Genomic DNA, 144,179 nt, shown 5'->3' with positions numbered 1-144,179 from the left:
TGCTCTCTCCTGCCTTGGTGGACCTTGATGAGCCTGGTGGTGCTGCCTGGCTGGAATCCAGAGTGTTTCAGAGGGACAGTTGTAATGTGTTTCCCGTGGGCGTGTAGCGCAACAGGCAGCTTCTCTGCACTGAAGCAGTCTCTCCCTCTCTCACCTGCAGGCGGGGGGACCTTGACAACTTGGAGGCTAAAAGAACCCCACATAGCACCAGGGCTGAGGGGGTCTCCCTTAGGCCTGTGGCAGTGGGCCACCCAGCCCAGACAGCCGCTGCAGGCTGTTGTCCTAGGTAGGACCGGAGCAAGCATACCCACCTTCCACCTTTGAATCTGGGCGATTATGTAAGGTGTTCGTTGCAACTCTAGCTGTGCAATAGAGTACAAAGAGCTCTCCGCCCATTCCTCCTAAACCTCATCCTCAGGGTCCTGTTCTGGACCTTTTCTCTTCCTATATGAAAACCTCTCCCTGGGCTATAGTCAATCTAAATACTTCCTGAGATGGTTATGAGGATTAAATGAGAAAATCTACTAAAAGTGCTTTTCACAGTGCCACGTATGTAGTAAGTACTAGATGCGTGTTAGCAATGATTATTATTATTGTTATTGTTTTTATTAGCCATTCTATGGTTTCACGTGACGTTGATGGCATATTTTTTTTTACCGTTCAGACCTCTTCTAGGAGTGCTAGACCCAAATATCCCACCCCCTGCTGGAGGACATTTTCACGTCCTAAGTAGATGTACTTAGGTTTTTAAACCTCGTCACGCTCAGAACGGAATGCGTTTCTAGTCCCTGTTGCACACTCATAGTCTGTTCTCCTAGGCTCTGTGAATGGCGCCACCATCAGTCAGGAGCTGGGCCGTAACCTGGCAGCTGCCACCAGGTCCTCCTAGTATCTTTCAAATCCACCCTGTCTGCCTCCTGCCTCAGTGATGACAGGTGCTGAGTTTGCGTCATTCCATTATTTCTCCTGCTGCCGGTGTGCTCTCCAGTCTGTGCTCGCAGCAGCCGGTGTCGTCTTTGTATAATGCAGTTGGATCATGTCATGTCCCTACTCTCAATCTTCCATTCACTCTGCATAGACTTCAGGAAAACCCAAATGCGAGCATGTGACGCTCCTAACGTAACATCTCCTTTCTCACCACTTTCCCTTCACACACGCTGAGCCCTGGCTCCGCTGAACTGTGTTGAACAGCCCAGTTTCTTTTGCCTTCATGTCTCTGCACGTGTTGTCCCTCTGCCTGCTGCACACCTCCCTCCTTTTCCATAAGGTAGAAGGATGTCATTCTCCTTGTCCTTCAAGATGCCACCTGGGTGTCTGCTCTTTCTGGAAGCCTTCACTAAGCCTCAGGCTGACTACAGGGTTTATATTCTACAGGAGTGTCATTTCTCTCTTTTCCACTAGGTGTGAGTTCCTGAGGGCAGTAGAATAGGTCTTTAATCTTTGTGGCTACAATGCTTTACTGGCATACAGTGGGTGTCCATCACGTGTTTGCTGAATATGAGAAAGGCCCAGAATTAGAATAAATATCTTTGGTTTTATAGCTTCTCATCATCAAGATTCAGGGCAAGTTATTTTTTTCTGAGCTGCAGTTTTTTCACCTGTAAAGTGGGGATTAATGATGCCCCCTAATGTTGTGAGGGTTAAATGAAAAGTGAATGCTGCAAAGTCTCCAGTAAACCGTGTAGCACTGCACCTGAGTCGTTATTATAATAAATGCAAACCCACGTTTCCCGTGCGTGTACACATTTCCATTCATGCACGTAATGTGTGCCTGTTACATGCAAACACGTGTCTGTTGGTGCACCTTCATGGTTACATGGAAAAGCAGCTTCCAAACATACCTTTTTCTAGATCCTCCCCTCTTTAAGAGGCCAGCTCAAATAGGCGGATAGGTAATCACTTTAGATAACTTAGTCCAGGTTTAGTAGTAGTGTCCCCCATTGTCCTTCCGTGAGTGCGTCACGTCCACGCACACAAACAGTGCAGATTTACAGAGCCCTGAATGGGTGTTAGAGTCCATTACCATTTTTATTACAGCTGTGATTGTACTTTTCTACTCAAGCGGTAACGTCGAAAGCACTTCCTGGTGGGCTTTGTTTTATTTTCACATAGGTCACTTGCAGCAGTTACTGAACGTGTGGTTTTCCCCATTTTGCATGTGAACAAACCCAGGCACAGGAGGTTCTTTTAACAAGCTGCCCCCTTTCCGGTGCTGCAGCTGCGTGGAGATCAGAGCCCCTTCTCCTGTCTCCTTTCTTTTCCCGCAGGTCGGTGTGGGAAGTTTGCGCAGAATAGCTGATAGGTAAAACCAGCCAGAGCCCATCAAGGCGTAAACTGACCAGTGCTGATTTATAACGCTTTGAGTTGCCACAGTTATTTCTGCACTTCGGGCCTGCCCTAAATGTGGAATCCGCTCTTCTAACCTCAGTAGCGGGGGAAATTCCTGGGTTTTCGGTTCCCGGGAGGGTAATTGCCTGTCCTTCCGCAGTGCGCGGTTGCCAGCTGCCTGACCGCCCCAGGGCTTTGAAGGGGGGCGCTCCGGGGCGCCTTCCCTCCGCAGTGCCCGCAGCCCCTCGCCCACCTCCTCGACCTCCTGCCTCTCGTTCTGCTTGAAAAAGCCAGGTGGCGCCAACCCTCAAGCCAGGCCTGAGCCCAGGGCGCAGAGCTGGGAGGAAGGGTGGGCCGGGCTGGCGCTCCCTCCCCGCACCCTCCGCCCTCCCCTGCGCACCCCTGGAGGGATACGAGGTGTCCTGTGTGCCACATGCAGCTTGGGGAATGGAAGTGATTAACGCCATGAGGTTTCCTGGCTCTTTGCGGTGTTTTCGGTGGGTTTTGATTTGGGGAAGGAGGGCGCGGAGCGCGGCAAGCCGGTTCCAATCTGCCAGCATCCTGTGTCTGCCTGTCTGCGCTGCAGATGACGCGCGGGCCCGTCCTGCGGGGACAGGAGAGGCCCCGGTGTCGTGTGCTGGGCCTACCTGAGATGAGGGACAGAGTCGGTGCAGGTCCCAAAGAGGCAGAACCGGCCGAGCTGTGAAAGGAGGGCTTCCAGCTGCCCTCAAAGGACAGCTGAGGGTCTGAATCTATTAGGAAAGGCGCACGTTTCAGCTTTCAAACCCCATTTTTTTATCCTTGAAATGTTTCCAGTCTTTGAACTGCTTTTATTTAACAGGGAGAAGAGAGAAACTCGATTATGCAATTATATCCATTTACTTGATTTAAACCAAACTACATTGAACAAAAATGTTTGTTGAAACTTAGAAAATAACTGCTTATCTGGTAATGAGAATTTAGCCATCCACACGTGCTGCTGTTTCAAATCACCAAATTTGAAGTTAAGATGAATCCAGTAAAAGTAATTTTTTTGTATTTATTGGAACACTAGGAGCATAGAGTTGGAATTATGGCCTGTAGCAATTTTACGATTTTAATTGAAATGACAGCAACACACATACAAACGCACAGAGCTCTCAGCAGCGCTGGTCACGATGAGCGTGTGCTATGAATGCTGCCTTCTCCGGGGCGCCGGTGGTGTGTTTATTCCAGTGTGGACTTCAGTGGTTTTCACACCACGGGTTGCCAGCCATTAGTAACTCAGTAATGTGAGGTTTGACTAGCATTTTTAAAGTAGAATAGAAAATATTAGAAGGATATTAAGGATATTCTTTCATAAGTCTTTTTTCTCGTGTATACATACTTGTGTACTGAGTCACAATGCAAAATGTATTTCTTATCATGGATTACAGTAAAAAGAAGTTTGAAAGCTATGGTTGTAGAAAAATCCAACAAGGTCCCCATCCATGTTACGCTCTTGAGGTTTGGGGTGCAGGGTTGGGGCTCCTGCCGCCTCCTGGTGCTCTGCAGTGAACTAGAGGGTATATGCCCCCTTGTAGATCTGACACTGAGCATGACCCTCAGGGAAATGAGATCGGGAGGTGGGTATTCAGTTTTTAAAATCTCAGCACAGTGGGTTCTTTCCTGGTTACAAAAGTAATACTTGATAAGACATCACATCAGGCCTCAGACCCCAGGAAAAAGATTGGCATGGAAGAATGAGATGGAGCCCCAGGCCTCAGAGAGGAAGGTGGCAACAGGAAGATGGGAACAGGACCTCTGCAGCAAAGTCCAAAGCAGAATTCTGCTTATTCAACCTGGGTGTGGAGGGGGGAGGGGCAGCTGGAGTCAGAAGTTTTGGAACGGGGAGTCTTTGTCTTAGCTTATCTTAGCAGGGGCAGGTAGAATAGTCTTAAGCCAATTTAGGAGCTCAGGGATTGACACAGGGCATGAGGAATGCTTCTGTCCCTCATCTTCCTCTCCGCCCCGGTGTCTAAGGGGAACAGATACTACAAGACTTTGATTAAACCATGTTTACTAGAGGGGTAGGTCTTTTGTTTTAAGAGTCGATGGCTCCCTTTGGCTTTTTCTCCTACTTCCTGGTATAGGAGCCTGTCCTCAGGAATGTCAACCAGGCCTGTCTTTTTTCCACTCCAGGTACTGGGATTGGTTACCTGAGCCAGATCCAGATTGGGTATGGCCTTCCTTCTCTCTCTTCCCCTGAAAACATGCTGGTCATGGCTTTGACCCTGTCCCACGTGGTCAACCAGAGGGAAAGGAGACGTAGATTTGGACTTTGGGGCAATGGACCTAGCCCAGGCTCCATCTTAGCCTGACCAGACCTCTGCTGAGGTGTATGCCATGTTCACCCCTAGTAATCAGGTGGGCATTGTTTCCACTTTCTCTTGTTCCAGAAATGTCTAATTCCCAACTGCAGGGGTTCTCAAACTTCGGGGTGCAGCAGAATCAGCCGGAGGGCTTGTTAAGCTACAGATTGCTTGGCTCTACCACCCCCCAGCTTTGATGCACCCAGGCTGGGGTGCGTTTCTAACACGTTCCCAAGTGATGCCGATGCTGGCCCAGGACCAGACCGTGAGAACCAGTGGTCTGTTTTGAGAAGGGTGTTGGGGGAGAAGGTGACTGGCAGGGCAAGAGGGGAGCCCTCCTGAGATCTTGGCCTTAATGCCACCTTAATTCCATGAACGCTGCCCGCCCCTGCCCCCAAGCCAGTCCCCTGCCACTCAAGGCTGCCAGGGGATCAGGTCTGGAGGAGGGTGACTCACTAACAGCGGCTCTGACTGGTTAGTTTTGGGGCTCTCCACCTTGAGGGGACTCAGGAGAGGAGGGGTCCGGGGCCCCTTACTCTTGGCAGCCACTGAGCACTGTGGTTGCCTGTCCCTGGAGGAGAGCCACGCTCTTGCCGATGGAACTCCTTGTGCTGCGGGGCCTGGGGCACACAAACTAGAATTCCCAGTCGCTTCTGCAGCCAGAGGCAGGAGCAGGGCAGGTTCTGATAATGAAACGCAGTCACCTAGGATTTGAAAGGCAGAAAAGAGGAGGACGCTCTCTTTCCTCAGCTGTGTAGGTGCCCAAGAGGGCTCTGGAAGGCATGAGTGTGGGCAGTGGCCCCACCCCATGGCCCACTGCCTGGTCCCCAGCTTAGAGGGTATGGGGGCTCTCACGGCTGCTCCTCCAGCCCTTCCATGTGATAGCTTGTATTAAATCCCTCTGAGCTTGAAAGATCTGGAGTGTTTTCCGTTTCCTGTATTGAACCCTGACTGACACAGGGAGAGGACAGTGTGGGCACAGAGTATGGCGTAGACCCTGCAGCTGGTGAGGTGACCGTCCTGGGCGGGGGGACCTTTGCGGGTGATGAGCCAGGGCCAGGAGAGCTTGCCTGCTGTCCTGAAACCCTCAGCTTGTTCTGCCTCTCTCACCACAAAGCCTCCCTTCTACCAGCTTCCCTCTCTGGATTTTGCAACAAAGCAGGAAAACCAGCACTTTTTTGGAGAGTGTAGGCACACGTTTTCGCTAGGGCTCCGTGACTGTCTGCTCTGCCCATTTTGTTACTTGATTGAATGTTGTCCTGTCCTGCGCCTTAATTTCTGGACATTCACTCCCCAGTGAGCCTTTACCCTAGTTAAGGGAAGAGTGAGTTTTCGGTTTCCAGCCCAAGACTGAACAGCAAGTGACTTGAGCAAGTCAGCCTGGCTCAGTGTGAACGCAGTGCTGGACGGGCGCTGCCAATCCTGGCCACAGTGGCGGACTCCCGGGCCGCCTCCTCCGTCTGCCTTGCTGCCTGGCCCCACCTTAACGCCCTGAACTGCAGCTCTTATTGCGGAGCTGATTCTCTGGCTCAGCGGTTCTTCCTGAGCAGAGACAAGACTGAATATGTGTCCCTTACTGATTGTCGTCCAGAAGGACTGGCTTGCTCTGGGAACGGTCTCACTGCTCTCGGCACGGTACCCCTCCCTGCAGGAGGAGACGTCTGCTGCACTTGGGTGTGACCATGTGAACTTGCTCTGGCCAATGAAGTGCGGGTGGAAATGACTGCCGCTGGTCTGCCCTTGGTCTTCAGTCCCTCTTGCTACACGCCAGCAGCGATGTAGATAGAGGCGGTGCTGCAGCCTGGGCCCCCAGTGATGACGGCGTGGAGCCTGGCCGCAGGAACCCAGGAGGGGCCTGGTGCTGAGACTGTAGGAAATATTAATTCTGTATTAGTTTATTGATTTCTGTGAAGTGGTTGGGACTTCAGAGGCCTAATATGTTGCACCTCTCACCCCAGCCAGGGTTTAGTCCAAACGGGCCGGTGGTTCTTCCAAACGCACCAATGGGCTAGGTCAGGGAGGGGTGCAGGGAGTTACTCCACAGGCTGTCCTGTCCCCTGAAAACTTCGGGGGAGGGAAATAGGAGAGGTTTCTGAAGGGATTTCATTACTGTAGAACTGTATCACTCTCCATATCTGAAAGAATTTGCCAGAAATAGAAATATTAGGAGAGGCCAGAAAAACGTTAATTCTTGTCTCATTTTCATTCTTTCATATTTGAAAGCCTAAGGAGGCCATTCAACTGATGGATCAAGGCATTAAATAAAACTTCAAGCAACGGTAATCCTAACCGATAGAGCAGCGGCTCTACAGTAGGTGAACTGTGGCCTGAACCTTAACAGGGCAGACTTTCTGCCAGGACTCCGAGGGCCTGGCTCCTCCGTAACTGATGGCCGGTGCTCCCAGCACAGGGCCCTGCTCCGGCTGCCGAGCCTGGGGAGGTGGCGTTGTTTTGAAACCCAGTGCTCTTAATGAAGCAGTTCCTGGCCCTGAAATGTGCGGGAAAATACCTAAAAGTGCCACGAAAACCTGGTCTGTTGAAAAGCCTTTCCAGGGTTGATTTTTAAATAATAGATTTGTTTTATTTGACACTTTGGTAAATGCTTTAATAAAACGTAATGAGGTCAAAGAAATTGTAGTGTGTTTCATGTCCTGCAGCCTGGAATATCTGAACTCTGTGCTTGCAAACGACCATCATTAGTAGTGAAAATTTTGTTGCACAATTTTTCATGGACTGTTCTGGAGTGTCAGACTTCAAGGCGCTATCACAGAATTGGCAAGGTTCAAGGGATTTTTACTGACTTAATAACATTTTTCTTTATTGTCTCCATAATCACCTGCTTCATGAACTGTGGCTAGAGCAGATGTTGCAACTGGTAATTTTCTTAGAACCCAAGTGCCATTATGTTTTTCCATCTTTTGATTTCCATCATTTCTGGGAATTGTTAGTAGATGGAATAAAAAGAGAATACATTATAAACAATTCAAAACACTGAAAACAAAATTCCTTGGACCTTTTACAGCTACCACACATGCAAATAAATGTGGCTTTGCATTCCAATGGCATTTGAGTGGGGATTACATTTTCCTCATTAACCTCTTTCTTAACCAAACAGTATTGTTTTTCAAGTCTCTTTTATTGAAATCAAGTTTGACATTTTAAATTAATTCGCACTGACTCAGTTCAAGTGAAGAAGCAGAATGTCTTCTTTTGATCCCAGTCATTTGTGCAGTCTTGGCTGAACTGTGCCAAAGTAGGAAGGCCTCCTGGTTTACCATGAAATCAGGAGGTTGGTTGTATTGCTTGCAAAATCAAAACATTAGGGTTCTAAGTATGTTTTTTCCTGTCCTACTAAGGAAAGAGGTGGAAAAAGTAATCACGGATGCACACCTGAGATCTGAAGTGCTTGCTTTCCAATGGCAAACTATAAAGTGAATGTACGTACTTCTAATTGAAAGAACAGCCAATCTGTCTTCCATTGGTCATAACCAGTAATTCCTCTGCTAATATGTGGACCTTAATTTGAAACAGTGGGAGTCTTCTCTTTTCTCCAGGAAAGTCAACAGAGCTGTTTAGAAAGACTGCACAATTTCGGTAGGAGGAGAAATATAACTTAAGATTTTTAAAAACTTCTGTAAACACTTATGCATGTATCTGCAGTTCTTGCCCTGATACAGAACAAAAGTATACATCGTTTTCATTGTTGATATTTGGCAGTAGATGGTGAAATATTTGTGTGTATTTGGGTATGTCTAAGTAAAATGAAAGAGATGTTAAAATAACTCTCGGTCTGAGTTACATGCACCAATTTTAGGAAACTCTGTAGCAGTTGCCTTCACTCTGCTGTTAGCTCTGTCTTGTTTTGTCAAGATTTCTTTTTCATTCCACCATCTTGTCATGCATTATTTTCAACTCCTGTAATCCTAGCTCAATGTGGCATGAGTTAGAGTTGGAAAGAGAAGCAACACTAGTTTTCTTAGTGTCCACAGTTTCAAAACACACCCTTTCATGTTATTTGACACCATTTTCTACATGTGCTTTCTTTAGAAAGTGGAAAAATACATTATTGAGAGTTTGTCAGATGATACCATATTGCAAAATGTTTGCAAAACTGAATTATTGACAAAATGCATGTGATTCCAAAAGGGCCTGCTTGATTGAAAGCAGTTGCAGTATTTCAGCATGACAATATTGCTCATCCTTTCTGTTGTCTTTCTGTTTTTAGATTCTACAGAGCATACCTCTGCACTTCTACTGTCTGCAGATAGCAGTTTCTACACAGCTAACTTGGAACAGGTTAGAGCTAGACTCTACAGCTTCTATTCCTGGAGTAAGCATTCAGGAAAACTGCTCTCCTCTGGTCATCTCTAGTTCATAGGAGGCTGAATTCCCCTGCATGCCTCTAGTGTCTAACACCACCTACCTGGCGTAATCATGCTTGTGCAATCCCAGCGTGTGCTGTGGTCGCCAAGATGCAGCTGTGCCCTCAGTAGGTCCTTTGAAAAGATGCTCCTTCAGAATTGACTTGCTGTTCACGCCTCAGCATCCCAGCTTGGCTGACACTTAGCCTACTTCTGCGAATGACACCAAAATCAGTTCTGCCACTAACTAGAAACAAGGCCGTTTCCATTGTGAAAGAGTAATAGCCTCATGAAAAAGTTGCATTTGCATCCTTGGTGATAATAATTAACAATTAGAATTTTTTAAAAAATTCTAAAGCCTAAGTATGTAATGTATGCGATGTATGGTGAGAGAGAATTTTTCAAAAATATAATGTATTTGACATGTCAGTTGCCTTTTGACTAACACAGAATTAGCATCCTGAAAATTGATCAAAGAAGGAGAAAAAAATTTTGCTTTATTTTTTCATTTGCAATACATTTCCTTTGTCAAACTACTCTCTTAACTAATAAGGAAAACCATCCACAGCAGTGTAGCTCATCTTTATTTGGAATTTCAGAAAAACTACTGTCCCCAACTATTTTCTGAACTTTTCAAAGGACTTTTTGCTGTCTAGCTTCATCTTGTTTAAAGATGTTAGAGCTGTGTTGAGATTGATATCAACAATCAGAAAGTAATATCATGGTCTGGTTGTCATTGTCCTGTGTAGACATGCTAGAACTGGATTGCCTGTGTTAAAACTTAATGGATTAGGGAAGAGAAGCATTCGGACTCTCAGTGATGGGGGCTTCAGCTATCCCGGCATCTGCCAGATGTCTCATTTTCTAAACTCGGAGCCTCTGATAAATTCATGATTTACCTCAGTTAGTGCTCTCAACCCCGGCTGCACGTTAGAATAATCCCAGACTTCTTTTTAAAAAAATGGATAGGCAGGCTCCACCCATTCTAATTAAAGCAGAATCTCTCAGGGTAGGGCTCCAGACATTTGTTTGTTTGTTTTTAAGTGCCCCCGCCCCCTAGTGATTCCAGCGTGCAGCCAGGTTGTGAATCGCTAACCCACATGATAATTTCATCTTTCAGAAGGGAGAGGAAGTGATGAAGAGGATTAACACCCTGCTTCTAATTCTGGCCAACTCAGAGGCTCTGCACGGAAAATCAGGAGTGACAGGAATCCTGGAAGAGGGCCACCTGGCCATCAGAAAATTCCAGAGGGATGTGGTCACTGCCAGACATACAGTCGGTTAGTTTGAGTTTTAAAATATCTCAGGAAATTATAAAAGCTTGACTTTGACCCCCTGGTCTGAGATTCCAAAAAGAAGCAGGGGAGAGTCCTCAAAATGAGCTTCTGATGCTACAATTGTAAATGGTCCAAAGCAAGGGCGGGTTGGGGGGGGGAGGAGAAGAAGAAAAGGGAAGGAGGTAGCCAAAAAGATTTACTATCTTTGTGCAGGAAGCTGTTTGTTGAGGTCAGATATATTTTTAAATGGTGTATGTAAAGTGTGAAAGATGATCTGGAAAAACAAGCATGGATACAAAAAAACTGCCAAGAACATGTGAGAAAAGAGTCAGAAAGACTAAATCCAGAAGGAGGCTAACATTCCCAGTGATGAAGAGGGCTGTTTGAAACAAAAGCAAGTGTAGAATCCATGCACGGCTGGGATGGCGCTTCATCCATGTTATGTCAGCAGTAAAGATACAAGGAGACCACTCCCTCAGACTCTATGTTACACTTTAGAGAGGATGGGACAGAGTTTGGTTAAGAGGGATTGAAGAATAAAATCACTTAGGAGCAATGCTCGCTGTCCTAAATAAGTTCAAACATTGGTCTGGAAATAACAAACCGAAATATTAATAGAATTTTCAGATGAAATTGCTTTAATCATTAAAAATATGAAGATTGTAAGATGTGCCTGAGGACTGTTCCACATTTTTTTTTAAGAGGAAAGTAGAAAACGTCTTTGAACTATAGACTCAAAGACCTGCTGATTCTTCAGTTCAAAAATTCTAGAATTTACTTTAAAATGCAGTTTGAATGCAAGACTGCCACGTTAAATTATACCTATGACATAGTTAACAAAGAGAGCAGAGACAAGGAATCATAACCTTTGAAATAATCTAATTCAAATTCAGAAAGTCATAACCCTTGAGAATTCGATAAAAGCTAAATACACTCTTGGAATAGTTAAATAATACAGTGGTAACTGACCACTCCAGAACTTAGTGGCTTAAAGCAGCTACTATTAATTTGCTCACAATTCTGTTTTCCTGGGCCCAGCTGGCTGGTTTCATCTAGGATCCCTCAGGAAGCTTCAGTCATCCTTAGCTTAACTGAGACTGGATGGTCCAGGAGACCCTCAGACACATGCCCAACAGTTGTTGCTGGCTGCCAGCTGGGCCGCAGCTCTCCAGCAGGGGTGCCAGGACTTGTTTACATGGTGGGCAGCCTTCCAGGAGAACGAGGGCAGAAGCAGCAAGGTCAAGGCTGAGAAGTCACATAACATCACTTCTGCCTCATCCTGTTGGTCAGGGCAAGTTGCAAGGCCATCCCATACCCAGGGACAGGGAATCACATAATACCTTTAGATGAGAGTTGTTGCTGCTTGTGTGTCTAATCTGCCACACCTCTCCCCAGAGAAAGGCCTCTACACTAATACACACGAAATAGTTTGATTTCAGGGGATTCATGGACCCTTCCAACCCAAGTTAAGGGTCTTTATTCTAACCATTGGCATATTTAAGCAAGGAAATTGAGGTCCAAAGACACTAAGGACTGTTGAGTATACAAGCATAGAAGAGTGGGCTGTCACACAGGTGTTACAGCTCCCAATCTTGTGCTGTTTTCATCATGCCCAATTAATAATCACCTCATTATTACCGGAAGTGGATTTTAGCAATTTCCAAAGGCAACTTTTGACAACCAAATCTGGACAACAATTTAACTCAGATGTATACAGTAAAATATAAGTATTTTATTTGATTTGCATATTCTACACATACATCCAGATAGGAAAGTAGACTGGTTAAAATAAGTAGACTAGTTGCAGCCCCAGCTTTCTGAACTCATAAGATGCATTTTTCCTTTGTCAATTAGCTAGTCATCAGTGGAGCCATGAAAATATCTAGTTCCCTAAAGTTAGTCTTTTTTAAAAGCATAACTCACTGTGCTTTTTATTTTAATAAAGAATTATACTCGGTTTTTCAAAACTTTCATCAAGCTGGTATATTCAACCTAAAATTATGAAAACAAATCAGTGTCTGCAGTCAGCCATTAGGTAGTTATTCATTCTCTTGCTCCTATCTTTGTCATCTGGGGTACTATTCTAGCTTACAGTGATCGTGCCTACCTGGGCTAGTAAATTGGCCATCAGTGGGTTCCCTGAGCTATGTGTTGTTGTCTCCTTATCCACTCCTTTTATTTTATTTTTTTTTTAGAGATTGGAGTTTATTTATTTATTTATTTATTTATTTTTGGCTGTGTTGGGTCTTCGTTTCTGTGCGAGGGCTTTCTCTGGTTGTGGCAAGTGGGGGCCACTCTTCATCGCGGTGCGCGGGCCTCTCACTGTCGCGGCCTCTCTTGTTGCAGAGCACAGGCTCCAGACGCGCAGGCTCAGTAGTTGTGGCTCACGGGCCTAGTTGCTCCGTGGAATGTGGGATCTTCCCAGACCAGGGCCCAAACCCGTGTGCCCCGCATTGGCAGGCAGACTCTCAACCACTGCGCCACCAGGGAAGCCCTCCCCTCCTTTTATTTTATGGTTACTCCATGCCCGTGTTCAGACCTGGAGCAATGTAGACTGCTGTGGACACGAATGTCGTATTGTCCTGAGTAATGAAATGAGATCCAGGCAGCACCCCATGACCAAGAAGGCGGGCATTACCATAGGTGTGTGATGGCTGCCGGACTCTGGCCGTAAGTGTATTGAGCCACACACTGGAACTGAAACGGGGGGTCCCTTGAAGTGACTTCTTTGTTTCTTTTTTTAAGAAGGTCCAAAGACGTGAATGAAGACATATCAGTAACCAAACATGGTGGTATCAAGCCTAATTAGGAATAGAAAATCATTTCTAAAATCTGTGTCTGTTCATTTTCCTTACTTCATTTGTTTTTGTTTCGCCCTCATCTGTGATTCATTTGCCTTTCGTCATCTTCCACAATGGCTTCTGCGAGAATATCCGTCTCGAAACCTACGGCATGGCTTGCACCCACTTCAAACGTTGTTTAAAATCTCATTTATTATTTTGTACTGTGGTCTCACTTAAAAGCCAGGTTACTGAGACTGCAGAGCACATACCTTTAATTCCCAGGGTGAGAGGGAGGATGAGAGGGAGCAGGCCCGAGAGTGTGCCGGGCTGGGGGGGCGAGCTAGAACTGAGACGCTCCACAGCAGACACGCCAGGAAAACAGAAGTCAGAAGCCTTACAGGCAACTGAAGTCCCCAGACAGAAGAAAACTGGAAGCTGCCCAAACCTGGGCTCCGTAGAGTATCGAAATGTGATGAAGACCAGGACTGGTATTTTTTTTTTTCCAACCAGAGGTTAGTTACTTAACGACCACATTCCCAGGATTACAAGGATTTGCCTGAATAGCCAAGGGAACACTTATCTGCAGTAGAATTAGTAAAATGAAGAGATGGGATTCTATGTGAGCCGCCTGTTACAGGAGACTATTTAGAACTTGAAATTAACACTGGGAATAATCATATTAAATTGATAGGAGCAGATGAAAGCTATATTAAGTCGGAATTATGTTTTGCTAATTATCTTAAATTTTCAGATACTAAAATCCAGGTGTTTGGGGGAGCCACTAGGGTTTAGCATCATTCCTTTAAAGAAAAACAAAAACAAGACCATGTGGGGAGCATCGCAGGCCAGGAGCTTAATCATATTCATTCAGCTCACTTCCTTGCTCCATGGCCAAATAGAAAATAGGCACCTACAGTGGAAGACTGCTTCCGGGCGGGCTGCGCTGCCTCGGACGAGGGCTGGGGGGGCAGCGTTCCGTAAGCGGTGGGGTGCTTTGCTGAAGCACCTCCACCCAACACGGTGCAGAAACATTTTGTGAACAGAGGAAAAGCACAGTGATAGCAATTGAACTCACTAATGGTGGAGGTCCTCATACAAGTGAAAAATTAGACAGGATGTTCTGCTGAAGGCCCCCAGTGGCTCCGCAACCTTTAGAGAGCTGGGGGGAGTGAGGATGGCTTTGCATGTCGAGCTGGAGGTTCAGCTGCAATAAATGTAACTTGGTGGTGCAACTACGGTTCTGTTTCCAACCCTCGTTCAGTCACTTCAAGACGTGTCTCGGTTTCTGGTGTCACACGCAGATTCCGGGGAGGCTTCCACAGAGCCGAGGCACTGGAGGGACTCGTCTGATCCTCCGTAGCGTCTGTGTGCTCGGGGGACACTGCGTTGCCCATCAGCCTGGGCTGTCCCTGCTCATAAATGCAACCCTGTGAGGTCCCTTCAGCTCCATCTGCCTGCCCTCAGCTCCTGTGCCTCTTTCTGCCACTTCCCCACCACTCCTGGGCACTCAGCAATTGCTCTTCTGCTCGTGCACTCACTGGGGCCTGGGGATTTTGTGAGGCTAAGACCTGGGGTGGCCAAGACACGGCACAGAGCCATATTTTCCCTCTTCCAAATTCTTGCCATTCTCAGGGCTGTACCAGGAAGCGCGGTACAAGTTTCCCCGTCTGAGATCTGTGAAGGTTTTGACCATTCCCCAAGAACAACGAGCAGGGCCTTTCTCAGAAACGCATCACTGCCTGCCTCTCCAGCTGGCCTCCCTTGCTGCTTCTCCCAGCCTGAGGAATCTTTTTATGGGCCTAAGGGCAGAAAAGACTTGCTTTCAATGTCTCCTCTGCCACTGAGTGAGTTTTGTTTTGTTTTAATTGTGGTAAAATACACATAACATAAAATTCATCATTTTAACCAATTTTAAGTGGCATTAAGTACATTCTGATTGTTGTGTGACCATCACTGCTCTCCATTTCCAGAACTTTTTCATCTTCCCAAACAGAAACTCTGTCCCCGTTAAACACTAACTCCCCATTCCCCACCCCCAGCCCCTGGGAATCGCCATTCTGCTTCCTGTCGCTATGAATTTGACTACTCTAAGTACGTCATACAAGTGGAACTGTACGATATGTGTCCTTTTGTGTCTGGCTTATTTCACTCAGCATAATGTCTTCAGTGTTCATCCGTGTCGTAGCCTGTGTCAGACTGTCTTTCCTTTTTAAGGCTGAATAATATTCTGTTGTATGGATGGACCACATTTGTGCGACGATGGACATTTTGGTTGTTTCTGCCTTTTGGCTATCATGAATAATTCTGCTGTGAACACTGTTGTACAAGTATCTATTTGGGTCCCTGCTTTCAATTTTTGGAGGGGTCTATACCCAGAAGTAGAATTGCTGGGTCATGTGGTAATTCTAACTTTAATTTTTGAAGAACTGCTATATTGTTTTCCAGAGTGGCTGAATGCACAGGGTTCCAGTTTCTCCATATCCTTGCCTGTCAGTGAGTTCTAACAGAGGTGCTCTTGGAACTTGGGGTCAGCCCTTCCTTGTCCTGCAGGATTTTCCCCACTCTTTAGCATCCCTGGCCTCACCCACTATTTTCAGGTGATGGAATAATGTCCCCGGTTGTTGTGAAAAACACCTACCCCCCAACTAGTATACAACGCCTTTCAAATATCCCCTAAGGGGTGAGAAGAAGCTGCATAGTTAGAACCCCTGGTGTGATGCCTGAAAGCTTTGTCTCTGGAAACTCAGAATCCTGGAAGAGGCTCTTTTTTCTCTCTTGCTGTCACATCGCTTCCTTGATTCAATTAGTAGAGAATGACCTAATTTAATTGAAAGGAAGGGACAGGAGGAGGAGGGAGGAAGGAGATGACTATTTCAAAATATTCACTCACTACACAAGGATTTCTCATCTTGTTTACTTCCTTTTCTTGAATAACTACAAATGTTTGTGATCTTTATTTTCTTGTCTAACCAATTTAGATTTTCCAAAAGGCCCTAGACTTGGCATACAACATGTCCTTCAAAAAAGCATGTGAACTGTATTAACGCAATGAATGCAGTGATAAGTATCACTCCTGTGTGTCTCTCCTTACTTTAACATGCTCTGTTATACTACTTCACTTTGACACCATGTGGGTGGGTTTTCCACCCATCAAACAATTCTGCAACACCAGCTGGGTTCCTACACTCTAACTCAATTCTGATACTGCCTAGCTGGAGAGAACATCAGATCCCACAGGTTAAGGGCTCAGTCCTGCAAGATTGCCCCCTCCACTTCAGATGCCAATCATAAGTGCAGGTTGTCACCTGTGCTTTTGACAAACCAGTCATAAATCGGAGGTGCCCACGACCCCCTCCTCGAGTTCAATTAATTTGCTGGAGTGGCTCACAGGACTCAGAGAAGGATTTTACTTAACTAGATTTGGTAATCTAGCATAAAAGAATATAACTCAGGAGCAGCCAGTGGAAGAGGTGTGTAGGGCAAGGCCTGGGGAGGGCGAGGAGCTTCCATCCCTCTCAGAGTGAACCCTCTCCCAGCACGTCCACGTGTCCCTCAACTCAGCAGCTCTCCCAGCACCCTTCTTGGGGTTTTTTGGAGGCCCCACTACCTAGGCACGATTGATTAAATCACTGACCGCTGGTGATTGATTCGACCCCCAGCCCCTCTCATAAATCACAATATCACACCGCTCTTTGCTGGGACGTGATACTGGTCTAGTGACTCGTCTCTACCTGTAGCTTACCCACAGACGAGTGATCTGCAGGCAGCTGTGACCTGTCAAGTCTGTTGACATCTCATGACCACAGGTAACTCCAGGGACTTTGAATTAAATGATCATTAAGTGTCATCCCTTAAAAACAGTGTAATTGTAGACCGTGACCAGTAAATAATCATAAGAATTCACATATCATGTGGAGGAGCTAGTAGATATTCTAAAATGTAAAGAACTTCTGACTCTTGTTCCTCTTCATTTAAACTTTATGTTTTTATCTTATACTTCATGTTTTTATTTTCCTACTTTCTAATGTTCAAGTGACCTGCTTCCTTAAGTGGTTAAGGGCTTTGAAGTCAGAGACCTGGCCACTTTCAGACCAAGGGATATACTCTCTGAGTCTGCCTCCTCATCCACAAATCTCTGGATTTACGCAGGGTTCAGTTCCTTAAAACTGGTAACTTTTTTTTTTTAATTAAAAATATTTTGTCCTTTATTTTTTTAAATTGAGGTATAATTTATGTATAGCGTTGTATTAGTTTCATATAGTGGTTCAATATTTGTATATATTGCAAAATGATCACCACAATAAGTTTAGTTAACATTCATCAGCACCATACATAGTTACAAATTTTTTTATATTTAACTATAGTTGATTTACAATATTGTGTTAGTTTCAGGTGTACAGCTTCAGATTCTTTTCCATTATAAGTTATTACAAGATACTGAATATAGTTCCCTGTGCTGTAGAGTAGATCCTTGTTGTTTATGTATTTTATATAGAGTAATGTGTAGAATTCTATATCCAGCAAAAATTATACCTCAAAAGTATAGGAGAAATATTTTCTCAGACAAACAAAAACAGCTGACTCTGCAAGAAATGTTAAAAGAAGTTCTTCTGGGAGAAGGAATATGATAAGGTACAACTTAGATTTATATAAAGAAAGGAAGAGCATTAAATAAGGAATTATGTAAGGTAAAATCAAATATTCTTTTTATTTTTCTTCTCTTTTCTGTTATGGTTTGTCTGTTGAATATAGTTCCATGTGCTATACAGTAGGACCTCGTTGTTTATCCATCCTGTATCTACTAGTTTGCATCTACCAACCCCAAACTCCCACTGCATCCCTCCCTCACCCTCCCTTCCCCTTGGCAGCCACAAGTCTGTTCTCTATGTCTTTGAGTCTGTTTCTGTTTCATAGATAAGTTCATTTGTGTCATATTTTAGATTCCACATATAAGTGATATCATATGGTATTTGTCTTTCTCTTTCTAACTTCACTTAGTATAATAATCTCTCGGTCCATCTGTGTTGTTGCAAATGGCATTATTTCATTCTTTTTTTATGGTTGAGTAGTATTCCATTGTATATATGCACCACATCTTCTTTATCCATTCATCTGTTGATGGACATTTAGGTCATTTCCATGTCGTGGCTATTGTGAATAGTGCTGCTGTGAACACTAGGGTGCATGTATCTTTTTGAGTTATAGTTTTGTCCAGATATATGCCCATGAGTGGGATTGCTGGATCATATGGTAATTCTATTTTTAGTTCTGAGGAACCTCCATACTGTTCTCCATAGTGGCTGTATCAGCTTACATTCCCACCAGCAGTGCAGGAGGGTCCCCTTTTCTCCACACCCTCTCCAGCATTTATTATTAGTAGACTTTTTAATAATGGCCATCCTGACCATTGTGTGAGGTGATACCTCATTGTGGTTTTGATTTGCATTTCTCTAATAATTAGTGATGTTGAGCATCTTTTCATGTGTCTATTGGCCATCTGAATGTCTGTAATTAAATAATCCTTAGATTAAAATAATTTTCTTCTAAGGAAAAAAGACAAAGCAAAAGATGCATTCCAGTCGAGAGAAAAAATGTTAGCTATGCCTCCCTGCCTTGGGGTATGACGTGAACATGAGCAGTTAGGCAACAGTCTAAGTGAAAATACGTAACAGTTGAGTTTATAAATCTTTTTTAATTTATAAAATAAAAAATTTTGAAGTCACTAACAATGCCAGGTGGAGTCACAGGTGACGTTAGCCCAGCCCCGTTATTCTAGAGCTTCCTTACAAGAGTCCTTGCCTGCAAAGTCCCTGCACCAAGACATTCCTTAACTTGGGGACCTTGCTCTGTATTGTTTACGGGCAGGAGCTGGGCATCCCTGTCCAGTTGAACCTCCATTTGGCTCCTGTATTCTTTGGATAAACTTTCACTTCTTTATCTGTGGGATCCTGAGTTATTAAACAACGTTTCTTACTCCTGGCTTCATCTAAAATTACAGAATAAGTAGTTCCTGAGGAAGCACAGGAATCCATAGAGCCTACTCGCAGTCTATCAGGATAACCTTGGTGTCAACAGACAGGTGGCAACTGTCTGAGAAAACCCTGACTCCTGGCAGGGCTTCGTAAGGACCAGCGAGAAAATCAAAATATTTCTGCAAACGTTATTAAATGTGCTAACCTGAAATTACTGCTTATTTATTTTCAAAGGTTGAACATTTCTTGGTGATTCCCCCACTCAAAATTTCACGTGCATGGGAATCAGATCTAAGGCTAACTTCAAAAGGCTGTTGTGAGGATTAATTGAGGCAGTGTATGTAACCTGCCTTGCCTAATGCCTAGAACTAAATAACCATCCAATAAAAAGCTCTAAAATTGTGATGGTGAAGATAACGGTGCCAATAATTCTAACACTGATGTAATTTTTTTTTTTTAATTTACTTATTTTATTTTTGACTGCGTTGGGTCTTTGTTGTTGCGCGCGGGCTTTCTCTAGTTGTGGCGAGCGGGGGTTACTCTTCGTTGTGGTGCGCGGGCTTCTCATTGAAGTGGCTTCTCTTGTTGTGGAGCACGGGCTCTAGGTGCACGGGCTTCAGTAGTTGTGGCTTGCGGGCTCTAGAGCACAGGCTCAGTAGTTGTGGCGCACGGGTTTAGTTGCTCCGCGGCATGTGGGATCTTCCCGGACCAGGGCTCGAAGCCGTGTCCCCTGCATTAGCAGGCAGATTCTTAACCACTGCGCCACCAGGGAAGCCCCCCACTGATGTAATTTTTAAAAAGTTGGTTCAAATCGGTAAATACTCAGAAATTCAAGTTTTAACAGACATGTTTGTTTTTCTAAATCACACATCTAACCTAAACTATCTGCTGTGACGTCGTCATTACCAGCAGGATGTGTTCAGAGTACCCAGCCCAACACAACAGAAGCCTTTAGGATTCAGCTACCGTGAACCCCCCTGACTGAGTCAGGAACCCCCTGATGGCCTCCTCCAGCCCTCACCCCTCCGCTGCTGCCCAGACATATCGGAGTCCTCCGTGGTCCGGGGCCCCTGCTGATCCCTGCCCCGTGGCCGTCACGCACAGAGCGCCCTTTCCCTTTCTCTCTCTGCCCAGTAAGCACTCTGCCTCATTCTCGGGATCAATCCCAGGATCTGTTGAGAGCCCTCCTGTCCCTGCCTGCAGTTAGCTCAGCCTCTTCCTCACGGGCATCCCTCCTCTATCTTACAGAAACTTCTTTCTCATCTCGTCTAGCTAGGTGGCTGCAAAATTTGTTGCCCAAATAAGGACACTTTTGCAAACAATAGGGAGCTTTTAATTAGTTCATTGGGACTACAGGTGTAAAGGGGGCTGCTCTAGGCTAGGAGCATGTGTGGTCATCTTACCATTGAAACTATATCGTGCATGCGTGTGTTGGATCATTATGTTGTACATCTGAAACTAGTACAGTGTTTTTTAAATTTAATTTTTATTTTATATTGGAGTATAGTTGATTTACAATGTTGTGTTAGTTTCAGGTGTACAGCAAAGTGATTCGGTTATACATATACATATATCCATTCTTTTTCAGATTCTTTCCCCGTATAGGTTATTACAGAATATTGAGTAGAGTTCCCTGTGCTATACAGTAGGTTCTTATTGATTATCTGTTTTATATATAGTAGTGTGTATATGTTAATCCTAAAATCCTAATTTATTCCTCCCCCCACCAGCCTTTCCCCTTTGGTAACCATAAGTTTTGTTTTCGAAGTTTGTGAGTCCATTTCTGTTTTGTAAATAAGCTCATTTGTATTATTTTTTTTAATTCCATATATAAGTGATACCATATTTGTCTTTCTCTGTCTGACTTCACTTAGTATGACAATCTCTAGGTCCATCCATGTTGCTTCAAATGGCATTATTTCATTCTTTTTTTATGGCTGAGTAATATTCCATTGTATATATGTGCCACATCTTCTTTATCCATTCATCTGTCGATGGACACTTAGGTTGCTTCCATGTCCTATTGTAAATAGAGCTGCAGTGAACATTGTGGTACATGACTCTTTGTAAATTACAGTTTTCTCAGCATATATGCCCAGTAGTGGGATTGCTGGGTCATATGGTAGTTCTATTTTTAGTTTTTTAAGGAACTTCCATACTGTTCTCCATAGTGGCTGTATCAATTTACATTCCCACCAACAGTGCAAGAGGGTTCCCTTTTCTCCACACCCTTTCCAGCATTTACTGTTTGTAGATTTATTGATGATGGCCATTCTGACTGCTGTGAGGTGATACCTCATTGTAGTTTTGACTTGCATTTCACTAATGGTAAGTGATGTTGAGCATCCTTTCATATGTTTGTTGGCAATCTGTATATCTTCTTTGGAGAAATGTCTCTTTAGGTGTTCTGCCCATTTTTGGATTGGGTTGTTTGTTTTCTTGATATTGAGCTGCATGAGCTGCTTGTATATTTTGGAGATTAGTCCTTTGTCAGTTGCTTCGTTTACAAATATTTTCTCCCATTCTGAGGGTTGTCTCTTCATCTTGTTTATGGTTTCCTTTGCTATGCAAAAGCTTTTAAGTTTCATTAGGTCCCATTTGTTTATTTTTGTTTTTATTTCCATTTCTCTAGGAGGTGGGTCAAAAAGGATCTTGCTGTGATTTATGTCATAGAGTGTTCTGCCTATGTTTTCCTCTAAGAGTTTTATAGTGTGTGGCCTTACATTTAGGTCTTTAATCCATTTTGAGTTTATTTTTGTGTATGGTGTTAGGAAGTGTTCTAATTTCATTCTTTTACATGTAGCTGTCCAGTTTTCCCATCACCACTTATTGAAGAGGCTGTCTTTTCTCCATTGTATACTCTTGCCTCCTTTATCAAAGATAAGGTGACCATATGTGCATGGGTTTATCTCTGGGCTTTCTATCCTGTTCCTTTGATCTGTATTTCTGTTTTTGTGCCAGTACCATACTGTCTTGATTACTATAGCTTTGTAGTATAGTCTGAAGTCAGGGAGCCTGATTCCTCCAGTTCAGTGTTTCTTTCTCAAGATTGCTTTGGCTATTCGGGGTCTTTTGTGTTTCCATAGAAATTGTGAAATTTTTTGTTCTAGTTCTGTGAAAAATGCCATTGGTAGTTTGATAGGGATTGCACAGAATCTGTAGATTGCTTTGGGTAGTAGAGTCATTTTCGCAGTGTTGATTCTTCCAGTCCAAGAACATGGTATATCTCTCCATCTGTTTGTATCATCTTTAATTTCTTTCATCAGTGGCTTATAGTTTTCTGCATACAGGTCTTTTGTCTCCTTAGGTAGGTTTATTCCTAGGTATTTGATTATTTTTGTTGCAATGGTAAATGGGGGTGTTTCCTTAATTTCTCTTTCAGATTTTTCATCATTAGTGTATAGGAATGCAAGAGATTTCTGTACATTAATTTTATATCCTGCTTGCTACTCTACCAAATTCATTGATTAGCTCTAGTAGTTTTCTGGTAGTATCTTTAGGATTCTCTGTGTGTAGTGTCATGTTATCTGCAAACAGTGACAGTTTTACTTCTTTTCCTATTTGGATTCCTTTTATTTCTTTTTCTTTTCTGATTGCTGTGACTAAAACTTCAAAACTATGTTGAATAATAGTGGTGAGAGTGGGCAGCCTTGTGTTGTTCCTGATCTTAGAGGAAATGGTTTCGGTTTTTCACCATTGAGAATGATGTTTGTCATATATGGCCTTACTGTGTTGAGGTAGCTTCCCTCTATGCCTACTTTCTGGAGGGTTTTTTTTATCATAAATGGGTGTTGAATTTTGTCGAAAGCTTTTTCTGCATCTGTTGAGATGATTGTATATTTTTTCTCCTTCAATTTGTTAATATGGTGTATCACATTGATTGATTTGCATATATTGAAGAATCCTTGTATTCCTGGGATATACCCCACTTGATCATCAGCTATGATCCTGTTAATGTGCTGTTGGATTCTGTTTGCTAGTATTTTGTTGAGGATTTTTGCATCTATGTTCATCAGTGATACTGGCCTGTAGTTTTCTTTTTTTGTGACATCTTTGTCTGGTTTTGGTATCAGGGTGATGGTGGCCTCGTAGAATGAGTTTGGGAGTGTTCCTCCTTCTGCTGTATTTTCGAAGAGTTTGGGAAGGATAGGTGTTAGCTCTTCTCTAAATGTTTCATAGAATTCACCTGTGAAGCCATCTAGTCCTGGGCTTTTGTTTGCTGGAAGATTTTAAATCACAGTTTCAATTTCAGTGCTTGTGATTGGTGTGTTTATATTTTTTATTTCTTCCTGGTTCAGTCATGGAAGGTTGTACTTTTCTAAGAATTTGTCCATTTCTTCCAGGTTGTCCATTTTATTGGCATATAGTTGCTTGTAGTAATCTCTCATGAGCCTTTGTATTTCTGCAGTGTCAGTTGTTACTTCTTTTTAATTTCTAATTCTGTTGATATGAGTCTTCTCCCTTTTTTTCTTGATGAGTCTGGCTAATGCTTTATGAATTTTGTTTATCTTCTCAAAGAACCAGCTTTTAGTTTTATTGATCTTTGCTATTGTTTCCTTCCTTTCTTTTTCATTTATTTCTGATCTGATCTTTATGATTTCTTTCCTAATTGCTTTAGGTGTAAGGTTATGTTGTTTATTTGAGATTTTTCTTGTTTCTTGAGGTAAGATTGTATTGCTATAAACTTCCCTCTTAGAACTGCTTTTGCCACATCCCATAAGTTTTGGGTCATCGTGTTTTCATTGTCATTTGTTTCTAGGTATTTTTTGATTTCCTCTTTGACTTCTTCAGTTATCTCTTGGTTATTTTGTAGCATATTGTTTAGCCTCTGTGTGTTTGTATTTTTTACAGTTTTTTTTTCCTGTAATTGATATCTAGTCTCATAGTGTTGTGGTCGGAAAAGATACTTGATATGATTTCAATTTTCTTAAATTTCCCAAGGCTTGATTTGTGACCCAAGATATGGTCTATCCTGGAGAATGTTCTATGAGCACTTGAGAAGAAAGTGTATTCTGTTGTTTTTGGGTGGAAGGTCCTATAAATATCAATTAAGTCCATCTTGTCTAATATGTCATTTAAAGCTTGTGTTTCCTTATTTATTTTCATTTTGGATGATCTGTCCATTGGTGAAAGTGGGGTGTTAAAGTCCCCTACTATGGTTGTGTTACTGTCGATGTCCCCTTTTATGGCTGTTAGCCTTTGCCTTATGTATTGAGGTTCTCCTATGTTGGGGGCATAAATATTTACAATTGTTATATCTTTTTCTTGGATTGATCCCTTGATCATTATGTAGTGTCCTTCTTTGTGTCTTGTAATAGTCTTTATTTTAAAGTCTATTTTGTCTGATATGAGAATTGCTTCTCCAGCTTTCTTTTGAGTTCCATTTGCATGGAATATCTTTCTCCATCCCCTCACTTTCAGTCTGTATGTGTCCCTAGGTCCGAAGTGGGTCTCTTGTAGACAGCATGTATACGTGTTTTGTTTTTGTATCCGTTCAGCCAGTCTATGTCTTTTGCTTGGAGCATTTAATCCATTTACATTTAAGGTGGTTATTGATATGTATGTTCCTATTACCATTTTCTTAATTGTTTTGGGTTTGTTTTTGTAGATCTTTTCCTTCTCTTGTGTTTCCTGCCTGAAGAAGTTCCTTTAGCATTTGTTGTAAAGCTGGTGTGGTGGTGCTGAATTCTCTTAAATTTTGCTTGTCTGTAAAGGTTTTAATTTCTCCGTCGTATCTGAATGAGATCCTTGCTGGATAGAGTAATCTTGGTTGTAGGTTTTTCCCTTTCCTCACTTTAAATATGTCCTGCCACTCCCTTCTCGCTTGCAGAGTTTCTGCTGAAAGATCAGCTGTTAGCCTTATGGGGATTCCCTTGTATGTTTTTGTTGCTTTTCCCTTGCTGCTTTTAATATTTTTTCTTTGTATTTAATTTTTGATAGTTTGATTAATACGTGTCTTGGCTTGTTTCTCCTTGGATTTATCCTGTATGGGACTCTCTGTGCTTCCTGGACTTGACTATTTCCTTTCCCATGCTAGGGAAGTTTTTGACTATAATCTCTTCAAATATTTTCTCAGACCCTTTCTTTTTCTCTTCTTCTTCTGTGACCCCTATAATTCGAATGTTGGTGCCTTTAATGTTGTCCCAGAGGTCTCTGAGACTCTCCTCAATTATTTTCATTCTTTTTTCTTTATTCTGCTCCTTGGCAGTTATTTCCACCATTTTATCTTCCAGGTCACTCATCCGTTCTTCTGCCTCAGTTTTTCTGCTATTGATTACTTCTAGAGTATTTTTAATTTCAGTTATTGTATTGTTCATCACTGTTTGTTTGCTCTTTAGTTCTTCTAGATCCTTGTTAAATATTTCTTGTATTTTCTCCATCCTGTTTCTGAGATTTTGGATCATCTTTACTGTCATTACTCTGAATTCTTTTTTAGGTAGGTTGCCTATTTCGTCTACATTTATTTGGTCTTGTAGGTTTTTACGTTGCTTCTTTGTCTGTAACATATATTTTTGTCGTTTCATTTTTTTTTTTTTTTGATGGGTGGGGCTGTATTCCTGTCTTACTGGTTGTTTGGCCTGAGGCATCCAGCACTGGCGTTTGCAGGCAGTTAGATAGAGCCAGGTCTTGGTGCTGAGATTAGGACCTCCGGGAGATCTCACTCTGATTAATATTCCCTGTGGTCTGAGGTTCTCTGTTAGCCCAGCTGTTTGGACTCGGAGCTCCCACCACAGGAGCTCAGGCCCGACCTCTGGCCTGGGAACCAAGATCCTGCAAGCTGTGTGGCGTGGCAAAAAAGAAAAAGGAAAAAAAGGAGCAGTACAATATCAAAGAATAAAAACAAAATAAAATTAGAAAGATAAAAAATATATTAGGAAAAATAAAAATATAATTGAAACCACTGGAACAGGGTAAAATAAAACCACAATAGAAAAAAGAAAAAAAAAAGGGTGTGTGTGTGGGAGGGGGAACAAGCCAGAAGGAGAGATCAATAACAAAGTATAAAGAATAAAATAAAATTAGAAAAACAGAAGATTAGGAAAAATAAAAATATAAATGAATGAACAGCAATGAATCAACAGGGTAAAACAGAGCCCCAATCTAAAAGAGGAAAAAAGAAAAAAAAAAAAAAAAGCCTTGGCTATGGGGGGTGGAGTTTAGGCGGGGGTGGAACTTAGGCAGTGGTGGGGGTTTAAGGTGCGACGGGACCTAGGTTGGTGGGGGGGCGACGTTCATGCGTGGGGCAGGCCCTCTGCTTAGGACCTGCGTGGAAGGGGAGCGGCAGCACGTGGGAAGGAGGGTCTCTGGAGTGTGGAGTTCTGGAGTGTGGAGTTCCGGAGTTTGGAGGTAGGGCCCTGGGTGAGGGTGTGTGGGTGGGGTTTAGGCCCAGCGTGATGGAGGAGGTCTCAGAGGGGGTCTCCGAGTGTAGAGGTGGGGCCCTGGGTGGGGGTGTAGGGGTGGGGCTTGGGCTCTGCGCGGCAGGAGGGAGGTTCCAAGGGCACAGGATTAGGCCTGGGGGCCCAACAGGCTCCCCAGTGCCTAAGTGGACAGGGAAAGCACTGGCCACGTTCCCTTCTGTTCCTCTGTGCCCCTCCCCCATCACCCCCAGGGTCTCCCCCGTCGCTGCTGGACCTCTAACCGTGGGTGGGTCCTGCTGGGTGTAGGAACTCTTCCCCTCCCCCAGCCACCCCCCTCAGTGGTGCCGGTCCCAGAGGTCCGACCTTTACTTTTGCTCCCCCTTCCCTCCTTCCCACTCCCTCAGGGCCTGTGTGGCTAGAGGGGGCCTCGGTGGGCAGAGGATCAGGCCCGGAATCTCAGCAGGCTTCCAGGGGCCCAAGTGGGCAGGGGAAACTTGGCCACACTCCCTTTTGATCCTCTGTCCTCCCAATGGTCCCCCAATTTCCCACTTTGGCATGGATCCCTTCCCCTCCCCCAGCCGCCCCTCAGGGGTGCCAGTCCCGTCCCGCCTCCACTTCTCCCCTTACACTCCCCCCGCACCCCACGTCCTACCCGGTCGCTGGGGTTTCCTCCCGTCCCCTTAGGTATCTGTGGTCCCCCACCAGTGCCTGGTAGGTGCCCTAGTTGTGAGGAGACGCGAATTCTGTGTTCTCCTAGTCCGCCATCTTGACTCCACTCTCTGTAGAATTTTTGATGATGGCTATTCTAACTCGTATGAGGTGATACCTCATTGTATTAGTGATGTGAAGCATCTTTTCATGTGCTTTTGGGCCATCTGTTTGTCTTCTTTGGAGAAATGTCTATTTAGATCTTCTGTCCATTTTTTGATCGGGTTGTTTGTCTTTTTGACATTGAGCTGTATGAGCTGTTTGTATATTTTGGAGATTAATCCCTTGTCGGTCACTTCATTGGCAAATATTTTCTCCCATTCTGTGGGTTGACTTTTCATTTTGTTTATGGTTTCCTTTGCTGTGCAAAAGCTTTTAAGTTTAATTAGTTCCCATTTATTTTTGTTCTTATTTTCATTACTGTAGGAGGTGGACCCAAAAAGATATTGCTGCAGCTTATGTCCTAGAATGTTCTGCCTATGTTTTCCTCTAAGAGTTTTATAGTATCTGGTCTTACATTTAGGTCTTTAATCCATTTTGAGTTTTTTTTGTGTGTGTATGCTGCTAAGCGAGTGTTCTAATTTCATTCTTTTACATGTGGCTGTCCAGTTTTCTCAGCAGCACTTACTGAAGAGAGACTGTCTTACCTCCATTGTATATTCTTGCCTTCTTTGTCATAGATTAATTGACCATAGGTGTGTGGGTTTATTTCTGTGCTTATTATCTTGTCGCATTGATGTACATTTCTGTTTTGGTGCCAGTACAATACTGTTTTGATTACTGTAACTTTGTAGTATAGTCTGAAGTCAGGGAGTCGTATTGCTTCAGCTCCGTTTTTCTCTGTCAGGATTGCTTTGGCTATTCGGGGTCTTTTCTGTTTCCATACCCATATTAAAAGTTTTTGTTCTAGTTCTGTGAAAGTTGTCATTGATAATTTGATAGGGATTGCATTGAATCTCTAGATTGCCTTGGGTAGTATATTCATTTTGACAGTATTCTTTCAATCAAAGCATGTGGTATATCTTTCCATCTGTTTATGTCATGTTCAATTTCTTTCATCAGTGTCTTATAGTTTTCCGTGTACAGGTCTGTTGCCTCCTTAGGTATGTTTGTTCCTAGGTATTTTTTGCTTTTTGATGCAATGGTAAATGGCATTGTTTCCTTAATTTCTCTTTCTGATCTCTTATTGTTAGTGTATAGAAATGCAAGAGATTTCTGTGTATTAATTTTCTATCCTGCAACTTTACTGAATTCATTGCTGAGCTCTAGTAGTTTTATGGTAGCATCATTAAGATTTTCTATGTATAGTATCATGTCATCTGCAAACTGACAGTTTTACTTCTTACTTTCCAGTTTGGATTCTTTTATTTCTTTTTCTTCTCTGATTGCCATGGCTAGGACTTCCAAAACTATGTTGAATAAATGTGGTGAGAGTGGACATCCTTATCTTGTTCCTGATCTTAGAGGAAATGCTTTCAGCTTTTCATTGTTGAGTATGATGTTAGCTGTGGGTTTGTCATATATGGCCTTTATTATGTTGAGGCAGGTTTCCTCTATGCCCACTTTCTGGAGAGTTTTTATCATAAATGGGTGTTGAATTTTGTCAAAAGCTTCGTCTGCATCTCTTGAGATGATCATAAGTTTTTTATTCTTCATTTCGTTAGTGTGGTGTGTCACACTGATTGATTTGCAGATATTGAAGAATCCTTGCATCCCTGAGATGAATCCCACTTGATCATGGTGTATGATCCTTTTAATGCATTTTTGGATTCAGTTTGCTAGTATTTTGTTGAGGATTTTTGCGACTATGTTCATCATTGATATTGACCTGTAATTTTCTTTTTTTGTGGTTTCTTTGTCTGGTTTTGGTATCGTGGTAACAGTGGCCTCGTAGAATGAGCTTGGGAGTGTCCCTTCCTCTTCAGTTTTTTGGAAGAGTTTTGGAAGGGTAGGTGTTAACTCTTCTCTAAGTGTTTGATAGAATTCGCCTGTGAAGCCATCTGGTACTGGACTTTCATTTGTTGGGAGTTTCTAATCACAGTTTCAATTTCAGTACTTGTGATTGGTCTGTTCATATATTCTACTTCTTCCTCGTTCAGTCTTGGAAGGTTGTACCTTTCTAAGAATTTGTCCTTTTCTTCTAGGTTGTCCATTTTATTGGAGTATAGGTACTTGTAGTAGTCTATTATGATCCTTTGTATTGCTGTAGCGTCTGTTGTAACGTCTTTTTCATTTCTAATTTTATTGATTTGCGCCCTCTCCCTCTTTTTCTTGATGGGTCTGGCTAAAGGTTTATCAATCTTGTTTATCTTTTCAAAGAACCAGCTTTTAGTTTCATTGATGTTTTCTATTTTGTCTCGATTTCATTTATTTCTGCTCTGATCTTTATGATTTCTTTCCTTCTACTAACTTTGGGCTTTGTTTGTTCTTTTTTCTCTAGTGGCTTTAGGTGTAAGGTTAGGTTGTTTATTTGAGATTTTTCTTGTTTCCTAAGGTAAGATTGTATTGCTATAAACTTCCCTCTTAGAACAGCTTTTGCTGCATACCATGGGTTTTAGATCATCTTTTTTTCATTTTCATTTGTCTCTAGATATTGTTTGATTTCCTCTTTGATTTCTTCAGTGATCCATGTGTTGTTTAGTAACATATTGTTTAGCCTCCACGGGTTTGTGTTTTTTACAGTTTTATTCTTGTAGTTGATTTCTAATCTCATAGTGTTGTGGTCGGAAAAGATGCTTGATATGATTTCAGTTTTCTTAAATTTACTGAGGCGTGCTTTGTGGCCCAGCATGTGATCTATTCTGGAGAATGTTCCATGTGCACTTGAGAAGAATGTGTATTCTGCTGCTTTCGAATGGAATGCTCCATAATTTAAGTCCATCTGGTCTAATGTGTCATTTAAGGCCTGTGTTTGCTTATTGATTTTCTGTCTGGATGATCTGTCCATTGATGTAAGTGGGCTGTTAAAGTCCCCTACTATGATTGTGTTACTGTCGATTTCCCCTTTTGTGGCTGTTAATATTTGCCTTATATATTGAGGTGCTCCTATGTTGGATGCATATATATTTATAATTGTTATATCTTCTTGGATTGATCCCTTGATCATTATGAAGTGTCCTTCTTTGTCTCTTGTAACAGTCTTTATTTTAAAGTATATATTGTCTTATATGAATATTGCTATCCCAGATTTCTTTTGATTTCCATTTGCATGGAATACCTTTTTCCATCCTTTCACTTTCACTTTGTATGTGTCGCTAGATCTGAAGTGGGTCTCTTGTAGACAGCATATATATACGGGTCTTGTTTTTGTATCCATTCAGCCAGTCTGTGTTTTTTAGTTGGAGCATTTAATCTGTTTACATTTAAGATAATTACCGATACGTATGTTCTTATCGCCATTTTGTTAATTGTTTTGGATTTGTTTTGTAGGTCTCTTTTCTTCTCTTCATTTGTGATTGGATGACTATCTTTAGTGTTTGGATTGCTTTTTCTTTTTTGTGTGGGTATCTATTGTAGATTTTTGGTTTGCAGTTACCATGAGGTTTGATATAGCAGTCTTTATATATACAAGATTGTTTTAAGTTACTGGTCTCTTAATTTCAAATGCATTTCCAATATCCTGCGTTTGTACTGCCCTCACTATTGCTGCTTTTGAGATCATATTTGTGTGTGGATGATTTCCTACCTTTACGGTGTGTTTGCCTTTACTGGTGAGCTTTCCCATTCGTAATTTTCTTGTTTCTACTTGTAGCCTTTTCTTTTCCACCTAGAGAAGTTCCTTTAGCATTTGTTGTAAAGCTGGTTTGGTGGTGCTGAATTCTCTTAGCTTTTGTTTTTCTGTAAAGCTTTTGATTTCTCCATTGAATCTGAACGAGAGCCTTGCTGAGTATTCTTGGCTTTAGGTTTTTCTCTTTCATCACTTTATTTATTTATTCGTTTATTTTTTTGGCTGTGTTGGGTCTTTGTTTCTGTGCGAGGGCCTTCTCTAGTTGTGGCAAGCGGGGGCCACTCCTCATCGCGGTGCGCGGGCCTCTCACCGTTGCGGCCTCTCCTGTTGCAGAGCACAGGCTCCAGACGCGCAGGCTCAGTAATTGTGGCTCACGGGCCTAGTTGCTCCGCGGCATGTGGGATCTTCCCAGACCAGGGCTTGAACCCGCATCCCCTGCATTGGCAGGCAGACTCTCAACCACTGCGCCACCAGGGAAGCCCTCATCACTTTAAATACATCCTGCCACTCCCTTCTGGCCTGCAGAGTTTCTGCTGAAAAATCAGCTGATAACCTTATGGGGATTCCCTTGTATATTATTTGTTGCTTTTCCTTTGTTGATTTTAATATTTTCTCCTTGTCGTTTATTTTTGTCAGTTTGATAAATATGTGTGTCGGCATGTTCCTCCTTGGGTTTATCCTGTATGGGACTCTCTGTGCTTCCTGGACTTGAGTGTTTCCTTTCTCATGTTAGGGAAGTTTTTGGCTATAATCTCTTCAAATATTTTCTCATGCCCTTTCTCTCTCTTTCCTCCTTCTGGGACCCCTATAATGCGAATGTTGATGCATTTAATTTTGTCCCAGAGGTCTCTTAGACCGTCCTCATTTCTTTTCATTCTTTTTTCTTTATTCTGTTCCACGGTAGTGATTTCCACCAATCTGTCTTACAGCTCACTTATTCATTCTTCTGCCTCATTAATTCTGCTATTGATTCCTTCTAGTATATTTTTCATTTCAGTTATTGTATTGTTCATCTCTGTTTGTTCTTTAAATCTTCTTGCTCTTTGTTAAACATTTCTTGTATCTTCTTGGTCTGTGCCTCCATTCTTTTTTCGAGATCTTGGATCACCTTTATTATCATTATTCTGAATTCTTTTTCAGACAGATTGCCTATCTCCGCCTCACTTCATTGTTCTTCTGGCATTTTATCTTGTTCCTTCGTGTGGAACATATTTCTCTGCCGTCTCATTTTGTCTAACTTTCTGTGTTTGTGGTCTCCGGTCTGCAGGTTTCAGGATTGTAATTCCTCTTGCTTCTAGTTTATGTCCCCTGGTGGGTGAGGTTGGTCCAGGGGCTTTTGTAGGCTTCCTGGTTTGAGGGACTGATGCATGCCCACTAGTGGGTAGAGCTAGGTCTTGCCCCTCTGGTGGGCAGGGCCATGTCAAGGGTGTGTTTAGAGGTGGCTGTGGGCTCAGGACGTGACTTTAGGCATCATGTCTGTTGGTGGGTTGGGCTGTGTCCCCCCACCCTCGTTGGCTGTCTGGCCTGAGGCGTCCTAGCACTGGGGCCTGCAGGCTGTTGGGTGGGGCCAGGTCTCGGTGCAAAAATGGCGACCTCCAGGAGAGCTCACACCTATGAATATTCCCTGAGGCCTCCGCCACCAGTGTCCTTCCCCCCACAGTGAGCCACAGCCGATCCCTGCCTCCAGGACCCACAGGTAGATCTGGCCCAGGCTCCTGTGGAGTCACTGCTTTGCCCGGGATCCCAGTGCACGTGAAACCTTGTGTGCGCCCTCCAAGAGTGGAGTCTCTGTTTCCCCCAGTCCTGTGGAGCTCCTGCACTCAAGCCCTGTTGGCCTTCAAAGCCAAATGCTCTAGGGGCTCCTCCCAGGCTGGGGAGCCTGACATGGGGCTCAGAACTCTCACTCCTGTGGGAGAACCTCTGCAATATAATTATTTTCCAGTTTGTGAGTTGCCCACCCGGTGGGTATGGGATTTGATTATATCGTGAAAGTGCCCCTCCTGCCATCTTGTGGCTTCTTCTTTGTCTTTAGGTGTAGAATATCTTTTGGGGTAGGTTGCAGTCTTTGTTATCACTGGTTGTGAGCAGTTAGTTGTGATTTTGGTGTTTTCATGAAAGGAGGTGAGCTCAAGTCCTTCCACTCCACTGTCTTGTCTCTACCTCCAATCTGAAACTAATATAATGTTACATGTCAATTATATCTCAAAAAAAAGCATATTCAGTAACCCACTTTACTTCCTAATTTATTTGGCTGTCTCACCTACTAGACAGTAAGTTCCTGGCTGACAGGAATGGGTTTTTCTCCTTTGGCATCTGAACACCCTGTGTCTGGCACAGTGCCTGGCACAAAACATGCTCAACTGAGGTCTGCTGAACACATGCATGATTGATACATGAATTAATGAACTAATTAAATAGTGGCTAATATTTATAGAATTGTTTTTGGTTAAACAATAGTTTTTCAGGTAACACTGCAAAGGCTAACTAATTTCTCCTTAAAATGGTTCATTAAATCTTCAAATGTTCTGCAACCAAAAGCTTGAACTTATGATATAAGCATAATTTCTTGCATGTAAATTTATCAGCACTCATTTAATCGTACAATTGAGTCTCACCTCGTGTGATGGTTAATTTTTATGTGTTAACTTTACTGGAGCAAGGGGTGCCCAGACATTTGGTCAAACATAATTCTGGGTGTGTGTGTCTGTGAGGGGGGTTGTGAATGAGATTCATGTTTGAATCAGTAGACTGAGTAAAGGGGGTGGCCCTCCCTAATGCGGGTGGGCCTCGTCCAACCGACTGAAGGTCTGAATGGAACAAAAAAGGCTGACTTTCCTGTCAGTGAGAGGCAACTCTTCCTGCTCGACTGCCCCTGAGCTGGGACATCAGTTTTTTCTTGCCTTTGGACTAAAACTGAAACATCAGCTCTTCTTAGGTGTCAAACCTGCTGGTTTTCAGACTAAAATCCTACCATCGGTGCTTCTGGTTCTCAGGCCTTCAGATTCAGTGTGGGGCTACATCAGTTCCCCTGCATCTCCAGCTTGCTGACTACAGATCTTGTAGTCTCAGCCTCCATGATCACCTGAACCAGTTCTTTACAATAAACTCGTAACACAAACACACACACACACACACACAGAGACACACACACACACACACACGCACACCCTACTGGTTCTGTTTCTCTAGAGAACCCTGAATCGTACACCTGGCAAAAGGAAATCTAATTTTGTCAGGTTCAGCCATGAAGTATCACAAAGCTTCACGTAAAAATAACATTTCTAAAGCTAACATACTGGAGCTGTAACTTGTAGAGGAAATCATACATGATAAAGATAAAATATCTGTGAACATGTCTCTTATTAGCTAGCCAAGTGTTAGACATTGAATTTTATTTTCCTCCTTAAAAGAAAGATTCTTTCATGGTAAATTCACCATATAACAAATGAAACCTCTTGCTGAAATTAAGGGAGAAACAGGTAAGCAAAGGAAGAAGCAGAGGTAGTAAGAAGTCAGTATGATTCTCACTTTCAGAGTCATTCCCCTCCCCGACTCCCCCAGAAGCTCGTGCCTCTCACGTGTCGGGGCTGCACGTGCTACCAGGGTGGCCGCTGCGTGACACTGAGCAGGCGACCCACTCCAAAAGCTGCTTGCCTGAGGTTGTAACTCTGAAACGGCCATTCAAAGTTTTTAATTGCATTAAGTACTCATTTGAGTATAAAACAGTGTGCGTCGGGGGTGAGGATTGGTAGAAGCTTCAGAGGAGACTGTTCGGGTTTTCCTGCCGAGCTGCCCGTGGACAGGGTGATTCTCATCCAGAATCCAGGTCAGCATGCTGAACGCAATCAGGAGACCAAGAAGCGTCTCAAAGACTTTTTTAAACCTCCAAGCCAAGAATGCATTGTTTTCCCCCCGTGCACCCAGTATTTATTAAGAACTGGCTATGTGTTGGACATTGTAGAGGGTGATTTTAATTCTTTGCCTTCAAATAAACCTGGAATTTATTCCCGTAAGTCAATCAGATGATTTTATCCTAACTCGGTCTATACTGCATTTCTAATCTCAGTATCCAGGACTAGTGGACTTTAAAAACTTGGTGCATAGTCAATATTATTTCATCACATGAACTGAGTTGCTGTTTTTCTTTTAATTTTCAAAATATATATAATATTTTCAGCTTTTATTTCTTTGTAAATACTTAACCTTCAAAGGTTAAAAATCATCACACTTTTGAAATTTTAATCTTACCCTTTGATCTTTGGGGGAAAATATGTTCAAAGTCTATTGCTCACAGAGTTTTCTTTTAATGCTTTGTTTCCTAGAGTCCACTGATAATTTCATGAGATTTGTTCATTTTAGTCACTTTTTGGCACTAAACTATGAACCATATTTCACTTTTAAAAACTATTAAATAAAACTTGTATTACATGGCTATTAGGATGATTGTTTCTAAAAGTTCACATAATGCTAAAAAGTAACAAATCAAGGTGCCAAATCCAGATAATTTCAATGAACTGTATTAAAAGGAAATAAAGACAAAAGTCATAGGGCTTCTCTAAGGTTGTATAAAACAAAAACTCGTCTTAGTAAGCAAATGTTCTTAAGTACATTTAAAACAGAAAATGTTAAGTGATCCAATTTGGATCTCTGTTACTTAATTTGCTTTGGAGGAAAGGCGATTTGGTTTTTTGTTGGTTTTGTTTGTTTCTTTTTTCGTACAGTCTTTATGGCCACTTGCTCAGCAACCAGGGTCTGCCTGACAAATCAATACGCCTGTGAGTTGATCTCAGTCATTCAGAGTGCCAAGAGGGAGGGGGGGGTTGGGTCCCACTCCTCTCTCATCTCCCTGTGCCTGGCTGGGTGGAATGCTTGTAAGAGACGCCCAATGCAGGCTTCTGCACCAATTAGAAGCCTTGTTACCTTCTGCTGTAACAGCTTATACCACCTAGTAAACACATTATGGTGCGTACCAATGATAAACAGGTGAGAGAGAGAGGGAAGGGGAAAAGAGAAGAGATAGGAAAGGGCCAGAACTGAAGCCCTTGTTCCTGACCCTGTCTGGGTTCTCTGCCTGGGCTGGGCCACGTGTTCGGCCTCCCAGCGAAGGTAAGACCCCTGGAAAGGCTGTCATTGGTGTATTAGAGAGTTGGGCACACAGGCACAGAGCCTGGGTAGCTGCAAAGCAGGATAAGCAACAACATAGGTCTCTAACAGAGTCAGTGGCCTCGTGTAGACAGTAAGGCGGCGGGAACAAGCCTCCCCCAGTGCAGCAGGAACTCTGAAGGAGCTGAAGGTCAACTGTTCCCTGTCTGAACCTGGAAGGGGGGATCCATGAGCCCAGGCCAGTTTCTTCCTCCTTCCTGCAGGCTGCTTGGTTGGTGTCTGACGCTGAGAGAGGACTCCACAGGCAAGTATTTATTATTCAGTCTCATTTATACAGCATTCTCCGTCCAGTTCAAAGAAAACTGCTGCTCACATCCAGAAATATCTAATTCCAATAGGGTGTGTATAGCATTTGCTTCCCATCAAAGCAAAATCCTCAATACATGAAATCTGAGACCTTGGCAATTTAACGGATTCCTTATAATTTTTAAATAGCATATATTATTTTAGTGCTTTTACCCAGTTGGAAGGTTGCTGAGGGATAAATTGGCAGCGTCTCTGTTTTCTTTTGAAAAAACAAATTCGTAAAAATGAAGTGTTCTACATTTATTTTATGTTGTTATTTTGGCAGCTTTCTTTTTATGACCAAATTCTGAGTCTGTTATATTATCTGAATTCTAAAAAGATTTGATTGATTACAGAAAAGTTTATTTAAAAATTGGCTTTGCCGTTTTTTTCTCTGGCTAACTCCTGGGTTGTTTTATACAGTACTTACTATTTAAAGGACCTAATTTATTTTTCATGGCCCATCACCAGTATCCAAGATAGCATCCAATTTCTTAATTCTGAACTCCACCTTGAGTGACTTCCAAACTAAATGAAATGAAAATACCTTGGGCAGTCTTGGTTTACACACGGTGGCAAAATTAACTTGAAGTTACATGGATCCCACACTGGGGATACTTACGAGCTTCTGCTCTGTGTGTACCCGCCAGAAGCCTTCTCCTCCCTTCACTTTAGGTAAAACAAGATTTTTTGAGCACTACTCTGGGCAAAACTGTGCTGAAAGTACAAAGGCGGATCAGGCTCAGTGCCCAGTTTGATGGACACGGTTGGAATGGGGTCTTGAACTGTGCTGTCACTGCACACTCTGTCTCTGGGGGCAGAGAGTTCTTGCTCTGGCTGTTTGTTAGGAGACAGAGTTTTATTCTTGTCCAATACATCTATTAAACATTTATCTTCATATCAACATGTCTCCTAATCTTTTAAAGTCAAGACAAATGGGAGTATACAGTTTAAATTACATTGAGGAGTTTTAACCTGGAAAGTGCTGTATATTTCCAATGGGTTATTTTATGGTCTCTGTTTCCACACTTGACTAAAGATACTGTTATGTATATAATTTTTGAGTTCACTTTAAAAAAGATTTTTTATTGAAGTATAGTTGATTTACAATGTTGTATTAGTTTCTGTTGTACAGCATAGTGATTCAGATATGTGTGTGCGTGTTTATATTCTTTTTCACATTCTTTTCCATTATGGTTTACTGCAAGATACTAAATATAGTTCCCTGTGCTATACAGTGGGACCTTGTTGTTTATCTATTTTACATGTAGTAGTGTGTACTTGCTAATCCCAAACCCCTAATTTATCCCTCCCCACCTCCTTTTCCCTTCGATAATTATAAGTTTGTTTTCTATGTCTGTGAGTCTATTTCTGTTTTGTAAATAAGTTCATTTGTGTCATATTTTAGATTATACATATAAGTGATATGGTATTTGTCTTTCTCTGTGTGGCTTACTTCACTTAGTATGATCATCTCTAGGTTCATCCATGTTGCTGCAAATGGCATTATTTCATTCCTTTTTATGGCTGAGTAATATTCCATTGTATATATATACCACATCTTCTTTATCCTTTCATCTGTTGATGGACATTAGGTTGCTTCCATGTCTTGGCTATTGTGAATAGTGCTGCTGTGAACATTGGGGTGCATGCATCTTTTCAGATACACATTTTCTCCTGATATATGCCCAGAAGTGGGATTGCCGGATCGTATGGTAGCTCTATTTTGAGTTTTCTTAAAGAACCTCCATACTGCTCTCCACAGTGGCTGCACCAATTTACATTCCCGCCAACGGTGCATGCGGGTCCCCTTTTCTTTACGTTTACCGTGAATGGACATCCAGTACATTCACTTTTTGTGTATGTACTTCTCTGTAAGCCTTGAGACATGCGCAGAGCCGTAGATGCACCACAGTCAGGACGCAGGACCAGCCACTCCCTCCCACAGAACGCCCCCTCTGCTGCCCGTGGTACTCAGCCCCTCCGCCCCCACTGACCCCTGGCAACCACCTTCTGTTCTCTGCCTCTCTTGTTTTATCTGCAAAAAGTTTGTGTTTATCAGTGGGTTTCAAAACAGGGATGAGTTCACTTAAACAAGCCGTGCTTTGTGTCCTTAGTGTGCCCGGCTGTGCCTAGTCAGGATCTTCTTCTGATGCCTGCAGTTGAAAAGGGTGGAGCCATGAAATGCTTCTAAGGGCCTTCTGAGTCACAGACTCCTCCTCTTGGCTTATGTGAGGAAATGTCAGTGGTAGGGAGACTGAGGGCACCGGGCAGCTGTCCTCGTCCGTTTGGAGCTCTGAGAATGGCTCTCCGAGCAGGGCCATCTCCCTTACACATGAGTGTTGTCTAACACCCACCCATGTGCTTGGCAGTGTTTCTCAGAGGAAACGCTGAGTAAAGGTTTTCATCAGGGAATGGATAAATCGGTGGATTTTGTAGGGAGCCACTGTTTGACTTACCATCTAGACATCATTGTTACTGATATTTTTCAATAATTCCATTTTTGCAAAGCCTTATTTCCATTTGGGTCCAATTATCTGGGGAGAAGTCTCCTCACTCCCTACCCTCTTGTAATTACAAAACATGTTCTTTTTAGATGATGTCAAAATGTTCTCCTGCACTAACTCCCAAAGCTTGCTGTCTTGGCCAACTTGATGCAACTCAGCGTCACTGGGATAGAAGAACCCATGGAGCTTTTAGAATTGAGGTGAAATGGAACAGGGAGCAGGGTAAGGCAGCCTAGAGATGCTGAACCTTGGAGGACCATTTTAACATGAGTGTTTTAATGCTAATACTTAGCTCCAGCCGGGAGGGGTTACAAGAATTATAGGCAAATGTCCAAGTTATCATATTTCCTAAATGTTGGCAGGGTTCTCCCAAAACAATCCAAGGCAAAAAATCTGACCTTGGGTGACTAGCAAATTTTGTCAACAAATTCGCTCTTTTCCACCCTCCCCACATTCACATGAACCCAAAAGGCACCAGCTGACATGCCAGGGGTCAACTGCTGTGCACCTGTGCTTGCTTGTCTCCTGGGTGGATTCACTGACTTTTAATCTAGTGCCTTGAGTAGTCAATTAGGTTAAATTCCAGTGATTTTTTTTGCATAATATTGATATAAAAATGTCTAGACTCTAGACCAGTGCCAAAAACTGGATAATACGATTCTTTAGTATAATAGGAAAATATCTTTTGCCGGTAGACTCTTTACTCACAACCAAATAAGGAAGAATAGAAGAAATTAACTTGATAAATTATAATTAAGTAAATTTTCTTTAAAAATATTGCTTCAATTCATTGTGTATTCCATGAGAAATTTTTTGTTAGGCCACATGATCCAGAAAATTCCCAGCTTCCTCCTTTTCATGTATAGAGACATATGTCCTTTGTAGTATTAATATCAGGCCCAAATTTGGAAGAGGGAGAGAACTCATGGCTGACAATAATTCATAAACTAGAGAAACTAGTTTGTAGCCCAATTCATTTTTTTTCCTGTGGACATTCATGGTTAAGGTGGCTACATCAGGTCTGTGAGTCAAATAGAATATTGGCATTTTTTATCTCAAATGAAGAAAATGAACATAATAACACTTCAGAATTATAAAAATTTACATTTTAAATCTGTTGTATCCCTCAAATTGATATTCATTTTTACAATTCACAGTGTACAATTCACTACATTTTTATAGTTTTGCATATTCTGTTATTGTCAAATATTACATAGCTGAATGCTAAAATATCATTAGGCCAACCACTTATTTCAGGTACTTGTGAAAGGAACTGAGTTAAGCACTTGTACTCTTACAAGTTTGTGCCAAGTATGTACCAGGCCAGCCTTATTATTTTTTCCACCCTCTGTAAGTGAATATCTTGTACCAAGCCTCGCCTTGCCTTCTGATTGGAATCTTGGTCTCTCCTGACACCAACACCGTGTTGGTTCCAAAACTGTATAATGTATGTTCCAATCCTTATTTTCCCATTTGACTATATCTCCCCAATTGGAAGATGATGGAAAAATATTGGGAACAGTAATGAAAGGACTTGGAGGTTTTCACTCTGCAGACTGAACAGTTGCTTGCTGGGAATTGTTCCCTTGGATTCCCTTCCTGGGATGGAATGTAACATAATCCAGCTGACGCTATTCAGGGCAAGAAAATAGATCATGATTAACTTGATAAATGACTCCGAACCTAGCACTGCAGCTTGGGAATTTTCCCTTCGAGCACATTGCTTAGGACAAGTTTATGTACCGAGTAAAAAGAAATTTGTTCTGTTTGACCGCAAGTATAGTGTTCTGAAGTTCACAAGTTTTTCTCCTTCTCCTCCTCCTGCTTCCTTTCCTCTTCTCTTTTTAACCTGTCTCCCTCCCCACAACCTCTTTTTTTTTACTTCAGATTGGCCATTTCATCCGTAAATGTTCTTTAAACTAACCGGAAGTGGGCCTGGCTCTAAGCTACTGCCAAGTCTCCCCTGTCGTTGGTTTTCCCGTGTGTGTAAAGGAAGGCGTGAGGAAAAGGGCACCCCTGTCACACCTGGGAAGACGGAACACTCATCCCATACACAGAGGACAGTGTCAGGACATTGCGTGTACTGCCTGTGTACAAACACCACTGACACCACACACACAACACATACACTACACACACGGCACAAAACACGCACAGACACCACACACAGCACACACAAAATACACCACACGCACTACACATACAACACAAACCACAGACACACACCATACACAAACACAACCTACCACACACAGAGACCACAACACATACACCACAGATACACAAACCACAGACACACCACACACACACACACCCCACACACATACACCATGCATATACTACACACACACCAAACATGACACACACCACACTAACCACACTCACACCCACCACACACCACAGACACCAGACACACACCAAACATGACACACACCACACAAACCACACTCACACCCACCACACAAACCACAGATACACATACCACACACACACATGCACACCACACAGACAGACCACACATACTTATACACACAGACCACACACATACACTATGCACTCCACACACCAAACACACCCCTAAACACAGCACAGATGATAGAAACACCACATACACTATATATACCATACACACACATACACCGAACACATGACACACACCACACTAACCACAGACACACATCCCACACACACCCCCCACACCACGGACACCACACAAATTACAGACACATATACCACACACACTACATGCACACCATACAGATGACACACAGATCACACACATACACGCACCCCACACAGACCACACACAGATTACATGCAACACACACATATACCACACACATACACACAGACCACACACTGGACATACCCCCCCCCCCACACACACACCACACACATACATATACCATGCACACCTATCACATACACCCCTCACATACCACACACACACACCACACAAACCACAGACACACACCATATACACCACACACACACCACACATACCCATACCACACAGAAACACCGCATCATGCATACCACACACACATCTACACATAACAACATACAGCACACACACACTGTGTGCTCGATGCACAGTGAGGCCAAACAATACTGAAACATCGGAGTTTGGAGCAGAGAAATGTTTATTGCAGGGCCAGGCAAAGAGATGGGTGGCTTATGCCTTAAAAAGCTGGAACTCCCCAAAGGCTTTTAGCAAAGCCCTTTAAAGGCAAGATGAGGGAGGGGCGTGGTTAGTTGTTGCAAACTTTGTGTTGTTGGATGTAGCTGTCTGCGTAGGCCAGGTCACAGTCAGGTCCTGATGCTCCTGTTATTCTCTGTTCAGGTCAGGTCAAGGTTAGGTTATCCTGTAGGCTGTCCTGTGTATTTCAGGTTATAGGCAGCATTCTTTTACAAAAGATGCAGAGCCAGCATGACTAAGCACAGGCGACAGAACACAAAGGTTAAATAAGGTTAAAGTAAAAGGAGCAGATCTAATATGGAGTCAGATTTGTTCCTCCATATTACAATTCTTCCCTTTTCTTTGATACTCCTCAATCTTGAGGAGAAGGTGTTGGACAACAAGAGGGGAACAGTGTTTTGGATAGAGAGGTTAATCATAAACTCAGCAGAGGAACTCCGTTTCACAGTGATTTGGTTTCAAACTCCAATCCTGTTTCATCCTTACCCAATTCTTTCAGGGAATGGGGTGATTGATTACCACTCTGGCCACTTCCTGCTGAAATGGAACGTAGTCCTACCTTGATTTGGGGAATGGACACAGAGCTGGAAATATTCTCAAGTTCCAAGTCCTGGATCTGAGTCTTGTATAATAAAAATCTCATTCCCTGAGGAATTCAGGAGAATAAGCCTGAAAACCAGTCTGGACCTGGCACTTTGGGGGAGACTTGTAGCCAGGTAGCCAGTTGTGTGCTTTTATCTAAGTAGGTTTTAACTTCTGATGTGGTATTAACATATATATAACAGGAGCAATTGACCACTGCACATATCCTTTTTCTGCTGACATCTAAAACAATTTTATTGTCTAAGAGTTTAATAGTTACAAGAGGAGATCTTGAGGTCATATGGTTGCAGCTGCCATCTGCCAGCAGTCACTGCTTTGAGAATGGCTGGTGGCATCCCAAGTAGGACAGAGCTCAGAAAATTCAAGTTTTCAGCAATATAGGAATGTGCCTGAAATCACATGCACAATGGCCACCTAGTTTTACCTTGAACGTCTGAACCACATCTCCAGTTTTGACTTTCAAATGTATTGCACTCCTCCGTGGCCAAGGCAGATGTACAATGCATGTCCGAAAGGCCACAAAACAGGCTGCTCTGGTCAGTATAAGTTTAAGAAATCATGTATCAGCTAGAATGACTTACCCAGACCTCAAAATATGTAGATTTCCCATCGTCTCCCTTGTTAATTGCAAATTCTTCAACAGACCAAAACATGTCCCTTGATGCCAGGGTGATTTAGCTTCTTGCCCCAGGTCTAGATCATGTCCCTTGGTGCTAGGCCTCCTTTATATTTGCCTAGATATTCATGATGGGGGAAAACTGATCAAATATTGTGAACAGGCTCAGAGGTATGTTAATGGGTATACACTTTATAGGCCATACATTTTATTATTTATACCCAATTGCCACACAAGCATTGTACATGTGCTTTTAGCAGTAGACTTAAAGCAGGCAGTGTTCTCCACAAACATGTAAATTAAGTCTGGTCAGTTGACTACATAGGCTTTCCCAAACTGCCTGTGGTGGAACTCCTCAGGAGTCTTAGACTGAATTCCCAAAGGCCTCTCAAGGCCAGGAAATCCATGCCAAAGGCCTGCCATCAGATTCTGCCTCGGTGGCATTCTTGGTCCCCAAAATATCAAGATTCCTGTACATGCCAGGAGACAGACAGTCTTTCCCATTCACCTGATAAGGCTGCTCAGAACCCAAGGATCTCCAGTTTCTGGAGGAACCAGCCAGAGAGAAAAGAAAAATATTTCAGTTTTACTCAGCAAGGTATATAATTTACCAAATTGCTGTAAGTCATGAGTAACTGGAGGGGAAGTGCTTCCCTATATCTGGAAAACACAAATCAAAATCAGTAATTTTCCAGACAAAACCCATAAACATTATAACCATATTCACCAGTTCACTTAGTAACCAATCCTTTTGTTAACTTTTTATGAAGCCATCAGGATTTCCATTAGGGTTTTTAATTTCTTACCTAGTTCAGCAGTATAATCTGAGGGACTTCGCTGGTGATCCAGTGGTTAAGACTCTGCACTTCCACTGCAGGGGACACGGGTTCAATCCCTGGTTGGGGAATTAATATCGTGACTTAATTTTGCCATGTCGTGCGGCAAAAAAAAAAAGGTAGTATAATCTAAAATTTATTAGTCATTCCTATGAATCTTCTTGAAGATGAAGCACTTTTGCAAAGCATCCGCTTAACTGTCTATTAAAGACTTAAAAAGGCAAGGTTAAAGATCTGATTACAGTGTGTTAACAAAAAAGCTTAGTCAAGTTGCTGCGATATACAACATTTTAAGATAACCAGAATTATGACTGATAGCATTATACCAGGACATATCTACATTTCAGAAACTTTACATAATTTCTAGAATATCTATATTAATAACATTTATCTGTAGTGTATAATCTGAGGAGGCTTATCACCCACTTGACAATGCTTCCCGTGTAATTCAACGTACCAAATAATACGAGTTAAATACTTCTAAGATGCGTCAAGGGCCCTCTAAAGCATCCCAAAGTTAGCTGAAGGTCAAAAGAATTTTAATTAAAATTTGATACTTGGGAAGTTCGTCAAAAAGTTTCAAAACACTTGGTCAAATAAGATCACAAGTCACTGTAAGACAATACTTGTTTCTTAACCAAAGTGAGAAGAGATCTCAGAAGCAAATATAGATCACTTAAAGGCAAGGAAGTTCACATAATCTGTTATCAAAAGCAGCATTCTAAGTAAACTTGTTCCCTTAGTAGAGAGGGACCAAATCTAGTTTTGCACCAGCCTATTTTTAATAACAAAATCCATTTACTTAAGTTTAACCTAATCTCAGCCCAACCATGTGTAGAACTCCAAACATATATCCTACTTTCCTGCTGTATACTGAAATGTTTCCTTTATTATTTTAGTAGCTTTAATTACATATTTAAATTTGAATCCAAAGCTCTAAACAAAAACGCTTAAATTTCTAGTGAAAACCAAGAAGCAATCAATTATGAACTGTCCTTTAGCATTCTGTAGGTTGGCAAACAAACAACAATAATAATTTTTTAAAACATCTGCTTTTTATAGAAAATATCTCAGCGTGGCACCAAACGTAGTCCCAGACACCTTTAGCTTCTATGTTCAGTACTTAATGTTTCAGTACCCTGCCTGGGAATGACCTAGCTATTCAGTAACCCCCCATCATCCCACCCAAACTAGCACAACTCTAAAATTTAAGTTACCAAATATCTGGAGGGACCACCCTTAAGTAGACATTCCCAAATCACAGCCATTTCTAAAGAGGTCACCCAAAAGCTCTCATCCTATATGCATCTAATTTACTTATAAGAATTTCATCATACCAAGCTAATTTTTTTTTCTGTTGACAAACTGCGCAACAGAAACAACATAAACCCATTCACCCTCAGTAAACCCAGGCACAATAAAAGACATGTCTGTATTGACCACACCAACAATTCCCTTCATACTTCCTTGCCAAGAGAATCCCAATACTGTTCAGTTATTAGGCCCATGATTTTCATTGGTCCCTCCTTAGCCCCAGTGGGTGAATGAGGATTAGGTTAAGGCAATCCTGGTGTAATTCCTTTTCTTCTTGGCAATATTTGATTTAGTACAGGTGCAACCTTGCTTAAGAACTGTGAAGGCAAATAAGGGAACTTTTGGGTTTCCTTTGCTCTTGAAAGGGACAAAAGGTTCATACTTTCCTGAATCTGGTCATTGTTGGATGAGGACTGGTGCCGTGGAAGCTGTCTTAAGATCATGAGGGAACAAATCCAAGGACAAAACTGACATGTAAGAATGGCAGAGGAAAATATGGCAAGAACCTGGATCCTTGATGTCACTGATTCACTGACTGAATCTATGCTGGAACCATTAGGAATTAGTCGTAATTGTTTAAGATACTTTTAGTTGTGTTTTCTATTACAAGCATTTAAAAGCATCCTAAGTAAGTAAGTAATGTTAAAGGCATCTCTCACAATTTATACTTATTTTTCGGAAACGCTTACTAGAAATTTCTATTGCTGGTTATAAGATTTATCCTAAATAGTTTGAATTTTCTAAAAGACATGTCTGTATTAGTCAAACCAACAAGCTTAAGCTAGCTTCATATCAATTCCATAGTGAGTATTTCCCAGATCATGAGGACCTGAAATTCATTTTGGCCTGTTTTCTAAATAGTAGTAAGTATTTAATTTGTAAGCGTTTACTTTTAAATCTATTAAATAGAGCTCATTTACAAGTTAACCTCAGCAATACTATCCAAAGACAAAGACACCTAATCATAATGAAACATACATACATCCAGATAGACAAGAGATCTCATAGCCGGCATACTTCTATGCAAGACAAATGTAAACATACAAAGAACAAAATCTAATACCTGCAGAACAAAAACAAAAGGGTGAAGTCCAACAATTTCCTCAGCAAGGATCCTACTTTTTAACAACAAACATGCAAATGTAAAGATAAGGAATCATTACCACACGTGTCATGGCAATTCACCTGGCAAATGCAAACCAAAAATAACAGTTGGAATAGGTTGAATTTACTTAGTTACCTTCAAGCTTGCTCCTCAGAATATTTTTGTTCTCTTGGGGACAGAATTCTGAAAAAAAGGTATTTTATCAAGCCAGCTTTCTCTTAACTGCATATGCAAAAAGAACCAGTTTTGGAATTTTAAGAGAGTTTCATCATCTTAATTAATTTAGTCCAGAGTCTAAAGAATGTAGTGGTGGTGAAGTGTTAAAAAAAATACCTTCTTTCTCTCTCTTTCTAGGAGCATACTGAAGATCTCCCAGTTTTGCAAAATACATGGTAGGGGTACTATAAGATGGAACAGAGATCTGATTAGCCATACTTAATTATTCATGGCCGGTGTTATCTAATATTAATAAAGCAAACAAATGGAATGCAAAATGGTCTTTCACGATCACAGTTCCCTAGCACCAAAAAGGGAGATACCCATTCATTGCAAAAGGAAAATCCCAACCAATGCTCAACCACAGGTGAAACCCAACACAATAGGGAAGGATACCCTGGTGCCATCATACGTGAGCCCTGTTACCGAAGACGTCTCAACTGACCAGTGCATACTGATACACACACATACAAACAACAAACGTATGGTCTCACTAACAAAGGCACAAGGTGGAGTGGCTCACCCCAAAACAATACACACACACAAAAACACAAATAACAAATAAGCTACGGTCACACACAAGATCAGTGGAGGTGTAGTCTAAAATTCCATTTCTACTCCCAGATGGAGGTCTCCAAATAGACTGGCTTAGCTCTCAAAAGAGAACAGACCCAGAGTGTCTCACTTCCCACAAGGGAAGTAACCCAAATGGAGTGGAGAGAATTCCCAGCCTGTGCAAGATGGAGCGACTTACCCCCAAGTGACACCAAATGTGGACCATAGCTCTGGATGTTTCTCTGCTCCAAATGGCCTTGTGCACTGGGGCAGCTGACGCCTCTCAGGGAGAGTCCCTTGCAGTTCCCCGGAGCAAAATGAGCTCCAGCAGCTGCTGGGAACTTGGGAAGGGGCTGTCCCTGGCCGGGGTCCACCCGCCACAGGCACAGATTCCTGGCTGGCTCGCCATAATTGTTACCAAACGCAAGTCTGTGTGCCTAATACACAGGCCAAATACTGAAACATCAGAGTTTGGAGCAGAGAGGTTTATTGTGGGGCCAGGCAAGGAGACAGGTGGCTCATGCCTTAAAAAGGCCAAACTCCCGAAAAGCTATCAGCAAAGCCCTTTTAAAGGCAAGGTGAGGGAGGGGTGTGGTTAGTTATTGCAAACTTCTTGGTGTCAGATCCTTTGTTCTTGTAGCTGTCCAGTAGGCCAGGTCATGTTCCTGTTAGTCTCTGTTCAGGTCAGGTCAAGGTCAGGCTATCCTGTATATTTCAAGCCATAGGCAACATTCTTTTACAAAAGGTGCAGAGCCAGCATGACTAAGCAGAGGCAACAGGGCACAAAGGTTGGAGCTAAAGAAATAGATCCAATATGGAGTCAGATTTATTCTTCTCTATTACAAGACCACACACACACCACACCACACACACACCCCAACTTCAGATTCAAGTCCCCCATGCATGGCATCACAGGGTCCTGGGGGGGAAACAACTCAGTCCCTTCCTTCAGTGATCCGACGCTGGAGTTTTTCTGCAGTGTTCTTCCAGCATGGCTGTGCAGCGAAGGCTTGAGCGTCTCCAGGGGCAGAGAGCTCAGCCCTTTCTCAACAGCTCTGTTAGGAAGTACTCCCCCCACACCCCTGGGTTTTTTAGCATAAATCTGTTCTCACGGCGACCACCCTTTACCACTGGTTTCCGCCCCCACCCTGGGAAAACCTTCCTCTCCACGACCTCCAGAGCATTCGGACAGCAAGCGTGCCCCCCCCTTCTATCCATGTGAATCCTGTTCCTTTGTCCCAGTGTCGCATGGTTTGTGTCCCCTTCTGGTCTGGATGCATCTGCCCTGCATGTGTCACGTTGCCAATGTTGCCCCTGAGGTGTGGTGCCCACAGTCAGACACAGCACACTGGGTGTGGTGACTGTCCATCAATAATTTGGCACTTGGATGGCTTTTCTCGAGACAGATTGCCTTTCTCAACGTGAGCCCTTGAAGGCTGACATGGGTCACTTTTGGGGACAGTGTAATGATGGGTCTGAGTAAGGCCAGAGGGTCTTGCTCCTTTGCCATGTGCAGTGGTTCCCAGACAGTGGCCCACAGGACACAGGTCACCAACGGTCAGGGGACTTACTGTGCAAAGGTTGTCAACTGTGACTCTGCTTCCATGCTGGAACCTGGGTGCCCTTGATGCCCTTGAAGTGTTCTTCATCTGTCTCTGGAGGGCCTGCTACACGTATACATTCCGTGACCAGTGCAATGTGTTTATGAGCGGGTGCATAATAAATTACTGGAAATAGCTGAGGTTTTAATCCTCCCTTAATACAGAAAGTTTGACTCCTGTCAGCCATGGTCTCTGTTTAAAATATTTAGGAGTTTGTTTCCACAGCGGTCTGCCAAAGCCTTCCATGATGGATGGCGGAAGCCAAGCCGAGTCAGGGCCACTTCACTCACTGTGGAGGTGCGGGGGCCGGGGGACGTGCTCCTGCTTCTCATACCACGTCAAGGAGCCAAGACTGTTCTGTGAGAAGAGTAGGAAGCCACTGGAGGACACGTAGAATTTCCGTCTCCAGTCTGAGGGTTAAGGACAGGGACGTCCAGCATCTTCTTTGTCAGGGGCTCCTGTGTTGAAGCCATTTGTCTGTTAGTATCCGGGTTTCCCTGGGGACGTGTCCTTTACACTAGTTTTCTCTTTCAGAGCTGCTATTGTGACTGGTCACCCAGGTACGACACAGGTATTTCTATCCATCTGCCCCACACCAAAGCCCTCCCTTATCCTGGGCAGGAAGGGCCCCCGGGGTCCTTTAGAACCTCACACTGATACCTGCAGGGAAGGGCCTGATCCTAAAATACATGAGAGGACCCAGCACTGAACACCTGGGTGATGCCCTCGTGAGAAACTCAGGAAGTGCCCCTTGAGGTGACGGGTCTGTTAGTGGTGCTACCCCGTTATCCTTACAGACACGAAGTTCCCTGCAAGCTTGCCTGCCTGCTCCCTAGTAAAGGAGGCGAAACAATACGTACAGGTGCGCTGCCCTGCCGTGTGGGAAGCGCTCGCGCACCCAGCACTTGATGCCCAGACCGGTCCCTGCCTCGCCTCCCGTCTCCTCCACTCCGGCCATCCCGAGCCGTGTCGCCGGCGGCACCATTGCCGACCCTCCTCCTCACTGTGGGAACTTCCTCAGGCATCCCAGGCCCTGCCGGGACGTGCAGACCCCACGGCTTTCCTGTAACGCTCTCCCTTCCACCAAAGTGCTCTTCGGTAGGTCTGCGAACGCCTCATTGTACCGCGTCTGCGCACCTGCATGGGGGTCGGAGCCCTCTTCCCGCTCTTGGTCCAGCCTCGCCCTCCCGTCCAGGCCCCCGACTGCGCGGCCCCCAGCGCGCTCTGCTCACTCACAGGGGACCGGGGTGCTTCCGTCCTGGTGCCGCGCTTGGCGTGCGCTGTGTCACGTCGGGCGGGAGACGGTTCTCCACGGGCCTCTCCTGTGTCTGACATCTTGCAGGCAGAGACGCTTACACCTCTGTTCTGGAGGGACCGTCTTTACAAGGACGCCTACAAGTGGGCAGCCTGGAACCTCGGAGACGGAGGTTCCCTCTGGAGAAGGGGCGGCACCCTTACTTCCCATCGTACAAGGCTTGCCTGCCTTGAGCCCCAGGTTCCTCTCCTGTAATGACACCTGCCGCCGTGCAGTCGCCGGGTGGCCACCCGAGTCACCCTGCGGGAACTGGGGAACTAGCACAAGAAAAGACTGGCACTCAGACTACTGCTATAATTCAGTCCTTTATCTCTGACCCAGGGTCCTGTGTCTCCTGCCAGCACCCAGGACACTGGCGGGCTAGCTCCTCACTTACAAGTGGGGGAAAATCTCAGCCCTTTCACAGCTCTTGACAGGACCTTACTCTGGGAGTCTCATCTCCCCCAAATGAGAAAGTCAAGGGTAGAGACAGGAATCCTGTATTATATTTCCTAACACCTCTGATGTTTTCCCCTACACATTCTAGTACACAGTAAGGTTTTTTGATGATGATATAAATGATACTGATAATAAAGGCAAATAATCATAGCAAGAAGCTCCCTAGTTTGACTCAGTTTCCACCCATAATCTTTTCTGTTCTGCATGGCTCTGGGTCTCTCAAGCAATAGGGTCTTTTTTTAATTGCATGTGTGCAAGAGCGGATGGGCAAGGAGCAAGTGCGGGGAGCCTAGGGAACAAGATGAAGGGAACAGGTTCCATAACCAACCTGTGGCAGAGATTCCTAATTGCCACTCAATATTCATTCTCCCTTTGTTTTCCTTGTTAAAATAATCCCAATTATTGTTTTAGCTGAGAACGTCACGGCTAGCTAAAATCATACATTTCTCAGTCAGCTTGGTAGCCAGATCTGGCGCATCACAGAGTTCTAGCTGAGGAGACATAGTGGAAGTAGAAGAGAGCGTTCCCTCATTTTCACTCCTTTTTTCTTCCTACTGCCTGGATTGCAGATATAATTGTTGGCACTCCAGCAGCCATACTGGCCCACGAAGTGAATTTGGAAATAGAATTCATGCATAGTGAGTAACAAGATAGGAGGAGCCCCTGATACCACGAAGCCACCAAACCATCTGTGAACTGACTTCGTTTCATGAGAGAAAAAGAAACTTCTATTTTCTTTAAACCACTGTTATTTTGGATCTTCTAGCAACCTAATCCTAACTACTACACAAACTCAATTTTCACTGAGTGTGGAGTATATTATAAATCACACTTCCTAAGAAAGGTGCCATCCTATGTCCTTTTGACACTCAAAACATTGAAAAGTGAGGGCTACGATCAAATCACGTACATGTCTCCATGCAGCCCAACAGCAAACCCATTTTAAACAACTGAATTCAATTCTATTTTATGAAGAACTTAGTCTGACTCACACGTGTGTAGTGTGTCTTAGGGATACTTACATAAACATATTTAGGAATGGCTTGTTTCAAATATTTTCTAACAGTTTGAACGTAAAGATTTTATTACCTAAAAAAAAATGTCATAGGTACTTTGAAAATGCTTCATAACTTCGCATGCCGCCAGCACAGCCCAATTCAGCCTGGGCCCGGCTTCCAACCTTGGCATCCTTCCTCCTGTACCCCAGTGATTTTAATCCCTTGGGCCAACCCCAAGCCAAGGCAAGAGACGCCCCAGCCCTACCAGCTCCACAGCCTGGGACCTTGGCTTCAGGTGACCATTGCTACCATCGGCTGCCTTATGCAAAATGTGATCCTTAATAAACCCTTCTGTGGAATGTGGAGAGGGAGCACGGCGGGCAATGCTAAAAGCACTCATGTTCTAGATTCTAGCCCCAGCTCCGTGGTGTAGCAGTTGTGCTGCCGTCAGGAATGCACGGGCGTTCTGTCTCCATGTCCTCACCTGACAGAAAAGGAATGAAGCACTGTCTTGGAGGTTTCACAGAGCAATTCATGAGGAAGAGCTCTGTAACTAGAAGGGCCCCATCACGTCACAGACCATGAAGATGGGGACTCCTGACATTTAGAAATCCAATGGAAAAGGAAGGAAACCATGGGCTTAGCCTACTGGGCATGTATTAATTTTAGAAGGGTGTCAACCCCTATCATCTGTAACTTCTTGGATGTCTATCAACCCAAACCTATTAGGACCTTCTTTGGAGAGTCATCTCAGAGGAACTGTTTCCTTCTGACCTCTTGTCCAACATACACAGTGGAGGCTAAGGGTATTGTTTTAACTCATCAAACCAAATAAGGTTTATTAATATTGACCAGAGACTTATTAATACGTCTTTTGTTACCCAAACGTTATTGACCAGAGACGTTTCAATATTGATTTACATAACAAATCACCAGCCACAGGCGTTAGATCCTGCAAAAATCCCCTGGTCAATAAATGAGTTAATTAAAAGAATTTAGATATCGGTCTCAGAACAGCAAGATTTGCCTGGTACCTTCCGAAAGACCAAGGGCAGATGGTGGCATTTCAATGTTCACCATTATAGCAGTGCTACTATTTACTATTTTAAAAGATCATCAGGGATACAGGCAAGGCTCATTCTTTAGTCAGTGGTTTCTCAAACACCATGAGGAGAACCTGCTGTCTTCCTGGTGAAGTTCTCAGTCAGGACTGTAGAGAGAAGCCCACAGTTCTGAGATGGAGCGCAGAAGTCAGATGCAGGGGGCTCTCTGAGTTGGGCTAACTTGTCACCCTGCTCACCCCCGGTAGGTGGCCTACGTTTAGATCCCAGCTTTGCTATTCGCTTTCACGTAATCCTGGTCCCATAACCGAACTTCAGTTTCCTCATCTATAAAATGGGAATGACAGAACATACCAGATGCTTGTTACTTTCAATCCCATTCCTCCTACTTTCTCAAAAAACAAACAAACAAATAAACAAAAAAACAATATCTACAGGATCAGAGACCGTTGCTACATGCGCTGGAGCCTTGGGGACTCTGGGCCTCCCTCCCAGCGTCCCTTAGAGGGTCAAGAAGAGATGAAGGCTGATTCAGAGACGTTCCTTGGCGAAACAACTTCAAGACTTGTGTGGGATGGAACTCTACTGAATGACCTCAAACCAAAGGGGCAGAATTGTGAAGTAGACAAAGTCTGTGCTCAGTTCCCCTGCCTCCCAATTCCAGACCCGCTCTCCCTCCCGAGAAGATGTTTGTTCTTGGACACCAGTGTCCCTTAGCTGCTCATGGAGGCTCAGGTCGTCTTTGCCTCCCGGGGAAGTCCAGTGCCCAGGGTGGGTCTCAGGCACCACGCTCTCATCTCTCAGTCATCCTCATCAAAACTTCCTTATGCACCAGACTCTTCTCGAAGAAGGTCTGATAAGGCGATTCACTCAGTGGTTAAGGAGCTCATAAGATTCTTGGGGTTTCCCTGTTCAAGACAATTAGCAGTTCCTCCCATAGGAGATTTTAAGGCTAAGGCATCACCAAGAAGCCCTTTTATTCTCTTTCCTAAGCCCCATCTTGAACCCATGGGTAAAAAGATTTTTATTTGCCAAAGAGGCGAAGTAATAAGCAGTCACGCAGTGCTGGCCATGGGCTGCGGCCACCAGCGCCGCCCGGGCCTGACCTAGCTGCTGCCCCCAGCAAGACGCCCGAGCAGGAAGGCTTTCTGAGCCCTGTCGCTGGCTTGTGAACCTATTATTAGGCTTCCAAGATGAGCCTTTAGGAATTTCTGGCCTTAAGAAAGGATTTTGAGAATAGGCTGGTGAGGTACCATTTTTTACGGCAACGAACTGTGTAAGTGCCCTCCTAGCCCACCGACGGGAGAGGCACACCTGAGCCCAGAGCACTGCCTCTGCCTTTCCCTGTCCTAAGACAGGCGACACCAAGAAAGGGGGGAAGTCCTTTCAGCCTCAAAGGTCTTTCCAGTTGAAAACGCTCAGTGCTAAAGTGGCAAAATAAAATCACCCATCGACAAAAGTGTCAAGGGACCCAGCCCACCTCAAAGGGCTTCTCCCCCGAGCCGGGGTGTAGGAAGGAGTCTGGCACCAGCCTGCCTGCCCTGTGCAGGCAGGGGAGACAGCAAGCAAGACCCAGGGAAAGTCACTCAAGAATGGAGACCTTTGCGGGCCGCTGGAGCCGAGGGGCTGAGGCCAGAGCGGTCAGGTCGCTGCAGATGGAGACAAGATGCTCTGTGACACGCCAAGCTGTGCGCTGGGAGGCCCGCACACAAACCCCAGCCAGGCTCTCACGCCCGCTCTGTCCCCCTCCGCAGAAAGGCCTTATCAACTGTCACACACGGGTATTTTCAGCCACACTCGGCTGCAGGGATAAACACGGTGTCCGCAGTAGCACCCTTGACTACAAAGGACAACTGTGACAAATGTCAGGGCCCTTTGAATTTGAAGATAGCCTTGTTAACTACTGCGGAGGCCGGACTTTCTGCTGTCAACAGAGCTTCTCAAGTTATTTACGCCCGCGGCGACTTGCATTAGATCATCCCGCCCCCCACTTTTAGCTGCTTCCCTGCGACACGTCAGAATGAAAGCCAGCCTGCTGACAGCAGTCACATGTCCCACATCGCCTGGACGACCACTGAAATGGGAGGTCCCACCGCGGGCTTGAGGCCTCTCCACGTTAGCCCGACTCTAACTCCCCTGGGGAACTTAATCGATGGCACAAAATGCTATCTCATCCTTCATTCTGGAAACTCTGAAAGCCTTCCAACAGAATAAATCACTCTGTGAGGCTCCTTAAACGCCCAGTCTCAACCATGCCTGCAAGGATTCTTGAAAAACCTGCACAAGGAGGCTATTGTATGCGTGTACAAATAGATGACACAATTCCAGGGTTTAATACTATCCGCCAAGTTAAACTACTGTGGAGCAGCTGCGCACATGTGAAATGATGCCTGGCACCACTGGAGACCCATAAATCAGCCCTGGCATACTTTCCTCCTATTAAGAGAGTCAAATAAGAAGAAAATCCACAAATTAAGATGTGTCTAGGACATGGAAGACATTGCCATTCCTCTCTGAATGCAAAAATAAATAAAAATTAGGCTTCATTTTGCTGGGGTTTCTTTCCGAGGGACACAAGTTTTCCAGCATGTGAAAACCTGGCAGAAAACCTTGTTCTGAGCAGGGTCATGTTGGGCTGGTCGGTTTGTCTTTCTGTATGTCACAGGCAAAACAGAAGTGATGAGCCAACCTGAGAGGCAGTTGTTCTTTACAAGGAGCGGATGGGGGCTTCCCTGGTGGCGCAGTGGTTGAGAATCCACCTGCCAATGCCGGGGACACGGGTTCGAGCCCCGGTTGGGGAAGATCCCACATGCCGTGGAGCAACTAAGCCCGTGTGCCACAACTACTGAGCCTGCACTCTAGAGCCCGCGAGCCACAGCTACTGAAGCCTGCGTGCCTACAGCCTGTGCTCCACAACAAGAGAAGCCACAACAATGAGAAGCCCGCGCACCGCAACGATGAGTAGCCCCCGCTCGCCGCAACTAGAGAAAGCCCGCACGCAGCAACGAAGACCCAACACAGCCATAAATAAATAAATAAACAAATAAATAAACAAATAAATGAATAAATAAGGAGTGGACAGATAAGCCAGGAACCCAACGCAGCCATAAATATATACATACATACATACATACATAACTAAGAAATGGATGGATAAGCCAGGAACCCAAACTCTCCCAGGAAAATTATAACCAGGTTATACGTGTAGGGCCCTGCCTCTGTGCAGTTCATCCCTTTGTTCTGGCTTGTTCGTCTGTAGGACAACGACACACAGCAGAGGTCAGATGGCTGGGCCACTGGATGCCTCCATCCAGCCTTGGGTGAATGGCTTGGCTGGAGAAGCCAGGTCAGACTAAGATGAAGGGAAGTTGCATCATTATAAAGTTGGGTCACCAGTGGAGAGAGTGACCAACCACCTCAGTCAGCCTGCATCTGAGGGGGTTCCTGAGATGCATGAGTTTTGGTGCTAAAATGAGAAGTATCCTTGGCAAACTGGGCAGAGTTTGTCACCCCAGTAAGAGACCGAGTTCTAGGCTATTTGGGAAAATTGAATCATCTATGAGTCTAAACAAGCTGATAACTCTCAGCTTCTCTTTAGCTGAGTGACGTCAACACAGACAATCCAGTCCCCAGCTACAGTGACTCCGCAGTGTCACAGATGTCCCAATTAACATCAATGAACTGAACCTTTGCTTTGTGCTCAGCATGGCGCTGTGTACTGAGTAGGGATAAAAAGGCAAGTGCAAAGAATGAAATTAGAACACTCCCTAACACCATACACAAAAATAAACTTAAAATGGATTAAAGACCTAAATGTAAGGCCAGACACCATAAAACTCTTAGAGGAAAACATAGGCAGAACACTCTATGACATAAATCACTTCAAGATCCTTTTTGACCCCCCTCCTAGAGAAATGGAAATAAAAACAAAAATAAACAAATGGGACCTAATGAGACTTAAAAGCTTTTGCACAGCAAAGAAAACCATAAACAGGACGAAAAGACAACCCTCAGAATAGGAGAAAATATTTGCAAATGAAGAAACTGACAAAGGACTAATCTCCCAAATTTACAAGCAGCTGATGCAGCTCCATATCAAAAAAACAAGCAACCCAATCCAAAAATGGGCAGAAGACCTAAATAGACATTTCTCTAAAGAAGATATACAGATTGCCAACAAACACATGAAAGGATGCTCAACATCACTAATCATTAGAGAAATGCAAATCAAAACTACAGTGAGGTATCACCTCACACCAGTCAGAATGGCCATCATCAAAAAGTCTACAAACAATAAATGCTGGAGAGGGTGTGGAGAAAAGGGAACCCTCTTGCACTGTTGGTGAGAATGTAAATTGATACAGCCACTATGGAGAACAGTATGGAGGTTCCTTAAAAAAGTAAGAATAGAACTACCATACGACCCAGCAATCCCACTACTGGGCATATACCCTGAGAAAACCATAATTGAAAAAGAGTCATGTACCACAATGTTCACTGCAGCTCTATTTACAATAGCCAGGACATGGAAGCAACCTAAGTGTCCATCGACAGATGAACGGATAAAGAAGATGTAGCACATATATACAATGGAATATTACTCAGCCATAAAAGGAAACGAAATTGAGTTATTTGTAGTGAGGTGGATGGACCTAGAGACTGTCATACAGAGTGAAGTAAGTCAGAAAGAGAAAAACAAATACCGTATGCTAACACATATATATGGAATCTAAAGAAAAAAAATGGTTCTGAAGAACCTAGGGTCAGGACAGGAATAAAGACGCAGATGTAGAGAATGGACTTGAGGACATGGGGAGGGGGAAGGGTAAGCTGGGAAGAAGTGAGAGAGTGGCATGGACTTACCAAATAGGTAGCTAGTGGGAAGCAGCTGCATAGCACGGGGAGATCAGCTTGGTGCTTTGCAACCACCTAGAGGGGTGGGAGGGAGACGCAAGAGGGAAGAGATATGGGGATATATGTATATGTATAGCTGATTCACTTTGTTATAAGGCAGAAACTAACACACCATTGTAAAGCAATTATACTCCATTAAAGATGTTAAAAAAATTAAAATTAAAAATTAAAAATAAATAAAAATAAAAAGGAAAGTGCAATTAATTCCTCACTTTCTTTTAATTCGCCTTTATAGGGTACAGCCAAGTAAACCTATGCTAACTCCTAAAGCATCTCGGAATCCACAAAGAGACCTGCTTTTACAAGGAGACTGAGGGCGCTTCTGGGCTCCACCCCTGCACATGACCCTACAGCCCTTCCCAGTGGCCGCTGAAGGTCAGTGTCAACAAGCAAACAAACCATTAGCTGAAGCTGGCTGAGGAGGGAGGAGAGAGAATGCTATGCCTCGATAGAGACAGGAGATCCATTTCTTCCGTGGCTGACTGTTCACCGACAGTTCTTCCACAGGAGCTCCAAAAAACGTCATTTGAATAAGCATATCGTCTCCTAAAGGAATTACCAGGAAGAAATACATTCATTTGATTTTGGAGTTTCTTTATTTAAAAATCTCACTGTCTTATAGTCAGGCGTATTAAATCCTTATACACAACTTATAAAAGGAATGATGTTCTTTTGGTGGCAGCCACTGTCATATAAGGCAAACGTGTGCTCTGTGGTCGGTACTGAAATTTTATTCTTCCCGATTATAGAAGCAAAACTTTTTTATTGTAGAAAACTTGGAAATTTTATGAAAATAAAACTTGAATTACCTAAATTATGATTTTATAGTTTCATCCATTCCTTCTCTGTGCACATGTATTTTTTACATAGTTGGAGTCCCTGCGTGTCCACTTCAGTGTTCTGCTTTTTACCCCCTGACATCGTATTTCCCGTATTTTCATGTTTCATGAAGTATACTTCCAAGTCAGTGGTTCTGGACCCCTTTACACTCTTTAAATTTATCATGTGGACCCAAATATCCTTAAAATTCTCCTCAAAGAGTCTTGTGAAATGTTCCCTAAAAATCCCAGTCGATTCTGTGACCTGAGTGAGTGTTTACTATATTTCCTGCACTAAGACGTAGGAATTATGAAGATGTAAGACGAGAACTTCATGTGATACACACTCATGCGAATTTGAATTTGAAGCGACTCACTGTATTCTGTCCTAGTCATCAGTTATATGCACTGTAAAAACAACTTTCTAGAAACACACCATGTATGTTTGACTCAACATGGCATTTTTTATCATTTTGGTAAAAAGTTGGACACTGGGCTCTTTATCAGAAATGCAGTATGAAGTATATAATTTTCCCCCAAGGAGAAGCCAGATTCGATTTACATCAATTTAACATCATTTTAAACATTTCAGGGGTAGAGCTGTATCAATTAATATGCTTTCTTGCAAACAAAAAGGCTAACTGGCTTACCCAAGAAGGACATCGATTAATCTGCATAGTTTGGAGACCAGAGCAGAGTGGGCTTGGGTGAGAATGTCAGGGTCTCTCTCCTCTTCGTGCTCCTCTCAGCCTTGTCCTCCTTCCAGTGTTGGGCCATCCTCAGCCAGGGAGTACGATGCCTGCTCCCAACACAGCAAGGTCCAGAGGGAAATAAGGGACAAGGTCTTAGAATCAATCAAGGAAGCCTTTTCCAGAGGCCCGCACCAGATGTCCCCTCCTGTTTCCTGACCAGGATTAGGTCACACACACACACATGCCTGCCTGGTCTGATCACTAATAAGGGAAATGGGATGACTGGCATTGACTCAGACCAGCAATCATCAAACTATTGCCAAGGACCGCTTCTGGCCCTCAGCCTGTTTTGTCAATAAAGTTTTATTGTAACACAGCCTTGCTCATTTACGTATGATTGTGTCTGGCTGCTTTCTCGCAGAGCAGAGCTGTTACAACAGAGACCATGTGGTTCACAAAGCCTAAATGTGTCCTGTCTGGCTGTCTTAGTTTGTTTGGGCTGCTTTTTTTTTTTTTTTTTTTTTTTTAATTTATTTTTGGCTGCATTGCGTCTTTGTTGCTGCACGCAGGCTTTCTCTAGTTGTGGCGAGCGGGGGCTACACTTTGTTGCGGTGTGTGGGCTTCTCATTGTGGTGGCTTCTCTTGCTGTAGAGCACGGGCTCTAGGTGTGCGGGCTTCAGTAGTTGTGGCACGCAGGCTCAGTAGTTGCTGCACGCAGGCTCTAGAGCGCAGGCTTAGTAGTTGTGGCGCACGGGCTTAGTTGCTCCGTGGCATGTGGGATCTTCCCAGACCAGGGATCGAACCCGTGTGCCCTGCATTCGCAGGCGGATTCTTAACCACTGTGCCACCAGGGAAGTCCCTGGGCTGCTTTAATAAGATACCATACACTGGGAGGCCTGTAAACAACAGACATCTCTTTCTCACAGTTCTAGAGGCTGCAGAGTCTGAGGTCAAGGCGCTGGCAGATTCAGTGTCTGGAGAGAGCCCATATCCTGGTTCAGAGACGGCCACCTTTTGGCTGTGTGTCACGTGGAGAAGGGACAAGGGAGCCCTCTGAGGGGGCCCCAGTGCCCCTTCTGAGGGCTCTGCCCTCATGACCCAGTCACCTCCCAGAGTTCTCACCTCCAAATACCATCACTTGGACATCAAGTTTCAACATCTGACTTTTGGGGAGACACAAACATTCAAACCAAACACACTGGCCTTTTACAGAAAATGTCTGCTGACCCTTAATGTAGAGAACGCTCAGGGCGGGATAGATGGAGACAGATCACCCACAATGACTGTTGCAAGTCAGTGTGGCCCTAAAAACAAACTCTGTCCTCGAAATGCAGAGAGGAAGCTAACGGCGTATCATCACACTGCACGGATCATATAAACTATGCATGAAGATTAAAGCAGAAACAGAGACACAGACGTAGAGAACAAATGTATGGACACCGAGGGGGAAGGGGAGGTGGGATGAATTGGGAGATTGGGACTGACATATACACACTACCATGTATAAAATAGGTAACTAATAAGAACCTGCTGTATAGCACAGGGAATTCTACTCAATGCTCTGCGGCGACCTACATGGGAAGGAAATCTAAAAAGGAGGGGATATATGTATACATATAGCTCATTCACTTTGCTGTACAGCAGAAACTAACACAACATTGTAAAGCAACTATACTCCAATAAAAATTAATTAAAAAAAAAAGTAATGTGAGAATTCAGACGAGAAAGTCCTCAATAAAGGCAAGGCAAAAGCATCACCCCAGGACGCGAATTCTCCCCTAGATGCCTGGAGACAAGACACAGACGCTGCTCTCTCCAGCCTCCCTGCATCTGGGGGCTCACTCTCCAAAGACAGGTGACCAGCACGTGCAGGTTGGTCTGGACGCTGGCACCACAGGCTGTAACAGGACGGTCCCCTGGCCTTCCTCATGTCTTCTCAGCCTTAATCATTCCAGGATGATTCTAGATAAAAATGTGGAATTTCATCATTGTTGTCCAACCCTGTTGATACAAGTCCTGTATCATTTCCCTCCTGTTCTGTGGTAATTCTCTCTTGTTCTCGACTATTAGGATGCCTTCTACGGGGTCTGAAAAGCACTCATCGTAAGAGGTAATATTAGAAGCCTCACTCCAGTCAAGAGGATTTACACTGAAAGAGATTAGAAACTCCTCGAGCTGAACGAGAAAGGAATCTGCAGGTGCTTCTCGTTAGCCTCAAAACTACCACTCTTGGTACTTCCCTAACCTGAGACTTCAAATGTGCACTGTGGTGCACCAAGCATCGGGCTGAAAGATGCATATTGAAGGGGTCCAAGAATACGGAGACACAGCCTTCAAACTCCTGTCCCGTCTGCCCTCTAGCACTCCTCAGAACACTCAGTCTGAAGCGGAGGTGACGACTTCAGATTCCTCATGAGTTTCACAAGGTGAAAACTAGATGGGAAGCAGCCGTTGATTAAAAACAAGGAGAGGATGCCAAACTGTTTGGTTTTGACACACACTGTGTGTGTGTGTGTGTGTGTGTGTGTGTGTGCGCGCGCGCGCGCGTGTGTGTGTGTGTGTGCTGCTCCGGGTATCTTACATAGTAAACCATTGGAAGGTTATTCAAGAACAGGACTGCATGATCTGGGAAGCTAGGGTAACGTTTGCTTCTTTTCTAAAGTAAGTGGGCAGAGGGCCTACAACAAGTAGAAAGAAGACGGTGAGGAGAGCCGGAGTTGATGTTAACACAAAAGACAGCTGCCTTTCGTGTCTTCCTGGACTCGCAGAAGGAATCCCTTATCGTTTACTGAGCGATAAACGTTCCCGGCGAATCTGGGTGTGGGAGCAGAAGAGGGGGAGGAGAGAGGCAGCAGCAGGCTGGGACACCAACTCATCACACAGGCTTTGGACATGCTAAGATGAGTGAGGCAGTTAAAACCAACCCATGGGATGTGCCCGCTACTGCATACAGAACAGAAAGCCAGCAAGGACCTACTGCACAGCACAGGGGCGGACAGTCAACACCCTGCAATAAGCTGTAACGGAAAAGAACCTGAAAAATTATATATATGTAATATATTTGTATTATTATACATATATATGTATCACTGAACCACTTTGCTGTACACCTGAAACTAACACATTGTAAATTAACTACACTTCAGTTTTAAAGAAATGGTTATTAAAAGGAAAAAGACAAACAAACAAACAAAAAACCAACACATGGCACGCTGGGGAGGAAACTGCCAAAGAGTGATTCATGAGGATCCAAGCCTAGGAGCAGCTCGGCCTCCATGTGCAGCCTGTGAAGGTGGCGGTTCCGCCCGGCACCAGGTGTCCTGTGCGCCCTGGCACGCGGCCTGGGGCGCACACGCACCATTGCACAGATGCGCGCAGGGCTTCAAGCGCGCCCAGCACACACACGCGAATACTTCATGCACGTCTGTGGGCTGCATACAGGTTGAGAAAAAAAGAGTGCATAGAGGAGGACTGTTTTGCTTCGGTGCGTACGTGAACGTTGATGGAACTTAGTAAAATAGAGAGCGTTTACGAGCGAGATGGATGGCTGTCTGGGGACTCGCTTCCCGCCCTCCCGGCCGGGCCGCGGTGGCAGCGCCGGGTAAGGAAGGGACGAACAGTAGGTCCTGTGAGTTGGCGGTGCTGGGACTGCCCTGCCTGAGTGGGAGGTCCGAGCATCCGTCTCCAGCGGCACATAATTCAGAGGGGAGTGAGGGATTCCTGCGGCGTGTGCAAATAGCACAGGGGTAAAATGAGAGGGAACCATGAAAGTGCACTCGAATCACCCAACGTGCTGAGGATTGTTCATATCGACAGATTCCACTACTGCGAAGCCACGCGCCTGGTGAGTTTCCGGATCACATCCAGGACCCGCTCTTCCGCACTAAGTCCCCACCAACATCACCCACGCTGGGCGGCACAGGGGACCGGCCGGCTCAGCTGGAAGACAAGCAGCCTCTTCATCCCTTTAAAAAATTAGTTTGTTTGAATTTTGGAAATTCTAACATACTTAAATCAGCGGGGCTGGTGGCTTCAGCTGCAACCCCAGGTCAGGGCTGCCTCTTTTCTCTGCCTTCCCTCGGTCCGTGACACCCACCGTGTAAAGGGAACCGCTGCACCCAACTCCCACCTTCACGTGATCCTTATTTTTCTTGATCTTAACAGATCCGGTGTCCTTTCTGTGAGCTTTTTGCTGTGAGCAGAAAGTTCCTGACTTCCTCAATGCTGCAACAGGCGGCCAGGAGGCAGCCGGAAGAGGGGACACCCTTCTGCACTCTTTCCATAAATGGGGGCTGCTTGTTTGCGTGTTGGTTTGCTTTTCATACCGAGGCTCTCCTCTGCTCTGTATTTCATTTCAAAGTCACCAAGCAAGAAAACTGACCCGGCTACAGGTAAATGAGACTCTTTCTTGCTGCTGACCCTGGCTATGTTCTTTCCTTTATTTCCTTTTCCAGGGACTTGATAAGCTCCTTGCAGGATCTATGGACATTTGGGGCTGTTTCTTAAAGGAGCCAGATGCCTGATCATTTTTAGGATCCCACAACTGGGAAAAGCTCAGCGCTGATGGGGGAAAGGCCCAGGGATCAGGGAATCCCAGCTTCCTGACAGAGGCGGTGTTGCCATGGAAACTGAGCTGCCACAGCTGCCTGGGCTCTGACATCCGTGATTGGCTCTGGCAGGGGGTGGAGATGATCAAAAGCCCTTCAAAAGCCAGTCTCCGAGGGAAGCTCCATTGCCTTCTGTCTCCTCCAGCTGCCCCCGCCAGGATAGAGAATGTCAGCTCTGCTCCTTGCTCAGACCTTTAGTGGCAAAAAACCCAAAAGACTGAATTCTGGATCTAAGTGTTAAAAAAAAAAAATAGAAAATTTAAAATTCTATATAATAATGGATCCTAAACCTATTGATTATCAGAACCCCTTGTTCACATGAGGTTTCAAAAAATACCAGTTCTGGGGCCCCAAACTGGGAGAGTCTGAATCCTGGTCATAGGGTCAGTTTCTGCACTCTGTATTTTTAATCCTTCCCCAGATGATTCTAATGATCATCCATATTTGAGAACTAGAACTTAGTTTAGTTTTTTTTGTTTTGTTTTGTTTTTTATTTATTTACTTTTGGCTGCGTTGGGTCTTCGTTGCTGCGTGCGGGCTTTCTCTAGTTGTGGTGAGAGGGGGTTACTCTTCGTTGTGGTGCGCGGGCTTCTCATTGCAGTGGCTTCTCTTGTTGTGGAACATGGGCTCTAGGCACGCGGGCTTCAGTAGTTGTGGCTCATGGGCTCTAGAGCACAGGCTCAGTAGTTGTGGAGCACGGGCTTAGTTGCTCCGCGGCATGTGGGATCTTCCTGGACCAGGGATTGAACCTGTGTCCCCTGCATTGGCAGGTGGATTCTTATCCTTTGCGCCACCAGGGAAGCCCTAGTTTATTTTTAAAAACCAAATATTTAAAAATGTATCTTTGGAGGTTCCATTTGGAAGGTACTGCTTGTGTTTTACTCCCAATTCCAACCCTCTACTAAGTGTCTTCTTCCACTGTCTTGGAATGACTAATCCATGGTACAGGTGTGGCAAATACAGTCATGCAAAAAGAGACATTTCATTCCACTTTTACTAAAATTGCTGAGTAACTTAAGAGATGAGAAAGCAATTCATAATTCTATTTTAATAGCACCCCAGAATGTCTCCTCCTATCTCAAGGCAAGCTGTGAAATCTCCTAGATTAAATTCATTTGAGTTCACTTAAACTTGTAAGATTTGGAAAACACTGCTTTAGAGTCAAGGAAAGAATTCCAGGAGTTTCCTCCCTGCCCCCTCTACCCACACTCCCACCTTCCTTCTGTCTCCAAAGACACTCCTCTGCAGAGGAGGCGCTCATGTGCATTCTTTTTCCATCGAGATCCAGTCAGGAAGACAGACACCACACTAGGTATTTCAACAGAGGGGATTTGATACAGGAAGTCTGTTACAGACATCAGAAGACGAAAAAAGCAAAACAGGACACTAGGATACAGAGATAGGTAGGAAGCAGCTTCCACTCTTGGGGAAGAGTTGGAGTCACCGGACCTGGAAGTTGACTGAGGGCCACACAGGACTGGGACCCAGGTCTCAGGGTAGGGCCCGGCTGAGCCACTGCTGGCAGAATGCGGCGAACCCTGCAGCCCCGTCCCCACAAGTACAAACGCCCCCCATGTCCCCTGCCCCTTGTTTGTGGAAAAGCTCCAGTCTCCCAGGCCTCCCTGAGTCACAAAAGCGTAGGCTCAAGTAGTTAATGATTAGGACAACAGAGGCACAGACTCAGTGTCTGACGGGCATTCCTGAGCTGTTTTACAGATACTGTAACTGCCACCAGAGGGCATGACACAAGCTGCTCCATCCTGAGCAGCACTGAATCTGTGGCTAGCACAATTCCAAGAACTGGCCTCAAGAGAATGGGATTAATATTATTGCTCATAGTAATCTGTGCCTTTGTGACATCAAAATAATTATAGCTTGCTCTGCCCGTACATGTAAACGGGCAACTAAAATTGTCAACAAAGAGATGCTACAGACTCATGTTGACATCTTCCACTCTGAGAAGGCGCCCAATGTCAGCATGAAGCAGTTACAGAAGATGGACATTCGCCCCTAATCCCACAGAAATGGGATGATGTTTAACAGTGGGGAATTGAAAGCAGCTCTTTTGCCCCTTTCCTGTTTACTCATTTCTGTCCCTCTTTAACCTTAAAAACCAAATTATAGGAATGAGATCACTAACCAATAGAAACTACATCCTGACTTATGCTCTCCTGAATGCACACCATGATTTGCCTGACCTGTTGATTCTCTTCCTAGATAAAAAGAAGAATGAACAATGAAGCAGTTAAAGAATGACTAACTCTCTACCCCCAGTAGCCCCCTTAGCAATCCTGCTGGCAGATCACTCGGATAAGATGACATCTGAAGAGAGAGTCAGCCAGTCTGCACGCAATGGAGATGCAGAACCCAACCTCCCGCCTTGATGATTCCCTGAGATTCTCCTCCTCCTCACATTTTTCCCTTTAAAGACTGTCATGGCTGAGCAGAATCTTCAGAGGTGGTCTCTGGACACGAGTCCACCTTCTCCCCAGATTGCCAGCTTTTCTGATTAAAGCACCTTTCCCCTCTACTGACACTTGCCTCTCCAATGATTGGCTTTTGAGCAGCGAGCAGCCGAACCTGAGTTCAGTAACACTGGTACCTCAGGAGGTGGGAGGAGAGGCCTCTTGGACCTGGGACCACTGCTACCTCAGATGGAGTGCAGTGAGGTTCTGGGACCATGGAGAGAGGCTGAAGACAGCAAACAGCCACTGCTGCCCGGTGAAGAGCCACTGATAGGCTGACACCCAGAAGCAGCAAACAAAAGGGAAGAAGGAAAACCCCTCTCCCTTCCGCTGCCCAGTCTCCCTCTTGGGTGCATCAGTAGGAAGCCAGCTGACCAGCACAAAGGATGGTCTCCAGAGTCTTGGCCCCTGTGTCACAAAACAGAGTAGAGAAGGGAAGGTCTGGGGCGGGGCGGGGGGGGCGGCGGCAGTGTCTTGGTCAAGCACAGCATCAGATGAACCTTTGGGTCAAGAGAGTAGGGAAAATTGCATTGGCAGAAACCAGGTTAAAAGCTTTTGTTTCTGCGGCTGCTTTTTTTTTTTTTTTACTTTTTTTTTGGCTGCACCCTACAGCATGTGGGATCTTAGTGCCCTGACCAGGGATTGAACCTGTGTCCCCTGCATTGGAAGCGTGGAGTCTTAACCACTGGACCACCAGGGAAGTCCCTGCGGCTGCTTTTCTGATGGTCGAATAAATTTGGGAAAACCAATGCCATTAGCATATTGAAGGCTCTGAGAAGTCCTACAGTAGAGGATCCTGCTTTACTTTGTTAATTATTTCTCAAATTTATTTAGTATGAATTCCTTATTTGTTTGGATATAATATTCCTCAGAGCATGCAAACTGTGCTGTAAATGCCATTCTAAAAAAGGCACTACCTAAGCCCAAACCGCTTTTTTATCTGTTAGCCTCTGGAGCTGGGAAAAAATAACATATACAAGTGAAACAGGAAGAAAACCAGAATTCTATCTGCAAAGTACTGAGTCTAACTATTTCACTTTCATGGTTCCTCTTATCTGTAGAGGGGACCTCCCCCCTGCCCTTCACCACACTGTGAGGAAAAGAATTCCTCACTCAACCTCCAGAAGAATCACTAACCATGAGCCATAACAAAGACCACCAGCCTCGACATAATCTGAGAGAAACGGGGAAGTGTTCCATGGAACTGCACAGAACATCACAGAGACCTGGGTGCCCACTGCCCTTAAACACACAGAGTAGCTTGACAATTACGCCATGGGGCAAAGGGCAGCTCCACTTTTATTCAAGGAGGTAAAAGGCAACTCCACTCTCTACCTTTCCATCACTTTTAGGACTCTGATTATTTCGACCTCCTCCATCCCTGCCTCAGGCTGGAAGAGGCATCTGATTTAACACCCGACACAGGCTGACCCGGAAACAGAGGGTGCAGGGCAGCAAAACTCTCTGTGGCAGATGCAGACGTCGGGGTTGAGAGGTTGTCTGCAAAGGCAGATGCTGAGAGAAAAGGAGCAACCAGGATGGAGAGAGGGGGAGGGGAGGGGGAAGACGGAAAAGGGGGAAAGGGGAGGAGGGGGAGGGGAAGAGGGTGGAAGGAAGGAAGAAAAAACAGCTGCTTGATGATTTTCTAGACCCCCTGGAAACTGGCTCTAAATTATCCCTGTTCAACTAGAATGTTTCCAACTCGTAGACATATCCCACACACACATGAAGTTATGCTAATCTGGCTTTTACCTTTGAGCTGGATTTCATTCATGAAGACAGCTCTTTCCTCTCTGGAAATCTGGAAATTTCTTACGCAAAAGCAGTTTGAATTGATTTTACTTATTTAACTGTATCCTATTTATTCCATTCTGTACCCTAAAAACAGGTACCAAAAATTCCAAACACTTAAATGTGGATGCAAGTAGCTATCACATGACTTCAGCCTATTTCTTTTCATCATGACTTGCTATCTACAGACCCGACGTGGCACTAGATTCATACTAAAACATTCTGGCCCGATTCTAGTTCTGAGAAACGTTTCTGTCCCATTCATCTGGAAGCTGATCAGTCGAGACAGAGTCTCTGGTAGTTTTGTGTCCAACACCCACACAACAAAGGACAGAAGTTCCTGGGGCAGAGGCAGGAGAGACCAAGCCCAGTTAAGTATGTATAGTTCCAGGGATTAGAATCTCCTATTAACACCCTAGCAGACACAGTCTCTTTCTGAAATTAGATTTCTTTCAGCAGATCTGGCCTTACTCCACAGTCAAAACAACACTTCTGAATATCCCCCAAGCTAGTTCCCATCCACAGCCTCCTTTGAAGGTGACCTATGAAGGTTGCTTCCACTTGTATGCTTTTGCCTGAAGGAACAGCACCTTGTCTACCTCCTAAATTCGCTGGCTTTGTCTTGCTTCTCGTTCATTTGATTCTCACTCTTTCTACCCTTTTGGAATTAATCAGTCTGCTTTCCAAACTTGACTTCAGCTGGAATACAGATTTAGATTTCCCTTTGCTCAGCGGCCCATGACTGAAGGCCAGCAGTGGCTCCTGTTCCCAAGTTTAGTTCTGCTTACTGAACCCTAGCACGTGCAGAGGGTGGTCTGAAAATAACAGAGTGCCCTCCTGCCCATAAGCGGAACTCTGGCCCTGAGTTACTTCATAAGTAAAATGACCTATGGGAGAGCGTACCAGTTAACCCCTTTGTAGGCTTGAAAAACTACTCCTTGTAAATATTTTAGCAACGTTTGCTTTTTCTCTTTAACAATTTTAAATGTACTTAAAATATTTTTCCTGAAGTTCTTAAGGTCTAATTATACAGGTTGTTATTGCTGATGATTCTGGATTGTTTCTTTCATGTATTTTGTAATTTAGAATTGCAAGTTCATTTTGGTGAGACTATCTATAGGAATTCTGTGTAGGGCTGAAAATACACCTTTCTAGAGAAGGCTTTTAATAACTTTTATTGAAGACTCCAGGATTGTTATCGGCCTGAGACTGCATTTCAAACTATTTTGTTAGGGAATCTAGGCTCTCCAGACAGTCCAAATCCAAACCTTAAACCCGAGGGAGGGCAACCTGAAGCTGACCTTGCACAAATCTTTTCACTTTGCCTAAGAAGGTATTTTCAGTGTAAGTCTATATAGGATCAGAAGTGGTTATCAAGCAAGTTCATATTCAGAATTGACTACATACACAACGGAATCTTGACAAAACATAAGAACGAAATATTCAAAGTATAAATACATGAGAAACAACACAGGACTTTCATTGCTAGCAATAGTGCTGATTAGATAATCTGAAAACCCTCTTACTACAAATCACTTAGAGGTACTGGACAAAAATATAAAAAGTAGGCTTTTAAGTGCTAATAGGAAAGTAAGGGAAATACTCCAGAAACTGATATTTTGACTGTTCTGTTTTTTTTTTTTTTTTTTTTTTTTTTGTGCCAGTTTAACAATGGGTTTGAGTTTTAATGTCTATGAAAGTACAGGAGGCAAATTTTGGGGTCCACGAGGGGTAGAAATTTGGACCTAACGCCCTCAAATAAAGAACACTTGAATTACTATACATCTGTGAAAGGGGAGAACTGAAAACATTTATCCCCTCCCAAAGCGAGACTTAAAGGAAGCTCTTCTGTTTAGCCTGACCTATGGGGGAAAGGAGATGGGAAGTAAAACCCTGAGAATCTGCAAACACATGAGAGCCTCAGGCTGCATTACCCTATGCAAATCTCATATGCTGGACAGAAGATTCATAAGGCCTTATGATTTTCAAATACTATTAACAATGCAATTTCTATCATAATTTTATAGATCTTCTTAGGAGTGGTATTACTTAGTCTCTCTTGGGCATCTATTTTACTGATTACCAATACAGAAGGCATTTGGATCCAGCCTAAATCCTTTCTTCTGCAAATCAAACATATTTCCTCTTGTTCTTTTTTTCATTATTTATTTATTTATTTATTTATTTATTTATTTTTGGCTGCGTTGGGTCTTCGTTGCTGCACACGGGCTTCCTCTAGTTGCGGCAAGCAGAGGCTACTCTTCGTTGTGGTGCGCGGGTTTCTCATTGCGGTGGCTTCTTTTGTTGTGGAGCACGGGCTCTCAGGCGCACGGGCTTCAGTATTTGTGGCACGTGGGCTCAGTAATTGTGGCTCGCAGGCTCAGTAGTTGTGGCACACGGGCTTAGCTGCTCTGCAGCATGTGGGATCTTCCCAGCCCAGGGCTTGAACCCGTGTCCCCTGCATTGGCAGGCGGATCCTTAACCACTGTGCCACCAGGGAAGCCCCCTCTTGTTCTATTCTTAATGGAGGCCAGACTCCTTAAATAATCACCCTTCTTCATGGTACTGAAGACCCAACCTCCCTGCCACACATTCCACTGCATTGTCTTAGTAACCCAGCCGCACAGAGGGTATCCTGGAGGGAAATGTCCAAGATCAAACGGGGTGTCTTTCTTCACGAACTAACAAATGAAATTCTCTCCTTTCTAGTTTTATTAGCAGTGAGAATCTCTCTTCAAAGAATACATTGAAATGAAAGGTGCCACAGAAAATGCACCACTTTTAAATCCCACAGAGGCTTGAAACTTGCTTTAGTAAACATTTTCCAAGTAATGCTGTTTGTAGAATAATTACAGTCTGGCTTTTTCTGTCATCAGAATCGAGTGACTGGTTCTCTGATGACTATTTTTTTGCTCTAAAAAACACAATGATTCTGACCGTTTCTGGCAGATTGTATTGTTCAAGGGTAAACTTTGATTTTGTCTCTCTCTGACTCTGTTTTCAAAGTGAAGTAAAATGGAGTGTTAATTCAACATGTGTCAGTCTGGATAGTTAAATCCTATCACCTCTATTCACCATCTATCTTATGTCCCTGCTCTTTCTCTCCCCTCTACCCCAAACACATACAGAAACATAAAGTCCTTTATTCTCAATATTTGATTCTTCTTTTTATATAAATTTATTTATTTATTTTTGGCTGCGTTGGGTCTTTGCTGCTGCGTGAGGGCTTTCTCTAGTTGTGGCGAGCAGGGGCTACTCTTCTTTGCGGTGCTCTAGCTTCTCACTGCGGAGGCTTCTCTTGTTGCGGAGCACGGGCTCTATGTGCGCGGGCTCAGTAGTTGTGGCTCACAGGCTCTAGAGCGCAGGCTCAGTAGTTGTGGCTCACAAGCTTAGTTGCTCCATGGTATGTGGGATCTTCCCGGACCAGGGCTCGAACCTGTGTCTCCTGCATTGGCAGGCGGATTCTTAACCACTGCACTACCAGGGAAGTCCTCAATATTTGATTCTTATGTCTAACATTTTCCAGATACTTACACATTTTCCCCACCTAGACCTATATATGTGTCCATTAATCCCAGAGAGTAACTGTGTATTCATAAGATCATTACAAAACAAAACACAGAACTGTTAATAATAACTATAAAAGCTGCTATTTCTTAAGTATTTCTTATAATCCAGAGTTTCTGTTAGGTGCCTCATATAGGTTACCATATTCCATTCTTTTGGCAACCTGTTATGAGTCGAATTTTGCTTCCCCCAAAAGATACATTGGAGCCCAGACTCACAGTACCTCAAAGTGGGACCTTATTTGGAGATAAAGTCTTTACAAAGGTAATTAGGTCAAGGTGATGTATCAGGGAAGATCCTCATCCAAGATGACTGGTCTCCTTATTAAAATAAAGGGAAATTTGGACACAGAGACACACACAGGAAGAATGCCATGTGAATACAAAGACAGCTGTCTACTACCTGAGGACAGAGACCTGGAGCAAACCCTTCCCTCACAGCCTCAGGAGGAACCAGCCCTGCCAACACCTTGACTCCAAACTTCCAGCCTCCAGACTGTGAGACAACTCATTTCTGTTGTTTAAGGCACCCAGTTTGTGGTACTTTGTTACAGCAGCCCTAGAAAACTAATGTACAACCTTACAATTTAAGTCTTATTCTCTTTTTACTACAAAGGAGGACCCTGCATCATAGGAGGATTAAAGCCCTTACCCAGAGTCCTACAGGCAGTCGTGGTAGGGCTGTCAGGCAACACAGATCTGTTTTGTTCCAAAGCCCGCGTGCTTGCTGCTATAACGTGCTGCCTCCACACCTACGTTTGCACATGGGCTTCCTGGACATACCTAGAATTGTACAATCAAGGAATTTTTATATTGTTTATTCCGAGGAGAGCTTTTTGAAGACTCACTTCCCCATGTTTTGGGAGTGAGTTATCACAGAAAGCTCGAGAGTGAGGTAGAGCCAGTGACCTGGTTTGGGAGAAGCAAGGATATATAAACAATACATCATTTTCAAATATAAGTACCTCTCATGCAATATTTGGGACATGCTTACACTAAATTTTTTCCCATTGTTTATCTGAAATTCAAGTTTCACTGGGATTTCTGTAATTCTATTTGCTAAGTCTGGCAATTAAAAGTTCTTCCCCAGGAGAACTTTTGGTTTGGGGTCTCAGCCCCTGATGGCATGGGAGTGATGGCACAGAAGTGGCAGCAGAGGTGTCAATACCTAGGCCTGCTCTACGTGTGACGTTCTTGAATTGTCTGGGAAATGCTTGAGAATGCTCAATAAATACTGCCTATTATTATTACAGCCATTGGGAAACACCCTCTTAGGTCCCAGGAGAAGATGCAGGGGTGGGGAGGGGAAGGCAGAAGGCAACAAGAGAAGAGATATTCTTATTATTCCAGGGGTGGACTGGCACTGGAGGGCTTACACAGTAAGATAAAAGGTTGGTGAGACATGTTGGTTTAAGGAATGAATGCCGCAAATCCAGCCTTTTTGCGCATCTCATCGGTCTTGGGCCAATGGAAAGAAAGAGCACAGAGAGCTAAGATCACAAAGGACTAAGGCCTGGAGACACAGCGGCCACCATACTTACTCCTTAGGGGAAGTAGGAGAGATTCAGTAGATGTGTGAGAGACACAGAAATGGATGTCTTTTAAATTAAGTGGAGTGAAGTAGTATGACTGCAATGGAAAACTACTGGGAAGCCAGCTACCAATTAAAACAACCAGAAAATTCCTTGCTGCTGAACGAAACTCAAGAAAAACATACTGTGATCTTTTTGAACAGCTTATGCCTTCTGAGTTTCTGGCTAAACCCTCCTAATGAGTAATGAGAAATCTTTTGGAAAATGGAAAGAATGCTCCAGGACCAAAAAAAGTTAAGTCAAAGTGGTGGTCATGAAATTGGCAACTCACTGATAACTCCTTTTTTTTTTTTTTTTCTTTAAAATATACTTCTACTTCTGGGTTTACTTATTGTTACAGAACCATGCAAGTATTTCCACGGCAGCAAATTTTTGTCAGTTCAGGAGTCATGAAGTGTATATGTAATTTTCTTTCTGATGATTGGCACAGGAATGTGGAAAATGGGCAGAAACAGAAGATGACTGACAATTTCTACAGCAGCTTGTCTGCTTTGTGAAATCAAAGTGAGGAGCCGCACACGTTTCTTAGGCTCAGTGTGTACAGAAAATGGCCTTGGGTAGGATGGTCCAGAAGCCCGGCTCCGTATCAGCTGCTCCTTAGGGCGCTCTGTGCCCGTCGTGTGCACCCTGATCTCCTGACATATCCCAAGTTTACGTTACTAAGGAGGCGACTGTAGGTTAGTAGAAGAAGCAGCTAAGAATATTTGTCATTTTTCAGAGACATGTTGACACAAAATGGAGATACCTATTTGTAGCAGAGTGAACTGTTACCCTGTAAACTCTTTATATCACTGTTTTGCCTTCCTGAGAAAAAGATACAATTTTTATCTTGTTAAGAAATGAGACATATAACCAAATAGCTAAATGATTACAGTATGAAACACCACCAAGCACAGCTAAATAAGCCGTTCATGGTGTCCTCCGATGCCTAAAGTTTTTGTGATCTGCTCAAGTTTTACCCTAAAGCCTCCCCTAATTTGAACTAATTGTGTGTGAAGTTCCCATCAGCATGATTACAGCCACAGCAAAATATTATAAGGAAAATGTTACCAAAAGAGAAATAAAGAGAATTACACTATGTGAAAGCATTTATTCACATTAAAGGGGAATACAAATATAAGGTTTTCTTGTTAATAATTTGAATTAAATTTCAAATTTATATAATTTCCCCAGATTGCCTAAAATTTAACTTTTTTAGCAAAATTTTTTTCATCAACTATACAAGTTAATGTGCTAAATTGATCAGGGAACTGAAACGGTTAAGCAACTCTTCTTGGGAACTTTATTTCATTTCAATTAAAAAAGTATGCATGGGTCCAGCTGGATTACTGATCTCCAAGAAAACGATCTGGACATCTAGACCATATGGGAACTTAGATTTGCACATTCTGGATCAAGTCTTACCTTTGTATTACATCTTCAAAGGACTTTCACCAGGCAACAATGTTGAGTAAATCAAGTTTGTGACTATCAAGTATATTATTAAAAATATTTAAAAATTAATGAAATCAATTTTAAAGTGCACAATTAGTACTTTAATAACTCAGATGATTTTTTCTTTCCAACCAACCTAATGTCGTGAGGTTCATGGTAGCTTCCCCTTAACTTTTTGTGAAGTAAACCATGATCACTCAGGGCTTCTTGACAGTAGCTAAAACCAACATCGGCACAAAGGTGAAATGTGATCCTCTGAGCCTGCTCTGTATAAAACAGGGTAAATTCTGACCCTACACAGATAATCTGGACTTCAGATAATCTCTGACAGGTAATTTTTAATTGATTGTACAGAGTTGTAATTGTGATAAGTGGATTTAACTTTCAAAATAGAAAATGAAAAGCCAAGATATTGATAAATAATGATCTGTGTCATATACGGTGACATTTATGATGAAACCTTATCAATTCGAGTCATTAGGTAAAGCAAAATGTCAATTTTCTTGTCACTTTTCAAATGGTTTTCAACATCAGATACTTGGAACCATAATACAGAACCCTCCTACATAGAAGTCAACTGTTTAACAATTTAGAATTGCTGTTTTCCTTCATTATCCCTACAACAATTCTCCTTCCTTTTGACCTTTTTATTTCTAAAGATGTGTCCTTTGATGGTGATAAATGGAATGGGATGAAATTCAAATGAACACTTATACTCATGGCAATTCTGGCAAAAGTATGGATGGGGAGGGGTGGGAAGTGATTTGCTACAATTAGCACCAAGTATATGTCCGTGAAAAGAGATTTCTCTCAATGAATCCTTAATTAATTAATTAATGAGGGACTCAATCAATTTCTGCCTTCTGGCGATTATCACATGTAATCAGAACTTGATTGTAACTATAAAACCATGTGAAACTACCAGTAACCGCAAATTATATTTTAAAAAATTAATGGGAGCATAAATGCCCACTCTAAACGCACATGTGCTTTATTTTTCCAGTCTCACAAAGTATTTGAAAACCACAGCTGTTGATAATGCTTTAGATTTGCCAGATCCTGTAACAGTGCACTTGTTTTGCCTTGAACATGGCATTTGTACCGCATTAAAGTTTGGCAAGCTTAATCTTTGCTAACCACGGGCAAATGGGAACACGCTACAAAATGTAAAAATACATTTCAGCCAAAGCCATTATCAAGTATATGTTTGTTCGGATTTGACGAAGAACCTCTATGTTGTTCACGCACACTTGGCATCTCTACATTCTGTGTACCGATTATGCTTGCGATGAATATATCACATGCCTAATAGTCAAAGAAAGCTCTAAGCAAGGGAGAGGAGGAAAAGAGGGGGGAGAGGAAAGAAGTCCTATTTCACTTCTGTTGGAGTGAGGACGCACCTCCATAAACTCTTGGGGGGAACTCTTCCTGTGGCTCCTTGTCCCCCTCCCCCGCCTGATGCCCCACACTGAAAGTATTCTTGAGTAGTTGGCGAATTCTCTTTCATATCATCACATAGGAGAATCTACCCTTGCATTTATCTGGCTACAAGCCTCATAATAGAATAAAACTATGTTATCTGGCTGTTTACCAACACAGAGCTCAAGAAAACCATCATCTCTGATATTCAAACATAATGAAGTTCTTCAGTCTGGCAATCCACCCCAACCATAGACGCAGAAGAGGTATAGGTGGTATATACGATATTGGCATTACTGTCCTGTTTTGTTCATCCACTGACGGAGACAAAGCCAGAGCAACATGTGCTGCAGGACGGAGTTTGTGACTTAGTCCCAGGCCCTCCCCAAGGCCCATCACAAAATACTTCCATTAAACTCCCACTATTGGCTACCTTTCCCATTGATTCACCACAAAACCTTTCAAATAGGGCATCTCACATTTGTCTCATGACATGTGTCAAGTAGAATCAGCAGAAGTTATGTGATTATAATATTCATCGCACAGACTCTAAAGGAAAGGTCAGCTTCACAGCAGGACCCAAATTAACGCCCGTTCCCCTAAGCTCGCCGTCCACGCCCACCTTTCAGTGTCTCGTGACAGGAACCACCTTCTAGACATCCTTTTTCAGTGCCCAGTAAGTGGACACGTGATATGAATAAACACCAAACACAAAGGTACCCACATTCTGCGTTTCAATTGGATTTAGCTCTACAGAGGAAATAAAACAAATCAACCCCCTGGAACAAACCAAAACAAAACAAAGAAACAGATCCTTTTCCTAACGGTCATCGACTCCCTCACTCATTTATTCAGTAATTTTTGAGCTTTCACTAAGTGCTAGGTGCTATCTTTGACACTGTTCACTTCAGGCACAGTGAATGAGATGACCTGTAAAATATTTAGCTCAGTGCCTGGTGTGTGAGAGGCAAGCAACAAAATTAGACCTCCTTCCTTCTCAAATTTTTATCCTTGAACTCGTCAATCATATGCAACCTGAAGAAAATGATTTGCTTCCAATCCAGTCTCATCATCCCTTTAAATCTACCCCCCGTGCAGTTACACACTATGAAGTTTAGCATGAGCTATTGAACCAGGGAGAATAAACCACCTGCAGGCAGAATCACGGCTTGTGATTCCATTTTTTGTTGTAATAGAGGAGAGGAAAAGGTCAGTGAAGTGTTCCGGTATTACTAGGCTGTATCTGTAAACACACATGTACACATACACAGACACTTTTGGAAGGTTCCATTGTTAATCTAGGCAAGTAGCTTTGCAGTTGCCAATAAGCATTTACTATCCTCTTTGATTGTTTGACGGAATTTAACTTTTATTTACAAGCAACTTATATAAATAGACACAACCTTAAAGCTGACACTTTCTGCGCCATCTTGCATCCTATTTGCCATTTTTTTTTCTTGGCTCCCAAGACTAGGTCATAGATGGAGGAGAAACCAATCTGAGACATCATCAATTTTTCACTTTCAGCAGTTTTTATGATATATGCCAAATGCCACCATCAGATTGATCATTGCCACGTCGCAACCTACACTAATCCCCGAGGCATCCACAGTGAACAGACCCTGACATAAAACACATATAAAAGTAGCTGCAGGTCCGAGATATTTAAAGAACTCATCTATGACCTCTACTGGTCAAGCTAGTAAAACACAACAGCTACCATGATTTCAGAAGTGTTCTCCTATTTTCATTCATTCATTTAACAGGTACTTTTTAGCACCTACTACGTGCCAGGCACTGTTTAAGGAAGGACAACGACGATAAACAAAACAGACAAAAAAAAAAAACCCCTTCCCTCCTAACATTCAGCTGGGCAGCATTTAAACTGTATGCATTATAAATATGTTAACTGTATTTTGGAAGGTAATAACTGCTTTTAAAAAGAAGAAAAAGTAAATCAAAGGAAAGGGAATCAAAAGCACTGAGGAGGTGGAGCTGGAGAAGCAGGCTGCAGAATTAAATTGGATCCTCAAGATAAGTGTCAGTGCAAGGGTAGAATTAAGCAAAGACTCCAAGGAGGCGAGAACCTTAGCAACTTCAGACCTAACACATAGGCTCTTAAATTCGTTAAATTAGACATCACCCTGGGAGCAGGGTTCTTTTTCACCGTTTCCAGAGAGATTTTGGAGTCAGTCAGACTTGTGTTCAATCCTGTACGGGTCAGCTTTGCTGCAGCAACAAACAACCCCAAATTCTCACTGGCTTAAAGCAGGGGTCCCCAACCCCTGGGCCACCGACAGGTACTGGTCCGTGGCCTGTTAGGAACCGGGCACACAGCAGGAGGTGAGCGGCAGGAGAGCGAGTGAAGCCCCATCTGTATTTACAGCCGTTCCCCATCGCTCGCATTACCACCTGAGCTCCACCTCCTGACAGATCAGCAGCATTAGATTCTCATAGGAGCGCGAACCCTACGTGAACTGTGCATGCGAGGGATCTAGGTTGTGTGCTCCTTGTGAGAATCTAACGCCTGATGATCTGAGGTGGAGCTGAGGCGGTGATGCTAGCACTGGGGAGTGGCTGCAAATACAGATTATCATTAGCAGAGAGGTTTGACTGCACAGAGACCATCATAAATGAATTGTTTGCACACTCACATCAAAACCCTATCAGTGAGTGGCAAGTGAAAGGAAGCTCAGGGCAACCACTAATTCTGCATTATGGTGAGATGTATAATTATTTCATTATATAGTACAATGTAATAATAATAGAAATAAAGTGCACAATAAATGTAATGGGCTTGAATCATCCTGAAACCAACCCCCGCCCCGGGTCTGTGGAAAAATTGTCTTCCACGGAACTGCTCCCTAGTGCCAAAAAAGTTGGGGAACGCTGGCTTAAAGGACAAACATTTATTTTTTGCTCATGTTTCACAAGGGCTGCAAGCTAACTGTGGGTCAGTTGTGACTGACAGGCTTGGCCCTGCTCCACATGTGTCCTATTCCAGGGGCAGGGCTGGAGGGACGGCTACCCTCTCAGTTATGTTGTCCCCACAGAGGAGGTCAGGGCTGAAGTGCACCGAATCGCACCACGGAACTTAAAACTTCTGCTCTCATGGGGTACCGATCAATTTCATTCACGTTCCATTGACCAAAGAAAGTCGAAGTGACCGAGCCCAAATTCAGTGAGGGCAGGGGAGTGAGAGTATATGTGGCCCAGACACAGAAATATGGCAAGGGCAAGGAGGGAGTGAATAATTGTGAACAAATAATACAACGTAACTGTAATGAGTCACTCAATCTCTCTGAACCTTACCTTGTCCGTCGGTGAAACAGGAATAAGAACAGGCTACCTGTGAAGAATAAATGAGATATTATAAATGTACTCAGTACAGTAACTGACTTATAATAAGGGATCAATAAAAGTTAATATCCTTTTGTTGTCTTCTTCCAAAGGTGGTATCATCACTCTGGCCCAATTCCTTTCGAGGCTTAAGAAGGCATGGGGCTGAGGTAGGAGGGTGTCGGGGGGGATGTGTTGGAAAACTGAGGAGCCTGGGACTGAAATGTGGATTCAGTTCTTGCTCTAAATCCTGGATAAATTACTGATCTATAAAACAAGGCATCTGTCTAAATGATCTCTAAGGTTCCTTTCTGGTGCTAAAGATCCTCAGTTTGGGATAAAACACTTACAGTGGGTTCTTCCTTTTTCTCTAGAGCCACTGCTGCTTAGTTCTAACACCAGGTGGCGCTAGAAAACAACTTAATGGAAAAGGACAGAGGCTTTTCTGGGGTGAAGGTTGGAGAGTCTAGAAAGTTACTATTTTCTTCTTATAGATTGTTATAAAGCAGAACTCCTGCAGCTGGTAGTTGCTCAGAAAGCACCACTTTGAGGAAACAGCACCCAGAAACAAAATGCTCACTCTAGTTCTAGGACCTCAGGCTTTGGGAAAGGACCCCAGGAAATTGGGGACTGCCCCAGACAGTTTCTAGGCTTTGATTTTGGAATAGGGGAGCTTCTCTATTTTTGAGCAGAAGCATGAGGTAATTGGAGCTGTGCTCTAGGATGATACATCTAGTTGCCATGTGATGGGAACAAGGAGTGTCTGGCACAGGGGAGGATTGTTTACGAGACTCTTATGACAGAAAAGAATCCATGTACACGGGTCTGAAATAGAAGAGTGGGGACTTCCCTGGTGGTCCAGTGGTTAGGACTTCGCGCTCCCAATGCAGGGGGCATGGGTTCAATCCCTGGTCAGGGAAATAAGATCCCACATGCCACGTGGCATGGCCAAAGGAAAGAAGAAGAAACAGAAGAGTGGGAGTGAGCATAGCAATGGGTGAGATGTTACAGCAACAGAATCTCTAGAACTTGGCAACTATTTAAATAAAGAGGCTTCAAGTAGGATAAGTCATTATGAAAGACGACTCCTGGATAAGTAGGAAAATGTTGGGGCCACTGACAGAAAACACATGCCTTTGGGTGGCAGTATTACTGTTACTCCTGCACTTCACATGTACACCCAGAAAAAGGAACCATGAGGGCTTCTCCCTCATAGGTACTGAGGAATCCCCAGTGCACGAGCTTTGGTCCTAAAAGGGCCAGACTTGGTCTTTTCTCAAGAAATGTTTTCTTACACATGATTTTATTTTACTTACAAAATCCAGAGGCATTTCTCTGTTGATAATGGGGACAGGGGATGTATGGGAAATCTCTGTACCTTTCACTCAGTTTTGCTGTGAGCCTAAAACTGCTCTTAAAAAAAAAAAAAAAAAAAAGAAATCTGTTTTTTAAACTCTTGGCAGATTCTGGGAAGATGGTGCAGTAGGAAGCACTAAGAATCTGTCTCCCCCCCCAACCCAGACAAAAATCACGCTGGCAGAAATCTGTTTGATGTAACTATTGTGGAACTCTGGACAGCTTACTGAAGGCTTGCAATGTCCATGGGAAGACTTGGACTGTTCATTTTGGCCAGTTTCAGCTCTCAGCACAGCAGCAGCTACCCATCCCCAACCCCATGGCAGGCAGCTGTGCATGGTTCCCAGAGCAGCTTTGCACAGCGTGCAGGAGCCTGGGTGGGCAAAAAAGACATCAGTGATCTGTGCTCTGGTCACTGGTCACTGCTTCTGATCACAGAGGGGCAGACAAAGAGGCAGTGCCCATTGTTGTAGCCCCTCCCCCACTAATGCAAGTCCCTCCTCATCTGGCTGAAGTGACAGCCAGGAGATTTAAAGGGACAGTGCCCTTTTTTTACCCCCTTTATTTTTCTTTTTCCCCTTTTGGTAGTCAGATATTAAAGACTAGACTATTAAAAAATGACTGCATATATGGGGAAAATTAGAAAGTGACTGGGCATGCCCAGGGAAAGTCTCAGAAAAGACCTAAGAATACCTTAAGTTTACACCTGAGACACCCTCAGCTAAGAGACAGTCTATGGAATCAAAAAACAAAAACAATAAACAAACACAGTAACAAAAAACAGCAAACCCTGGGAGAAGGCAGAGAATATAATTTCCAGAGTTACCACGTTACTAGATTCAAATGTCCAATTTTCAACCCCAAAAATCATAAGGCATACAAAGAAACAGGGAAGTATGGTCCATTCAAAGAAATAAAATAGATAGGTAGAAACCGTCCCTGAAAAAGATCCAACAGAAGAAATATTAGACAACGACTTTAAAACAGCTGCATAAAAATGTTCAAAGAACTAAAGGAACATGTGGCGAAAGTCAAGAAAACAGTGTATGATCAAAATGAAAATATCAGTAAAGAGATAGAAAATCTTAAAAGAGGTCAAAAGGAAATTCTGGAGCTGAAAAGTAAAATAACTGAAATTAAAAATTCACTAGAGGAATTCAAATGCAGATTTGAGCAGGCAAAAGAAAGAATCAGCAAACTTAAAGAAAGGACAAAGGGAATGATCAAGTATGAGGAACAGAAAGTAAAGAGACTGAAGAAAAGTGAACAGAACCTAAGGGACCTGAGGTACCAACAAGCAGACCAACACCGCACAGTGGGAGTCCCAGAAAGAGAAGAGAGAAAGAAAACGGCAGAGAGGATATCTGAAGAAATAATGGCTGAAAACTTCCCAAACTCGGTAAAAAACATGAACATAAATATCCAACAGGGGACTTCCCTGGCGGTCCAGTGGTTAAGACTCCGTGCTTCCACTGCAGGGGGCATGGGTTCAATCCCTGATCAGGGAACTAAGATCCCACATGATGTGTGGTGTAGCCAAAAAAAAAAATTAAGAGAAAAATATCCAACAGGCTCAATAAGCTCCAAGTCAGATGAACTGAAAGCCAAAGAAAAAGAGAAAATCTAGAAAGCATTAAGAGAGAAGCAAATAATCACATACAAGGGATCCTCAATAAGATTATCAGCAGATTTCTCATCAGAATCGTTGGAGACCATAAGGCAGTGGGCTGATATAGTCAACATGCTAAAAGAAAAGAAACTGTCAACCAAGAATTCTATGTCTAGCAAAACTGCCCTTCGAAAGTAAGGAAGAAATTAAGACATCAAGATAAAAGCGAAAGAGTTTGTTACCAGTGGACCTGTCCTGCAAGAAATGCGCAAGAGTCCTGCAAGAAATAAAAAGACATTAGAAGCCATAACAGTAACTCAAATCTATATGGAGAAATCAAGATCTCAATAAAGGTAAATACATGGATAATTATCAAAGCTAGTATCATTGTAACAATGGTTTGTAACTCCACTTTTTGTTTTCTACATGATTTAGGAGACTACTGAATTTTAAAAATATATTAGTTTATGTTTTGGGGCACACAATGTAGAAAGATGTAATTTTATGACATCAACAGCTGAAAGGGATGGGGATGGAGCTGTAAAGGAGCAGAGTCTGGGTACGTTACTGAAGTTAGGCTGGTATAAATTCAAACTATACTGTTATAACTTTAGGATGTTAAACGTAATCCTTGTGGTAACCACAAAGAAAACAGCTACAGAATATACACAAAAGGAAATGAGAAAGGAATTTAAACATCTCACTATAAAAAATCAACTGAACACAAAAGAAGACAGTAACACAGGAAATGAGCAATAAAAAAGCTACAAGGCATTTAGGAAACAAATAGCAAAATCACAGAAGTAAATCTCTCATCAGTAATTACTTTAAGTGTAAATAGTTTAAACTCTTCAATCAAAAGACAGAGATTGGCAGAATTGATAAAAACACATGATACAACTATATCTATGAGACCCACTTTAGATCCAAAGACACAAATAGAGTGAAAACAAAGGATGGAAAAAGTTACTCCATGCAAATAGCAACCAAAAGAGAGCATGGGTGGATATAAAAATATCAGACAAAATACTTAAAATTGAAAAAGTTTACAACAAAGAAAGACACTGTATATTAATAAAAGTTTCAATAAAGCAAGGAGATAAAACAATTATAAACATTTGTGCATCAAACTATGTGAAATTAAAACTGACAGAATTGAAGGGAAAAATAAAACAATTTTACAATAATAGTTGGATGCTTCGAGATCCATTATCACAATAATGGATAAAACAACCAGACAGCACCTTACTGTACAGCAGAAACTAACACAACATTTTAAATCAACTACACTCCAGTAAAAATTTTATAAAAACCAAAAAACCAGACAGAAGATAAGAAAGGAAATAGACACTTAACAATACAATAGATCAACTAGATCTAACAAACACAACAATAGCATGCATATTCTTCTCAGGTGTGCATGGGCTATCCCCCAGGATAGAATACAGGTTAGGCCACAAATGAAGTCTCAAATTTTGAAAGATGGATATCATACAAAATATCTTCTCCAACCACAATGCAAAGAAGTTAGAAATCAACAACAGAAGGAAAACTAAAAAATTCACAAAATTGTGGAAATTAAACAATACACTTCAACAACCAATGGATCAAAGAAGAAAATACAAAAGATATTAGAAAATACTTACAGACTAATGAAAACAAAAACACAACATGTCAAAACTTATGGGATGAAGTGTAAGTGTTGCTAATTGGGCAACTTATAGCCATAAACACTTACTTTAAAAATATGAAAGAACAACTCAACAAAAAAAAAAACAACAAAAAAACAAAAAAAACCCAACCCAGTAGAAAAATGGGCAGGAGACTTAAATAGACATTTCTCCAAAGAAGCTCAACATCACTAATTATTAGAGAAATGCAAATCAAAACTACAATGAGCTACCACCTCACACCAGTCAGAATGGCCATCATTAAAAGTCTACAAATAACAAATGCTGGAGAGGGTATGGAGAAAAGGGAACCCCCCTACACTGTCAGTGGGAATGTAAATTGGTGCAGCCACTATGGAGAAGAGTATGCAGGTTCCTTAAAAAAATAGAAGTAGAGCTACCATATGATCCAGCAATCCCACTCCTGGGCATATATCCAGACAAAACTCTAATTTGAAAAGATACATGCACCCCTATGTTCACAGCAGCACTATTTATGATAGCCAAGACATGGAAACAACCTAAATGTCCACTGACAGCTGAATGGATAAAGAAGATGTGGTATATATATATATATATATATATATATATACAATGGAATACTACTCAGCCTTAAAAAAGAAAGAAATAATGCCATTTTCAGCAACATGGATGAACCCAGAGATGATCATACTAAGTGAAGTAACTCAGAAAGAGAAAGACAAATACCATGTGATATCACTTATATGTGGAATCTAAAATATGACACAAATTAACTTATCTACAAAACAGAAACAGACTCACAGACATAGAGAACAGACTTGTAGCTGCCAAGGGGGAGGGGGTGGAGGAGGGATGGACTGGGAGTTTGGGGTTAGCAGATGCAAACTATTACATATAGAATGGATAAATGACAAGGTCCTACTGTATAGCACAGGGAACCATATTCAATATCCTGAGACAAACCATAGTGGAAAAGAATAGAAAAAAGAATGTATATATATATGTATAACTGAATCACTTTGCTGTACAGCAGAAATTAACACAACATTGTAAATCAACTATATTCAATTAAAAAAACAAGAAAGATGGGACTTCCCTGGCGGTCCAGTGGTTGAGACTCCGTGCTTGCAATGCAGGGGGCACGGGTTCAATCTGTGCTCAGGGGAAATAAGATCCCACATGCCACACAGTACAGCAAAAAAAAAAAAAAAAAAGATATCAAATCAACAACCTAACATTATAACTTAAGGAACTAGAAAAAGAAGAATGAACTAAACCCAAAGCTAGCAGGAGGAAGGAAATAATAAAGATTAGAATAGAGATAAACAAAACAGAGAAGAGAAAAACAATAAAGAAAATCAATGAAACTAAAAGTTGGCTCTTCAAAAAGATCAACAAAATTGACAAACCTTTAGCTACTGGACTAAGAATAAAGGACAAAAGAATCAAATTACAAAAATCAGAAATAAAAGGGGGGGACATTACTATTGATTCTAAAGAAAGGAAAAGGATGTAAGAGAGTACTATGAACAATTATATACCAACATGTTGCACAACATAGATAAAATGGACAAATTCCTAGAAACACAAAACCAACCAAGACTAAATCATGAAGAAATAGAAAATGTGTATAGACCTACAATTAGTAAGGAGATTGAATTTTAAAAATCTCCAGACAGAGAAAAGCCCTGGACCCAGCTGCTTCACTGGCAAATACTACCAAACATTTGAAGAACTAATATCAATCCTTCTTTTAAACTTTTCCAAAAAATCAAAGAGGATGGAACACCTCTTAATTCATTCAATGAGGCCAGAATTACCCTTACACCAAAGGCCAGATAAAGACACAACAATAAAACTACAAACAAATATCCCTCATGAACATTGATGCAAAAATCCTCAACAAAATGCTAGCAAATCAAATTCAACAACATATTAAAAGGATCATGCCCCATGACCAAGTGGGATTAATTCCCAGAATGCAAGGATGGTTCAACATACAAAAATCAATGTAATACACTACATTAACAGAAAGAAAGAAAAAACATCATACATGATCATCTCAATTGATGGAGAAAATGCTTCTGATAAAATTCAACGCCCTTTCATGGTAAAAAACATTGAAAAAACTAGGAATAGAAGAAGAAAACTACCTCAACACAGTAAAAGTCATATACAAAAATCCCAGAGCAAATATCATACTCAATGGTGACAGACTGAAAACTTTTCCTCTAATATCAGGAACAAGACAAGGATGCCTGCTTTCACCACTTCCACTGTACATAGTACTGGAGTTCTACCCAGAGCAATTAGGTAAGAAAAAGAAATAAGAGGCATCCAAACTGAAAAAGAAGAAGTAAAATTATCTCTGTAGATGACATTATCTCACATATAGAAAACCCTAAAAGATTCCACACAAAGAAAACTATTAGAACTAATAAATGAATTCAGCAAAGTAGCAGGATACAAAGTCAATACATAAAAATTAGGTGCATTTGTATATACTAAGAATGAGCAATCTAAAAAGGAAATTACAAAAACAATTCCACTTATAATATGGAAAAGAATAAAATACTTAGGAATTAACTTTACCAAGGAAGTGAAACACTTGTTCAATGAAAACTATAAAACATTGCTGAAAGAAATTAAAGAGATAAATAAATGAAAATAGATCCTACATTCACTGATTGCGAGACCTGATATTGTTAAAATATCAATATTACCCAAAACAATCTACAAATTAAATGGAATCCTTATCAAAATCCTAATGACATTTTTTTTTGCAGAAATAGAAAAATCCCATCCTAAAATTCATAGAGAATCTCATGGGACCTTGAATAATTAAAACAATCTTGAAAAAGAAGAGCAAAACTGGAGTACTCACACTTCCTGATTTCAAAACTTACCACAAAGCTATAGAAATCAAAACAGTGTTGTACTGGCATAAGGACAGACATAACAATAATGGAATAGAAAACCCAGAAATAGACCATTGCATATATAGTCAGCTGATTTTTGACAAGGATGCCAAGACGATTCAATGGGGAAAGAAGTCTTTTCAACAAATGGTGCTGGGAAAACTGGATATCCACATGCAAAAGAATGAAGTTGGGTCCTTAACTAACACCATATATAAAAATTAACTCTACATGGATAAAAGACCTAAATGTAAGGCCTAGGGGAGAAAAAAAAAAAACTCTTTCAAGAAAACTTGAGTCAAAGCTTCACAACATTGGATCTGGTAATGATTTCTTGGATGTGACACCATATGGGACTTCATGAAAATTTTATAATTCTGTGCATCAAAGACACTATCAACAGAGTAAAAAGGCAACCCACAGAATGGGAGAAAATATTTGGAAATCATATATCTGATTAATATCAGAATTAATATCCAGAACATATAGGGAACTCTTAAAACTCAACAACACAAAAAACAAACAACCCAATCAAAAATGGGCAAAGGACTTGATATACAAATTTCAAAGATATCCAAATAGCCAATAAGCACATGAAAAGATGCTCAACATCACTAATTATTAGAGAAATTCAAATCAAAACTACAATGAGATACCACCTCACACCCATTAAGATGGCTACTATCAAAGAAACAAAACAGTAAGTGTTGGTGAGGATGCAGAGGAATTGGAACCCTTGTGCACTGTTAGCGGGAATACGAAATGGTACAGCTGCTGTGGAAAACAGTATGGAGGCACCTCAAAAAATTAAGAATAGAATTACCATATGATCCAGCGATTCTACTTCTGGGGTATATATCTCAAAGGAAGCAGGGTCTCAGAGAGATATTTGTACACCTATGTGCACAGCAGCATTACTGACAATAAATAAAATGTGGAAACAAGACAAGGGTCCATTGACAGATGAATGGAGAAGCAAAATGTGATACATACATACATGAAATATTACTCAGCCTTAAAAGTGAAGGAAATTCTACAATATACTACAATGTGCATGAAACTTGAGGACAATATGCTAAAATAAGGCAATCACAAAAAGACAAATACTGTGATTCCACTTATATGAGGTACTAAAAATAGTCAAATTCGTAGAGACAGTAAGTACAATGGTGGTTCCCAGCGGCTAGGGGAAGAGGGATGAGGGAGTTATTGTTCAGTAGGAACAGAGTTCAGTTTTTTTTTTTAAAGATTCTTTTCTTTTTTTTTTTTAATTTTATTTATTTTTGGCTGCATTTTGGGTCTTTGTTGCTGCACGTGGGCTTTCTCTAGTTGTGGGGAGCAGGGGCTACTCTTCCTTTTAGTGCGCAGGCTTCTCATTGGGGTGGCTTCTCTTGGTGCAGAGTAGGGCTCTAGGCGTGCATGCTTCAGTAGCTGTGGCTCATGGGCTCTAGAGTGCAGGCTCAGTAGTTGTGGCGCACAGGCTTACTTGCTCCATGGCATGTGGGATCTTCCCGAACCAGGGATCGAACCCATGCCCCCTGCATTGGCAGGTGGATTCTTAACCACTGCACCACAAGGGAAGTCCCAGAGCTTCAGTTTTATGAAAAAAGTTACGGAGATGTGATGGTTATACAATATTATGAATGTATTTACACCACTGAACTGTGCTCTTAAAAATGGGTAAGTGGTAAATTATATATTATGTGTATTTTGCCAGATACACACACAATTGAAAAAAACAATTCAGAGTAGCAAAACTAAAAAAAAAGAAAAAAACCCTTAGGCATTTATCGAGCCTCTTGTATGTCAATATGGCAACACAGCACAGCAGGAGCAGTGGCTTTGGGGTCAGACAGGCCTGGTTTTAAATCCAGAAATCCAGCTCTACTGTATTATCACCTCACTTCTCCTGTATAAAACTGAGCAGAAGAGAGCATGTTTGTCTTCAGCTTCGAAGGTTTTCTATTACCTGGAGCAAGTTACTTACTCTCTCTGGTCTCAATCCCACCTATAACATAGGGAAAATAATACCAATCTCATAGATTAGCCATGAGAAATAAAGACAGTATGCCTACAGAGTAACTAATCAGTAAATGTCAGTTCTCTTTCCCTTTAAAGAAAAGGCTATTAGGATGCCCTTAGGTGAATCTGTCAGACAAGTTCAACATCAGCACAGAGACAGATACAAGGCCTTGGTTATCTGTGGGCACTTCTTGCAAGAACTGCTGAGCTCTCATGATGCGAGACACTCAAAAATCAAATCTATTAAGCTGGCCTGCAGCTTGAGACTGAGGGTATTCACTGGTTCACAATAAATAAAGAGGAAGAAGGAGTTACACAATGCATCTCTGTTCTAATTACTCAATCTCTACCCAACTGAAAACTTGCTTCATGAGAGATTAGCCACAGCCCCTGGAAGCAATAAACGTCCTGCGTTGCAAACCCCATTTTGCCATCTCACAGAACCTTCATAAATCTCGGTTGCAGTAAATGCATCTCTTATCTATGAAGCGACTATTTTAAGAACATTTTTACAACAGTCATCATTATTAGTCCTTCGGCCAACTCTCCCAATTAGGGGAAGAAGAAATTAATATGCAATACTGATATTTCTATTTTGCATTTAAAGGGAAGATAGCTTGCTGTTTTCAAGCGATACAGGGCAATTTCTGGGATGTAAGGCTAATAGGTAATTTCCAGAGTTGGGTCATTCCTGCTTCCATCTCATTCTGGAAATGAGCAAAAACTATTGGTCACCAAAGTGGACAAATGCCCTCCAGCAAACAACCAGTGTGGAGTGTCCACCAAGGGGTGCACGGTGCCACCAACTTACTCCGTAGGAAGGTGAAGACTAAGCAAAAGTCCTTGAAGCGACGGTGCCTTTGTGAGAGTCGGGATGAGGATGCCAGGGCAGGTCACAGGACAGTCTCTCTGATGGGGGAAGGGCCAAGCTCACAGCTATTGAGGGCACAGCTGACAGACAGAAGTGCCATTCTAGTTCTGCTCCTGTGGATGAGAACATGCACTCCTTTCAAGTTACTTGATCAAGGGGTACAGGGGGACCCTCAGTACATCCTCATGTGGCCTCACCATGGCCCAGCTCTCCAAGTGAAGAGGGCAGAAGGACCACAGGAAGCTGAAAGTTTGCAAATGGGTAAAACTACATGGTCACAGTGTGATCACAGGTAATGCAACTTGTTTCCTAAGGTTCAAGGCTACAAGACACGAGAAGTCACTGCAGAGAAGATAATTTAGAATTACCCTCTGCTAATTTTAAAGAAGCAGGTAGGGAGGTGACTATGGGGGTCGGTTTATGCTGAATTTAAAGAGAGGCACAGACCCTGGGCTGTGTGGGTGGAGCCTCACAAGACTGCATATGGAGCAATGGCCAGAGATTCCAGGTTCTGGCACTCAGCTGTGCAGGTCCAAAGAGCAGATTTTGTCTGTACTGGCGGGCATGTAGGTTGCAGGACTAACCTGTGCTAACCACACTTTCAAAAGACTGACATAGCAAACAAAACACAAATTCACTTATTTGTAACAAGTATATAATAAGCCTTTCCAGTGACCTCCAAACTTGTTTCCTCAATCCCGGACGTTATCAAGGTAACTGGGAGACCAAATTCATAATCAGAATGTTACTTGTTGAATGCAGACTCAGAACAAAAGAGCGGAAACACTTAAGGGGTGTTTCATCAGGTATTGCAAAAGCCTTCTGAGTGGGATGTACTTTCCAGGTGATCTGAACACGAGTAACCACCAGGAAAAGTATTAGATAATCAGCAACAAATTCTGAGGCCATATCGCCCCTTTTCTAAACAAATGCGGATTACCTGTCTACCTCATTAACCCCAGACAGGGTTTCTTCAGATGGAGCACAATACAATTCTCACTGCTTTGTGTATGGCCATTCATTTTTCTGAGCCTATACCTGTCCCTGATCTTCTCAGCGTGTCATTACGGGCTCTCAGAGAGGGTTACGATGGGTCTCTTCACTTATGTCCTGGTTCTTAGTACCTCCCCGATGGAGTGATATTCCAGTTCTGGGGGCACTTTCATGTGTGTGTGACAAGTTCCCTCAGCCTGCCTAGACGCAGGAGGATACCTCCCACTGCCTGTTCAGCACCAATTATTCTGTTCATCTGTGGAATGTGCTTGTAACATGTTGTATTTATTTTGCCTGCACACATTCCTGCCTTCCTAGAGGAAGAGGTGAATAAATCACCCTGGCTTGCCCGCCAAGAAAGTAATTTTTTTCACCTTAGGTGGGCCGTCTGTTTCTCCGGACATAGCTCTGCTTTAAGTTGAATTGAATACATCTTGTCCCAGGCGTTTTGCCAGCTGTACCAAAAAAAAAAAAAAAAAAAGCTGTAGGCTCCAGGAAATGAAGCAACTAAAAGTGGTTTCCTTGTGAGGTCAAGTCTTTTTTTCTTTTTGAAATGCAACTCATGGAATTAACCTAAAGGAAACTGTGCATCACCGTCCATAGGGGCGGTTTGCAGAGCGGCAGGAGGCCCAGATAACAACCAACCATGAGCTTCCCAAGAATCAGTCCGATTGTGGCACGTCGGTACATCCAGCGCTGGGCCTACAAATGGAGGGGAAAACTGAGTACGTGCTTTGGACCCAAACAGAGGGCCCCCAAGCTAAGGGTTCTTCTCCACCCTGGATGAACATCCAGGTCACCTGCGGAGTTTTCAGTATTCATGCCTTGGTCCCACTCAAATGGCTGCTTCTGATGCCCACGTGTGTTGAGCAAAATGTCCTTAACCCATTGGGGATTAAAGACCTCTTCTTAAGCTACCAAGCTATTGGGGGAAGAAATAACCCAGAGCAGAAAGAGTGTCAAAATATTCAGGCTGCACAGCAAAATTAATAATCAAGAAAATGAAATGACAACACACAGAATGGGAAAAAACATTTGCAAATCATATATCTGATAGGGGGTTAATATGTAAAATATATAAAGAACTCATACAACTCAATAGCAAAAAACCCCCAAATAATTCAATTTAAAAATGGGCAAATTCTAGTTATAGTTCCTTAAAAATGGAACTGCCATACGATCCAGCAATTCCACTTCTGGGCATATATCCGAAGGGAACGAAAACACTATGTTGAAGAAATAGCTGTACCCCTATGTTCATAGCATCATTATTTACAACAGCCAAAACGTGGAGACAACTGAGGTGACCATCGAAAGATGAAGGAACAAAGAAGTTTTGGTATATACGTACAATGGAATAATCAGCCATAAGAAAGAAGAAAATCCTGCCATTTGCAAGATGTGGATAGAACCTGAAGGCATTGTGCTAAGTGAAAAAAGTCAGACAGGGAAGGACAAGTACTGTATGATCTCACTTACGTGTGGAATCTTGAAAAGAAAAATGGCATCGAAAAAGAGATCAGATTTGTGGTTACAAAAGTACCAAAGGCAGCGGGAGCGGGGGGTGGAATAAGATTGGCCAAAGGTGCAAACTTCCAGTTATAAGATAAATAAGCCCTGGGGATGTGACGTACGTCAGGGTGACGGCAGTTAACACTGCCGTGTGGTATATCTGAAAGTGAAGAGCGTAGATCCTAAGAGTGCTCATCCCAAGAAGAAAAACTTCTTTTCTTTACCTATATGAGAGGTAATGTTTACTAAACTTATTGTGGTAAGCTTTTCACAATATATGTATGTCAAACCATTACGCTGAACACCTTAACTTTATACAGTGCTGTACGTCAATTATTTCTCATTAAAACTGGGGGAAAATGTACAGGCTTAACCCAGAAGATGGTGAGCTGTGTGGGCAACAGTCAGCGGCCAGGGGTAGATGCTGGGGTTACTGTCTGGTGTGGTTACAGACACTCAGGGTGTAGCGAGGAGCAAGTCACGAAGAGAAGAAGGCAGCTTAGCCTGGCAAGTGTGGGCCCATCAGGCCAGTGCAGGGGACCTTCTCTTGCTTCAGCTCAGAGACAGAGCATCCGAAGGGCAACAGGAATCAACACATCAACATGGGAGCCACTGTCCGGAGGCGAGAGACAGAGGAGGCAATGGTAGGTACCGTGAGATAGAAGGGGAGGGTGCGCGGCCCAGCCCTAACACATGCACAAGACGTCGGGACTCTCTGAACCACTCAGAAGGGACGGGGCCAGGGGTGATATTCAGCCTGCATGCACTGGCATGGTGTTCCTGCAGGTTATCACACAGAACTACAGTCCCGAAGGCTGGTAAACAGCTGGGGTTAGATCACACATCACCGAATGACATCATCCAGTGGCCACCGAGCAGGTGGCAATGGGACTTGGGACGGGTGCACCTGGACGCTGGTGCATGAGCCGAGCAGGCCAAGGCGGTAGCCGAGCGGACGCAGTCCCTGCCTGCCCTCAGGAGGGGCCCAGGTGGGCAGAGGTGGAGGGACAGGCTGGCTGGGGCAGTGCCGTAGGTGAGGGTGGAAGCACAGGCCCTCCAGGTACGGGCTCCGCGAGATGCGCCAGCGCCCAGAACACGAGGGACAGCCCGCCTGGTCACTCTCCCACTGCAGCCAGTGCCTGGCCCCAGGTCTAATGACCATCAGGTTCACGGGGAAGGCATCGGAAGAGCTCGTTTCCTCTGCAGAGTCACAGCTTAGAGACGGGCAGCGTCCAGCTTCATGAGAGCTTAGCAAACATAAGACCACCAAGTAATTTCTGAACATCAATAATGACCGAGAAATAGTTACAATGATTGGATGACCATTCTAATCTATACCACAGAGTTAGCAGCTTCAGGATGAGTTTAGTTTAGTTGAGAGAATAAAAAGGGAATTTTTTTTTTAAGATTTTTTGATGTGGACCATTTTTAAAGTCTTTATTGAACTTGTAACAATATTGCTTCTGTTTTATGTTTTGGTTTTGGGCCCCGAGGCATGTGGGATCTTAGCTCCCCAACCAAGGATCGAACCCGCACCCCCCTGCATTGAAAGGTGAAGTCTTAACCACTGGACCGCCAGGGAAGTCCCAAAAAGGGAATATTTTAGGTTTTTACTTATATAATGATTGATTTATATACATTTGTTTATAAAACTTCCGTTGCCATACAGCTTGTTAAACACACTGCCCGTCATCCTTAGACTGGGCAACGCAGGGTTGGGGGGACAGTGATTCAGCTGGTGGAGCTTGAAATGGCTTCATTGCACCCCTACCCTCGCCATGCCAGGTTGGTCTGACCTGGGCAGATACGGGTTTTATCTGACTGACAAATCAAGTGTTATTTTCCATGTGTTGCAGAGGACTGGGCCCAACAAACGCAGTCAGGATTTCCCAGTCACTGCTGCTCTCACACTTCCTGCACCTTCACAAGGACCTGACCTGCAGTGCAAGGCACGAACTATGCAAAGGAAACACCGTGTTAGGCTTCTAGTAACTTCGCCAGGACAGAGGAGGCCAGAAGTTCAATGTTTAACACATAGTTATTGAACATTTAAACTGGGCCAGGCAGAGTCTAGGCACTGAGGATACACAGTAAAATGGACGAAAATCCCTACACCCGGTGCCAACGAGTGATTGCAGGGGTTTATTATTCAAAGGCCAAGGGTGGATGGACAGAGCCAAGGAGAAGGCTGTGATCTCAGCTCAGCACCCTCTCCTCTGCCCTCCTTGGGTTGGAGTTATTAGGACATTGTGATTAGTGCCACAGACCTGTGGGGCTAGTCTACCCTGAGACAGTCAAGCCATCATAAGGGCAGGTACCAGGAAAGAGCCCCTGCCCCAAATTGACTGCTCCTTTGTCATGATTTAGTATCTAAAATTCTGCCATTCGATAAGCATTTTCCAACCAGTGTTCCTTGGAATCTAGTCCTTCAGGATTCTTAGTTTAAAAGAAATTTTTTTCAGTAGTTAAACAAGTTTGGCAAACACCTGAGCTCTTGGTGAGTCCCAGTGAACGGCGTATTAATCTGTATGACCTCCATTGGTTTTGGATTCAAAACTTGGGCGTCTCTCTTTATTTTTCTAAGTATTTGCTTACGCCTCCATCCCTCTACATTGTAGGTAATTCAGTATCTCTCTCTTAAGGACTCTTCATTCCACAAATTGTCCAGGAATCTGGGAACTTAGTCTAAAGGGAGTAGTCTTGTTTCAAAGTTCCAGGGGGAAGGAACTGATCAGTCTATTAAAAGTCCTGATTTTACAAAACACCATGGTATTGGCACAAAAACAGACATATGGATCAATGGAACAGAGTAGAGAGCCCAGAAATAAACCTACACACCTATGGTCAGTTAATCTTAACAAAGGAGGCAAGGATATACACAGGATAAAAGACAGTCTCTTCAGCAAGTGGCATTGGGAAAGGTGGACAACCTCATGTAAATCAATGAAGTTAGAATGCTCCCCCAAACCATGCATAAAAATAAACTGAAAATGGCTTAAAGACTTAAATATAAGACAGGATACCATAAAACTCCTAGAAAAGAACATAGGCAAAACATTCTCTGACATAAATCATACCAATGTTTTCTAAGCTCAGTCTCCTAAGACAACAGAAATAAGCAAAAATAAACAAATGGGACCTAATCAAACTTATAAGCTTTTTCACAGTAAAGGAAACCATAAACAAAACGAAAAGACAACCTACGGACTGGGAGAAAATATTTGCAAACAATGCAACCGACAAAGGATTAATTTCCAAAATATACAAACAGCTCATATAACTTAACAATAAAAAAACAAACAACCCAATCAAAAAATGGGCAGAAGACCTAAATAGATTTTTCTCCAAAGAAGACATACAGATGGCCAATAGGCACATGAAAAGATGCTCAATATCTCTAATTATCAGACAAATGCAAATAAAAACTACAATGAGGTATCATCTCACACCAGTCAGGATGGCTATCATAAAAAGTCTACAAATAATAAATGCTGGAGAGGGCGCAGTGAAAATGGAACCCTCCTACACTGTTGGTGGGAATGTAAATTGGTGCAGCCACTATGGAGAACAGTATGGAGGTTCCTTAAAATACTAAAAATAGAGTTACCATATGTTCCAGCAATCCCACTCCTGGGCATATATCCAAACAAAACTATAATTCAAAAAGATATATGCATCCCAATGTTCACTGCAGCACTATTTACAATAGCCAAGACATGGAAACAACCGAAATGTCCATTGACAGATGAATGGATAAAGAAGATGTGGTATATATACACAATGGAATGCTACTCAGCCATAAAAAAAGAATGAAATAATGCCATTTGTAGCAACATGGATGGACCTGGAGATTATCATACTAAGTGAAGTAAGTCAGACAGAGAAAGACAAATATCATATGATATCACTTATATGTGGAATCTAAAATATGATACAAGTGAACTTATTTACAAAACAGAAACAGACTCACAAACATAGAAAACAAACTTATGGTCACCAAAGTGTGGGGAGGGATCAATTAGGAGTTTGGGATTAACAGATGCAAACTAGTACATATAGGATGGATAAACAACAAGGTCCTACTGTATAGCACAGGGAACTATATTCAATATCCTGTGATAAACCATAATGGAAAAGAATATGAAAAAGAATGCATATATGAATCACTTTGCTGCACAGCAGAAATTAACACAACATTGTAAATCAACTGTACTTCAATAAAATACTTTAAAAAAAAAAGAAAACAAACATGGTTACCAAGGGGGGTATAAATTAGGGGTTTGGGACTAGCATATACAAACTACTATATATAAAATAGATAAACAACAAGGTCCTACTGTATAGCACAGGGAACTATATTCAATATCTTGTAATAAACCATAATGGAAAAGGATATGAAAAAGAATATATATATATCTCTGAATCACTTTGCTGTACACCGGAAACTAACACAGCATTGTAAATCAACTGTACTTCAATTAAAGAAAAAAGTTCTGATTTCAATCACTTCTACATACTGTCCCTGTTCAAAACTGATTCTGACAGGCTCCGGTGAGTCCCTGTCCTGCCGTGAGGATGTCCTTTCTGCTTCAGAACCCTGTGCAGGCAGCAGGGTGGCCCTGAGGACACAGACTCCTAAGGCTTATTGGATTTATACTCACACAGTCAGCCACTGTTCCACAAACATGACCACTTTGCCAAGGTGCCCGGGTGTAATTGGGTTTCTAAACACAGCTGCACACTGTATCTAGAACACGCTGTTCCCCTACAAACCTCTAGGCTCTGGTGTTGAGCCTAAGCTCCTGACTCAGACTCCCTCTTTTTTCCTGGGGGACGTTTAATGTTTTTTCGCTACCAGGGACCCTCCGTCAGGGCTATCTCAGCCCTTAGAAAGCTGAATCTCAGAAGGGAAGGGGACAGAGTGTCGATCCCTCTCCTCCTGGAGGATCCTTGGTAAGTTTAGTTTGGCACATCAGGGGGATATAGGGAAGAACAATCTCTGTAAATGTCCTTTCCCCAGAGACCTGTATATCAACTCACCTGTACTGGCATAATTGAGAGTATTCGGGGAACAAGGCAAGAAGATCTAGGGGGTCAAGGTCTTGTTCCGTCTTGCTGCTTCTCCAACTAAAAAACAAAATAAAAGAAACAAACATTTTTTTTGTGAAAGAGAGGTAGAAGATTTTTCCCTGTTATAATTTTGTATATTAAAGGGGCATAGTCTGTCTATAAAAGCCCCCGTCAAATGAATCATAAGGTATGTTCTGCTTCGGAGAGAATCAAACTCCCAAGAATCCTCTCGTGAATTTCTTCCACTGAATTAAAGCCCTAACCACCCCACCCCCCAAGCTTCTTGGGAAGCCAGTCCGCATCTCTGAGTGAGTCAGGCTCCTAGTGGAGAAATCTCTGAAACTTTTAGGTCAGAGAAGAAAATCCCAGCATTTGCCAACATAGTTTGGACTCATTAATTTTCTGACACTAAAAAGGCTCTAATTTCTATGGAGAAGAGAAACACGCTGAACAAGTATGATAGTCTTAAACCCCTCATTCTCACTGATACTTGGCCTTCCCCATTTTCTGAAATATTTTACATCGAGTAACTTAAGACACAAAATAAAACATAGCATACACTGTTCTTTTTTAAATTAATTAATCTATTTTTGGCCGCGTTGGGTCTTTGTTGCTGAGCGCAGGCTTTTCTCTAGTTGCGGCGAGCGGGGGTTACTCTTCATTGCGGTGCGCGGGCTTCTCATTGCGGTGGCTTCTCTTGTTGTGGAGCACGGGCTCTAGGCACATGGGCTTCAGTAGTTGTGGCACGTGGGCTCAGTAGTTGTGGCTCGCGGGCTCTAGAGCGCAGGCTCAGTAGTTGTGGCGCACGGGCTTAGTTGCTCCGCGGCATGTGGGATCTTCCCGGACCAGAGATCGAACCCGTGTCCCCTGCATTGGCAGGCGGATTCTTAACCACTGAGCCACCAGGGAAGCCCAGCATACACTGCTGAAGCTTTCCTGATGCAGGATATTTTACACTTCAGCCTTGCTTGTCCAATTGGCACAAGTCACTCGGATTCTGTGGGAAAACGCAGTGAAAGTTCTGTAAGGTGGTAACAATGTGGGGACAATTTTTGCTACTTCATCCTCAAAGGAGCCCTGTTTGGAATATTAGTGATAAAAGCAAAGACTAACTTGCCAAGGACAGAAGACAGTGTTATAGAAAGGCTTTCTTTTGGTAGAACTGTTACCATGTTTTAGGCTGATTTTAATGGACATATTTGCCTCCCACTCTAATGCATGCCCACATCCTATGAAACAGTAAGTGATGTTTTAATAGGATTATAATATATGTAAAAACATATCATGTATTTAGAGATGAAATATCCAGGGAAAATATTTCCATAGCTTACTATTTCTTGGCATTTCCTGTGTCCTATCTGATATGTATATACACAAAGGGAGCTCGTTTTAGTTATCAAATACTGTGTTGTATTTATTACTTCAACTTGCAAATGTTTCTATTTGGATTTCCAAACATGCAATTTTTAACATGTTTTATTAGTGACAGAGCAATAAAGGAACAACTTTGCAGCTAATTTAACACCTATAAATTTCCCTGCAGTGTAAAAGAAATGGCCTTGGCAGACCACATGTCTGCTCATGTTTCAAAGGATATTAAATGTAAATACTTCTAAAATGCCCTGCAGCTAGAGTTCTCTTATTCCATAAAACACTTACAGGTTCATTGCTTATACTTTTATAAAAAGTGGTACCTGATTCTGAACAGACTTATTATGTGAAAATTATTTTTTTAAATAGCTATATTTGAGAAGTCATATAAAAGCTAGATGATTACAAATAACAATTACAATTAACCTGAAAAATGTTAAAAAGACATTGATCAAAAAATTTGAAAACGTATGTCAACATAAAACCTGCACACAAACCTTTATAGCACCTTTATTTATAATTGTAAAAACTGTACGCAACAAAGATGTCCTTCAACAGGTGAAAGGATGAACAAACTGTGGTATATCAATATCATGGAAAATTATTCAGTGATAAAAAGAAATAAACTATGGAACTCTAAAAACATGTGAATGACTCAAATACATATTGCTAAGTGAATGAAGCCAGTCTATACAGGTTACATACTATATGTTTCCAATTATATTATAGTCTGAAAAAGGTAAAACTATAGAAATGGTAAAAAGATCAATAACTGCCAGAGTTCCAGGCAGGGGGAGGACAGATTAGGTGAAGTTCAGGAGATATTTTAGGGCAATGAGACTATTCTGTATCATAATGTAATAGTGGATAGTTAACACTATGTATTTGTCAAAACCCATAGACCTTTACAGCACGAAGACTGATCCTTAATGCATGAACGTTAAAAAAGTATATTTAAGAGGTTGGGGTATTACAGGATGGAATGCAGAATGTGATAGAACAATCTAACTGTATTACAAACGTACAAAACAACCTCACTGGAGCGTGGGGTAGAGGGAAAGGTGCTGACCTGAGCAACTTTGTAAATGGAGCCTATAAAACTGAGGGCAAAAGACACTGCACATAAGCACTGTGTCCTAGTTGGTAAAATTATTTATTGCAGGATACGGGTTAACAATTCTGACACTGCTGTACACAAATGCTGGAACAGAACAACTAAATGAGTGGCAGACGGTGGGGACAGGAGAGGGAGGTTACCCATCAGCAAGGGGAGAAGGTCAGAACAGTTCATGTAGAATCAGATTAGAGTTGGAGACGTCAACATAAACTCATGTGTAGCTTGATATAAATACAATGGTGACACAGAGAAATACCTACAGATGTGTGCACATAGGTTAGTATATGCACCTATATTTCCCAGCTCCATCAGCAGAGAGGGCCCAGAAGTTATGACACTCCAGTGGCAGTGAGTCCATCTAGTGCCTGGGTCTGCGTTTCCAATCCATTCTCCAATAAAAGGAACCAGCATTCCTTGAGGACATGGCTGATTCTAGGACTGGGGCAGGAAATATACAAGATGAGCTTGGAGCTTCTTGTAGTGCCAGAAAGTAAGAAAATGTTGGGGGAAAAAAACCTAACACCTGATGACGGTTTATATCAAAAGGACACAGGAGAAAACTAAAAGGACTCCCAACGGCCAAAGCTGGAACAATCTGAGCAACAAAATAACATTTTTAAAGTACTATTGGAGGGAATTCCCTGACAGTCCAGTGGTTACGACTCCGCTCTTTCACTGCCGAGGGCATGGGTTCAATCCCTGGTCAGGGAACTAAGATCCCACAAGCCACACAGCCAGCCAAAAACAAAACAAGAAGGTACTATTGGATTATAATCCAAAGTATAAAATAAAATATCCATGAGTTCATACTGATATGAATAAATGAGGAAGAATAGGCACATCTCGTGTGCAGAAGAATTCCAAAACCTGTACGCAGGTATTCGGCCCTCAAGGAGGAGGAGCATAACGTGACTCCTTGGGTGTGGGCTGTGCAGACTGACTTCCTTCCAAAGGGTGTGGCATGCGGTGGGGAGAAGACAACCAACTTTGCAGTGGAGAAACCCGACGCACACTGCCGCAGCCAGGATCAAGGTCAACATCCACTGTGGTGAGTCTGTCCCCAGTAAGTGCCCGTGACACAATGTGATGAAGATGGAACTTCACCTCTGTGGCCTTCTTCCCCAAAACACACAACCCAAGTCTAACCGCAAGATAAATATTAGACAAATCTCAACCGAGGGACGTTCTACAAAACACCTAACCAGTACTTCTCAAAATTTGTCAAGGTCATCAAAAACAAGCAAAGTCTAAGAAATGGTCACAGCCCAGAGGACCCTAAGGAGACTTGACAGTAAATGTAATGTGGTGTCCAGAGCAAGGACATTAGAAAAAAACCAAGAAAAAATGAATAAAGTATGGGCTTTAGTTAATAACAATTTATCAAGATCAATTCATTAATTGTAACAAATATATCACATGAATGTAAGACGTTAATAATAGAGATATAGGTATAGGTATATCGAAGTTTCTGTATTGTTAGCAACTATAAATCTAAAACTATTCTGAAATTTTAAAGTTTATTTTTAAAAATATATTGAGAATCATATGCTCACAGAAAGTGGGAAATGGAAGGTACCATAAAGACCGTCAGTTAAACCTTTTATTTTACAAGGGAGAAAACTGAGGATTTATAGTACGGTTTTGTAGCCTGCACTTTGAGAAAACAGTGGTGGCTCGCTGCTGAGCTGGTTCTCACTGACACTAAACATCAATCACAGTACACAGCAGACACTCAATAAATTATTACTGAATGCTGAGTAACTCCCAACAACCTGCCGTCTACCCAAGTATCTTATCCTCTCACTCATTCATTTACTAACTCATTCATTCATTCAACAAATATTTACTGAGTGTCTGGCACTATCATTTTACTCCTAGAATTATAACCACTTAGAAACTCTATCCAAAGGATGGACATTTTGGCAATTTTCCATACCTGACTTTGTAGGAAACTGTTTATCTGATTCAAGTTTATAAGTGTCCAAGGAAGAATGGTCTCAAGCCAGGTTCATAGAACATAGACTAAGGGGGTACAAGAAGGAAGGCTCTGAGTCCCAGAGGGGATGTGTGGTTCGTTTATATTCAGGCTGTGGGCTGCAGCCTTTTTGAGTAATACTGTTATTTTAGACTCTCTCATCTCTCATTCCACTCCTTCTACTACTCACTGAGACAACGGGCTAACAGCCTAATGTTGTCTTCTTTCCAGTTTCAGCTCCACTACTTACCAGCTGGGTGATCTTGGCCAAGCTGCCTAATCTTTTGGGGCCTCAGTTCCCCCATCTGAAAAATTACCTCATGAAAGAATGTTGCTTGGGTCAAATAAGCCCACATTTTTAAAATGTTTGGCACACTTGGCAATGACATTATTATTACTACTGTCAATACTGTTATTGTTATCATTACCGACCAACCAGAGGCTTGTACCTGGGAAGCTTCGACAGTCACTCGGGATCTACAAAGAACACACGTTGGCACACTTAATCAATCTTTCCATCTTTCTCGGTTTGATAAGTAGGTTGTTTCCAACAAATCACAAAATTATCGTTGTGATCTGGACTATGATTCCATTTACTGTCAGTCCAATGCCTCTTTTAGACTGCCAGGAAACCAAAGGCCTTATTTTCAAGTTCCCTCCCTTCTTGGCCTCTTTTCCTGCCAAAATTTATTTTCATGTTAACATTTATTCTAAATATTCCATGGGCTCCTAAAACTGGACAGTTTTCCTAGATTCAGTTCTCTCTGGAGGTCCATTTTTTCTGACTTTATTTCTATGATATTTAAAGATCAGGTTCATCACAAGATAAAGACTGTAGTGTCTACGAAATGTAATTAACTATTTACCAGTAGGTTTAGCTCCAAGCCTCAGGATTTACTGACTTCTTTAAATTTGCTAAAAGTCACCAAACAATTCAAAATTTCTCCGTTCTGCTTTCTCCTCACTCTCCAGAAGAAGTCAGGTTGTTGGCCACTGACTGCATTTGGTATTTAAAAGGCCAAGTCTTGGGACTTCCCTGGCGGTCCAGTGGTTAAGAATCCACTTTCCAATGCAGAGGACGCAGGTTCGATCCCTGGTCAGGGAACTAAGATCCCACATGCCGGGGGGCAACTAAGCCTGCGTGCTGCAACTACTGAGCCCGTGCACCATAACTAGGGAACCCAAGTGCTGCAACTACAGAGCCCACGTGCTCTGGAGCCCGTGTGCCACAACTAGAGAGAAGCCCACACGCCACAACAAAAGATCCCATGTGCCACAGCTAAGACCCAACATAGCCAATAAATAAATATTTTAAAAAATAAAAATAATAAAATAAAAGGCCAAGTCTTATACTAGAAGATCAATACATCTAAAATAAAAACATGGGTTTGGGGATAACTTTTATTGTTAGGGGGTGGAGGAGGTCAAGCTAACAAAAGTTTGTTTTTAGCATTCCATGTCTTAGCTAGGGATTATGCAGAGGTTAATATCAGTAGCAGATTCCTGTTGAAATGAGTTATCTGTTCTTTTAAAGTCTCTCAACAGCCACCAAAGAAAAGGAAGGTTAAACCTTTATCTATCTATTAGGCTATTGTTCATAGGTGTCAATGATGCCAATAGAATAATATTGTCTTGTTATGTCTAAGTGCATTTAAGCAATGGGTGTTCCTTGAGCCATACTTTAAAACATAAAATACTTTAAACGTTGATTGCTATTGTATCAAACTATTTCACTATTAGATTACTACCATTATTGTGAAACAAATTAAATAAAAAGTTCGTATGTTCAAAACAAAAAACAACAAACAAGAAACAAAACAAAAAAATAAAGATCAGTCACGTCAGGGTGCTCATGACCTCTACATGCCAATGCTGTGAACAAGTCCCAGGCCCCCAGTGTGACTTACTGTCCATGCCCAGGTAAGGGAGGTCATGTGTTTGCTCTTCTAATGAAAAGTTTCTGAGCAAGAAGATCCCCGCCACGAGCCCCGTTACAGTCACGGCTGCCTGTCTGGCATCCTGCCAGTTCCCAAGTGCATCCTAATTCCAGTACGAGGGCCTCTGGGAAGCAGGTCCCTTCCTACAGCTGCAGCAGCATCAGCCTGACATCGTAGGTGACAGCCCCTTGGTGATTATAATTCTGTCTCAAGGGCTTCACTGGAGGCTCCTTGGTGGAGTAAGTTTTCCTAAGTGTCACTGCAATGAAAGCTAACTAAGTTTGGGTAATAAAGGTTATCTTCTTCAACCCAGATGCAAAAACCATTCTCAGCACAAATGTTTCAGGTTCAGAGGAAATCTTAAGGGAAACTTTAAATAGTTTTCATCAAAAAGAATATCCTTGTACTGAGTTCAAAAATAATTAAGTTAATAAAACAGGTTAACTGTTTCTTTTTAACGGATGGAAGATTTTAAAGACATTCTAAAAGGCGATTTTGTCTGTAGCTCATTATTACTGCAACAAACATACTGTGAATTAGTTTTCCATTAGCATCATTATTTTGAAACTCCTTTTGTTAAGGATACTCACATATAACAGGTCCTCCTTCTCTCCTGGGAGGGGCCTGCGAAGGTTGAAACCAGCTGCTGCTTCTCTCCAAACCCTACCCTCAGCGACTCCAAAAGGATTTAAGCCTGAAGGAAACAGGAGAAACGGGTCAATTAGGAAACACAGAAGCAGCAGATTCTAAATCAGGGCACATGCATGAGCTCTCAGGTGGAAATCAGGGGAAGAGTTTATGTGTGTTCTCATTTTTTTCACAAGCTTAAGATGTCCAATGTGTACAATTATTTATACCTAAGACATCTCCTGAGACTTCTTCTGATTGGAAGGATTTTGTTGTTGTTATCATTTGTTTGCTTGTTTTTTAGGAAATACTAATCAGCTCGCTTTTCAAATTTAATGCCCATACTTTTAACATAGTTGCTTAAGTTCTATATCATGAATTGGCTCTGTCATTAATTTGGGGGCATTTTTCTATTTGTAATAAACGTGATTGGACATAAGAGTGATAACATATACCTATATAAATAAGACACACACATATATAGTAAGTATCATATAAAAACATAGCAGGAACTATTTCCTGGAAATCTGGACAGTATATTTGAACAGCCTTACCCACCTCACATGAGACATTTACTCTGGGAAGCTCCAGAGCTTGTCTCAAAGAGACACATGGTCTCCAGAGCAACATAAACCAGGGCTCAACAAGAAGTCTCAGTAACAGGCCATCAGGAAAAAACAAAATAAAACGAAATGCCTTAAGTTTCCATGTACAAGAAAACAAATACTGGTTTCAGATTTTTAAAAATTTGAGCCCCAAATTAAAAGTCTCAAGGGCGGGACTTCCCTGGTGGTCCAGTGGTTAAGACTCTGCGTTCCCAATGCAGGGGGCCTGGGCTCAATCCCTGGTCAGGGAACTAGTTCCACGCATGCCACAACTAAAGATCCCACATGCCGCAACTGAAAGATCCCGCACGCTGCAACAAAGATCCCGCACGCGGCAACTAAGACCTAGCGCAGCCAAATAAATAAATAAATATTGCAATATTAGGATAAAAAAGTCTCAAGGGCAACCTCTCTAATTGCAGGCCTTGGTTTGCAACTCAACTGCTTCCCAAATGGGCAACTCTGTGCCATGGATATCAGGTTGAATAGTTACAGACGTTTCTAGTTTAACAGTGTTCAATAATTCTCCCTAGACATGATGGGAGTCCAGCCAGTGATGAGTAAACGTTTGAGACATAACAAAGGACTAGAAAGCCCAGATGCAAATGTGCTTTTGAGGGGAAATCTTTCCTGAGTGACTAGGAACATGATCCGGAGGCAATGGACAGTTACACCCTGAAGCAGGCCTGCAAGAAACACAACGCCAGGCCTACCGTATGGATTTGGATATTGCTGACTATAAAAGGGAACCAACTGGGGCTTCCCTGGTGGCGCAGTGGTTGAGAATCTGCCTGCCAATGCAGGGGACACGGGTTCGAGCCCTGGTCTGGGAAGATCCCACGTGCCGCAGAGCAACTGGGCCCGTGAGCCACAATTACTGAGCCTGCGCGTCTGGAGCCTGTGCTCCGCAACAAGAGAGGCCGCGATAGTGAGAGGCCCGCGCACCGCGATGAAGAGCGGCCCCCGCTTGCCACAACTAGAGAAAGCCCTCGCACAGAAACGAAGACCCAACACAGCCATAAATAAATTAATTAATTAATTAAAAAAAAAAAGAAGTTATAAAGTAGATAATATTTAAAAAAAAAAGGAACCAACTATTTTGAACAACTATGGATTAAATACAAGGAAACAGAATGAGCACTGTAATCAGGGAAACAAAGAAGCGTTAGATGCACAGGGAAATAAGAGGAAGAGGAAAGTCAGTATGTGTTGGCACTGCACTTCTGGGCGAGGTCAGCGCTGGGTAATCGAGATGGACGCTCTTCAGGTGGACTGAGGCCTGAACAGTTTCCACTTTCTTCCTCATACTCACGTATTTCTACACATTTAAGTCGTACAAATAAATTAACCATCTCTGTGGCATAAGCTTTCTGTAGTAAGCATCACAGGGAACGTATTTATAAATACGCCAAGGGAATGTGCAGCCAACTGCACACACGTCTTGCATCTGTTTCTTGGATCCCATGCCACTTGCTCCAGCCTCCGTGAAGTGGAGCTTGGAGATTCGAGCTCTCTCAGGCCGCTGACCGAGTCTGGTTTCGCAGGTCTTCACTTGGCTGTGTGTTCCTCCGTCCCGGGGTGTGTACACATGGCTTCCCTCGAACAGCTGTCAGCAGGTCCTTCCACTCACCTCCCTTCCGGAAACGCCTTCCTTTGACTTCCACGCCAACCCCCTGAATTCTTCTACCACTCCCATTCTCTGCTCACCCCTGAATGCCAGTGGCCCCTGTGATTCTGACCTCAGCCCAGTTCCCTTCTCGCTCGGAGTCCATTCCCGGCACGTGGGGAAGCGCGTGGGCACTAGACCCAGAACCTGCAGGCTGCAGGCTGCGTGTGTGCGATCCTGCGCAGGTTCCCTGACATCTCTGACGTGTCCCCTCTTATAAGGTGGGGCCAATACGCGGACCGACTTCATGGGGTCATAAGGAAGAGCGAATGCGTTCAGACATGTGAAGTCCCTGGCACCCAGAGTACAGGCTCAGCTTCTTTAACTGGGACAGCCATGGCTTCAACTATCATTTAGTTGAGTAACTCGATCACTTACTTAGTTGATGGTTAGTTGACTAGCAGATAAAACTCTGATTTTCTAGCTCATATTTCTTTTCCGAGCTCCAAGTCCATTTAGCCAACCGCCTACTAAACATCCCCAGTTACACCCAGGACTCCTTCAATTAATTCCACGTTCACAGACTAACCATTCTCCTCTCCCCACTCCTGCTCCACCCAAAACTGCTCTCCTTTTTTATTCTTTTTCCGAGATGAGTAACGGCATCATCCATCCAAGGGTCCAAACCTTCGAAAGTTAATAGAATCTCCCCTTTTCTCAACTACCGGTACCCTAAACATAAAAATCCTACTGCAGAGACTTCCCTGACAGTCCAGTGCTTAAGACTCTGCGCTTCCAATACAGGGGGCACAGGTTCAATCCCTGGTCAGGGAACGAAGATCCCACGTGCTGTGCGGCGCAGACGAAAAAAAAAAGAAAAGAAAAGAAAATCCAACTGGTCACCACATCTTTTCAGTTTTGCTTCCTGACCATCTTCTCTTCTGGGTTACCCTCCTCCCTGCCTCTAGACTCTTCCCTCCCACACCGTCCTCCTCTGACACTGCAGTCAGCGGGTTCATCCTTTCTAATGGTTTTCATCATCTTTCCGTTGACCTTCAGGATAAATCCACAGTTTTTAGCACAGCATATCAGGTACTTCATCAACTTGCCCCTTTCTCTTCCTCTGTTTTATCTCCTCCCACCCTCAGTTCCAGCCACATGAAACCACTGTAATCCCCAAAGTTATCACCTCTCCTTCACCGCCATGCCCTTGTTAATACAACCAGGATCACCCCCTGTTCTCCATCTAGATTATCTTGCTCTGTTATAATCTTTCTAACTCCTGGGACTCTGCTCCAGATGGAGTTAAAACAACAACTAAAGGATAGTTAACAGATGCTACAACTCCAGTTCAGTTTGCTCAAAACAGAGTGAAATTCCTTTCGTGCCTTTATTTCTGAGGCACAGAAAAGATTTATTTCTTAGTCGTTTTATTTTTTGCTTTCCAGTGACAGATAATGACTCTTTGCGTGAGGAGCTGGTGAGGTGGGATAGACCTTCTACCAATATGTCAAAATAAGAGATCTAGATGGTGAGGAAAACTTGGTGAAAACTCACAAAGAAACTGTGAAAGGGGAAGAGGTGCAAAGCCAGCCGCTCTCCTGAATCACAGGAGCCATTCTTCCTGCTCCTCCTCCCCCCTCCCTCCCTCTCCTCTGCTTTCTCTGTCCTTATCTCTCTGCTCTCTTTGTCCTCATCTCTCTGTCTCTGTCTGTCTCTCTCTCTCTCTCTCTCTCTCACACACACACACACACACACACACACACACACACACACTTCTCTTAAGGGAAGAAGAGCTCTGTGTTCTCTTTAAATCCCTCAGGTCCTACATTTTATTGCTCTAACAGTCTGCCTCCCTGAGGTTCCTGCCCAGACCAGCTATTTCCTTCGGTAGAGAAGCTGTTGGTTCACTCTCGCCTGGCTTGGAAGCGTCTGGGGGGCAGGTCTCACAGCCCCATCTCTCGCCCCCACCTCCTCTCCCCGGTCCTGGCGGGCGGGGGACAAGGCAGACAAAGGTCCATTTGTAACCTCCTTCCAGCACCTCCTCTCTTCTCCTTTTGCCCAAACTCACCCAGCGAGTTGGAGCATTTCAGAAGATTCCTCTGTCAAGAAGACCAAAGGAAAGGAGAAGAAAAAGGGTATGGACTTTTTTTCCTTAAAAATCATTTTATGTCATTGATTCTACTGCAAACTACTGCTATAGATTAGAGCAGAAGTGTATTTGTGTCTTGAGTCAGAAGAGAAGGACAGAGAGGCAGAGAGAGTCTCTGAGGAGGTGATGTGTGCACTTTGAGAAAGAGGATGCTTTCCCAGGTTAGAGGAAAAGAATCAGATGAAAAGAGAACAGAAAATGTACATTCCTTAACGGGAAAGGCATTTAACTGGGGACTTAAAAGGAGGCAGCTCCCTCACTGCTGCTCCTTGTTAAAGCCCCCGTCTGCCCTGAATCTGGCTCCACCATTCCACCTCTCAGGACTACGCGAGGCTGACAAAGTACACAAGTTCCTTTTCAATGCAGTAGCTGTATCTCTGTATTCCTACTTTATGTAAAGTTTAATGGCAATGTCTAAGAAAGTGAATGTTTTCTGCTTTTAAAAATCCTGATTCCTTCTAGAAAAATGGTATCGATGACCTTAACTGCCAAGCAGAAACAGACACAGATGTAGAGGACAAATGTATGGATAGCAAGGGGGAAAGGGGTGGGGTGGGAGGAGTTGGGAGATTGGGATTGACACATATACAACTATTGATACTATGTATAAAATAGACAACTGATGGGAATATACTGCATAGCACAGGGAACTCCACTTAATGCACTGTAATGTCCTAAATGGGAGGGAAACCCAAAAGGGAGGGGATATATGTATCTGTATGGCTGATTCATTTCGCTGTGCAGTAGAAGCTAATACAACATTGTAAAGCAACTATACTCCAATAAAAAATTTTTATAATCCTGATTCCTAAAAGGTATAAATGTGTGAGACAAAGAGGGAATTCATGGAATTCATCCTTGGTGTCCCCACCGTGGAACACAACACAGTGTCTGTACTGCTGTGATACAGGGAACTCTTTTTCCCTTTGGGGCTTATAAAAATTCCTCTTTAAAATTCCTTGACTTAGTTACATAGACCGTGTAAAGCTCTCCCAAACGCTGGTCCTTTTATCCAGTGATGATGATTTCTCATGGCCAGGGAAATAGTTAACATGATGCAAGCCTGCGTACTCATATCATTCTCTGAGGTGCTTGAAGGCAGACCACCTTCAGGGAGGACGTGGACTTTGTTTTTCCACTGATGAAGGTCTCTTGGGTACTGGGGCTGATCGTGTCTATTTTAAAGATGTTTGGAAGGCTTATCCACCTTCTACTACCACTTCTTTTCCTTTAACCTACACTTTGAGAAGTTTCACTCCAGCCCTCAGTCATTCTAATACAAAACTCTTCTGGTACAGAGAGTGGGAATTTTAACAATAATAGTGATTTTCATCCACCAGGAAAGATGAATGGAAAAACACCACAACTGGACGGCAGTTTTAATCTCTTCCAACTATAATTTTGATTTTTTAAATGCCAAGTTCTGAGCTGGAATTTTCACTTGTTTGTGCAGCCTTTGCTTCTTTCTGGCTGTGTTATGAAAGGAATCTGAAAATGGGCTGCCCTTTCTAACTCATCAACTCTGTTTCATCCCACTGCTCTTAATACCAGTTTCCAGAACTGGCATCAGCTGTCTGCATGAGCATTGCTGCATAAAGCCCTCAACGCTTTCACGACATAGCTCTGTCTTGGCCATTAAATGAGATACTTTTTCTTTTTAAGTCTCCACTTAACTCCAACCATTCAAAAGCCTGCCGGTGCCAAATACCCTCACACAACCAAAATTTGCAATGCCCTACCCATATGATGGTGACAATGATTTGTTGCTTAATTGGAAACACCTTGTTCATAGTTCTGTATCCTCTGCAGTGATCTATTAAAAATAATGCCACTATTGGGATATGAATGGTATCTTACAATATTAATTATATAAAATTGAATCCAAAAAAACCAATTGGTAACTATCTAAAGATCTCTTGTTATTCCTTCAGATATTCAGTTTTTAGCCTTGTTTTCTGTTGTAATTTGGATGTACTTCAGGAGGAATTTTAAATGCATGTACTTCAACAGAAAGAGGGGAAAAAAATAGAGCAATTTGCTTCGAATTGGTCAAAGTCATTTCACTCTTGTTGGCGCTTGAAAAATATATGATCTTGATGGACTGCGAAGGATGAAGGTCGGTGTCTTTTAATGAAAAAACAAACCAATGTATCATGGTAACATACTGGTTCAGGCATCTCCCCACTTGCCAAATAATAGTTAAAGCTATTTATCTGCACTTAAGTAAAAGAAGAAGAGAAGACTTCAGTTCAGTTCAAACATGTAATTTATAAAGTGTTAAAAAAAAAAAAAAAAAACTACCAGGGAGTGCTCGCCAGGTGTGGAACTTTCCATCCCGGTACGTGACTGAGGTGGACAAGAGACATCATTCTGTGCTCTGGCCGGGACACAGCCAGGAAAGGCGCACGGTGTGGCAACACACCCACTTACTTCTCCAGCAATTTACTTGTTCCTTCCTTCAGCAAACGCTTTCTGAATGCTTCCTGTGAGCCCAGCCTGGAAGCAGGCCCCTGAGAGATGCAGGAGGAGGGGAAGGTACCCTGCTTGCCTTCTCGGCGCTGGCATCTCTTCCCCCAGTCCCCGTACATGGGCTGGCCCTGGTCTCCATCCCTCCCCTCTTCTCTTCCCACTCTGCACTCACTACCCTGCGGTCCCACAGCTATAAATACTATCGATAAATATCCCCATGACTCTCGAATTCATACTTCTGGCCCTGACTTCCACACTCACATTCAACTGCCTACTCAGAATCTTCATTTCATGTCTGATAGGCATCTCAGATTAACTTGTCCAAATTCTTTTTTGGTCGTTTGTTTAAATTTTTATTGGAGTATAGATGCTTTACAACGTTGCGTTAGTTTCTACTGTACAGCAAAGTGAATCAGCTATACATGTACATATATCCACTCTTTTTTGGATTTCCTTCCCATTTAGGTCACCACAGAGCACTGAGTAGAGTTCCCTGTGCTATACAGTAGCTTCTCATTAGTTATCTGCTTTATACATATTATCAACGCAAATCAGCCAAGAATGTCAAGGCCAAAAGGAAAAAAGTAAAATATATATGCAGCAATATATATATTTAATTTCGTACCTGTATGAGATGATATATGTACACTAAACTTACTGTGATAATAACTTCATGATGTATGTAAATCAAATCATTATGCTATATACCTTAAACTTATACCGTGCTATACCGTGTCAATTATATCTCAATAAAACTGGAAGGAAAAAAAAATTAACTTGTCCAAAAGTTTACCCTTAGATCCCCTCCACTAGATCGACTCCTTGCAATTCATCCTCAGCTCATGTCAGTAAATGTCAGTACCACTGAGGTCAGAAACCTAAGAGTCATCCTGGATTCTTTCCCTCACCTCATTCTTCAATCAACTTCAACTTCCTTCTCCGACGTACCTCTCCCCCGCCAGCCCCCGCAAACATAAATGTTAGAGTTTCCCACTGTCCCTGGCCACCTCAATTTCTCCTTCTTAACACCCTCGCCAATGCACATCAAAAAGAAGCACACAAAATGTTAACAACAGCCCTCTCCACGTTGACACTCCAGTTGAATTTTATTCTATCTGTGCTTTTCTGTATTTTCCATGTTTAAACTATTACATTTTTTTAGAAAAATTATTGATATTTTTCTAAAAATAAAATATCCAACTAGGATTACAGTTCTCATTAGAACCATCCGATGGAAAGAAAGCATAAGACATTAATAGTCACGAAGTGAGCTTAAGAACAAACTACACTTAAATGCAGGAAATATAAGAAAGGTAATACGAGGCCAAATTGTCTAAATGCATGACTTTGTCCAAAGGCCACAAGGAATAGACAAAATTAAGATAGATTACCAAAAATACGAACATGATTACATAGTAAAAAAAAAACTGTGAAGATCAAAGCTCTAAAAGATAAGAAATATGCCAAAGACCTAAAATAACAGAAAAATTCTATCACATTAGGGCAAAAAGATTAAAAAGAGCTTACAGTTCCCTTCCCAACTCCTCCCCATACACCCCACCTTCTGATAGAGAGGAATTTGGTGAGAGGGGTTAGAGAAAAGCCAGGTGATGTTTGTTGTTGAATCCTCTGATAAAGGTACACATACATAGAAACATATATTTTTAAGTCACATATGAGCTAGTAGGCCAGAATAAATGCTAGTTTTGACAAAAAGCAAGCAAACAAACAAAAGAAATTGGGAAGTACATTTTAAAGTCAAACTATTTAGAAAAAATTAAATACAATTAAATTAAAACAGTAGTACCTGATGACATGCAAATTTAAGGATTTGGTAGCTCACTAACCTCTTCCAGGAATAAATAGTTCTCTGCAACTAGATATTGAGTTTAGTAATCTGAGAAACTCCTCCTTCCCTGGCTGTAAGCATTTGAAGATTAGGATATATTATTTATTCTTTCACTAACGTGCCAGGCACTGTTTAGGGTACTTGGATACATATCAGACAAAATCCTGCCTTCCTGGAGCTTACATTCAAGTTTGGGGAGACACAATAAGAATATTTTATAATAATTTAGAGATTTATAAATGCCATGGAAAACTAGAGCAAGTAAGGCAGATTAAGAATCTGAAAGAGGAGATAGAATTTTATTTTTTTAATTAAAAAAATTTTTAAATTGAAGTATAGTTGATTTACAATGTTGTGTTAGTTTCTGGTGTACAGCACATATATATTCTTTTTCAGAGTCTTTTCCATTATAGGTTATTATAAGATATTGAATATAATTTCCTGTGCTATATGGTCTTTGTTGTTTATCTATTTTATATATTGTAGTATATATCTGTTAATTCCAAACTCCTAATTTGTCCCTCCCCCGACCTTTCCCCTTTGGAAATCGTAAGTTTGCTTTCTGTGTCTGTAAGTCTGTTTCTGTTTTGTAAATAAGTTCACTTGTATCATTTTTTTAGATTCCACATATAAGTGATATCCTATGATATTTGGCTTTCTCTGTCTGACTTACCTTAGTATGATAATCCCTAGGTCTATCCATGTTGCTGCAAACGTCTTTATTTCATTCTTTTTTATGGCTGAGTAATATTCCATTGTATATCTGTGCCACACCTTCTTTATCCATTCCTCTGTCGATGGACACTTAGGTTGCTCCCATGTCTTGGATGTTGTGAACAGTGCTGCAGTGAACATAGGGGTGCAGGTAAGGGGAGACAGAGTTTTAAATAGCACAGTGGGGTAGGTGTTATTGAGGAGCAAAGGCTTGAAGAAGGTGAGGTAGTTAGATATGCAGATATTTGGAGGAAGAGCTTTCCAAGCAGAGGAAATAACCAGTGCAAAGGCCCTGAGGCAAGAATGCATCTGGCATTTTTGAGGAACAGCTGGAACAGAACAAACAAGGGGAAGAATAGATGATTTCAGAGAGGTGATGGGGAGCCAGATTGCATATGGAGGTCACTGCAATGACTTTAGCTTTGACTCAAAGAAAGTGGAATTGTGGGAAGAGGATGGGTTTAGTTATTGATATTTTCCTTAATTCCTTTGGTATTCCTGGCACTCTGGACAGTGCCTGGCATAAATGAAACACTAAGAAACATTTGTTAAGTGAAACTAAGTAAAAGCAGCTTGCTCCTATTCTCCTCTCTCTCATGTGATTGCTGAACAGCTTGATCAGTGACCTGCACATTAGCACTATTCTCTCACTTCCCCATCTTCCCAGCAATGGCTGCTCTTCTCCTGAAAATCCTTGCTGGGTTGATGCTGGTCTCTGCAGAGGAAGTACAAGAAGATCTGGGCCTGAAGATTAGAGAGCGACTCTGGGCTACATTTCAGCAGCCTATTTCTTCGAGGACAAAGTTTACAAGCACCATTGTGGAAGTAGGAAGGGCAGCCTAAATGAATGGCTCCTGTGCAACCATACTGGGTCTTATTTGTTGAATTCTGGGACAAATAGCTACTTACCCTATCTAAGAGATGCACATCAGAGGAACCATATTTCAATTTGGGGAAGGGAGAGTAGAAGAAGGGAGAAACATAATTCTGAGAATTCGGCTTGTGTTAAAATCAACAGAGTACCACACAGCTCATTTTCAGAATCTGTAAGATTTGGGTTTCTGTCCTTCATATTCCTCCCAAAATAGCTACAAATAGTGAGAGTGATACAGAAAGCTTTACTTCTGCCCAAGATGCAGTAACAAGAACCAGATCTGCCCACTCCCTTGAAACAACAACAAAAAACAGCCAAAATATATGAAACAACCTTTGTCAAAACACTGGATTTCAAGCAAGGAAGAACACTGATTCTTGGGAGATGGGAAGCAAGTGAGGTGAGCCCTACAATTTCCCCCAGTCTACTGCCTTGAGGGAACCCAGATAGAGTCCAGCCAACTCCCCGAGTTGTAGAAATGGGGCTGAGAGTCAGGGAGACCAAGGCAGCTGGAGACCACAGAACAGAGTGCCTGAGAGAAGAGAGATACACAGAGACAGAACCCTGGAGTCTGCAGAGGGCCCCACTCAAGTATTTGGCAGAAAATTGATTAGTATATGCAAATGAGGGAACTATGGAAGTGGGGAGGGGAGGAGGAATATCTGAAAGGATTAGAGAACAGAGTGCTTGGTACTCAAAAGGCCAGGAATACTCACAGAGAAGGAATGGCCTCAGTAGTGAGGAATAATTAGCCCTAGACTGAGAACAGATCTGGAACCACCTAACAAATCATAAAAGCAAGACTTGCAAGGATCAAACCGCTTCCAACTAACTTAGTTGCATCCCAAAACAAAGCACAAGAATACTTATAAGAATATAAAAATACCCAGCATCCAATAAGGCAAAATTATAAATTTCTGACATCCAGTCAAAGATTACCAGGCATACAAAGAAGCAGGAAAACATAACTCATAATTAGAATAATCAATCAATCGAGACCAACCCAGAACTGATACATGTTAGAATTAAAAAGCAATATTAAAACAGATATATCCTTAAGGTGCTGAAAGAAAAAAACTGCCAACCTATCATACTATAACCTGTTATACTATAACCTTTGTTCAAAAACAAAGGTGAAATAAAGACATTTTCAGACATACAAAAGCTGAAAGAATTCATCACCAGCCAACCTACATAAGAATATTAAAGGATATCCTTCAGGTATAGGGAAAATGATATCAAATGGAAATATGGATTTACACAAAGGAACAAAAAGCACTGGAAATAGAAACTGCATAGATAAACGTGTAATATTTTTTCTTCTTATTTAAATCCCTAAAGTTTAACTGACTGTTTAAACAAAATAATAAACTTGGTGTTTATAGCATATACATAAAAAAAATGTATAACAATAATAGCATAAAGGATGGGAGGAGAGAAATGTTAATATATTCTTGTAAAGTTCTTATACTAATGTAAAGCATCATAATATCGTTTGAAGAAAGACAATGATAAGTAAAAATAGATAACATAAACCCTAAGTCAATCACCAAAATAGCACAATGAAGAATTACAGCTTATCAGCCAAGAGAAGAAGTAAAGTGAAATTATAAAAAAATTACAGTTAATCCAAAAGAGCACATAAAAAGAGGGGAAAAGAAACAAAGAACAGATGGACCAAATAGAGAACAAATTATGACAGATTTAAATCTAACCATGTCAATAATCACATTAAATGTGAATGATCTAAGCACTCCCCTTAAAAGGCAGAGGTAGTCAGTTTAGATAAAAAAGCAAGACCAACCTATAGACTGCCTGTCTATAAGAAACACATTTGAAATATAAAGCCACAAAAAGTAAAAATAAAAGCACGGAAAAATATGTTCAGAGGTCAGAAGATCCAATATTATTATGATGCTGATACTCTCCAAATTTATCTATAGATTTAATGTAATCTCAACCAAAGTTCCAGCAGGCTTTTTCTGTAGAAACTGACAAGCTGATGATAAAATTCATAATAGACTGCAAAAAACCTAGAATTGCCAAAACAACTTTGTAAAAGAAGAACAAAGGTTTGAGGATAATTCTACCCAATCCCAAGAATTACTATAAAGCATCAGTAATCAAAATTGTAGTACTGGCATAAAAATAAACAAATAGATGAATGGAAAAGAACAGAGTCCAGAAACAGGCCCACACCTATATTAAAAAGTGATATTTGGGCTTCCCTGGTGGCGCAGTGGTTGAGAATCTGCCTGCCAATGCAGGGGACACGGGTTCGAGCCCTGGTCTGGGAAGATCCCACATGCCGCGGAGCAACTGGGCCCGTGAGCCACAACTACTGAGCCTGCGCGTCTGGAGCCTGTGCTCCGCAACAAGAGAGGCCGCGATAGTGAGAGGCCCGCGCACCGCGATGAAGAGTGGCCCCCGCTTGCCACAACTAGAGAAAGCCCTCGCACAGAGATGAAGACACAACACAGCCAAAAATAAATAAATAAATAAATTAAAAAAAAAAAAGTAATTAGAAATGGACTGCTTACCTTTAAAAAAAAAAAAGTGATATTTGACAAAGATGCAAAGGCAATTCAGTGGAGAAACAACAGTCTTCTCAACTTATAGTGCTAAAACTATTGGACAACCATAGTTGAAAAAACAACCTAAAGAAGAATTTCAATCCATATGCACTATATACAAAAACCAAAAAAAACTAATATGGACCATGAAACTAAATGTGAAACATAAAACTACAAAACTTTAGAAGAAAACATAGAAGAAACACTTTGTGACCTTGGGTAAGGCAATAATTTCTTAGCTATGACACCAAAAGCACATTCCATTAAAACAATTGAGAAATCAGACTTCATTAATTTTAAGAACTTATGCTTCTTTTAAAATCACTGTTAAGAAAGTGAAAAGGAAAGCCATGCATGAAGAGTAAATGTTTGCAAAACCTATTTATTAGGGCTTCATCTCACTAAAAGACCAAGCCCTAATAAATAATATCTCTATTAGATATTATTATAACTTGTGTCTGGAATATATAAAGAACCCTCACAACTCAAGAACACAAGCCCAATTTTTTAAAATGGGAAAAGATTTGAACAGATGGTTCACCAAAGAAGATACACAGATGAACATAAGCATATGAAAGAGGCTCAATACCATTAATCATTAAGGAAATGCAACATAAAACGACCATGAGACAGCTATTAGAATAGCAAAAAATAAAAAAGACTGACCATACCAAGTGTTGGAGAGGACGTGGACAAACTGGACTGCTGGTGGAAATTTTAAATAGTACAACCACTTTGGAAAAACAATTTAGCAATTCCTTAAAACGTAAAACATACACCTACCAGCTATTCTACTCCTACGTGAATACTGAGAAAAATCTCCACAAGGTTCTGGCAGGTGATGGGAAAGGCACCCTCCTGAAATATGTCAGAGCATTCTGTTCTTCTTAACAAGGCCCGCCCTTGGGAGAAACTAGTGAACCAGAGCCTAATCAGCTGGAGTATTATCAGAGCCTGACTGATCTGGGGGAAGGGAAATACCCAACTCCAGCCCACCTAGCCATCCTGTCCCACCTAAGGGGAGAGGAAAGAACTGAGACACATTTGTGAAGTTCGCAGCCCGGAAGCACAGTCTCACTAAAAGACCAAGTCCTAATTACAGGACCATGGAATGCTTCCTCTCCCTTCATATCTCACCACCACATTACCAAAGGCCTAGTTACAGCAGTTCCTTTTATCTGGTACATAGTGTCTGGCTATCAAGAAAAACTTACAAGTCATACCAAAGACAAACAGATAAAGCAAGCATGAGAATCAGACATGAAAGTGATGTTGGAATTATGAGACCAGGAACTTAAAACAACTGTGATTAAAGATGATGGACTGGAGTGGGGGGGATGCCCAATGCCACTTAAAATGCATACCATTACCAACAAGGTAGAACAAACTTACAAGCATCTTCCTGATACTAGATGGGGATTAGAAAGGGATATCCTATTTAAATGTATGTAGCATGCAAAATATTAAATGTAAATTAATGATACTATACCTATTACAGTAAAATTTTAAAATGTGTAAAAAAAATCCTGTGATTAATATGTTAAGGGGTCTAATGGATAAAGTGGACAGCATGAAAGAATAGATGGGCAATGCCAGCAGAGAGATGGAAATCCTAAGAAAGAACCAAAAATAAACAGTAGAGATAAAAAGAACACTGTTGGGCTTTCCTGGTGGCGCAGTGGTTAAGAATCCACCTGCCAATGCAGGGGACATGGGTTCGAGCCCTGGTCCGGGAAGATCCCACATGCCACAGAGCAACTAAGCCCGCGTGCCACAACTACTGAGCCTGTGCTCTTGAGCCCGTGAGCCACAACTACTGAAGCCCATGTGCCACAACTACTGAAGCCTGTGTGCCTAGAGCCTGTGCTCCGCAACAAGAGAAGCCACCGCAATGAGAAGCCCTCGCACTGCCACGAAGAGTAGCCCCCGCTCACTGCAACTAGAGAAAGCCCGCGCGCAGCAACGGAAGACCCAACGCAGCCAATCAGTCAATCAATCAATCAATCAATCAATGAATAAAATAAAATAAAAAAGAATAGCTCAACCCCTAGGGTAAAAAAAAAAAAAAAAGAATACTGTAACAGAAATGAAGAATGCCTTTGGTGGGCTTCTTAGTAGACTGGACACAGCTGAGGAAAGAATCTCTGAGCTTGAGGATTGGTCAATAGAATTCTTGAAAACTGAAAGTCTAAGAGAACAAACATTGAAAAAAAAACAGAAACAGAACCTCCAAGGGCTGTGGGACAACTACAGAGGTGTAACACACGCATAACAAGAACACCAGAAGGAGAAGAAAGAGAGGAAAGAACAGAAAAAATACTTGAAACAATAATGACTGATAATTTACTTAAATTAATGTCAGAAACCAAACCACAGACCCAGGAAATTCAGAGAAGATCAAGTAGACCGTATGTCAAAAATCTACACATGGGCAGATAATTTTCAAACTACAGAAAAACAAAGATAAAGCGAAGGTCCTTAGAAGATGCCAGAGGGGGAAAAATCACCTTACCTACAGAGGAACAAAGAAAAGAATTACATCCAACTTCTCAGAAACCGTGCAAACAAGAAGAGAGTGGAGTGAAATAAAGTGTTGAAAAAAAAATTACCAACCTAGAATTCTGTACTCTGCAAAATTATCCTTCAAAAGTAAAGGAGAAATAAAGACTTTCTCAGACAAACAAAAATTAAGAGAATTCATAGCCAGTAAACCAGCCTTGTGAAAAATGTTATAAGTTCTTTCAAGAGAAGGAAAATAATATAGGTTAGGAACTTGGATCTACATAAAGTAAAAGCACTGAATTAGAATAAGAGAAGGTAAAATAAAAACTTTTACTCTTCTTATTCTTAATTGATCTAAGAGGTAGCGGTTTGTTCAAAATAATAGCAACAATGTATTCAACTATCTATGTTATGTATGTATATAAAGATACATATATGTATAGATATATATGCTTATTAATGGCAGCAATGATACAAGGAATGAGAGGAAGGAATTAGAATTATTTTATTATAAGGTACTCACATTACTGTACTGTGAAGTGTTATAATATTATTTGAAAGCAGAGTTGGGTTAGTTATAAATGAATACTGCAAACACTATGGCAACCACTGAAAAAGTAAAAAAGGAAAAGTATAACTAATATGTTAAAAAAGGGGAGAAAATGGAACCATAGGAAATGCTCAATTGAAACCAGAAAAGGAGGCAGAGAAAGAGTGGAAGAGAAAAATAGGAACAATAGCAATAAACAGAAAACAATAATAAGCATAGTAGATCCTAATCTAACTGTATCAATGTCAATGTTGAATGTCAATGATCTAAATGCACCAATTACAAGACAGAGACTGTCAGAATGGATCAAAAAGCATGACCCAACTATATGTTGTCTCACTTTAAATATAAATACACATATAGATCAAATGTAAATGGACGGAGAAAAATACATCATGCTAACAATAACCGAAAGAAAGCAGGAATAGCTATATTAATTTCAGACAGCGCAAACATCAAAGTAAGAAAAGTTATCAGGGATAAAGAAGGGTATTACATAATGATAAAGGGGTCAATTCTCCAAGAATACATAACAATTCTTAACGGATACTTGCCTAACAACAGTGTATCAGGTTACATGAGCTAAAAACCAATACAACTGCAAAGAAAAGTAGATGAATCCACTATCATAGTTGGAGGTTTCAACACCCTTCCCTCAGAAATGGAGAGATCCAGCAGGCAGAAAATCAGAAAGGACATAGTTGGACTCAACAACACCACCAATCAACTTGATATAATAGATATCTGTAGATCACTTCACCCAACAACAGTAGAATACACGTCTTTCTCAAGCTCACATGCAACATTCACCTAGATAGACAACATTCTGGGCCATAAAACACATCTTACCTAATTTAAAAGAAGTCACACAAGGTCTGCTCTCAGACCACAGTGGAATTAAACTAGAAATCAATAACAGAAAGATAACTGGAAAATACAAAAATGTGGAGATTAAACACATTTCTAAATAACACATGGGTCAAAGAAGAAATCTTGAGAAATTTTAAAATATTTTGAATTTAATGAAAATGAAAACACAACTTACCAAATTTGCAGGATGAAGCAAAAGCAGTGCATAGAGGGAAATTTATGAAGGCAAGGAATGCATATATTAGAGAAGAAGAGAGATCTAAAATCAATCATCTAAGTTTCTACCTTAGGAAACTAGAAAAAGAGCAAATTAAATTTGCTCCAAGTAAGCAGAAGAAAAGAAATAGTAAGAATTAGAGCAGAAATCAATAAAATTGAAAACAGGAAATCAACACAGAAAATCAATGAAAGTATAAGATGGTTCTTTGAAAAGATCTATAAAACTAATAAACCTCTAGCCAGGCTAACTAAGAAAAAAAAAAGGAGAGGACACAAAATTACTAATATCTGAAATGAAAGAGGGGACATCACTACAGATCACATGGAAAGTTAAAGGATAATAAAGGAAAAGCCCATAAATTTGATAACCTAGATGAAATGAACCAATTCCTTGAAAGACACAATCTACCAAAATTCACAGAAGAAGAAATAGATGATGTGAGTAGATCTGTATCTACTAAAGAAATTGAATCAGTAATTAATAACCTCCCAAAACAGAAATCACCAGGCCCAGATGGGTTCCCTGGTGAATTCTATCAAACATTTAGGGAACAAAGTATATCAAATCTCTACAATCTCTTTCAAAGGACAGAAGCATAGGGAATACTTCCTAACTCATTCTATGAGGCCAGCATTACCCTAATACCCAAACCAGCCAAAGACATCACAAGAAAAGAAAACTACAGACCAATATCTCTCATGAACATAGATGCAAAAATCCTCAACAAATTATTAGCAAATTGAATCCAAACAAGTATAAAAAGAATGATACACCAAAATCAAGTGGGATTTATCCCAGGTATGCAAGGCTGGTTCAACATTTGAAAGTCAATTAATGTAATCCATCACATTGACAGACTAAAAAAGAAAAATCACATGATCATATCAAAAGATGCAGGAGAAGCATCTGATAAAATTTAAACTCAAGCATGATAAAAACTCTCAGTAAACTAAAAATCAAGGGGAATGTTCTCAACTTGATAAAGACTGTCTAAAGAAACCTTCAGGTAACATTATACTTAATGGTGAGAAACTTGAAGCTTTCCCACTAACATCAGGTACAAGGTAAGGATGTTGACTCTCACAACTCCTTTTCAACATCATACTGGAAGTCCTTGCTAATGCAATATGGGAAGAAAAGGAAATAAAAAGTATACAGAGTGGGAAGGAAGACATGATACTGTCTTTGTTTGCAGATGACAGGCTGTTTATGTAGAAAATACAAAAGAATCAACAAAAAACTACTGGAACTAAATCATAGCAAAGTTGTAGGGTAGAAGGTTAATATATAAAAGTCAACTGCTTTCCTATCTACTAAAAATGAGTAAGTGGAGTTTGAAATTAAAAACACAATATCATTTACATTAGCACCCTCCCAAAATGAAATACTTACGTATAAAATCTAACAAAATATATACAACAAGATCTATATGAGGAAAAACTACAAAACTGTTGAACATAACCAAAGAACTAAATAAGTGGAAAGATATTCCATATTACATGTTCATGGAGATAAGAAGACTCAATATTGTCAAGATGTCAGTTCTTCTCAACTTGGTATACAGATTCAATACAATCCCAATAAAAATCCCAGAAAGTTATCTTGTGGACACTGATAAACTGATTCTAAAGTTTATATGGAGAGGCAAAAGACCCAGAATAGCCGACACAATATTGAAAGAAAAGAACAAAGCTGGAGGACTGATGCTACCTGACTTTAAGACTAACAATAAAGCTACAGTAATCAACACAGTGTGGTATTGGTGAAAGAATAGACAAATAGGTCAATGGAACAGAATAGAGAGCTCAGAAATAGAATTCTACAAATACAGTTAACTGATCTTTAACAAAAGAGCAAAAGCAATACAATGTGAAAGACAGTCTCTTCAAAAAATGGTGCTGGAACAACCAGACATCCACATGCCCCAATATGAATATAAACACAGGCTTTATACCCTTCAGAAGAAATTAATTGAAAATGGATCATAGACCTAAAAGTAAAGTACAAAACTCTAAAACTTCTAGAAGATAACATACGATAAAATCTAGATGATCTTGGGTTTGGTGATGCCTTTTCAGGCACAATACCAAAGACATGATAGATGAAAAAATAATTAATAAGCTGGACTTCATTAAAATTAAAAACACCTGCTCTTTGAAAGAAAATATTAAGAGAATTAGAAGATAAGCCACAGACTTGGAGAAAATATGTGCAAAAGGCACATCTACTGAATGACTGTTATCCAAACTGTACAAAGAACTCTTAAAATTCAACAATAAGAAAACAAACAACCTGACTTTAAAAATGGGCCAAAGACTTTAACAGACACTTCACCAAAGAAGATATACAGATGGCAAATAAGCATATGAAAAGATGCTCCACATCATATGTCATCAGAAAATGCAAATTAAAACAATGAGAGACCACTACACACCTAGTAGAATGGCCAAAATCCACAACACTGACAACACCAAAAGCTGGTGAGAATATGGCGTAACAGGAACTCTCATTCATTGCTGGTGGGAATGCAAAATAATCCAGCCACTTTGGAAGACAGTTTGACGGTTTCTAACAAAACTGAACATAATCTTAGCATATAATCCAGCAATCATGCTCCTTTGTATTCATCCACAGAGGTTAAAAACATGTCCGCATAAAAACCTGCACAAGGACGCTTATAGCAGCTTTATTCGTAATTGCCAAAACTTGGAAGCCACCAAGATGTCCTTCAGTAGATGAATGGATAAATAAACTGTGGTACATCCAGACAATGGAATATTATCCAGTGCTAAAAAAGAAAGATAGCTCTATCAAGCCATGAAGAGACATGGAGGAACTTTCAAAGCATATTACTAAATGAAAGAAGCCAATATGAAAAGCTGACATACTGTGTGATTCCATCTATAGGACATTATGGAAAAGGTGAAACTATGAAGACAATAAGAAGGACCAGCGGTTGCTGTGGGGCTGGGGGTTGGTGGGGAGAGATGAATAGGCAGAGTGCAGAGGATTTTTAGGGCAGTGAAAATACCATGTGTGATATTTAAATGATGGGTATAAGCCATTACACATTTGTCCAACCCATAGAATGTACAACACAAGGCATGAAACCGAAGGCCAACTATGGACTTAGGGTGATTCGGATGTGTCAATATAGGGTCATCCTTGGTAAAATGTACCATGTGGTGACGGATGCTGATAACATGGGAGACTGTGCATGTGTGGGGCAGGGGGTAGACGGGAATCTGCAGCTTCTTTTCCATTTTATTGTAAGCCAAACTGCTCTAAAATAACTAAGTTTTTTTTTTTTTTAAACCCATTATCTTACCTAAAATAACTGACCTTTGAGGTGCATCTAATCACAGAAAACTTCATAGTAAAATTTCCTTTCAACAATATTGTTTTCTTTCATCGTACAATATACACATCTGTCTTCCTCCCTTTTTAATACTCCAGAGGTAGGAAAGACACTTCAGCACCTGCCAACAAGATGAAATCTGAATGGCTGTGGAGTCTGATTCTGGTTCCTCCAACTATTTTGCTAGTCTTCCTTTACTACAAGAGCCTCCATTTTCTTCATGTTTAATATGGAAGCCAGAAAAACCTGATTCAATAGATAATGCATATTCCATAGTTGTACGCAGATACGATACTTAAAGTGTTACCTCCTGAAAGAGGAATTAGACTTGCAGTATGACCCCAAGAGTTCAAACTAGAACTGGTGGGTGGAAGCCACAAAAAAATATTTTCCAGTAAGGGAAACGTTAGAACTGTATCAGTGGAATATATGGATTTAGTCAACAATGAGTTCCCCATCATGGTAGGTGTTCAAGAACAGGGTAAATGCCTCTTATGGCGAATTCAAGCCTCTGTTTTCAACTGAGGCTAAGATGTAACCCATGTGGGAGAAGAGTTCACAATTACTAAAAATATGCAACAAAAATGGGTCCCCAAAATAATTCTGGAAGTTTTAAAAACTTAACTATAAATATACCTATAGAATATAATCTGTCAGTGTCAGGATAACTGGGCATGTTTCTGTCAGGGTTGGACCCAGATTCTTGGACAATGTTGTTAGGATATGCAAGGTCAAGAATCACTGTACACAATGATGCTATTTGTTCCGAAATTTACTTGAGTTTTATCACCTTAAAAAGCAGTTTTTCTCTACTGAATATACTGAAAAAAATGACTTTGGGTCCTTAAAAACACAGATTCTGGCTCTTCCCGCTATCTCCCTTCCACCTCCCTCACATAACTCTCATTCAATATTTCTTTGTGGAGCTCAGGCATGTCATTTTTAACAAATATTCTAAGTGATTTTTATTGTAGGTGGTCATAAAACTAAACTTTGAGAGACATTCAAAGAAAATAGAAAAAATCAATGCCCACTCTTTCTATTCAAGAGTTTATGAGAATGCTGCAGAACTTTATGTTCAGATGAATTCCATCTTTAAACCAAACAAACAAACATACAAACACTGACACATTTTGGTTTTTCTTCTATATCAGGGCCAAAAGCCAAAATGAAATTTATAGTACTTGCTGTCACCGTTGGACTAACTTTGCTGCTAGGAGTCCAAGCCATGCCTGCAAATCGCCTCTCTTGCTATAGAAAGATACTGAAAGATCGCGACTGTCACAATCTTCCAGAAGGAGTAGCTGACCTGACAAAGATTGATGTAAACGTCCAGGATCACTTCTGGGATGGGAAGGGATGTGAGATGATCTGTTACTGCAACTTCAGTGAATTGCTCTGCTGCCCAAAGTAAGGAAATGCAATCACAAAACATATTGCTGTGAAGTGTATGTACAACAACTCTTTCTTAAGACACCTTCATAATGAGTGTGCTAAAATTAATCACCCTTTTCAGTAAAATCCTGTTCAAATCTCAGCTATTTTTTAGGATCATCACCATTATGTACCGAAATGAGTGTTTTCATTTAAGAGACAGAGTTTGGCAGATCTTAGTAAAACTAAATGAGATACAGGAAATTAATAACACTCCAATCTATTAAATTCTAAATTTCCTCTCTGATTTTTAACCACACAAAAAAAACATCTTCTGGTAGCTGAAGTCACCTTCAAGGCTGACATCTTAAACTAATTTGAAAACTAATAAAAGGCTTTAGATAAAAGATCACAGTGAGTTTTCCAAAAGAAATAATGATGGCTTACCAATATATGCAAGTTAGAGAGAACCTGTCATCATCACTTGATATCACAAGCTTAAAATATTCTTTCCAATTTAGTAGACACAAAACAAAAATGGCACTTTGGTTTAATTTCCATGTATTTGATTGCCCGCTAGGTTGTATATCTTTTGAAATTTGTTTACTAATTGTATTTCTTAATTTGTGAATTACCTTTTTCTGTTCTCTGCCTATTTGCTTTTTAAAATATCAAATTCTAGGAAAATAATAAAAAACATAGAAATAATAAATAGTAATAACCATCAAAAAAAAGATCCCAGTGAACAGATCAAGTAACTGGATGGAAAAGTTCGGTAATGGTGAAAGAAAAACTTTCTAGCTCTATGTATGAGTTAACCAGAAATTAACTGAATAGAGATTATCCACTGACTTGGAAAGTAGATGTATTTTAAGTATAATACAAAGGTAGATAAATAAATAAATATTTATAGCTCTTGATTTTAAAATAATCTTCTCCTGGTTATTGAGGAACCTCAAATACTATGATCTTGGTTACTTCATATTGAAATCAGCTTTTTCAAATTACTTTCAACGTATCATCATATTTTTCATTTTTCTAAGAAATCTGTGAGCTAGAAAGGGCAGATATAACCATCTTATCAAAGAAAGGTGTAGAGAGGTAAAATGACCACCATCCCACATAACTAGCTAATATCAGCACTGAGACTAGAACACAGGTCTTCTGATTTGGCCTGGGTATTTTTTCTACCAAGCCAGTTGGTTCTTAAGTATGGTTCTCAGAACAGCAGCTTCAACACTACCTGAGTTCTTGTTAAAAACATAGTTCATCCTTGGGCCCCAGACCAAACCAACTGGATCAGAAACAATGGAGAGAAAGCACAGCAATTATGGCTTAAACCCTCCAAGTGATTCTGATGCATAATAAAATTTGAGAATCACTTGATTAAACAATGATATCAAGAACTCAAGTTAACTGATTCCATAAAATGATTTAACTTTTCCTACATAAATGAAACGCCATCTAATACTAAAATATCATGTTTACTTTTTTGTAAGACTTGAAACTAATTTATTGAAATGTACTTACTTTATGATATAATTTTGTGATTATCCACTGTTAATGGATGAGCTAGAAGTATGGATATATGAAAATAATTTCTGCCTGATTTTGGGTTACAGTTTTCCCAGTAGCAACAAATATCTAAGTATATTTCTTTTTTTTTTTTTTTTTTGCCTATAAACACAAATTTTATTTTGCCATTCTATTTTATCAGTTGCACTGAATATAATTAAATACAGCGCTGTATAAGTTTAAGGTGTACAGCACAATGAGTTGACATACATATACAGCTGACCCTTGAACAACACACGTTTGAATTGCATGGGTCCACTTATCCGCAAATTTCTTTCACTAAACATAATACATACCACAGTACTATCCCATCTATGGTTGACTGAATCCTCGGATGTTGAACCACAGATATGGAGGACTGACTGTAAAGTTATGCACGGATTTTCCACTGTACAGAGGCTCAGCACCCCTTACTGCTACACTGTTCAAGGGTCAACTGTATTGTGAAATGATTACCATAATAAGTTAACACGAATCACCTCATATAGCTACACATTTTTTTTCCCTTGTGATATCCTGTAGGATCTATTCTTAGCAACTTTCAAATATACAACAGTGTTAGCTACAGTCATCATGTTGTACATTGCATGCTAAGTATATTTCTAATGAGCCATAATCATAATACTACCTTGCACATATACACAATTTTATATTATACTGTGCATTTTTATTATACATCACCTTATGTGATCTTTCCAACAAGAGTGGATAGAGTTGGGTAGCTCAAAATTTCACCTTTCCCTATAAAACCTAGAAATTTACTTATTGACTTCCCAACAAATTTTTAATCTTCTGTTTCTTAGCTGTAGATTTAAACTTCATGGCCTATCCTCACCCATATCAGAGAAATGAATATTTTGGTATGCTTGTAAAGTTTTGAAATCACCCAATCTTTCTTTTTCTTTATAGACAAATGACAGTATAATGTCCATGGCAGATGGGGGAAAGTAGAAGAATTGATTACCTTCTTGGTCTTTGCTGCTCTTGTGGCAAAAGTCCTCCCACTCACTCTCTTTGTACTTTATTCACCTAAAAAGAATAGTCATATCTGAAATCCTGGAAATCACCGTCCATTTCTTGCTCAGAAAAGTCTAACATATATCTTAACTTTCAGCTGGATTTAATTCATTCATGTTCTGCTCTCTTTCAGAGATGTCTTCTTTGGACCAAAGATCTCTTTCGTGATTCCTTGCAACAATCACTGAGAATCATCCTGTATTCCAGACAACACCATTCTTAATTCCCCACAAACCACACTACAACAGTGTAGCTGTATTTCTGGTTTCTATGCAGTGCAATAAAGCACAGATTCTATAAATTCTTACTTGCCTAAGTAAACTTGTGTTAAATTAGCAGTAATAAAAATTCCATTTAATTTTTCTCTGTGGAAACTGTTTAAAATTTTTGACTATAAAATTTTCATCTACAAGGTGTTCACTGTGCTCAGTAAAAGAATTCTGTCCCTCAGAGGAAGAGCCATAACCCTGGCTCAAAGATGGAGAATATTTTCTGTTCTTGACAGATCATGTATACTTAATGAAAAGAACCAGAGATAAATTGAGGTTCTTGGAAGGGAAACTAGAAGTTTTCTAGTAAGAGGGGGAAAGTGAGCCAATATTTGAATATATATTATGTATGCCAAGTACTTTAAGCACATTTGCATTTTGCTCTCTTAATAAACCACAAAACCATCAAGATAAGTATTCTTAAACCCACTTTTCAGATGCTAACTCAAGTTTAAGATATTTGCTAAAAATCAAGACAGACTTTGAAGAGAGTTCCAGTTCCAAAACACTCACATAGTTGTATCCTTAAAACTATGCTACATACCCCTGACGTGTCCCTTTTTCTTGGGACTAACAAAACACATTAAAAGAAACATGTAATGGATGAGAATTTAAAGTCACATGAATTTTAAAGGTAAATAAAACGGATGCCTTCAAAGATATTTTCTGGGTGTTAGAGGCAGTTTTGGACTATGCTCCACACCTTTGGAGGTGTGCGCTGACGAGTAGCCAGCAGAATTAATTTCAGAAAGTCCTTCATGCTATAAAAATTTATTAGATACTCGCTAAGTGCCAGCTGTTATTAAGATCTGGGGATGTAGTAATGAATAAGATGGACTTCTCCTCTTGGAACTTGTATTCTAACAAAACTGTAATCATTACAAACATTTATAAATGTGAAGCCTGCTGCTACAAAGGAGAAGTGTAGGGTGCTATACAAAGTACTGCTGTGGGGAAACGTTCGAGAAGCACCACACGTGTAGTAAATCTAGGAGATAACCATTTTGAGTTAAAGTGACATTGTTTCACTGAAATACATCCTTGGAGGTCCCTGATCTGTTTCTCAAGACCACACGCAGAACAGTTTCAGTGTTCAATAGGTGTTACTGGGCTGAACAAAACAATTTTGAGGTAATCAGAATTCAGTTCCTCTTAAAAGCTGCAAAAACATAAGGCAGAACATGTTTTCAAATAGTATGACTTCTACAAAAATGCATGAAGAAGTGGAATTGTTTTTAAAAAACTCAAAATATATTGTTTTATCAACACAGTATATGATTTGATTGAGCTTTTTTTTCCTTCACTGAATTGACAGGTATTAAAGTTAAACTAACACAATAACAGAAGTCTTATATCCTTTCTGGAACAGTGCATAGAATAGGTAAATAAAGAAAATCATCAGTACATTTTCTACTTGGTATAGACTCTCTTTGAGGGAGGAAAAAAACAAGGCAATTCAACAATGGCTTTTTACTATATATTCCCTTATTACTGCACTCAAAACCTGATGAGAAAAATAGTATTTGGAAAAAAGCTAAATATTTAATAAATGGAATTTTATAGATTATTATGACTATTCTTCATTTTCTCTCCTTTCTGGAAATAACCTGTAATATCAAATTGCAATACATTCTTTTAGAAATGAATGCATTATAGAAGCACACACTCTTTTTTATGTAAATAACCAAATAAATGTAAAACGTGAATGTTCACACAACGTACCTTATACAACTTTTTCTGACTTGGTCAATATGTTTTACCAAATAAATGTAAAAACATGAATGTTCACACAACTTACCTATGCAACCTTTTCTGACTTGGTCAATACGTTTTTAAAAGCAAACATTTCATTCAGTCATTCAATGAATAGATCCTTTATTTTTTCAATAGCTTTTAGCTACAACAGAAGACAACTAAGCTTTTATTAAAAATGTACTATTGTGGTAAACACTGTCTTTCAACTGAATTAGATAGGTACTATCACAAGCCCTGCTCTATGGACAAAAATGCCAAGGCTTAGAGATTAAGTAGCTCATATTAAGTTACATTATCAGAGCAGTAAAGCCAGGTTTTGAATCTGACCAGTTTTCCTCTAGCATCTAGAGTCTTAACCACTACTTTATTTAATAGCATCAGATAATCTATTTCCTTTTTAGAAAAGCAAACTTTTACTTGTATGTGACAAGTACATTTCAGATAGCTCATATATGTTAAATGCTTAAATGAATAACAATCTGTATTTTTATCTTTGACTTTCTATATTCTTGTTCTTACTATGAATTCCATGGTGCTGAGCACAAAGTTGACAATAATACTTACTAATAGCTCATCTCTTCTTGATAAAATTTTTCTTATTCTCATCATAATCCATAGGGACTCCTTGAAAATTTTTGTTTGCTGGGATAAGGTACTAATCCTAAAGGATTATTAGAGAATTGGAAGCAACGTGGAGAAACAAAACAATGAGCAACAACTCTTAGAGGGAGACAACAGGTAAGAACATTCACAGCTCATTCTGCAACCTTAACTTCCTTATAATTGCCCAGAGATACACATGAATTCTTTCAATAATAAATTGTCTTAGCAAAGTATTATGACAGGTACTTTTAAAATGTAAATAATCTTACCAGTAAAATACTATGGGCTTTAAAATAATTTTCCCAAAAGGAAAAAATTATCAAATTCATATATTTCTAAATCATACTGCATTAACCACCTAAACCTAAACTTTTCTGTCAAAGAATTAAAGAGAAACTGCTATTAGAAAAGTATAGTAAACTGACATTGAATTAGCTTCCTCAATTTACGTCTACAGAACGGTATCACCAAAATGTGCTCAGCTTTGTATAGCGGTACGTATACCTGGAGAGAAATGCATGGCATACATGTAGCCAGTATACTCTCAGAATTTTACAATAAAAACCTATAGTAAATTTTCAACAAAAGAAGTATATGTGATCTCCATTTCCAGAGTTTTAGAAGTCAGAATGTAAGTCTGTTGGGTATTATGGGTATAAAACTGACTTGATGTCTACTTTAGATATACACTAAAGGGAATACACACACATACAATACACACACACACAAACACATATATGATAATCTAGTAGCAATTAATATGGTTATTATTTGAGAACTATAGTTGACTATGTAGACTATAAATGCAACTGGGATATGACACATAGAGTAAACTAAAGTTTATAGTATCAGCTTTTAGCTACAAAGAAATACAAGAAATTTCCTAATCCCCAAAGAATAAATTCTATAGTAAACAGTACACACACTTAAAAAAAAATATATCATACATAAGACATTTCTTGACACTTTTAAACTAACTCCGGTTAAATAAATAAGCAATAACATGACAAAAATTTATTTTTGAACCACCATCACTTGCCGAGATCATAATCTGAATTTTGCTATCAAAACTATGTAAATCCATACAAATAGCAGATAAAAGAGAGCTGGCTGGCATGGCTATATAAATATCAGACAATATAGATTTTAAATTAAAAAAATTGTACAAGAGACAAGGAAAGACATTTTATAGTTAAAAGGGTCAATCCACAACAAGATATAAAAATTATAGATATATATGCATCAAACAACAGAGCCCGAAAATATATGAAGGAAACACTGACAGAACTGAAAGGAGAAATAGTTCTACAATAATAGTTGGAGGTCTCAATACTTTACTTTAAATAATGGATAGACATCTAGACAGAAGATTAAAAAGGAAACAGAGGACTTGAACAATACTCTAAACCATCTAGACCTAAGAGACATATACAGAACACTTCACCCAACGATAGCAGAATACACATTCTTCTCAAGTGCACATGGAACATTCTTCAGGATAGTCTGTTAGCCCATAAAACAATTTTCCATAAATTAAAAAAACTGAAATCATACAAACTATCTTCTCTAACCATAATGGAATGAAGCTAGAAATCAATAACAGAAGAAAAACAGGAAAATCCACAAATATGTGGAAATTAAACAATGCATCCTTAACAACCAATGAGTCAAAGAAGAAAGAACTAGGAAAGTCAGAAAATACTTTGAGATGAATGAAAACAAAAATAAAACACACCAAACTTATGGGATGCAGCAAAAGAAGTACTCAGAGAGAAATTTATAGCTGCAAACATATACATTAATAAAGAAGAAAGATCTCAAATCAACTGAACTTTGCACCTTAAGAAACTAGAAAAAGAAGAGCAAACTTAATCCAAAGCCAGTGGAAGAAAGAAAATAATAAAGATTAGAGCAGAAATAAATGAAATGGAGAATAGAAAAATAATAATCAATGAAACCACATAAAATATCAACAAAATTGACAAACCCTCAGCTCGACTACTAAAAAAAAAAAAAAAAGAGAGAGAAAGCACATATAACTAAAATTACAAATAAAAGCAGGGACATTACAACCAACCTTACAGAAATTAAAAGTATTATAAGAGAACGCTATGAACAATTGTATGACAACAAATTGAATGAACTAGATGAAATGGACAAATTCTTAGAAACACAAAATTACCAAAGTTGACTCAAGAATAAATAGAAAACCTCAACTGTCCTATAATAAGTAAAGAGGTTGAATCAATAATCAAAAATTTTCCATCAAAGAAATGTCCCGGACCAGATGGTTTCGCTAGTGAATTCAATCAAACTTTTAAAAAATAAATTAACGTCACTCCTATTCAAATTTTTCCAAAAAATAGAAAAGGAGAGAACACTTTCTAACACATTCAATGAGGCCAGCATTATCCTGATAGCAAAGTCAGATAAAGACAGCAGAAGAAACTATAGAACAATATCCCTTATGAATACAGATGTAAAAATCTTCAACAAAATACTAACAAACCAAACCCAACGGCACACTAAAAGGATTATACACCATGACCAAGTGATATTTATCCCAGGAATGCAAGGGTGGTTCAACCAAAGAAAACAATTCAATGTAATACACTAAATTAACAGAACAAAAAGGGGGAAAACATGATTACTTCAACAGTTATAGAAAAAGTATTTGATGAAATTCAACACCCTTTCATGATTAAAAAACTCAGCAAACTAAGAATAGAAGAAAACTTCCTTAATAAAATAAAGAGCATTTACAATATATCCACAATTAACATTATACTCAATGGTGAAAGATTGAAAGCTGTCTTCATAAGATAAAGAACAAGACAAGGATGCCTGTTTTCATCCCTACTACTCAACATTGTACTATAAGTCCTAGTCAGAGCAATTCGGCAAGAAAAATAAATAAAAAGCATCCAAATTAAAAAGGAAGAAGTAAAATTAACTCTATTTAAAGATAACATGATTCCATATATAGAAAATATCATAAAATCCACAAAAATACTACTAGAGCTAATAAATGAATTCACCACAGGTGCAGGGTCAACACATACTAATCAGTGTTTTATACACCAGTAAGGAACAATCCAAAAAAAGATATTAACAAAACAATTCCATTTATAATAACATCAAAAAGGATAAAATATCATGAATAAATTTAACCAAGGAGGTGAAAGACCTGTACACTGGAAACTACAAAACATTATAGAAAGAAATTAAAGAAGACCTAAAAGTAATGGAAAGATAATCCATGTTCACGGATTGAAATACTTAACATTTTTAAGACGGCAACTGTCAAGCGATCTACAGATTCAGTACAATCATCAAAATTCTAATGGCCTTTTTTTTTTTTTTTTTTTTGGCAGAAATAGAAAAGCCAATCCTCAAATTCATATGGAACTGCAAGGGGCCCCAAATATCCTAAACAATACTGAAAAAGAAAAACAAAGTGGGAGGACTCACACCTTCTGATTTTAAAACCTACTACAAGGCTACAGTAGTCAAATATGTATGGTACTGGCTTAATAGAAATATAGGCCAAAGGAACAGAATTGAGAATATAGAAATAAACCAAAACACCTATGGCAAATTGATTTTTGACAAAGGTGCCAAGACCATTCAGTGGGGAAAGAACAGTCTCTTCAACAAATACTGCTGGAACAACTGGATAACCTCATTCAAAAGAATGAAGCTGGAACTCTACCTCACTCCATATACAAAAATTGACTCAAAATGGGTCAATGCCCTAAATATAAGAGCTAAAACTATAAAATTCCTAGAAAAAACATACGGGCTAATCTTTATAACCTTGGATTTGGCAATGGATTCTTAGGCTTCACACCAAAAGTATAAGCAACAGAAGAAAAAATTAATTGTACTAAATAAAAATTTTAAACTTTTATGCATCAAAGAACATTAACAAGAATGTGAAAAGGCAATCTACAAAATGGGAGAAAATATTTGTAAATCATATATGTAGAGTAGAGTCAATACCTAGAATAAAGAACTCCTAACAACTCAGCAACAACAAAAACAACCCAATTTAAAAATGAACAAAGGAACTGAAAAGAAATGTAAATCAAAACCGCAGTGAGATACCACTTCGCACCTAGTAGGATGGCTTTAATAAAAAAAAAAAAAAAAAAAAGGAAATACAAGTATTAGCAATTTGGAGAAATAGCTGTTAGGAATGTACAATGATACAGCCACTATGGAAAAGTTTGGAGGTTCCTCAAAACGTTATAGAATTACCATGTGACTCAGCAACTCCACTCCTAGATATATATCCAAGAAAAATGAAGACATGTCCACACAGAAACTTGTACATGAATGTTTATAGCAGCATTATTCATAATAGCCAAAGGTGGAAATCCAAATGTCTAAATGTCCATCAATGGATGACTGGAAAAACAAATTGTGATTTTCCAATTGTGATTGGAAAAACAAATTGGAAAAACAAATTGTGAAAAACAAATTTTCTAATCAATGGATGACTGGAAAAACAAATTCACACAATGGAATGTTATTCAGCCATAAAAAGCAAAAACTACTAATATATGCTGCAATTTAGATAAACCTTGAAAATATTAAAGCAAAAAAAAAATCCAGAAACAAAAGGACATGTATTGCATGATTCCCTTTACATGATATATCCATAATAGGCAAGTCCATAGCGACAGAAAGATTAGAGGTTAACAGGGGATGGGAAAAGGTGGAATTGGGAGTAGTTACTTATCAGTGTTTCTATGGGGTAAGGAAAAGTTTTTAAAATAGAGCTGGTGGTTGCACAACATTTTGAATACACTAAATACTACCAAATTGTACACTTTAAAGTGGCTAACTTCAATTTTAAAAAAAGCTTTATGTAGAAATAATAGAGCTTACTTTCTTAAGAAATTTCAGACATTAATTTTTAGCCTTTTGCTAAATTATTCAGTAGAAGGTAGTTACCAAATAACTTATTTCTTGAGCTGCTGCTACACATTCTACCCCAATGGTAGTCAAATTTGGATTCTTTTCCTGGTGCTCTAATATTAAAAGTAAACCATATACTTATAGAGATTTACTTTTTCTTGTTCAGATATAGATAAGTAAAAAGATTTCCACTAAACTCGTGATTTTTAAAACCCAACAGCAAAGAATTAAAATTTTTATGTAAAACTTTTACACTGCAGCTTCCTGAGTCTCTCATCTTTGGGGAGGCTCTTAAGTTCTCAATTTTTCATGTTTTAAATTGCTCTAACGAGGATTTAATTTCACTGGATAATCAACACTCAACTCTTATTCTTTCACTTTTTTATACAACTACATTTTATGCACATAATTGTATGAAACTAACATTGATTCATTGTATTCATAAACATACATTTTAATGTCAGCAAATAATTTCAAGCTTTTTTCATAAGAATGGAGTGGGGTTTTATAAGAAAAAATAAGCCTACAGACAAGTTTCTATTGAAAAACTAAGTCTTTATAGATTTAGGTAAAAATATAAAATATAAAGGTAATACTTTCTTCAAATAAACCACCACATCTTGTAGCTATGTGGTTCATCTTCATACAGCTAAGAAAAAAACTTCTCATGGAGATTTCTGGAGTACTGGAAACCAGAGGTTTCTGTAATAGCAATTATTACAAGCTCTGGCTTATCAATAAAGTAGCAAGTAAATCTTTAAATGGTCACAGCAAGAACAAAGACCAGTAGCCTTAGAGCTCACCATTATTTTCTAGCTGTCAATACACTCAGAACACTTAAAAATACACAGACTCACCTTCTATTGAACCAGTATGTTCTTTAAATTTGGCTACATAGCAGTTCCCAATCAGGGGTGATTCTGTCCCCACCAGGGACATTTGACAATGTCTAGATATATTTTTGGTTATCACTTTTGGAGCTCTGCTGGCTCTAGTGTGTGGACTCCGGTGAGGCCGCCAAACCTACAACACACAGGACAGCCTCCCACAATAAAGAATTATCAGGCCCAAATGTCAACCTTGAGATATCCTGAGCTACATTAATGGTCTCGGCCATTTCCATCCTGAAATTTGTACCACAATCTCAGAACACTTCACTGAAACTGTTATTCTGTTCTGATGTCACAAGCTATAAATTTGATTTGTAACTCTAAGACCCTGGTTAAATAATACAATCTCAGGAAAAGCAGAGGTTAAAAATATTTAAGAGAAAACTGATAGAGAATGAAATATAAAAAGAAAATAAAATAGAACTCAGGTCAGAGCTATGTATGACCAAAATTTTGAGATCTTGTTAGATTTCTAGATCTCTCCAATTTATTAGCTTTAATTTGCAGTGTAAGCAGTACAGAACATGACTGAAAATTAAGGGGTAGTGCAGAGGTTCTTTCTATATTTGTGCCATATAAATACCTTTCCACTAAAACAAAATTTAAAGAAACAACAAACTATTTAATTCTATGTTCAGATTTCAATTTTCAGCACTGTGTTTACCTTTGCTGACACATTACGTCTTCTTTGGAAGGAGGCAGGCATTAAACTATTTGTTCTTCCTGATATTTCAAACCTGTTAGTACTAAAAAGCACTTTAAAAAATAATACTATTTAGGATATCCTTAATTCCAAATCAGACTGTCCCAGAGAAAGCAAATGTGCTACATCTGTTACTTCTGTTAGTTCCTCAGAATTAAAAAAAAGAAAAAAGAAAAAAGGTAACAAAATGATCTTCACATTAAAATCTCAATTAATACTGGTTCCTAAAAGTCAGTTTAAAATAAAAATCAAGTTTCACAAAATAAATACACTGAAGCAACTATAATAGTAATAACCTTTATTTAAAATATTTTTTAATCTAGGAAAGCTCATTTTACATGAGTTTCCAACTAATTATTAGAGTCAGAAACAAAGAAAATAAAACCAGAGAAAATCTTCTGTAGAAAAAATACACAAGGAACATTTCTACATGTGAAAAAGCAGTAAGCAGTCTTAACATGAACATCCAAGTCTTACTCTCAATTCCATCTCTCCTAGTGAACACCACTATCAACCTTGAGATCTGACTTGTTCTTGTCATTCTTCACTGAGTAGATGAAATATGTTAAGGTGTCTTTTTCATTCACTGGAATTGACCTAAAGTGGCAACCAACTATCTATAAAGAAAAAAAAAATTGAGGAAATTAAATTATAGATATTAACAGATTTTATAAACTAGGTAAAAAATACTGTCATCAAAAGAAAAAGTGTGATAAGAGCTATTTCCTTTTAAAAATAAATTTAACAAAGAACCAACAGGATGAAAAGCATATAAGAGTAAGATATTATGAACAAGAGATAGCATGATTTCAAAGGATCCCTTGGCCCACTCAATTAACTATATATTAATTACAATATGTATTTCCTTTTACTTATTTTGAATTTTATAACTGAGATCTAGATTAGGAATTAAGCAGTTTTACTTTTAAACTTCAAATATCAATGAAATAGAACAGAATGTAGGAGTTCACATGCATCATATAATGGTTTAGTCTCTAGTTATGGAAAAAGGATAAACATTAAGTTGAAAAAGTTTTGGTACTATAGAAACAAATCATGAATTATCTTACAAATATGTCTGCTACAACTTACATTCATTCATTCATTCATTGGCAATATTTTTTGTTAAGGTTCCCTGAAAATTATTCTGAATAAAAACTGATGGAAAATGAGAAGGAAAAAAGGGATGTCCACTGAAGAATGTTTACCTGCTTTCTTGCCTTTTCATTCTGTGCACTGCAACTACCAATAGAAGTATAACAGACTAAACTGGGGCGCTGATATGCATATTTAGATTCTAGAAGATAAAACTTCTTAAAGAGAAAGATAATTAAGAGACTTAAGGAGGACAGTCACTCAACTCTGGAATCATTAGTAAATATCTGCATTTCTGAGTAAGTTATAACACTCGTGACTATTTGGATTTCTCATTTCTAAAAAAGAAAATAGCTCTAGAAATAATTTAACTTTTTAAAAAGAAGATCAGATTATCAAAAACTTCGTTTGATTTCTGCATTTAAAAAATATATACATTTAAATGTAATACTTAAAATAATCATTTCTTCGGTTCTCATTTGTCCCAAAACAAAGGTACCTTCACTTGATTAGTAACTGTATATATATCAATATAGTTTCATCATGGCAGGCAATATCTATATTTATGTTATATTAATGTACTATACAATCCAAAAAGGATGTGATCTTTTAAATCAAATTTAAAGAAAAATTAGATTTTTGTTGCCTAGGCAAGAAGGAAAGCAGCAGCTCTGGCTAAAGTGTTAATATACTGGATCTTAATGTTAAAAGCATTCTACTCATCTTCTATCTTATTCAATATGCACATTTTAGAAAATGTTGGATTACTAAATTCAAGCTGAAGAACATGAGAAAACTGATTTATATATTTATTATATCCTGTCGAATAGGTTAAGCATTTTTATTTTAAATATGATAGAAGTACAAACATATAAATCTATATAAATATCTTAATATGATGTACAGATTTCTTGGCTCTATTATTTCTGGGAACACAAACACACTCAACTTTTCAAAATTCACTGAAGGACTACAAGTCCTATATCAAGAAACTATAAGTAAAAGCTTGGATACAAGTCTTTGCATCTTCTAGACGTAAAAACATGGGTGCTTCAAATAAAACTAACAGCAACCAGGACAAGTTCTGAACTAGTTAAATCAGCCAGGTATGGGAATACTGTTTAGGGGCTTATCTGTAAAACCTACTCCATCAAAAACTTCAAAAAATAAATTCTAACGAAGACATCAAAGCTTATTAATTTATTTTATTATGCCTCAATTAGGTGTTCAATAAATGTTTACTTAACAAATAGAATTTTAAAATAAACAGGTTTCTAGAATGAGAATTAAAGAAACTTTCACTCACTATTTCTGAAAGTCATTATTGGAAGATTCTTAGAAAACTGCACAGAATCCACTGAGTAGTCATTACACAAAGGAATTTCCTAAGTGGTAGACAAACATTTCTAGGCAACTAGATTCTTCCACAATAGATTTTTTACTAACTTTGATTTTTCTAACTACTGATAAAAGGTATTGTTATATATGCTACATTAATAATGTCATTAGCATTTAATGACCCTTTTTTGTATGAACAGGCTCATTTAAAGGTTAAATAGCTTAAAACTCATATATACCTCCACAAGCTGGGCTTTATTAAGTCCTGGTCTGGTTGGGAGTTTGAAGTGTCTTTTGTATCTCCTAAGTGTATTCACCTGTAATTGGTATAAATCAACCTGGAAAAAATTAACATATCATTTGTTAAAAGACTTAGCTTTGTTATATATAACAACAATGCAATTTCAACACAATGAAAACTTAACTCCATTATTAAAAATGCCTTTTATATAACCAAAACTACAAATGTATTAAACACTTCAATCTTTTGAGCATAATTATTAAAGACCAGGGACCAAAAAAAAAGAACTTATAAGACAACAGAGCTCTAAGAGTTGTCAATTGAAACTGTAACAAGTCCAATTGTGTAACTGCATGTTAACTGGCCATATTTAATTTTGCTTTCATTTTCAGATCTCAAATGCTTTAAGTATTTTTAAAATTTGTTCATATTTTTTAAATAAAACTTTCAGAATGGAGCACTTAAGATTTACATTTAACATACGAAACTTTCACCTACCTCTGGAGTATCAATATCTTGAACAGGTGAATCTCCTCCATCATCATCACTCCCTTTTCTCTTTCTTCTGTTTCGAACGCTCTGAATTAAGTTTTTATGATAATCACAAATGTAAAGATGCCTTGCCTGAAACAGAAAAGTTTCACAGACTACTTATGATTGCCGTAAAATGTGTCTATGTATTAAAAATACATTTCACAGTGAATTATTAAAAATAAAAACAACAGTCCAAACAGGCCATTGTTAAGACAATGCACGTTTCTTTCTACTTCAGTCCTGAACCCAGTTAAAACCTACCATGTCTGGCAATATTGTTAAGAGGATTGGGGGTGGGGCGGGGAGAGGTGCCAGTAAGGGAAGCGAGTCGCAAAGAACGAGAAATTCTACCGTCTGGATTCAAATTGCAGCGATGGTGAACTAGATTAGTTCAGTCATGCTGTTTTTGTTAACAAGGGAAAAATGATGCTGTTCACAATTTTGCTATTTGATAGCATTTTCTCTACTTAAAGAGCATTTTAAAATACCGTAATGTATGCTTCCTAACCTTGCTAACTTAATACTCAAATTATAGTCGAGCACAAAACTACCCATTTTTACATATAAGTTGCTGATTTCACATCCTAAATTTAAATTTGAATTATGAACTCCTCTGCGTATTAAATGCATTTATCAGTAATACGTTTTTCCAACCAAAGCAATGTGAAATTATTCAAGTACACCTGAAAAGTTTCTCATGAACACGACGGAGGAACTAACTGAATAGGCAGAAAGTATCTCAAATAAACTTTTCAAAAACTTTAATTACATAGTTCTGAGAGCTGTACGGTAACATCTGAAATACCAGGTTTCGTACATTAGCAGTTACTCCTTAAAAAAAACAAACAATTGAGGACTGAGCTAATAGGCTTTTAAATTAACCTCTAAGCTAAGTGCAAGCTAAAAAGATGCACGATGTGTGCCGGTTCTGACATTTTGTTATTTGTTACCGCCGCCCAGAGCTCCGAAAAGTTCAAATGGCCGTTTCTAAAAAGCTCAGCGACGGTCAAAAGAACAGACGTGCGAAAGGACGAAGAAAGAAACCCTGATGGCTGCCAACCCGAGGGCGAAACCGCAGAGGCTGCGCGCTCCCCACGCTGGGAGCGGCTGCCCGGCTCGCAGCCAGGCGTCGCCTGCCCCCGCGCCCGCGGGACGGGGAACGGGATCCTCGTCGCCCGCGGCGTCAGGCCCTACCAGGACTCCACTGTCCCCAGACCGGGGGAGCTACTCCCCGGGGCCGAGCGCCGGCTCGGGCAGCAAAACAAAGAAGGCGCCTCCGTTCCACACGGAGCCGCCGGGCTGCAGAACAGCTACTCCGGGCCCTCTGCTCGGCCGCCCCCTTTGTTTCGCGTCCCGGCCCCCGCGGAGGAGGAGGGGGAGGCAGGGCGCGGGTCCGCGGCGCGCGAGCCTGTCGGCTGGGGGCGGAGGGCCGAGTTGCAGCACTTTGTTGTTTGCTTCCTACTAGAGACGCCAGAACGGGCTCGCGCTGCGCCCAGGTCTGGGGGCCCCGCACCCCACCGACGTCGCGTCTGCTCCGCTCCCCGAGCGCCCGTGGGCCGCGCAGGGCAGGCCCGTCCCGCCGTCACTTACGCTCTTATCCAGCTCGATCTTCACCTTCTTCTGGGAGATGCTCTTCTGGATCCTCTTGCTGAAGCTGGCGTTGCCCGCCGCCCGGCCGCACCGCTCGCCGTCCTCGCGCAGACAGCACAGCTGCCCCGGGCCCGGCCCGGCCGCTCCCGGGGGCCCCGCCGCCGAGACCCCCCCGGCGCCCGGCACCTCGGCCCCGGCGCCCGCTCCGGCCCCGTTCCCGGCCGAGGCGGCGGCGGCGGCGGCGGCGGCAGCGGCGACCACGGCGGCCACGGCGGCGGCCGCGTCCCCGCCGCGGCTCATGTCCTCGGGCGTGAAGCCATTCATGTCCCCACGCTCGCCGCGCCGCGCTGACAGAAGCCCCGCTCGCCGCGCCGCTCGCCTCTCGGGAGACGTCGGGGTCTAGGCGGTCCCTCAGGCACCTGCCCGGCGGCGGCTACTCACTCTGCGCCCGCGGCCACCGGACAACACCGCGGGCCCCCGGCCTGCCGGTGTCTGCTGGCGCCGGGACAGTGGACGGAGCTTGGGGTCGGGAACCAGAGTCTGGCGTCGCCTGGAGCCGGGACGCCGCTCACTGTCACATGGAGACTCCTCAGCAGTTGGACCACAGCGCCTCCACCTCCCTCCGGCCCTCGACCTGCGCAAGCGCGTTGCGCCCTTGCCCGTCCCGCCCCTTCCACTCTGTCGCATGGCACCATGGGAATCGTAGTTTTCTTCCGGGGAGCCAACCTCAGCTCCAATCTGACCCAGCGCTTCGCGGTTTAGGGGAACTACTTATCCCAGCATTCATGGCGCGGAGGCGGGTCGGGCCTTTTTTTTTTTTTTTTTTTTTTTTTTGGTGAAACACGGGGAAAACAAGGGGCGTGTGGTTGGGGTTGCGAGGTTTTCTTGTTTCTGGTCTCTCCCGGGAAGTTGGGCTGTGTTTAGGTCCTGAATTTTGCAGAGCTGGCATTCTGCACGAAGAGGTCACTCAATTCCTGAGGCGAAGCACAAAACGCGGGGGGCGGGAGTAGGAGGGAAGTGGAGGGAGCTTGTGGGAAAAAAGTTTCGGGCTGTTTTCGTATCTGTGGAAAAAGTTTTTGATGTGACTACGTTTTTGTGGGAAACCCAGACCGAGGAGAACGGGCGCCCTGGCGTTCTTCGGGTCCCGGAGGTCCCGCAGCTAACACCACGGGATCTGATAGCAGTTGCGCCGACTGACGCCCCAGACTGTCTGTGAGGGCGCCTGCCAGGGGGGAACGCGCGTGCCGACCTCCGCGCCAGGACGGGGCCGATGTCGGACTGGAGGCCGCCTCCAGATCCTCGCATTGTCCCTGCGAGGAACGCGCTGGCTTGCGGGGCGCACACTGCCGCTTCTTGAGGTGGAGCTGCTGACAAGTGGACTTAACGGGGCTGCTTTTCGCTTCCACCCCCTGCCTCTCCGCTTTCTCCTCGAGGGAACTGGGAGGCGGTCTAATAGCATTTAAAAGGGACGTGTAGCCCCTCCGAGTCTCGGTCAGCCTGGGGCTCCCGGAGCCCGAAGGCGCGCGCCCGGCCGAGAGCGCAGGGAAAGCGCAGCTCCGGGGTCGTCGGGGCGCGCGCGCGCTCGTGTCTGTGCGCGCGCGTGTGCA

At 41.4% G+C, this 144,179-nt stretch overlaps 2 protein-coding genes across 31 annotated transcripts; one reads left to right on the top strand and one right to left on the bottom strand.

Annotated features, from left to right (window-relative positions):
- Nucleotides 1-41,924: 41,924 nt before the first annotated feature.
- Nucleotides 41,925-143,227, bottom strand: SAP30 (Sin3A associated protein 30). 30 transcript variants are annotated; one of them, XR_009503955.1, is made up of 23 exons: nt 142,573-143,227; nt 140,947-141,072; nt 140,447-140,545; nt 138,252-138,391; nt 137,039-137,204; nt 131,220-131,316; nt 128,579-128,643; nt 125,975-126,063; nt 113,678-113,846; nt 104,287-104,390; nt 97,856-98,293; nt 97,267-97,353; nt 91,089-91,169; nt 79,267-79,303; nt 72,162-72,292; nt 59,039-59,187; nt 57,970-58,116; nt 57,520-57,585; nt 48,815-50,416; nt 46,608-46,655; nt 44,024-44,112; nt 43,183-43,877; nt 41,925-42,233 (listed from the first exon to the last, which is right to left on the bottom strand). XR_009503955.1 is itself a non-coding variant. In XM_059926771.1 (4 exons), the coding sequence occupies exons 1-4, from the start codon at nt 142,894-142,896 to the stop codon at nt 138,269-138,271; spliced, it is 672 nt and encodes a 223-aa protein (XP_059782754.1). In that variant the 5' UTR covers nt 142,897-143,227; the 3' UTR covers nt 138,058-138,268. The 30 variants fall into 30 exon arrangements, 1 of the variants encoding a protein (XP_059782754.1); XR_009503950.1 differs by lacking the exon at nt 72,162-72,292; XR_009503947.1 differs by lacking the exon at nt 91,089-91,169.
- Nucleotides 108,020-128,938, top strand: SCRG1 (stimulator of chondrogenesis 1). Its single transcript, XM_059926773.1, has 3 exons — nt 108,020-108,672; nt 125,820-126,075; nt 128,765-128,938. The coding sequence occupies exons 2-3, from the start codon at nt 125,834-125,836 to the stop codon at nt 128,817-128,819; spliced, it is 297 nt and encodes a 98-aa protein (XP_059782756.1). The 5' UTR covers nt 108,020-108,672; nt 125,820-125,833; the 3' UTR covers nt 128,820-128,938.
- Nucleotides 143,228-144,179: the final 952 nt, after the last annotated feature.

This window comes from Balaenoptera ricei, chromosome 6, assembly GCF_028023285.1.
Source record: "Balaenoptera ricei isolate mBalRic1 chromosome 6, mBalRic1.hap2, whole genome shotgun sequence".
Lineage (NCBI taxonomy): Eukaryota > Metazoa > Chordata > Mammalia > Artiodactyla > Balaenopteridae > Balaenoptera > Balaenoptera ricei.
This window is presented reverse-complemented; position numbering and strand designations above follow the sequence as displayed.

Excerpts from the sequence above, each read along its gene's own strand:
- SCRG1 (XM_059926773.1), top strand. The coding sequence starts at position 125,834 with ATGAAATTTATAGTACTTGCTGTCACCGTTGGACTAACTTTGCTGCTA. Across the intron at positions 126,076-128,764 it reads GAATTGCTCTGCTGCCCAAA|AGATGTCTTCTTTGGACCAA; the intron begins GTAAGGAAATGC and ends GCTCTCTTTCAG.
- SAP30 (XM_059926771.1), bottom strand. The coding sequence starts at position 142,896 with ATGAATGGCTTCACGCCCGAGGACATGAGCCGCGGCGGGGACGCGGCC. Across the intron at positions 141,073-142,572 it reads AGATCGAGCTGGATAAGAGC|GCAAGGCATCTTTACATTTG; the intron begins GTAAGTGACGGC and ends TTTCTGTTTCAG. Across the intron at positions 138,392-140,446 it reads ATAAAGCCCAGCTTGTGGAG|ATAGTTGGTTGCCACTTTAG; the intron begins GTATATATGAGT and ends TTTTCTTTATAG.